The 144,179-nt window shown below is 43.3% G+C and overlaps 2 protein-coding genes across 2 annotated transcripts; one reads left to right on the forward strand and one right to left on the reverse strand.

Moving 5' to 3' along the window:
- Positions 1-23,917: 23,917 nt before the first annotated feature.
- Positions 23,918-33,447, reverse strand: guca1b (guanylate cyclase activator 1B). The gene is made up of 4 exons (XM_080209991.1): positions 32,796-33,447; positions 30,941-31,090; positions 30,744-30,858; positions 23,918-24,728 (listed from the first exon to the last, which is right to left on the reverse strand). Exons 1-4 carry the CDS (start codon positions 32,991-32,993, stop codon positions 24,601-24,603), a joined length of 591 nt encoding a protein of 196 aa, XP_080066117.1. The 5' UTR covers positions 32,994-33,447; the 3' UTR covers positions 23,918-24,600.
- Positions 33,448-47,722: 14,275 nt separating this feature from the next.
- Positions 47,723-65,984, forward strand: irf6 (interferon regulatory factor 6). The gene is made up of 10 exons (XM_080209994.1): positions 47,723-47,854; positions 49,278-49,342; positions 51,123-51,299; positions 53,213-53,417; positions 55,494-55,576; positions 56,810-56,843; positions 58,514-58,645; positions 60,410-60,802; positions 62,464-62,582; positions 64,052-65,984. Exons 3-10 carry the CDS (start codon positions 51,126-51,128, stop codon positions 64,274-64,276), a joined length of 1,365 nt encoding a protein of 454 aa, XP_080066120.1. The 5' UTR covers positions 47,723-47,854; positions 49,278-49,342; positions 51,123-51,125; the 3' UTR covers positions 64,277-65,984.
- Positions 65,985-144,179: the final 78,195 nt, after the last annotated feature.

The raw sequence follows: 144,179 nt of genomic DNA on the forward strand, positions 1-144,179 counted from the left end.
GGGAAATCTCAGTAGCATGTCATGGAAACAGGCTCTTCGGCCCAACTTGTCCATGCTGCCTTTTTTTAAACCCCTAAACTAATCCCAATTGCCTGCATTTGGCCCGTATCCATCTATACCCATCTTACCCATGTAACTGTCTAAATGCTTTTTAAAAGACAAAATTGTACCCACCTCTACTACTGCCTCTAGCAGCTTGTTCCAAATACTCACCACCCTCTGTGTGAAAAAATTACATCTCTGGACACTTTTGTATCTCTCCTCTCTCACCTTAAACCTATGCCCTATAGTTTTAGACTCCCCTGCCTTTGGGAAAAGATATTGACTATCAAGCTGATCTGTGCCCCTCATTATTTTACCAACCTCTATAAGATCATCCCTCAGCCTTCCACACTCCAGAGAAAAAGTCCCAGTCTATCCAGCCTTTCCTTATAACTCAAACCATCAAGCCCTGGTAGCATCCTAGTAAATCTTTTCTGCACTCTTTCTAGTTTATTAATATTCTTTCTATAGTAGGGTGACCAGAACTGTACACAGTATTCCAAGTGTGGTCTTACCAATGTCTTGTAGAACTTCAACACAACGTCCCAACCCTGTATTCAGTGTTCTGACTGATGAAACCAAGCATGCTGAATGCCTTCTTCACCACTCTGTCCACCTGTGACTCCACTTTCAAGGAGCTATGAACTTGTACCCCTAGATCTCTTTGTTCTGTAACTCTCCCCAATGCCCTGCCATTAACTAAGTAAGTTCTGACCTGGTTCAGTCTACCAAAATGCATCACCTCGCATTTATCTAAATTAAACTCTATCTGCCATTCGTCAGCCCAATGGCCCGATTGATCAAGATCCTGTTGCAATCGGAGATAACTTTCTTCACTGTCCACTATGCTACCAATCTTGGTATCTTCAGCAAACTTACTAACCAAGCCTCCTATATTCTCATCCAAATCATTTATGTAAATGACAAATAACAGTGGACCCAGCACTGATCCCTGAGTCACACCGCTGGTCACAGGCCTCCAGTTTGAAAAACAACTCTCTCCAACCACCCTCTGGCTTCTGGCAAGAAGTCAATTTTGTATCCATTTAGATACCTCACTCTAGGTTTTGTGAGATTTAACCTTATGCAACAACCTACCACGCAGGTTGTCAAAGGCCTTGCTAAAGTCCATGTAGACAACATCTACTGCACAGCCCTCACCTACCTTTGTGGTTACTCCTTCAAAAAACTGAATCAAATTTGTGAGACATGACTTTCCACTCACAAAGCCATGTTGAACATAAGAACATAAGAAATAGGAGCAGGAGTAGGCCATCTAGCCCTTCGAGCCTGCCCCGCCATTCAATAAGATCATGGCTGATCTGTCGTGGCTCAGTTCCGCTTTCCCGCCCTCTCCCCATAACCCTTAATCCCCTCTCTTATCAAAAACCCATCAACCTGCGTCTTAAAAATATTTAGCGAGGCAGCCTCCACCACTTCAACGGGCAGAGAATTCCAGAGATTCACCACCCTTTGAGTGAAGAAGTTCCTCCTCAACTCCGTTCTAAACCGCCCCCCCTTTATCTTGAGGCTGTGCCCCCTAGTCCTACTGTCTTTTTTGAGCGGGAAGAGTCTCTCCACCTCTATCCTATCCTATTGACTGTCCCTAATCAGTCCTTGCATCTCTAAATGCCTGTAGATCCTGTCTCTCAAAGTACCTTCCAACAACTTACCCATCATAGATGTGAGGCTCACTGGCCTGTAGTTCCCAGGCTTTTTCCTGCAGCCCTATTTAAACAAAGGCAAACATTTGCCACTCTCCAATCTTCAGGCACCTCACCCCTGACTATCAATGATTCAAATATCTCGGCTAAGGGACCTGCAATTTCCTCCCTAGCCTCCCACAATGTCCTGGGATGCACTTGATCAGGTCCCGGGGATTTATCTACCTTGATGCGCTTTAAGACTTCCAGCATCTCTCTCTGAAACATGTACACTCCTCAAGACATCACTATTTATTTCCCCAAATTCCCTAACATCCATGCTTTTCTCAACAGTAAATACGGATGAGAAATATTCTTTTAGGATCTCACCCATCCCTTGTTGATCCTTAAGAGGCCCTACTCTCTACCTTGTTACTCTTTTGCCCTTTATGTGTTTGTAGATGCTCTTTGGATTCTCCTTTGTCTTATCTGCCAAAACAATCTTGTGTCCCCTTTTTGCCCTCCTTAGCTCTACTCCTACACCCCCTGTACTCTTCAAGGGATTCACTTGATCCTAGCTGCCTATGCATGTCATGTGCCTCTTTCAGCTTGACCAGAGCCTCAATATCTCGAGTCATCAGGGTTCCCTGCTTCTGCCAGCCTTGCCTTTCACTCTAAGAAGAATGTGCTTACCCTGAACCCTGGTTAACACACTTTTGAAAGCTTGCCACTTACCAGACATCCTTTTGCCTTCCCACAGACTCCCCCAATTAAGTTTTTAAAGTTCCTGCCTGATACCATCGAAATTGGCCTTACCCCAGTTTAGAATTTTAACACTTTGGGCCAGACCTATCATTCTCCATAGCCAGCTTAAAACTAATAGAATTATGGTCAACTCACTAACACTTCTATCACCTGCCCTTTCTTATTTCCCAAGAAGAGGTCAAGTTTTGCCCTCTCCCTAGTCAGGCCATCCACATACTGAATGAGAAATTCCTTCTGAATACACTCAACAAGTTTCACTCCATCTAACCCTCTAATACTATGGCTGTCCCACTCAATGTTGGGACAGTTAAAATCTCCAACTATTACCACCTTTTTTCTCTTGGAACTATCTGTAATTTCCTTACATATTTGCTCCTCAATTTCCTGCCAATTATTTGGGGGCCAATAGTACAACCCTATCAAAATGATCTCCCCTTTCTTACTTCTCAGTTCTACCCATACAGACTTAGTGGCCGAACCATCGGATATATCCCCTCTCAGTCTGGCCATGATGTTTTTCCCCTCCTCTCTTACCTTTTGTTCTATCTTTCCTATAGCATCTGTACACTGGAACATTGAGCTGCCAGTCCTGTCCCTCCCTTAGCCATGTTTCAGTCATTGCTATAATATCCCAGTCCCACGTATTCATCCATGCCCTGAGTTTACCTGTCTTGCCCGTCAGGCCTCTTGCATTGAAATAAATGCAGTTTAATCTGGACTTCCCTTGATCTCTGTCTTGCTTTTTTCTGATCTGTCTAGTACTAGGATTACTGACACTGTCTTTACTACTCAAAGTGCTCTCTTTAACTTCGGTGCTATCCTCAAACTTCTCTTCTGTCTCCCAATTGCTTTGGGTCCTACCCTCCTGCCTAACTAGTTTAAACCCTCCTGAGTGGCTCTAGCAAATCTCCCCGCCAGGATATTAGTCCCTCTCCAGTTCAGGTAACTTGTCCGTCTTGATCAGGTCACCCCTTCCCCAGAGAAGATCCCAATGATCCAAAAATCTGCACCAGCTCTCAAGCAACGCATTCATTTGCCTAATCTCCCTATTCTTACTCTCACTAGCACATGGCACCGGTAGTAGTTCTGAAATTACTACCTTTGAGGTCCTGCATATTAGCCTTCTACCTAACTCTCTATGTTCACACTTCAGGACCTCACCCCTTTTCCTAGCTATGTCGTTAGTACCAATATGTACAACGATCTTAGGGTGCTCACCCCTCCCCTTAAGAATGTCCTGCAATCGCTCAGAGATGTCCTTGACCCTGGCACCAGGAAGGCAACACACCATTGTCAAGTCTCGATTGTGGCACAGAAACGCCTGTCTGTGCCTCTAACTAGCGAGTCCCCTGTCTGTGAAGAAGGATCATTCTGATTCGAAATATTAGCACGATCGGCTGGACACTGGCTGCGAATCCCCCCACAACCCCTCCGCCCCCACTGCCCCGCTGACATTTCCTAGCCCACTGTGCAACTTGAACAGTGCAGCGAGCTGGGAAAATCATACCTGTTATCTTCCCCAATTTTCCCCAATATATGGCAGGTGCCTGTAAACTCACATTATACATGTTTAAAATTCATTTACAGGATGTGGGTGTGACTGGCCAGGCCAGCAGTCATTGCCTGTGCTTAGTTGCCGTTGAGAAATTGGTGGTGAGCCATCCATGTAGTTTGGGTACACTAGCAGTGCAATTTGGGAATGAACTCCAGGACTTTGATCCGGTAACAGTGAGGGAATGGGAATATATTTCCAAGTCAGGATGGTGAAGAGCTTGTCTTCCTAGACGGGTTTGGAGGTGTTGACTAAGGAACCTTGGTGAGTTCCTGTGCTACAGATTGTTTTAAATTATTACTCTGCACTATAGGGCAAATTGGCTATAAGACATTAGCAAATATTAGTAAAATTTACAGCAAAATAGTGCCTTCACTATTTTACAGAATAGTTATTAACAGAATTTTTAGAACGGTATAAGAAAACAGCAGGGTAAACACAGCCAAGATTTACAGAAGAAAAGTTGGAATTCCTCTGTAACATTTTAAGAAGAGGTCGGCTTCTCTTGTCCCACTCAAATTGTGCAAATTTGGCCTGAACTAGAAGCCAAAAAGCAATGGACCACTGCTAAACTTTTCCTATAAATGGACAATTAATCTGCAATTGTGTGGGGGAGCAAGTACCAGGGGAGGTGATGGCCTACTGGTATTATTACTAGACTATTAATCCAGAAACTCAGCTAATGTTCTGGGGACCTGGATTTGAATCCTACCATGGCAGATGGTGGAATTTGAATTTAGTAAAAAAAAATCTGGAATTAAGAATCCACTGACTGTGAAACCGTTGTCAATTGTCAGTAAAACCCATTTGGTTCACTAATGTCCTTAAGGGAAGGAAATCTGCTGCCCTTATCTGGCCTGGCCTACAAATGACTCCAAATCCACAGTAATGTGGTTGACTTTCAACTGCCCTCGAGCAATGAGGGATGGGCAATAAATGCTGGTCAGCCAGTGACAGTCATGTCCCACGAATGAATAAAAAGGGCACATTCTGTTGTTCTGCTCTCTAAGACCCCAGTAACTAACGACATTACCAACTGCTGCTGGAGCAGAGGAAAATGCCAGGACCATGTTTAATCTGACCGTTATCTGCCGTGGATGTTATATTTGTATGGGTCTGGATCCACACATTCGGAGTTCTGTTTTTCTGTATCACCACCTATCATCATTTCATTTCAGGCTTCTCTCCACCATTAGGACGCATTGAACCCTTCTCCATTCTGTAGAATAAACCTCCCTGTAGACTAACCCAAATGGACAAGCATATACTTCATCACAGATTGCAATGCAAGGTGAGCTTCATTGTATTTATTGTATTATTGTTGATGTATGCGTTTGGATAATTGACATCAGTAGCCATGGACAAGCCTACAGCAGAAATAAACTGAAGGAAGCAATTGCTCTGCTGGAGTCAGCATGCGTAGTGTTGAGCCTTGAAATTACTGTTAATGAAGGAACATTTAATGGATTGTTATGTCTCTGTCGTTACCTTATTGCAGGTTTCTTGCACCAAGCTTTTGAAATTATCTAATGGTTCTGCTAAAATGACAGATTAAAGAATAAGTACTTGAGCTTGGCATGGATAGGGGGAATGCATTCAGCATTTTTCCCAGTGTTGGGAATCGGGAACTAGAGGGCACAGGTTTAAGTAAAGAGTGGAAATGATCAATAAGAATCTGAGGAGCAGCTTTTTTTGCACAGAGCGTGGTACGTAGTGTGCGGAATGAGCTGCCAGAGGAAGTGGTTGAGGCAGGGACATTGACAACATTTAAAAGGCATCTGGACAGATACATAGATGGGAAAGAATTAGAGGGATATGGATAATGGGGTTAGCTTAGATGAGTATTTTGGTTGGCGTGGACCAGTTTGGGCTGAAGGACCTGTCTCCATGCCACAGATTGTATGGTTCTATCTATGATTGTACATAGCCATAAGGAATGCTTTGGACAGGTTGTATAGCCTTAGAGCAGAGCCATCTGGTGGACCAGTCAACACTTAACCTTTATTTACGTGAAAGTCACACTAGTAGAAGCATCATCACATAATCACAGTATTGTTGTGGTGCATAAGGAGACTATTTGGCCCATTATGTCTGCACTTGCCATCCAAATGAGCTTCTCCCCTGTGCCTCTGCGGCAGCTTCCCCAAGGTTTAGTATGTACCTCATATTGCTGAGCTGGACTTTGGAATGTGCTAGTCTGTAATGCTTGGTCGAAGACATTTCTTTGTGCTGGAAGATCAACAAGTTTCGGGCAGACCAAAGAAGCGAGATTGATGTCAACTGTTCATGGTATGAACTAGTCAGAAAAATGTGCCTCTGGCAACAGAAAGAACACATTCATCATCTTAAAGCCACCTTTACATCAAAGTTCCATATTTTAGAAATATGTTCCATGATCTTTATTCAAAATTGGTATTGTTTGTACCAGCTGATTGTGTAGTTTCTTATGGAAGGAAGGGAATATTTTGAGATGTACGATCTGGAGCCTATTGCTTCGTTTGTTTGGGGTGTTCATGCTGTTGGACCCATCTGAAACTAGTCTAACTGGCTTACCTGTTACATTGCATTCCAACAAACTCTATTAATAGCATTCTTGAAGCACGTGGCATGACAACAAATTGCACTGGTGTAACACCACCTGGACAGAACAAAGCAGGGAGCTGGAATTTGCGCAATGGCTGAGTTAAGCCTTCACAAGTCTAGTTGGAGAAAATGTACAGGAAATTCCTTTTAAATAAAATTCAGCACCTTGCAAAATTATATACTATTATGTATGTAATTTTGTATGGAAACATTTATTAACTTCATACCTATTACTATCTTAACAATGGGTTGTCAGTTGACTATTTTTATATTCCAACGGCTTTATAATTTAAATTGCTGTGTGTAACATGACGTTGTATTAAGGCCAGAATTCTCCGACTTCACCCAAAGCTGGGATTCTCCAGTCCTGCTGCAGTCAGCGAAGGTTTGGGTGAATGCCAAATTCTCCGTCCTCGCTGGCAGGGGTGGTGAGCTGTACAACAATCGAAAATTCTGCCCTAAGGTGTTGTTATTTCCATTGCTTCATTATAATGCAGTCATTTGGAGCATGAGCTGTGTCAGTGTTATGCTCTATGTGCTGTAATATACCAGTGAACCCAATACAAAAGTGTCAAAATTCCATTACTTGAAAAGGAAAGTGAATGAAACGGGGGAGGTTGTACCTACATGGGAAGTAGTAATAGGTTGTGGAGAGAAATCCAGAAATTGGATTGTGATCAAAACCTTTTTGACAAGTGAATATATATTTATCAGTAACATTTAAGTGAACTGCATAGCTTTCTCTGTCATGACTCTGCACAGTATTTCTTTTAAATTGATTCCTCATAATTCCTTCATTGAATCATAGAATCCCTCCAGTGCAGAAGGAGATCATCCAGCCCATAGAGTCTGTACCGACTCTCTGGCAGAATATCTTACCCATGTCCTCTCTCCCACCCTATCCCCATAACCCCACACATTTACCATGGGTAGTCCATCTACCTTACACGTCTTGGGACACTAAGGGGCAATTTTTTTACAATGGCCAACCCACCTAACCTGCACATCTTTGTAGGAAACTGGAGCATGTGGAGGAAACCCACACAGACACAGGGAAAATGTACAAACTCTGCACAGACAGTCACCCAAGACTGGAATTGAACCTGGGTCCCTTGCACTGTGGGGCAGCAGGGCTAACCACTATGCCACCTTACTGCCCCTTTCTGCCATTTTACTTCTTAAAAGTATATTTGCTATCTCTTAACACTGTGGTTTATTTAAAAGACTATTTAATCTCTCTTTCAAAGATGGGAGAACCTGAACCAAATCCACAAATGATACTATCTGTGACTCTGCCCTTCTTGTGCAATCCCATTGTTCTCCTCTATTAGGGACCAGATCAGAAACTCCAAGGTACATTATGAAATTAGCCTAGAACCCAATGTTTTTGAGTTTGGCATTAGGGTGAGCATAAGATGTTTCGCTCCAGATGTGTTTCAATGGACCCATTAGGAAGCTTTTATTCAAACAAACTTTATTTGACAACACAATCGAAATAAAGCAGAAAAGAATGAGCATAACTTTGGAATACTTAGACATGACAAGGTATAATTCTTAACAACTAGCTATCTCTATATTTCCAATGTATGCAATACTCCCACAGACATAAATCCCTCTTCAGACTCAGCACAAAACAGATATACTCATGTGGGTGCTATATTTTCAGTCTTTTATCCCATCTGGACAGATGCAGAAAGACACTGGATTCCTGACGCTCATGCAGCAGCCTCCAGAGAAAATTTCATTCCCAAACAACAGAACCTTTGAGAAAGACTTATTTCCTGACAAATCCCAGTCTCCAAATCCAGAGAGAGACAGAGGTACAGAGAGAGCTATTTTTCCTCTAAAGATCCCAAGCAGCAACTGACTTGATTTCTCTGTAGAAGCCGAATCCTACCTAGTCACATGATTTCTTCTGTCAATCAACCTAATCAAGCCCTACTCTGAAAACCCCCATGGAAAATCACAAAAAGAACAGAATTGTATTAGTCCAGATCAAACCAAACACCTTAGCAATTAAGATCAATGATACTTCCGTAGTATCAACTGGGGCTGCCAGTTATAGACAAAATCTAGAATATTGTCTATATTCTAGACAATAGTCTAGAATATAGACTATTCTATAGTGAATAGAACTGGCTGCTCAAAAATTCTGCAGAAGAAACATGACACAAATACACTTCTTAAAGGCACAGTATTGTCACACCTCTACTTTACTGCAATCTTTGACAGAGATGATCACATAATTGTCCTCCAAAGAAAACAATAATTGATTTAATCTTATTTGTATGAATTCATTATTATTGAAATGCTGATCGGATAGAAACCTTATAATCTACAAAAAATCATAGGATAAAATTGATGAATCATTGCATACTGGTATTTCAAAACAGAAAAAACAATTCTTATAGATATGAAAAAATATCAATTACAAAGCAGTATTTACTAAACAGCATTAAGTGCCATTCAGTATTTTGAATCACAATATCTCCCCCAGTAGTTCACCAAATATATTTGGTGAGTTGCTGAGCTGTACAGACTGGGAAAGAACATAGAATCATAGAATCCTACTGTGTAGAAGGAGGCCAATCGGCCTATTGAGTCTGCACTGACCACCCAGGCCCTATCCTCAAAATCCATGCATTTACCCTAGTCAGTTCTCCTGACACTAAAGGGCAATTTAGCATGGCTAATCCACCTAACTGCATACCTTTGGACTGTGGGAGGAAACCAGAGCACCCAGAGGAAACCCACGCAAACATGGGGAGAATGTGCAAACTCCACACAGACAGTGACCCAACCCGGGAATCGAACCCAGGTCCCTGGCTCTGTGAGGCAGCAGTGCTAACCACTGTGCCACCGTGCTGCCCTTTATTGCCATTTCATCCCACATGAGGCCTTAAGTAATTAATGTTAAGCAGGGAAGCAGTACCAGGTTCTGATTGGCCTGAGTGTTGCTGAATTAGGGAGAGGGAAATCAGCCAGATTTATCACTCCTGTCCAATAACCAATGACCTCAGTTCCATGCATCAATGAATGGCAGACTCCAGGCTGGGTGATAACGTGGAATAGCATGGTAACCGTTACTGCCTGTCCTGACACATGAATAATGGCTACTTGGATGACATGGTCCAGAGTGAACCATACCAACACAGGAGACAGTAGGCTCTTAAGAGGAAGCAAGGAAGTAACTGGTGGAGGGAAAATCGGCAAAGAAGAAACTCTATTCTAGAAAGGATATTATTAAACTAGAAAGAGTGCAGAAAAGATTTATTAGGATGCTACCAGGACTTGATGGATTGAGTTATAACAGGAGGCTGGAGTAACTGGGACTTTTTTCTCTGGAGTGTGGGAGGCTGAGGGGTGACTTTATAGAGGAACATAAAATAATGAGGGCATAGACAAGGTAGATAGTCAATATCTTTTCCCTTAGGTAGGGAAATCTAAAACTAGAGGGCATGGGTTTAAGGTGAGAGGGGAGAGATACAAAAGTGTCCGGAGGGGCAATTTTTTCTCGCAGACGGTGATGAGTGTCTGGAACAAGCTGCCGGAGGTAGTAGTAGAGGCGGGGTACAATTTTATCTTTTAAAAAGTATTTAGACAGTTACATGGGTACGATGGCTATAGAGGGGTATGGACCAAATGTGGGCAATTGGGATTAACGTAGGGGGTTTTAGAAAAAAAGGGTGGCATGGACAAGTTGGGCCGAAGGGCCTGTTTCCATGCTGTAAGCCTCTATAACTCTATAGGGTATCAATCCTGTCACAAGGAACCAGATGTTATATGATGAAAAATAGAAAGAATGTTGTGAGATAGTAGTTCAACTGGCAATGCTTTAAAAGATTATTTCTGATCATTTTCAGATGGCTACTCCTCACCCAGGGACTACTAACGCCAACTCAATAGAGGACAAAAATCAGAATAGTATCACCATTAACCACTTAACTAGTTTTTTCAAAAAAATCCCCGACATTATTGCCACCATTATTGAAAAGAAATCCTATCTTCTCACAGTATTTCTCACCAAAACAAACATGTAAAAGAAAAATGGTATCTCATTCAATGGTTTTACCAAGCCAGAAGTGTGGAAGAATGAACATTTCCAATATATTTCCATTAAAGGCATCAAGAAAATATGATGGCAGGACTAGTCCCTTTCAGAGTACAGCTCACAAGACAAAAAGTATGAGCAGACCTCCTGTAAATATTGTATGTTTCAGCCCACTGCAGTAATAAAACTCAGGGTTGTAAGAACAGCAACGCAGGTGTCCCTGTCTCATGTTGCACTCATCTTGAAATTGTAGAAAACCTAGATATTCAATCTAGTTGCCACCTGATGGAACATGAACATAGTCCACCATGCAGCTGTCTGAGCCTTTCACCAAACCAATCCTGATACTCATTCTGAAATCAGGAACTCGGTACTGCTGTTGGGCGGTGAAGGTGGAGTGACAAGAATGAAAATGTGTTGGGGTAGAATCACACTGTTACTGGGTCACACAGATAAACAGATTCCAGGTTAACATCATTTGGAGACAGGGTTGTATTTTGAAACGCTTGTGCTGGTTGTTGTACTGTGTGCTTCTCGACAAATTAAAGGTGCTTTTGTTAAACACATTTTCATGAAGACACTGGTTTTTAAACAAGTTAGCCCAAAGTTGGACTATCCAATTAGATATTTAAGATACAGTTTTCTTCTGTTCAGAGAAGAGAAAGGAGTTCTCCTTACGCTCTGGTTACTAATTCCTCCACTAGCCAAAAATACTTGCGTATTAAAAAACGTTAAGGTATTTTCAGGCACATGTTTCAAGTGCTTGCCCACGTTGTGCTGCAAACTGGCACCAGGCTGGAAACGTGGGGCTCAGGTAAACTCAATCCATTTTGAGTTTTGACATTCATAATTTGTAATCTTTTGTTATAATAAAATTAAAGTCGAGACTAACTAATTCTAGTTGGAGCTTTGCTATTTGGTAACTCATTTATTAATACAGCAGCAAATCTCTTCACTTAATAAGAGTTCCACTTTGTCCTGACCTGTATTATTTGTTTATCTTTCTTCCTATCTGTGTAAAATAAAGTTCCATGGATTCATTCCTCAAGAATCTCTCCTTGCTTTCAGGCTACTGTTACAAATAACGTACATAGGGCGGGATATTTTTCCCCTTCCGTGGCATGTTTTGTGGCAGCGCGCAGCTTGCTGGTGGAGAGATCTTATGGTCTTGCTGTTCTCAACAGGTTTCCTGTTAAATGCACTTCTCACTGTTGGGAAACCCTGTAGCAGGGATGCACTGTCAGAGAGACTGTAAGATCCTGCTGACTTTAATAGCAGCAAGATTTCAGCGACAGTATTAGAAAAAAGTACAAATAGTATTAGACAAATAGTCATTTGATAGTACAGAGCTTCAGAGCTCCTTTGCTAAAAAAGAGCAACATGCTATCAAAGCTTTTTGTCTTGCACCCATCAAGATAGCTTGCAAGAATTTTTCAACTGTAATAGAGGAACCACAATTTATACTGTTACCCCACAGAAAAGGAAAAAAAACACATCTTCAAATCGGGGGTTGGTGCCTCAGAAATACCTGTGCATGCAGTGGCTGGGGAATGGCTGAAAGTGTGCAGTTGGTGCAAATCATTCATTTAGGCTGGGAGCCAGCCCTTCACACATGGACTGAAGTAAAACCAGAGAATGAAACAGTGCAAAAAGAGGGCCGGGTGACCTGGAAGAGGCATGCCATTTCAGGAAAGGATTTTTTTTCCTTAAGTTTAATATTGTCCTTAACTTTTTTATTTAGCTACAGATGGTGGGCCTCCTCCCTCATTGGAATGCATCAATTCTGTATATTCTGAAATAAACCTTTAAATATCTGCCACTGCCTCTCTGCTAACCTATTCCTTAACTTCATTTACCTGCTCACTTTAGCTTGCTGTACTCTCATAATTCCATTTATTTAAGTTTAAAGCATTCATCTTCGATGCACTTTTCTTTGCCTCAAACTGAATGTAAAATCAATTATATTATTACATTGGAAGATAGCAATTGTATCTCCTTTATTCAAAAAGGAGGGTTGACAGAAAGCAGGAAACTACAGGCCTGTTAGCATAACATCTATCAGAGGGAAAATTTTAGACGTCATCATCAAGGATGAACTGAGCACTTAGAAAAAAATCAATGCAGTCAGGAAGAGTCAACATGGTCTTGTGAAAGGGAAATTATGTTTAACCAATTTATTGGCGTTCTTGAAGGAGTCGCATGTTCTGTGAATACAGAGGGATCAGTGGATGTGCTGGACTTGGATTTCCAGAAGGCATTTGATAAGGTGCCACATCAAAGTTATTGTGGAAAATAAAAGCTTGTGGTGTAGGGAATAATGTATTGGCATGGATAGAAGATTGGTTAGCTAATAGGAAATAGAGAGTTGGCATAAATAGGCTTTACCTGGTTGGCAGGATGTGAGAAGTGGTGCTTCAGGGATCAGTGCTGGGGACGCAACTTCTTACAATCTATATAAATGATTTTGATGAAGGGGCCAAAAGATTGGTTGTGAAATTTGTTGATGACACAAAGATAGTCAGGAAAGTAAATTGTGAAGAGGACATGCAGAGGCTATAGAGGAACATTGATAGATCAAATGAGTGGGCAAAGACCTGGCAAATGGAGTGTAATGTGGGAAAACGTGAAATGGTCCATTTTGACAGGAAGAATAAAAAAGTAAGCTATTATCAAAATGGTGAGAATTAGCAATGCTCTGAGAATCAGAAAGATCTGGGTGTCCTAGTGCATGAATCACAAAAGTCTTGTGTGATGGTACAGCAAGTAATTAAGAAAGCTAATAGAATGTTATTGTTTATCGCAAGGCGAATTGAATTAAAAAAAAGAAAGGTTATGCTTCAATTACTTGTGCACTGATACTGTGCTATTAATATATTTTATGTTTAAGGGGGATTGCTTTAAGATTCAGTGTTTTGTTACAAATAGTCAGTTTGTCTTGGAGAAAATCAGCAGAATAAGTATTCATTTTAGCTGTGTAAATGTTTACTTACTAGATGGCTTAATGAGCTTTTGTTTACCCAAAGAAAAGGATCCTTGGGGTGTTTCTTAATTAAAGCAATGGAAAGATGAGTTAGGTACACAGGCTCATATAGTCATGTGATACTTGAAATGGGAGGAACTAGGTTTGAGCTGAGAAAAACAGCTTTGTGCTTGAAAGGGCTGTCTCTCTTCAAAATCTCCCTGGAAACTGCAAAGCAGATAATAAAGGTTAAAATAAGAATGCATGGATTTGCGAACTATTTTTAAAGTGGGGTTTGAGTCTATGAGATAAATATTGCTTAATTGGAACTGAGTATTAATATTTTAGAAGAATTGTTTTGTTTCACGTTTACAGTTATAAATAAAGGAGTAGTATGTAGTTCATGTGATTGGCTCATTTAAAAATTGTTCCATGGTTAAGAATTAAACTGTTTCATTTTGTTAGAATTATACTTAAACTGTGTTATGAATAAAGCTTGATTTGTTAATAAAATCCCAAATTTGTCAGTGGAATTACTCCTGCAGTAAAGCATCCTTTCCTCACATTTAGTCCAAAATGGAATAATTGTTGGGGTTTAGTCTGACTTCATGATCTGGCAACTTAACATTGGTAAGATCACATCCGAACTGCTGTGTACTGTATTGGTCATGTTATTTAAGGAAAGATGAAAATGCATTTCAAGTAGTTCAGAGAAGGTTTACTGGACTAATATACCAGGAGTGGGTGGATTGTCTTATGAGGAAAGGTTGAACATGTTAGGCTTGTACTCACTGGAATTCAGAAGAGGAAGAAGTGACTGGATTGAAACCTTTAAGATCCCAAGGGATCTTGGTAGCGTTGACGTGGATGTTTCCTCTTGTTAGAGAACCTAAAACTAGGGATCATTCTTTAAAATAAGGGGTTGCTCAATTCAGACAGAGTTGAGGAGAATTTTTTTTCTCTCAGTGAGTCATGAATCTTTGGAACTCTTTTCCTCAAAAGGTGGTAGAAGCAGAGTCTTTGAATATTTTAAGGTGGAGCTAGATAGACTATTGATTACCAAGAGGGTGAGAGGTTACTGGGGATAGGCAGGAATGTGGGATTGAGGTTACAATCAGATCAGCCATGATCTTATTGGATGGGGGAAATCAGGCTCATAGTGCAGAGTAAGAACACTCAAGATTAAGTCAAGCAATAACTTTTGTACATAATTTATTCTATCCATAATTTATTGTACATAATAATGTACAATTCTTGTACATTCCCATTCCTAATGTGTATGTCCATACATAAGGTTTATGTCAGGTCCTCCGTTTTCCATTATTTATGAATTTATATCCTTGAACAAAGACAGCTGAGGCATCCAAGCAGACGACAATGATGAGCAAATGTTCAATGTATTTAACATGAAACCAATAAGGAGCTGCAAACTCCTACCTTAGTGCAATGATTCTCTATGAATTTGGGTATAGGATGAAATGCTGTTTTTGATCTGACTGTGGCCGTTGTATATTTTGTGTGATTGGTGTTTACAATTGTTAAGAGAGACTTCAGACCTTGTTGGAGCAAGGAAGGCATTTTATTGAATTGAAAAACTTAGGTGCAGGAGATTTATGCAGCATGAAGACTGCTCTGGGGCAGAGCCACAGTTCTACATGCTTATTCCATGCTTCCAGAAGATTCTGCTGAGACAGGACTCCACCCTTTTTGTCTGACTCACTCACTCTCAGCTTCCATTGATCCCTCAGGCAAGGTGACCCTCTATTGCTGCACTGTCTTAAAGAGACAGGCACCACATACACAACAGCGCCAATATTTTACATGTAAGTGACAAATGCTAAACACAAAGGCATCAAATTTAGAAAGTGTTTCACTTCCTGCATTGCTACTGCCATTATGCAGTTAATAGCATAAACTCAATGTCTAATGGTGGGATTTACTGAATAGAAATTTGTGGTGACATTCATTCCTTAAATAATGATTAAATAATAATAACAGTGGCTTTGAATGCATAGAGTTTCAAAATTAGAATCTGTTATCAGTTAGCTAAGGTGGACAAGTGTCTCTAAATAGGCACTATAAAAGATAAATTTCAACGTATTTTTGATAACTGTATATTGAATATTGCCCCATAAATAATTCATCTGAATGAGATTGAAGAAGGTTCAAAAGTCACACAGTGGGTTCAGTGTATTCCCCAGTGAAGAAGCCTGGAGTTGAGAAAGCTCCGGTGAACTACGAAAGGCCTTTGTACAAGGTTTTGTGTCACTTTGTTTGCTCTGCTAAAAATACCAAAATGCACACAAAAAGACAGATAAAAGAAATATGCTGGTGCATTGAGTCCGACCCATTTAACTTCGTGGCAGCTTAGCAGCACACTCCCCATCCACAAACAGCCAGGTAATTTCCTGGACCAGACCAAACAAAAAGCAAAGAACCTGTAGCTAATTGGAGCAAAGAATTTTGGAAATTTCTACCCATGATAAACAATCAAATTAAGTTCCAGACGATAATAATGACTAGGAGAAACATTACTCAAAATCCCACCAGTTTTCATAAATAGTGATATCAGTGTCTTATCGTCAAAGTATCTTTAGAATGTTTCCAATAAAGCTGCATGAATTGCACAAATCAGCAGCCAATTTTGAAGGTCATAAATTCATAAGATACAGGGGCAGAATTAGACCATTCGGCCCACTGAGTCCACTCTGCCATTCGATCATGGCTGATATGCTCCTCATCCCCATTTTCCTGCCTTCTCCCTGTTCCCAATTAAAAATCTGTCTAACTCTTCCTTAAATTTACTCACAGCCCCACCGCACTTTGGAGTAGCGAATTTCACAGATTCACAACCCTTGGAGAGTAGTTTCTCCTCAACGCTGTTTTAAACTTATTATCCCTTATCCTAAGATCTCTCATCCTAGAATGCCCCACCAGCAGAAGCCCTCATTCTTTTAAATTCTAGAGAGTATAGGCCGAAACTGTTCAATCTTCCTTCATATGACAACCCCCTCATCTCTGGAATTCAATCTAGTGAACCTCCTGCCTCCAATGCCACTACATCTTTCTGCAAATAAGGGGACCAAAATTGTGCATAATACTCCAAGTGCGGCCTCACCAATGCCTTGTATAGTTGCAACAATACTTCCTTATCTTTATATTCTACTCCTTTACCTATAAATGCCAACATTCCATTCACTTTCTTTATTATCTGCTGTTCCTGCATTCCAGTTTTCCGTGACTCATGAATGAGTACACCCAGATCCCTCTGCATCAGAACACCCCAAAGTCTCTCCTCATTTAGATAATAAGTTGCCTTTTCATTTTCCCATTTTTCTGACCAACTGCATGACCTCACAGTTATTCATGTTAAACTCCATCTGCCACATTTCATTCCACTTTCCTAATCTATCTATATCCATTTGTAAGGTCAATAATTATCTGCACAAAGAGAGGCCCCTCAGCATCTAATCTTATTCTTTGTTGATGCCACTTGCATTCCTGTTTTTCCCTAATTTGTGCAATTCAAATAAATTATCCACATCTACTCCATCATTCTAGGAACTTTTATGCTTTTCTAGTTTTCGAGATTCAGCCCCTGAACCCATCCCGAGAGCCATGGGTTTTTAGACACCATTTATTTAGTGACTTGCCCTGAAACCTTTCCAGGGTCATTACATCTCCTCTGAGTGAGGGGACCAGAATTGGACATGACATTCTAGAAGGAGGCCCAATCCCAGCTGATGTTAATACTGGACAAGTCAGATCCCAAAGTGGAACCTGGCTTGGTAGATCATTTTTTTAAATTGTGGAGGGAAGTTACTGCGCAGATTCACGGGAGTCTGCTAAAGAACTTTTAACGGAAGAATTAAACATTTACGTGGGCTGCACATGGTGCAGTGGTTAACACTGCTGCCTCACAGCCCCAGGGACCCGGGTTCGATTCTGGCCTCTGGTCACTGTCTGTGTAGAGTTTGTACATTCTCCCCATGTTTCCCGGGTGCTCTGGTTACCTCCTACAATCCAAAGATGTGTGGGTTAGGTGAATTGGCCATGCTAAATTACCCTCTGGTGTCAGGGGACTAGCAGGATAAATATATGGGGTAACAGGTTAGGACCTGAGTGGGAATGCTATCTGTGGAGGCTTAATGGGCTGAATGGCCTCCTTCTGCACTGTAGGGATTCTATGAGTCTATGATTTATTAAACAAGCAAAATGGACTGCTTACAGTAAACAAAAAGGTTGAAAAGATATCATTAAAAATAGCAATACATTATTCAGACTCAAACTATCGCTTTTATCTCAGTAACCCTTACAGACACTAAACCCCAGTGAAGATTTACCAATTTAACAACACCTTGGGTTAACTCAGATTCATAGAATCCCTACAGTGCAGAAGAAGGCTATTCAACCCATCAAGTCTGCACTGACCACAATCCCATGTTACTCCTATTCCCATAACTGCATATATTTACCCCGCTAATCCCCTGAGAATAAGGGGCAATTTAGCATTGCCAATCAACATAATCTGTACATCTTTGGACTGGGAGGAAACCAAAGCATCCGGAGAAAACCCCCACAGACACGGGGAGAATGTGCAAATTCCACACACACAGCAACTCAAGACTGGATTTGAACCCAGGTCCCTGTCGCTGTAAGGCAGCAGTGCTAACCATTGTGTCACCATGCTGCCCCATTCTAACAGATTCCACCTGGCAAACTCTTGAGCATTCAGTCGATGTTACCTTCAACTGGGATGTCCCTGAGACATCCAAAAATCTGAAATCTAAGCTCATCATTGCTTTATCAGCAGAACAAGTATATGATTTGATTTGATTTAGTATTGTCATATGTATTGGGTTACAATGAATGTTTCATAAACTCAATTCCTTGTCAAGTTTTCGAAAGATTTCTTATTTGGAAGATCAGACCTTCTCCCTCCATTTTCTGGTATGCGCATGTGAACTGTTTGTGGCTCTCAGGGTTTCTTTTATAAATATATAAAAAGGAAGAGGCTGGCTAGGGTGAACATTGGTCCCTTAGAGGATGAGAAGGGGGACTTAGTGGTAGGGGATGGGGATATGGCTGAGGTCTTGAATAACTTTTTTGTTTCTGTCTTCACGGAGGAGGACGTGAATAATTTGCCAGGTGTTAGAGATGGAAAGGTGGTAGGACTGGAGGGTCTTAATGACATTACTGTTACTAGAGAGGCGGTGCTCGACAGACTGGAGGGGCTGATTGTGGACAAGTCGCCAGGACCGGATGGAATGCATCCGAGGGTTCTGAAAGAAATGGCGGAGGTGATAGTGGATGCCTTGGTGGTTATTTTCCAGACATCGCTGGATTCTGGGGAAGTGCCGGAAGATTGGAAAACGGCTAATGTTACGCCGTTATTTAAGAAGGGTGCCAGGCAAAAGGCGGGGAATTATAGGCCGGTTAGTTTAACATCTGTTGTAGGTAAAATGTTAGAATCCGTCATCAAGGAGGAAATAGCGAGGCATCTTGAGAGAAAGTGCTTGATAGAGCAGATGCAGCACGGTTTCATTAAAGGGAAGTCGTGTCTGACAAATTTACTGGAGTTCTATGATGATGTGTCTAGGGCGGTGGATAGAGGAGAGCCGGTGGATGTGGTCTTTCTTGATTTTCAGAAGGCGTTTGACAAGGTACCTCACAAGAGGTTATTGCAGAAGGTCAGGGGACATGGAGTTGGGGGTAGAGTGTTAGCGTGGATAGAGGATTGGTTGTCAAATAGGAGGCAGAGAGTGGGGGTCAATGGGTGCTATTCGGATTGGCGGATGGTGACTAGTGGAGTGCCCCAGGGGTCGGTGCTGGGGCCTCAGCTATTTACCATTTATATAGATGATCTGGAAGAGGGAACCGAGTGTAGGGTGTCGAAATTTGCTGATGACACCAAGATTGGTGGAACGGCAAATTGCGCGGAGGGTGTGGAGAGTCTGCAGAAGGATCTAGATAGGCTGGGCGAATGGGCCAGGAAATGGCAAATGGAATTTAATGTTGGCAAGTGCGAGGTGGTCCACTTTGGTAGGAATAATGGTAGGAAGGGTTATTACTTACGTGGCGAAAAACTGCAGCAGGCGACGGTGCAGAGGGACCTCGGGGTCCTTGTGCATGAGTCACAAAAACCCAGCTTGCAGGTGCAGCAGGTGGTCAGGAAGGCGAATGGGATGCTGGTCTTCATAGCGAGGGGGATTGAATATAAAAGTAGGGAGGTCTTGCTGCGGCTGTATAGGGCATTGGTGAGGCCACAGCTGGAGTACTGTGTGCAGTTTTGGGCGCCATACTTACGCAAGGATATTTTGGCCTTGGAGGGAGTGCAGAGGAGGTTTACTAGGCTGATGCCGGAGTTGAGGGGGTTGAGCTATGAGGAGAGGCTGAATAAATTAGGCTTGTACTCGTTAGAGTTTAGAAGAATGAGGAGAGATCTCATTGAGACGTATAAGATGATGAACGGGATGGATAGGATAGAGGTGGAGTGACTCTTCCCGCTCAGAAAGGGCAGTAGGACTAGGGGGCGCAGCCTCAAGATAAAGGGGGGGCGGTTTAGAACGGAGTTGAGGAGGAACTTCTTCACTCAAAGGGTGGTGAATCGCTGGAATTCTCTGCCCGTTGAAGTGGTGGAGGCTGCCTCGCTAAATATTTTTAAGATGCGGGTTGATGGGTTTTTGATAAGAGAGGGGATTAAGGGTTCTGGGGAGAGGGCGGGAATGTGGAACTGAGCCACGACAGATCAGCCATGATCTTATTGAATGGCGGGGCAGGCTCGAAGGGCTAGATGGCCTACTCCTGCTCCTATTTCTTATGTTCTTATGTTCTTCTAACCCTAACCTTTTCCACAACAAGGAACCACCATTTTTGGGCCTTCTACTGAGTCCTATTACAGAGCCAGCTCACAGTACACTTGCTACTTGGAATCATCTCTGAATCATTTTGTAACTTAGCTGAAACTTGTGTCTGTCTCCACATTTGTCCCTTATCCTGGGACCTTTTGGGATCTTCACCTGTTCCCCCTCTTCAGATTAAAACTGATTGCCTCCTAAACTGATCGTCACTAAGCTGGAACTGAACTGGGGAACTCATCAACGCACTCACAGGAGGTCAATCCCTTGTCACGAGGCAGGAATCACAGTGCCTGCATTTCCCAATGCTGTTCCTTAAATTCTAACAATTTCGACAGATGGTGAACTTTCATAGTACACAGAATAAATGGGTCTCATAATACTAAGTGAGGTCTTATATAAGGATAAAATTCAATGTCAGTTCATATGACAAGTAATAAAGGAAAGAAAATTGGGTGGCCCGTTTCTACAGCCTTTTTATTGCCCCTGCCAGAATTGATGTTCATTCCTTATGTTGTTTATATCTTGTATTGTCCCAGCGAGTTATACGTTCAAATACTGTGCTTGCTTTTCCACAAATCTTCGCTCCCTTTCCAATTTTTTTTAATGTTAATGTGAGTTTCCATTTGTTCATAATGTTAAGAAGCCTGGACGTTAAGTTTATAAAATGCCCAAAGATGCCAGCTCCACATGGCCCTCTCAGTGTGAAGCTCAAATGGGACAGCTGACTGGGGAAGTAGTTTCACAGTGCTTACTTACCCTCTGTGTCAGTCTGCTTCAGAGTCAAGTAGAGATCTCAGCTTGGAATTCATAGAATCCTACAGTGCAGAAGGAGGCTCTATGGCCCATCAAGTCGGCATCGATCACAATCCCACCCAGGCCCTATCCCCATAAACCCATGCATTTACCCTAGCCAGTCCCCTGACACTAAGGGGCATTTTAGTATTATTTATATAATTTAGCAATTATTCTGCTGTTTCTATATTGATGTGCACCTAAAATTGCCTTGCTTCCAAATGCTGATGGATGGAGTCTAACATTATCTGTGTTTGACACTGAATGAAGTATAAATCCATTGTGATTGTAAAACCAGGTATATAAAATGTTTTGGTTGTACCTTGAACTTCTTGGTACTTATTTTAATCCAGAATAAGTGATTTGTGACTCCAATTTAGTTTTAATTTCCATGGGATACAACAAAGTGGAAGGATGAATGTTAGAGAAATTTCAAATAATCAGGGATTTAAGACACTGATAATTTACTATTAGCATGGAGTGAAATTACTCTGAATCAGAATTACAGATCAACAGTGGTACTGTCTGCATAGAGACACATATAATCACAGTAAGATATTTTAAACACGTAAGCGATTTGAACAAGTATTTTTGATTTAAACATATATTTTGGATTTTAAGAGGTATTTATAAAGTAATCTGTACACTTTAGCCAAAGGCATCTGCTCCAGAGCATGATGGGATAAACCACATTCTCTGGTATAATGAAACCACAGAATGTGTATATTCTTATCAGTATAAGTTATGGACAATGTGGGTGCCCAAAGTCATTATATGAATAGAGCTGTTCAATTTCTACTGTTAAGACAGCGCATCTCAGACATGAAAATATCAATTGTCTGGCTCAACCATTGACGTAATTGAGATTTAGTGAGAATACTAACCTTTGAACGCAGAAGTGTCAGGGGTTGCTCAGTGACAGGGGGAAGAAGCATCTATGTACCATGGAGTCCCATGATGCCAGAGAGTAGAATGTAATTGGCTAAGTAAATGACAACTGTTCACAGTGATTGATTTGTACTAATGATGACTGGTTCATAACTAACAGGAAGATGGGAAAAGCGAATTGGAAAATGTACAATTGTCCTGTCTGATGGATTGTAACTTGAGTGGTATTGGAATTCTCTTCAGAGAGGTGTTGGATGCCCAATGCAATCTCTCCCAGTAATCATTGGTCAAATAAAGATACATCTTTAACAAGGATCCTGACCTCATGAGTCTTTGTATTAGCTGAGTTTTGACAGTACTCAGTCTCTGAAAAAAAACTCCCAACAATGAACAATGATCAGTCTGGGAGGAGATGGTGGTGCTGTAACAATGTTACTAAAACTAGTGATCCAAAGGCCCAGGCTAATGCTCTGGGAAACACAGATTCAAATCCCATTCCGGCAACTGGTGGAATTTAAGTTCAATTAATAAATCTGGAAACAAAAGCCCGTCTTGGTGGTGGTAACCCGGAAGCTGTCATAAAAACACAAAGGAAATCTGCCATCCTTACCTGGTCTGGCCTACATGCAAATCCAGACCCCCAGCAATGTGTTCCCCTCTGAAATGGCCTTGTCATTCAGTTGTGAATGGACTCATCACCACCTTCTCAAGGATGGTTGGGGATGGGCAACAAATGCTGGCCTTGCCAGCAATGGCCGCATCTCAAGAAAAGGATAAAGAAAAAAGATGAGCAGGCATTGACTAGCAAAATGGAAGGGCAAAGAGATTCGGGCTCATGAGTGTGCACGTGTACGAAACATAATCAGGAAAAGTTATACAATACCATCTCAAGCTAAATTCAAAAGTGAGAAGAGACACTTCAGGTAGACAAAGCCTTGGACAGCCCCCACCTAGAGAACTGCAGTCAATCAATTTTAATCATATATCACCTGGAAAGATATATAGGCCTTGCGAGAAATACACCGCAGAGTCACAAGAATGCTGCCTCACAGCGTCAGGTTCGATTCCCAGCTTGGGTCACTGCCTGTGCAGAGTCCACACATTCTCCTCATGTCTGCATGTATTTCCTCTGGGTGCTCAGGTTTCTTCCAACAGTCTGAAAGGTGTGCTGGTTAGGAGCACTGGCCTAAATTTTCCTTCAGTGTACCCAAATAGGCGCCAGAGTGTGGCGACGAGGGGATTTTCACAGTAATTTCATTGCAGTGTTAATGTAAGCCTACTTGTGACACTGATAAATCAACTTTAAAAAGAATGAGCAGCAAATTATGAAGTCAGGTTGTATAATCTTCCTTTGTATCCCCTTGAGTTTCGAAGAATGAGACGTTTAAGGTGGTAAAGGAATTCAAAATGGTTGTATGGAGAAGCTATTTCTTCTGGTGGTACAAGCTAAAACAAGAAGGTATCAGCTTAATTTTATAGCCAGGCCATTTAGGAGAGAAATCAGAAAATATGTTTTTTTTCACACAAATGAATAACAGAAATTAAGAACCAACTTTCTCAGGCAACTGGGTCAATTGAATCTGTTGAGATAGTTGATAAATTTTTGTTAGGTAAGGATATCAAGGGATATGGAACAAAAGGTCTTGGAGTTAAAATACTGATTTTAAGATCTGAATGTTGGAACAGGCTGACTGACTTCTCCTGTCTCTTTGTGCTCCTGAAGTCATACACATCAACTGTAAATTCTAATATTGCAATAAAGATATTGTTCATTTATCAATATAAAGTGCCATATGTATTTATTTTGTAAACAAATGTACATATTTATTCACAAAACCTTCACAACTCCATCCAATTCAATATTGTGGAACCACAACTGCAACTGATGTAGTCTCTCAGGAAGGTTGAAAAAGAATGTTAATTTATTTCCTTACCATTCACATTGACTCATTGAATGCAGGCTAATTTCTCTTCATTTCCATTTCAGATGCAAAATACACTCTTCAAAAGTACCTCTTTCCTTTAACTGTTCCAGTATCTTGGTTCAGTTCAGGATTTTTCAAGTTTGAAGATGCTAAAAAAATTTTTAGAACTCCCAAATAGTCAAATAAAACCAGCCGATCAGCATAGTGTGAAGATAATAATCAGCAGTTAACTGGACCAAATTTGGGGTTGACCGAACATAAGTGATAGAGTTAAGGGACCAAATCCTTGTAAAAAGGCCACATACATGAAAGATACACAAACACACCGAAAGCATTTGCAGAATAAAACTTATTAACTTTTTTCGGCTTGGCCCTCCTAATCACAAACTTTTCTATGGGGAAATGGTAATAATGTTTTTTTAAAGTGGATTAAGTGTATAGTAGACATGAGGAAGTAATGTTATACATCTATCTGTGCCTTTTAGTCTCTGCATGTTATTATTTACAAATGTATTCAATTATGGAAATTGTATTGCACATTTAAAATAACGCGCTTTTGCGTCTCTGATCAGTCATCCAGTTGCCTGGATTCACATCCATCTGCAGCATTTTCATCACCCACTTGTCTCTTCGTGCTCCATCAATAAATTCATCCAAGGACAAGTGCCCTGTAAAAATGAAAAGCATCACTGAATTTACAAACAATACAGACAAACTCAGAAGATACTTAAGTGATTACATTTTAAAAAGTGATATTGATATGTGGATTATGGGCTGTCACATTTATTTACCTATCAAAGAATCCTTACACTGCAGAAGGAGGCCATTCGGTCCATCGAGTCTGCACCAACCCTCTATACCATAGCTGAGAAAAAGATTTTTTGTTGAAGTTTTTCATCTTGTACTCATCAGAAAATTCGCAAGAATACAATGTAAGGGAAATCAATAAATTTATACCAATGAGAAAAGACTGTTGATTGTCAACCAGAGTCCACTTGCCAACCAATCAGTACTCTTTTCTCACACAGTATAAGTATGTTGACATCCTTCACATTGTATTCTTGCAAATATTCTGATGATTGTAAGGTGGAAAATTTTGACATTTGGAATTTTACTGACACGCTCACCCCGATTCCTGGGTGGGTGAGACTCGCAGAACAGAATTCTCCATTGGCCTTGGGCAAGATCTCACAAACCTTGGGCGGGGTACTATCAAGTCACTATTTATCTATATCATCTTTTTTTTTCTATGCATGTCCATCCTTTATTTGGCACCAGTATTCTTTCAGTCCTTAAACTGGCACCATACAAGAATTCCCGTTATCTCTCACACAATCACACACTGCAGCTACACACTTCATCCACTAGATAGAGCTTCAAAAAGCTTCAATTCTGCAGATTTTGGGAATCCTTTTAGTGACCATGTACTACTTTAAGATAAGTTAGCTCCAACATTTACTTTTCTCTTTACACTAATATTATTTCTTTTCCTCATTTTTAAGATTTGTCATCTTAAGACCTCCTTCCCCTTCTAATATTCAAAATACAATCCATCCCCTACTTGCTTCAGCCAGCCTCCTCTTTACCTGCGTTGCCAAGGTCACTTTTCCACATTTATATTCTTAATTGTAAAATATTTAAAGATATTTGTCTTCCAACCATGCTCATCCCACCCCATTGGTTGCGAAGATTTGGGACAGTTTCTCAGAAGAGTAAGTTGTAGAAACAACGAGGAAACAGGTTATTTTTGACCTGATAATGTGTGATCAGCCCGGATTAATGAAAGATCTCATAGCAATGGATCCTCTAGGCAAGAATGATCATAACATGGTAGAATTCACATTCAGTTTGAAGAGAGAAACTTGTACCTGAAACTGTTTCAAACTTAAATAAAGGTAATTACAAAGTTATTACAACAGAGTTGGTTACAGTGGACTGGGAAAATAGGTTAAAAGGTGAGAAGACAGATATTTAAGGGACTATTTCATAACTCTCAACAAATATATATTCCTTGAGAAAGAAAGACTCTACCAAAAGGGTAGACCATCCATGGCTAACTAAGGAAGTTAAGGATGGTATCAAATTGAAAGAAAATGCATACAGTACAAGTGGTAGACAAGGAGACTGGTATAACAGTAGAACTAGGGGGCACAGCCTCAAGATAAAGGGGGGGCGGTTTAGAACGGAGTTGAGGAGGAACTTCTTCACTCAAAGGGTGGTGAATCTCTGGAATTCTCTGCCCGTTGAAGTGGTGGAGGCTGCCTCGCTAAATATTTTTAAGACGCGGGTTGATGGTTTTTGATAAGAGAAGGGATTAAGGGTTATGGGGAGAGGGCGGGAAAGTGGAACTGAGCCACGACAGATCAGCCATGATCTTATTGAATGGCGGGGCAGGCTCGAAGGGCTAGATGGCCTACTCCTGCTCCTATTTCTTATGTTATGGAGGACACAGGTTTAAGGTGCTGGGGAGCAGGTACAGAGGAGATGTTAGGGGTAAGTTTTTCACTCAGAGGGTGGTGAGTGAATGAAATCGGCTGCCGTCAGTGGTGGTGGAGGTGAACTCGCTGGGGTCTTTTAAAAGACATCTGGATGAGTATATGGGATTTAATGGGATTGGGGGTTATAGATAGGTCTATGGATTGGTGGGTATTGATGTGATCGGCGCAACTTGTGGGCCGAAGGGCCTGTTTGTGCTGTAGTGTTCTATGTTCTATAACTTTAGAAACCAGCAAAGGATGGCTATCAAAAAAAGGGAGAAATTGGAATACAAGGGTAAACTAGCAAGAATTATAAAAATAGATGGTAAGAGCCTTTTGTAATAGGAGAATTTGGATGGCTGTGCCTCTCTTAGCAAATGAGTTATCCAGAAGGATTAAAACCACTTCTAATCATGGTACCATTCTCCCCAGTCCCCATTGGATTCCGCCCTTCCTGACTAGACTCCAATGCCTATATTGCCCCCATCTTCTATCAACCCCCATGCCCTTGACTAACCTTCCAACCTGACAAACCCACTCCTTGACGAGTCCCTCAGCAAATCCAACCCTCCAGGGAGGCACTGGCACAATGCTAATGTCACTGGACTAGTAACCCAGAGGCCAGGCTAATGCTTAGGGACACGGATGTGAATTCACCATGATAGCTGGTGGAACTTAAATTCAGTTAATAAAATCTGGAAGTAAAAACTAGCCTCAGTAATGGTGACCACATAAAAATTGTTGATTGTTGCAAGAATTGTCACTAGTGTCCTTTAGGGAGCAAATTTTGCTGTGCTTTCTTGGCCTGCATGTGACTCTAGGTTCACAGTAATGTGGCTGACTCTGAAATGGTCCAGCAAGCCACTCAATTGTATCAAACTGCGAAAAAGTCTACAAAAAGGCATTAAACTGGACAGATCACCTGGTGTAGACCCAGGAACTGGAAAGTTCAATGGCAAAGTCAGCCCTAAGTCCTCCTTATTAATATGCATTCTGTATATTTCTCACCAGTCCTGGGATGGATGATCAGGCAACAAGTATGCAACTCCCAACCTGGGTAAGTGAAAAAAGGAGTGGGTGGTGATTGCTTCTCCAAGGAAATATTGGGACATAAGATTCTGAGAGGGTTTGACATACAGATGCTGAGAGGATGTTTCCCCTAGTGGGGAGTCTAGAACTGGGGTCAAAGTTTCAGAACAAGAGGTCCCCCATTTAAGACGTGGTTAAGGAAGAATTTATTCTCACAGAAAGTCATTAGTCTTTGGAATTTATTACACAGATGGGGTAAAGGCTCAGACATTGAAGGCTGAGTTAAGACAGATTTCTCATTGATATCATAGAATCCCTACAGTGCAGAAGGAGGCTATTCAGCCCATTGGGTCTGCACCGACAACAATCCCCGTAATCCCATATATTTACCCCACTAACCTATGCATCCCAGAGGAATAAGGGGCAATTTAGCATGGCCAATACACCTAGTCCAAACATATTTGGAGTGTGGGGGGAAACCAGAGCACTCGGAGGAACCCCACGCAGACCTGGGGGTCTGTCAGAGAGTGCAGGGCGGGGTTCAGGTCAAGTCAGCACCAGGGTTGAGCTGGGTCTATTTTGGGGAGGGGGGTGTGGGGAGTTGAGGGGCTCTGGTTAGCTCCAAGGGTGAGGGGCAGGGAGGGTGGTGTAAGATTCGTTTCTCTCCAGAGGATGCGGGAGGGGGTGTGAGGTTTGTTCCTCTACGGGGAAGGGGCTATGGAGGGGAAAGGGCTGAAACAGGTGGGGATTGGGTTTGTTCCTCTCCAGGGAGGATGGGCATCAAATTCATTCCTCTCCACGGTGCAAGGGGGATGTTGAGCTCATTCCAGTCCATGGGGTAGACAGAAGGGATGGGTGGGGTTTGTTCCACTCTGGGGAGGGGGGTGTAGATGTTGGGTTTGTTCCTCTCTAGAAGGGTGCAGAGGGTTTGTCAGGTTCATTCTGCCTGCTGGGGTGGAGGGGAAGGGGGGGAAATTTGGGTAAGGTCCTCAGAAGAATGGTGCAAGAGGTGTCAACTTGGGTCTGTTCCAGGAGATTTGCTCTGGCCTCTGGTGGGATATGCGGATGGGGTCTCTTAGGTGTCTGCTTTTGTGGATGTCGGGGTTTGGGGGGGGGGATGGTCAGGTCTGCATGGGAGGTGAATCAGGTTGTGGGGGTAGGGTTGGATTGGCAGGGACTCACATGGGGGGGGAATTTAGGGTCGGGCTCAGAGGTGACAGGCAGGTGGGCAATGGGTTATAGTCCAATGCAACCTAAAATTTAAAGGAATCTCATGGAGGTGGTTGGGGTGAGTGATGTTAGGAATTCATTGGGTTTGTTTACTTGGGGTTTGGAGGGGGGAAGGTGTCCCGTGCGAGGCTCAGTTTGGGTGTTTAAAATAGTTACGCTGAAATTAGAAGTAGATTTATTTTCTTCTAGCTCTTTCAGAGTAAGTAACAGTGTAAAACTGACAGAACCATCGGAAGTTTGCAATTCATATTGCTTGATTGGATGGCCCCCAGTGCAACGCAATTGCCCAGGGGAAGTTAGCGCTTCTAGATAATAGCCACCTAACTCCTTCCTGGGAACACCAGAGTGGGATCTTTGGGGTACCACCCCTGCCAAATCTGATGTTGGGAGCTGGGAATTTGGGAGCCATGGTAACAGGGCACTTGGGAATCACAGTATGATCCGGCAAAATCAACATGATTTTGTGAAAGCAAAACTTTCTTTGACAAACCTTTTCAAGTTCTTGAGCATGTAATTAACAAGGCAGGGAAGGGGAACCAGTAGATGCAGTATATTTGGCTTTTCAGAAAGCATTTAATAAGTTGCTGTACAATAAATAGTCATCCAGATTAGGGCTCACGGGAATGGGGCTGATATATTGGCGGATTGAGAATTGGTTAACGGACAGAAATTAAAGTGTAGGAATAAATGGATCGTTTTCAGGATGATAGATAGTGGAATATCACCAGTATCAGTGATTGGCCTTCAGTTACTTGCAATCCATAACAATGTGTTTGATGAGGGGTCCGAAATTAACAAATTCAGGTTTGTCGATGATACAATGGGAAATTAAACTGCAAGATTTCATGAAGGGATATGGACTGGTTTAATAACGAGACAAATGGAGTCTAATGTGGGATTTGAGATCCTCAGGCATATTTCACAGAACATTAACATGCAGGTATAGCAAGTAATTAGGAAGGCATACGGTATTATTCTTTATTGCAGAGGGGGTTGGAGAACCACATTTGGAATACTGTTATACAGTTTTAGTCTTCTTATTAAATTGCCTTCATGGGAATGCAACAAAGGTTCACAAGGTTGATTCCTAGGATGAGTGTGTTGCCCAATGAGGAGAGATTGAGTCAAGTGTACTTATATTCTACGGAATTTAGAAGAATGAGATAAGTCTAATTGAAATTATATAACTATCTCTTGACATGGCAAGGTGATGCTAAGTAGCTGTTTCCCTGGCTGGAGAGTTGAGAACAAGAAGTCAGTCTCAGGATAAAGACTGAATATTGAGGACTGGGTCGAGGAGAAATTTCTTCTGTCTAATAGAATTGAAGCTGTGGAACTTTGTGAATACTAAGCCAGTCATTTTATTCAGGCGGCACGGTGATTAGCACCGCTGGCTCACAGCACCAGGGACTCGGATTCAATTCTCGCCTTGTGTCACTATCTGTGTGGAGTCTGCACGTTTTTCCCATACCTGCGTGGGTTTCCTCCGGGTGGTCTGGTTTCCCCCCACAGTCCAAAGATGTGTAGCTTAAGTGCATTGGTTATGCTAAATTCTCCCTCTGTGTACCCAACAGGCATTGGAGTGTGGCGACTAGGGGATTTTCACAGTAACTTCATTGCAGTGTTGACATAAGCCTAGTTGTGCCTAATAAATAAACTTTACTATTCAAGACCGAGATCTAGATTTTGGGCCATTAACGGAAGCAAGTGATATGGGAGATTTGGAAAGTGGAGCTGATGTAATTCAGCCATGATCTAATCAAACAACAGAGTGAGCTCAAAGGGTTCTGTGGGCCTACTCCTGCTTTTGTTTATTGCATTCTTGTATAGATTGACCTTAATATTTATGTGTCTAACCACTCCTATACTCCAGTCTGGTTCAGCCCGAGGCAGTGACTAGGGATAGATTAAATTCAGCGGCAGAAAGCTGGCGAGTATTACGCTTACCATCCCCATTTTCATCCACTAACTGAAATATTCTATCTACAACTTCTTCCGGAGTCAAGAGGGGAACTCCATCTTCTGATTCTTGACGGCAAGCTTTCTTTAATCTGTAAATGGACTGTAAAACGAGAGGAAGTGTTAGGATCTTGGTATAAGGAACATGCCGACTCAGAAAGAAAAGAGATAAAACAGTCGCTGACCTCCACGATCTCCAGCAGCTCTGTTTTATCAATACACCCGTTTCCATCTTTATCATAAACTTTGAAAGTCCATTTCAGTTTGTGCTCCAGGTTGCCTCTCAGAACCAGATTGAGGGCTGCAACATATTCCAAGAAATCGATGGTGTTATCCTGGAAGAGAAACAAACCACCTGTTACTGACCAAATCAAATATCATCATTCTCTTATTAATTTATGTGTTGTGGGCATCGCTGGCTAGGCCAGCATCTCTTGCCCATCCCTAATTTAATCCTGCAATAAGATTACAATGAATCCGGTTTTATATATTGCATCCTCTTGACCACTGACTACATTTCTATCACGAGAACCAAATATTTCCCACAGGGGAACAACTAGAATGGAATGCAGATGAACATAGTCGGAGGAATTCTTATTGCATTTGTCTATTATCCAACTGGCTATTTTTTTAAAACAAAATTGAAATGTGAATTGATTCTAAATTTGCAATCTCTTCTCGTTAATTTCTTCAGTTCTTAATTTCTTTAAACTCCTAATATCAAGACGCACAGAATGATAGACAGTATTTTGGGTTAAATTCAGGTAGTGTGAGCAATAATGCCCCCTTTTAGAAGTAACCAAATATCCACTAAAAGCCAATGTTGTGCTTTACATGATTGAAAGTGCCCTTTCAATAACAGATGTATAACTGCTGTCCTTGACACCCTGCATTTTAAGAAGGATGTGAAGGCATTGGAGAGAGGGCAGAAAAGATTCATGAGAATTAAATTGCTCATCTCTGGACCCAGTTATGAAGAAAAAGTGAAGAAGGTGATACTGGTTTCCTTGAAGAAAGTTTTAAGTTTATTTATTAGTGTCACAAGTAGGCTTACATTAATATTGCATTCCTAGCTGCCACACTCCAATGTCTGTTAGGCTACATCGAGGAAGAATTTCTCAGTTAGGTGCCTGTGCTTCTAACCAGCACGTCTTTCAGACTGTGGGAAGAAACCAGAACAATTGGAGGAAACCCATGTAGACACGGGGAGAACTACAGACTCCACACAGTGATCCAACCCAGGAATCAAACTCAGGTCCCTGGCACCGTGAGGCAGGAATGCTAACCACTGTACCACCATGTCACCCAAAAGATTGCTGAAAGGAGGTTTGATAGAGATATTCAAAATCATGAGGGAGCTGGACAGAGTGGTTAGAGAGAAACCGTTCTTACTCATTTGAGGATCAAAACCAAAAGGGCACAGATTGAAAGTAATTGGCAAAAGAAGCAAAAACGATTTGAGAAAAACCTTTGCCATGCAGCGAGTGGTTAGGTTTAAGGTCTGGAATGCCTGAGGAGCATGGTGCGGGCAGTTTCAATTGAAGCATTTAATAGGAAATTAGACTGTTATCTGAAAAAGAAGAATGTGTAGTGTTATGGGGATAAGGCGGGGAAATGGCACTAAGTGAACTGCTCACTCGGAGAACCAGTGCAGAGAAAATGGGCCAAATGGCCTCCTTCTTCAATGTAACAATTCTGTGATTCTGCGACCTACCCCTGCCCCCAACCTCAACTCGCCCTTTCAGCTGGTTCAACTAGAAGTGAGGGGACATTATATCAAAGACAAGATTAGTTTGTAAAACAAAATCGCTATGCCCATTAATCTCATCTATCCAACCATTTCACCTTTACAGATTTAACATCTACAGGATGGAACAGACACGATGGGCTGAACAGCCTCCTTTTGTGCTATAACCATTCTATAATTCTATGAGCAAATGGAAAAGACCTCGATTTAATGTCTCACCATACGGCAGGTTTGAAATTATGTATTACTGATCAGTTGCAGTTGGGAATAAAGGGAAACAAAAGCAAGCTCACCCCATTCTTATCAAATGCCCGAAACATATTCTCTATGTATTCAGCTGCTTCTTCATTGTCCAAAACTCCAAAAAAGCGCTTAAATTCGTGAAAGAAAAGAGTTCCACTGGGACATTCAGTCACAAACTTCTTGTACAAGTCTTGGAGCTCAGCAACACCGATCTCGCTTTTATTTTCTTCACTCGCCACTTGCCCCATAACTGCAGAACTGGAATAATCTGCCAAAGACCTCAGCAGATTTGATCTGCCTCCGGGGGTGAGAACCCTCAGACCCTGGTCACCTTAACAGAGAGTGAACGATCTTCTTGAATCCCAAACTTCTGTTCTCAGTCAAACCTCAAGTGCACAAACAAGGGCTTCTTTGCCCTCTAAAGTCAAGCTGTGTTCAATAAATTCCTTGATTATCAATGAGGGCCAATTACTCTTCTACAGTTGGGTTCACGTCACCACGGTCACTTCAACCCTTGAAATAAGGAATTAGTCAGTACTCTAGAGCCCAGAGTCTTTATCAAACCTCACTTCAACAGGAACTTTGGTCTTTTGGAGTAGAGACACCTTCCTAAACAATGTCAAACTTCACTAGAATCTGTCTGGGAAGTCTGCTTTGTCCTGCCACCTCTCGTTACTTCTCCAGTGTTGTGCTATCATTAGAAATGAAAGCTATTTTCTTATTAATACAAGCAGGGCAATACCTACTTAAAGAGCGCTAAGTTTATTATAAGCTTTCCAGTGTGCACTCTCTAAGACTTAGTGACCTTCATTCACCTTAGAACGAAACCAGGGTCAGCCCAACACATTTATGGAGTCTTTCTCAGGCAGTTGCTAATTTAAGATCCAACTGAATGATAAAGTAGGAAAGATTCCCATGAGATTGCATTGGTCACATTAATTCTTCTAATAATGAAAATTAAGAATTGGACAACTGAGATTATTTACCTTGGCTTTATAAAGGGAATTTCTGCAGTTCAATGTTTTTATGAGGGGAAAGTTAAATGCTTCAATGGTTAGATGTGCTGATTAGATGGAGCCAATTTCTGGCTAAAGTTTATGCAAAATTCTTACTTAACTGAATTGGTCAATAGCAGGGTAGAATGTAGAGATTGTGCTGTTTGACTAAATGAAATAGGATAACAATTGTAATCATTTTAGCAGGATAGTTAATCACAAAAAATATTGAGTTATGGAATGAGTTTTTTAAAATGACTGGAAAAGATTGATACATTTATGCTACGTGGAGGAACTTTATCTTCTAGCTAAACATTATTTAGTGCATTTTTTATTCCTTCACGGTATTTCGCTGGCTTGGCCAGTATTTATTGTTCATCTCTAGTTGCCTTTGAGAAGGTAGTGATGAACTTCCTTCTTAGATCGCTGTAATTCATGTGGTGTAGGTACAGTGCTATTAACAAAGTAGTTCCAGGTTTTTGACCCAGTGACAGTGAAGGAATGTGATTCCAAATCAGGATGGTGTGTGACTTGAAGGGGAACTTGCAAGTAGTGGTGTTCCCATACATCTGTTGCCCTTGTCGTCCTAGGTGGTAGAGGTCAGGGATTTGGAAAGTCCTGTCACAGGAGTCCTGGGTTGCTGCAGAGTACCTTGTAGATGGTACACACTACTGCCACTGTGTGTCAATGGATGTTTGTTGGATGGGGTGCCAATCAACCAGGCTGCTTTGTCCTGGATGGTGTCAAGGTTCTTGAGTGATGTTGGAGCTGCACTCTTCCAGGCAAGCACAGTATTGCATCAAATCCCTAACTTATGCATTGTAGATGGTGGAGAGACTTTGTGGCATCAGGAGGTGAATTACTCTCTGCATAATTCCCAGCTTCTGACTGCTCTTGTAGCCATACCCTTTATGTGGCTATTCCAGTTAATTTTCCGATCAGTGGTAACTTCCAGGATTTTGATAGTGACAGTATTGCCATTGAACATCAAGGAGAGAGGATTAGATTCTCATTTGCTGGGATAATCAATGTCTGAAACTTGTGTGGGGTGAATGTTACTTTCCCCTATCAGCCCAAGTCTGAACATTGTCCATGTTTAACTGCATATGGACATGGACTGCTTTAGCATCTGAAGAATACTGCTGAACATTGTGCAATCATCAGCCAACATCCTCACTTCTGACCTTGTGAGAGAAGGAAGGCCATTGATGAAGCGGCTGGTGATGGTTGTGCTTGAAATACCTACACCACATTTTTGTTTTACAATTTTTTTCCCCAAAACAAATAATGAGATTTGACAAATATGAAAACAGGCATTTGAAGAATCAGTCCAGGCCTTCTTCATAATTCAATTCCCCATCATTGCTTAGATAATTATATTACAAATATGGAACAATGGAAAAAGTAATACATCAAAATAGAAATGCTTTAACAATTACATGAATAGTTATACAATTTGGAAAGGCAGGAAACTAAAACCTAACAATATTGGGCTGTCAAATGTCCAATTTAGCAGAACCTTTTAAATATTGAATTTGCAATGGTCCTGTTACAGAAAATACTCATGGACACATTGCAATTCTTTTAAGTGATGAATAAGCACAGTCAAATAATTGAAATAACTCTTACTGTGAAACATAGGAACTCGGATACATTGATCATTAAAGTATCTCCCAATGGGATGGCTTAATTGCTGATCGTTATAAGAAAGAACATATTAATGCTTACAGTGTAATTATAATTATTACAATCTTCAACAGCATATTCTTCTTATGTGCTTTATGTTACTAAGCCAGTCATTATAAATAGAAAGGTGGTAAAATGAAACTGGAATGTGGCCAAACACATAACAGTTAACAGTTCAGGTATAAACATTATTTTACTGATAAATAAACATCATGCCTGCTGATGACATATATTAACAGTCATTACAGAACGGCGCATGGTCTACATTGTTATTCATATTTGTATAGTGTAACATGCTTCAGAATTAATTGGCTGGAGATTAGACATAACAACTCCTTATCCTATCTTTTCCAACAATTGATTTGGGTAGGTCACTTTTTTTCACAACAAGAGTGCTTCTAGAACAGGAACTTTCAAAACATTATACAGATCACAGAATAAAAATGGAAACAGTTGAATAGAGGGAACAGATAGGCTTTTGAAAACGTAAGTGTTTAGGGATAACTTCTAGACAGCATTTGAATAACAGAAAGGATGGTGAATTAGAAAACAAGGTGTGTGCTGATATTAGAGCATTCAGGTCTGCAAGTGGGAGGACGAAAGGAAAGGAAGAGACTAAAGTAGATGGGGATCATTGAAGATACTCAAATTAATTTGTTGAGGCCTAGGGAGACTATCAGGATTGTCAAGAACAAGGTGCTGGGAGTTTGGGGCTTAATCGTGGTGGCAACATGAATATTGACATTCTGAATGAGTCATAATTTAGGGAGGGTACAAACAGAGTGGCTGATGGAGGAATTAAACCTTTGGTTGATAAATATACATTCAATAGGTCTGTAACCCAAGGGAACAAGAGACAAGAGATAAAGGCAAATCTATATGATGTTTCAGAAATGGAAGAACGTGGACCTTCTCAGAGATGAGGTGTGGAGAATGAAGCTGCATTTAGTAACAGCAGCTCCAGCCCTGTTACTTTAGCTTGTGGTAATACATCTGGGAAAAAGCTGATGAAGTTATGACCAGGAAATAATTAGCTTTGGTTAAAGATAGCTTTGAATATTCTTGGCATGCAACTGCTAACACACTGAGCCATAGTTGAACAAGCATTTTGGGGAATGCAGGATTCCTGGAGCAGCAGGAGAATTTTACATCAAGTTTGAAAGGAAGAGGAGTGGATCTAAGACTAGTATTTTAAACTTAAATGAGGGCAACAAGGTGAGCATGAAAGCTGAGCTAGCTAAAGTGAACTGGGATGAACAGGCTATGAGGACAGATCAATAGAGAAGCAGTGGCAGATATTTAAAGGGATATATATTTCAGAATACTCAGAGTAAGTATATTCCTGTTGTAAAGAAAAATTCTAAACGGAGGAGCCACCATCCATGGATAACTAAAGAATTTAAGGGAAGCATCAAACTTAAGGAAAAAACATCTAGCTGTGCAAAGATGAGTGTGAGATGATTGGTCAGAATATAAAGAACAACAGAGAATGACTAAAAGGTTAATTAGGAGAAAGGAATTAGTGTACAGCAGGAAGCTAGCTAGGAATGTAAAAGCAGAAAGTGAGAGTTTCTACAGGCATTTAAAAAGGAAAAGGGTGGGTGAGTGTGGTTAATAGCAAGGTAATAGTTGATTAATAGTAGATAAGGAAATGGTGAATAAAATAAACAGATATTTTGCTTCTGTGCACTGGAGAGGATTCAAGAAACATTCCAATACTAGATGCAATTTGGGAGGTGGAGGGGAGAAAGGAACTTGGTAAATTTACCATCACTGGGGAAGCAATACTGAGTAAACTGATGGAACTGTGGGCTGAGAAGTCCCTTGGTCCTGATGGACTTCATCCTAAGGTCTTTAAAGAGATGGCTAATTGAGATAGATTTTCCAAAATTCATTAGCTTCTGGAAGGGTTCCATCAGACTGAAAAGTGGTAAATATAACCGCTCTATTAAAGAAGGAAGAGAGGCAGTAAACATTACAGACCAGTTAGCTTGACATAGGACATGGGGATGATGTTAAAATCAATCATTAAAGAATTTATAGCTGGACACTTAGACAAGCTCAGGTAACTGGCAATAATGAGCATGGTTTTATGAAAGGAAAATTATGTTTATGAGTCTGCATTGACCATGATCCCACCCAGTCTCTATCCCTATAACCCCTTGCATTTACTCTAGCTAGCCCCCCTGACATTAAGGGGCAATTCAGTCTGGCCAATCCACCAAACCTACACATCTTTGGACTGTGGGAGGAAAGCAAAGCACCCAGAGGAAACCCACACAAGACACAGGGAGAATGTGCAAACTCCACACAGACAGTGACCCAAGCCAGGAATGAAACCCAGGTCCCTGGCGCTGTGAGGCAGAAGTGCTAACCTCTGTGCCACTCCTACATATTAGAATCACATTACACTTTTACAGAAGTTTTTTTTATTTGTGTTACAAATAGGCTTACATTAACACTGCAATGAAGTTGCCTTGGGATGTTGAAGATCACCATAGTAACTTGGTCAATATGATGCCAGAGTGCCCTGCAAAACACATTCCAGGCAAACAACAAGCAGAAATTCTTAACAGTTTTGCTGATTTAAGCACCACGTGATGGCAAATGCAGTCACCTTGAGTTTATGAGTCTATAGGAAAGTCGATTCCAAAGGCTTCAAGCATGGGGGAGAATTTCAGATGGAATGTGGTTGCACTATCAGATAAGATGCATATGCGGAACACAGGTGCTAATTTACTGCAATATATTACTGCAGGAAGTCTCTGAAGAGTGGGCCTGTGTTGATCTAGGTCAAGTAGGAAGATATTAGTCATCAGTAAACACCGATTACGGTCTGAATCACTGCTAAGGCGATTTGGGACTCGTTAGCGTCAGAGTTAAAGAAAAGTGAGAAGGGTTAGCTGAAAATGGAACGGACAGAGGAACATTATTGCGATTGTGGGGCGGGGGATAGTTCAAACCTCAATACATTGTCACATCCTGGACAACAGGGAGTTTCTGCAGAATAGGGGGAATATTGGGAATGCAGTCAGGAAAGGGGCTGACAGGGAGTATGGAAAGTGGGGCTTAGGAATCCCGGCTGGCGCTTGTCATAGCTGCATTAAACTACTGAGATTCAGACATTAGTCTGCCGTGAAGCAAGCAATTGTCAACTTTCGATGCGGACACAAACATTAACCGGGTTCTGTGTGAAATGCAAATCAGACACAAATATGTCTTGCTGTGTGACCCTGCGGATTCTACCTGCTTCACCCGTAATGTCCCTGCAGGTCACTCCCCCTTCATGGAGAACAGCAGAATCCCAATAATCAAACTCATTTAGATTATTCACATTTAAAGGTAAAACGAAAGGGGGAAAAATGAATTAAACATGCACAGGTGCCAGAGTTTCTGTGTGCTTTGATAGCAACAACGCTATCCCTATAATTTTCGGTATGTTTGTCCACATCACCACACTCTTGGCTGCGGGAGGCGCACTGACAGTGAAAGGCGCTACATAAATGCATGTCTTTGTCATGGTTTCACTCAGTTCAAATGTGTTAAATTTGAAACATGGAAATCCCCGGCCTCTCCTGCTTAGGGGTGCTTTCCTTGTGCTCACATCCACAACCCAAACATTAGGAAGTAAATGCAACATTTGCAGCAACCATGTTATCAAATGGCGTGGGATAACAATGTCACATGAGATCCTGGTCAGAATGTCATGTGATAAAACTTATAGGAACGCCTCTAAACAGAATTGTTAAAGCACTAATTCGCATGCAGTTGAAACCTTACTGGTTATACTGTGTGAACGGGAAGAGTATGGTTATTTGAAATAAAGTTGGAATGCATTCTTCCTTTGGGAGATATAGACAAGCGTTTAAAATTCCGCTTCCCTGATGTTCCTCGAAAGTGAAGGCTGTCTTAATTAATACACGTTTCCCAGGGAAATGTGGAAGTTTGGAATTAGAAATTAAGTCCTTCACCTTGTTTCTTGGGAGTAAAACGTTAACGTGTGGGAAAATCCATTCTGTTTACTGTTATAATAAAGTTAGTCACCAACATACTCAAAATGAGATATTCGCCGGAATTCTACCGCTTCGCTCGCCACAGAATCTGAGCGGGTGAGGGGGCGGACAATGGAGATCTTGGGCGGGAATTTCCAGTCTCGCTTCAGCGAGGTTGTAACATGCCACCCAATATTGAATGTTATAAGAATAGAGTTTAGTCATCTTTGTTCCAACTAATGCATCGAGACGCCACACAGGAGAAACTGTTCAGCCTCAGACATTCCCCACTCCCATGTATGCAGATCACTCTAAATTCTGATGATTCAATATTTTTTCCAGAATACGTTCACTCTCACCAATTATTACAGGTGCACCATAGAAAACATCCTTTCTGGATGTATCACAGCTTGGTATGGCTCCTGCTCAGCTCAAGACCGCAAGAAACTACAAAGGGCTGTGAACGTAGCCCAAACCAACACACAAACCAACCTCTCAGCCATTGACTCTGACTACACTTCCCGCTGCCTCGGAAAAGCAGCCAGCATAATCAAGGATCCCACGCACCCAGACATTCTCTCTTCAACCTTCTTTCTTAAGGAAAAAAAACAAAAGTCTGAGATCACATACCAACCAACTCAAGAACAGCTTCTTCTTTGATGCTGTCAGACTTTTGAATGGACCTACCTCATATTAAGTTTATATTTCTTTACATCCTAGCTTTGACTGCGACACTATATTCTACACTCTCTCTCCTCTACGTACTCTATGAAGTGTATGTTTTGTCTGTATAGCACACAAGAAACAATACTTTTCCCTGTATCCCAATACATGTGACAATAATAAATCAGATCAAAATTCTTTAAGATAAGGGATCTGCTCCAGTTTGAGAACAATGGATTATCTGACCACAGCAACCTCTAGTGTGGAAACAATAAAACTTGGCTATGTTGTGTTCTGTCCTCAATTTAAACCAGCCATTTGAATACTGAACCAATGCACTTGTAAATAATTGAATGGATGACACAAATTCAACTCAAGACAAACTTGCAGTTAGAGAAAGCCATAGATTTTTTTCGAAGCTAGTTTTTTTGTCAATCAATTTATTTTTTGTAATTTGTTTTTGGAATGTGGGTGCTACTGGCGAAACCACAGCTACAAAACCATAGAATCCCTACAGTTCAGATTTAGGCCATATGGCCCATCATGTCTGCACTGACTCTCATCATTGTCCCCACCCCCATGTATTTACCATGGTTATCCACCTAACCTACACATCTTTGAAGTGTGGGAGGAAACTGGAGCACCCAGATGAAACCCATGCAGACACTGGGAAAACGTGCAAACTCCACACAGACAGTCACCCAAGGCCAGAATCTTGATATTTGATACTTTGAAAAAATGGTTTTCCACAGCAATTAACTCTTCAGACTTTAAATGGCTTTTTGATTCTTTGTTAAATAAACAAAAAACCCACCTCAGCCTGAAGTCACCTGATCATCTACCCTTCTTAACTGAATTAAAACAAGCAACCCTTTAACACCTCAAATCATTGCCTTAAAATATCTGGATAAACACAAATTACTGCAGATGCTGGAATCTGAAACCAAAAGAGAAAATGCTGGAAAATCTCAGCAGGTCCGGCAACATCTGTCAGGGGAGAAAAGAGCTGATGGTTCGAGTCCAGATGACCCTTTGTCAAATCTCAGTCCTTGCAGGATGTAGGGTGTGGGAGTCAGTGGGCTTGTAATGGATATTGGCAGCTGGTCTATTGCCAGAAATGGAGACAGAAAGATCAGAGAAGAGAAGGGATGTGTCTGAGATGGACCAGGTGAAGGTGATGGAAGAGTGGAAACTGGAAGTGAAGCTGATGAATTTTTCCACATCTGGACGAGAGCATGAAGCGGCACTAAAATAGTCATTGATGTACCGGTAAAGGAATTGTAGGAGGGGACCTGAATAGGCCTGGAACAAGGAATGTTCCACATGCCCCATACAAAGACAAGCACAGCTAGGACCCATGCAGGTACCCATTGCTACTCCTTTGATTTGGAGAAAATGGAATGAGTTAAAGGAAGTGTTGTTGAGAATAGAACAAATTAGCCAGGTGGAGGAGAGTGGTGGTGGATGGGAATTGTTCAGGCTTCTTTTCAAGAACCGAAGAGCTCTCAGGCCATCCTGGTGTGGGATGGAGGTGTAGAGAGATTGCACATCCATGGTGAATAGAAGACGGTTAGAGCCTGCGAACTGGAAGCTCTCAATATAATGTAGGGCATCAGAGGAATCCCAAATGTAGGTGGGAAGGGAATGGATCAAAGGAGTGAGGATGGAATCAGGATCAGAGGAAATAAGTTCAGTGTGGCAGGAGCATGCTGACACATTGGGTGTACCAGGTGGATTTTGGAGGTCAATAGAAACAGGCAGTCAGGGGTTGGGAGACTGTGAGGTTGGAAGCTGTGGGGATGGAGGCGGGGGAGGCATCCAGAGGAAATAAGGTCAGTGATGGTGTTGGAGATAATGACATGATGTTCAGTGGTGTGGTCATGGTCCAGAGGGAGGTAGGAGGTTGGCGCTCAGCCTCTGTGAGATAGAGGTCAGTACGCCAGACGACAACAGAACCATCTTTGTCCGGAGGTTTGATGTCAAAGTCAGGGTTGGATCTGAGGGAATGGAAAGTTGGGAAGGCTGGAGAGGTTGAATGGGTGAGAGGGGGCAGAAAAATTAAAACAGCCAATGCCCCATTGACAGTTCCTAATGGAAAGATCGAGGGCAGGTATTTTTGTCCCAGTAGGGGTGTCCAATTGTCCAATGAGATGTCTGTTCTCGCAAGTGGATGTAAAAGATGCCATGGCATTCCTTTGGAGAAGTGTGGGGGAAGCTCTCCCCTGCCAATCTTTATCCCTCTGCATCTCTGAAACAATTTTTAAAATTCATTCAACATGGGCATCACTGGCTGGCTAGCTGCCCAAAGACAGTTGCAAATCAACCACATTGCTGTGGCTCTGGAGTCACATGTGGGCCAGACCAGGTAAGGACCGTAGATTTCCTTACCTAAAAGACATTAGTGAACTAGATGGGTTTTCCCACAATCAGTAATGGTTTCATTGTCATCAAGATTCTTAATTCCTGATATTTTTTATTGAGTTCAAATTCTACCATCTGCTGTGGTGGGATTTGAACCTGGGTCCTCATAGCGGTACTGGAACACAATACTGAACACCACTCCCTTAGCTCTGTTTCCTGGCAAACATCACTCCTCCACATATCCACTGACTTGCACCAACCCGCTAAAAGGTTGCAATGCCCTCTGCCAACTCATGTTGATTGATTTAGCCCACCCCAACTCCCATAAGGAAGGCCCATTTGGATAAAGCCTCCCAAACAAGACTTCAATGCAAATTCTACCTGGACAGTGATTGGGAATCATTGAACTCAACAATCAAAGGAGAAAGACATGGTGGATGGTGAGTCTAGAGAGGGGTATGCTGATATTCTAAGGCACACCAATATAAAAAAGTTGTTAGGTGTTTGAAAAGCATTAAGGTAGACAAAACCCCAGGACCTGATGGTTCTATCCTAGAATATTGAGGAAGGTGAAGGAGGAAATTGCTGGGACCTTGAACAACATCTTTGTCTCCTCTTTAATCACAGGTGAGATCTCGGGGGCCTGAAGAATAGCCAGTGTTGTTCTTTTGTTTAAGAAGGGATAATTCATGAAATTATAGGCCAATGAACCTTACATTAGTGGTAGGAAAATTATTGGAGAATATTCTTAGGGGCAGGAATTACTCACATTTGGAAAAATATGGACATATTAGTGTTAGGCAGCATGGCTTTGTGCAGGGGAGGTCATGTCGGTGAAGGAAAGTGTTAAATTAAAAGCGGAGGAATTTAGAGTAGCTAAGAGCAGTGGGCGAGAAGAGGATTGGGAAAGGTTTAAATGTCAACAAAGATTGACAAAGAAGTTGATAAAGGAGGGTAGGAGAAGCTATGAAGCTGGGCTAGCACTTAATATAAAAAAGGATAGCAAGAGTTTTTATAAATATATAAAAAGGAAGAGGCTGGCTAGGGTGAACGTTGGTCCTTTAGAGGATGAGAAAGGGGAGCTAGTGGTAGGGGATGGGGATATGGCTAAGGTCTTGAATAACTTTTTTGTTTCTGTCTTCACAGAGGAGGACGTGAATAATTTGCCGGGTGTTAGCGATGGAAAGGTGGTAGGACTGGAGGGTCTTAATGACATTACTGTTACTAGAGAGGTGGTGCTCGACAGACTGGAGGGGCTGATTGTGGACAAGTCCCCAGGACCGGATGGAATGCATCCGAGGGTTCTGAAAGAAATGGCGGAGGTTATAGTGGATGCCTTCGTGGTTATTTTCCAGACGTCGCTGGATTCCGGGGAAGTGCTGGAAGATTGGAAAACGGCTAATGTTACGCCGTTGTTTAAGAAGGGCGCCAGGCAAAAGGCGGGGAATTATAGGCCAGTTAGTTTAACGTCTGTGGTAGGTAAAATGTTAGAATCCGTCATTAAGGAGGAAATTGCGAGGCATCTTGAAGGGAATTGCTTGATAGGGCAGACACAACACGGTTTCATTAAAGGGAAGTCGTGTCTGACAAATTTACTGGAGTTCTATGAGGATGTGTCTAGGGCAGTGGATAGAGGAGAGCCGGTGGATGTGGTCTTTCTTGATTTTCAGAAGGCGTTTGACAAGGTACCTCACAAGAGGTTATTGCAGAAGGTCAGGGGACATGGAGTTGGGGTTAGGGTGTTAGCGTGGATAGAGGATTGGTTGTCAAATAGGAGGCAGAGAGTGGGGGTCAATGGGTGCTATTCGGATTGGCGGTTGGTGACTAGTGGGGTGCCCCAGGGGTCGGTGCTGGGGCCTCAGCTATTTACCATTTATATAGATGATCTGGAGGAGGGAACCGAGTGCAGGGTGTCGAAATTTGCTGATGACACCAAGATTGGGGGAAAGGCAAATTGTGCGGAGGGTGTGGAGAGTCTGCAGAAGGATCTAGATAGGCTGGGCGAATGGGCCAGGAAATGGCAAATGGAATTTAATGTTGGCAAGTGTGAGGTGGTCCACTTTGGTAGGAAGAATGGTAGGAAGGACTATTACTTACGTGGCGAAAAACTGCAGCAGGCGACGGTGCAGAGGGACCTCGGGGTCCTTGTGCATGAGTCGCAAAAACCCAGCTTGCAGGTGCAGCAGGTGGTCAGGAAGGCGAATGGGATGCTGGCCTTCATAGCGAGGGGGATTGAATATAAAAGTAGGGAGGTCTTGCTGCAGCTGTATAGGGCATTGGTGAGGCCGCAGCTGGAGTACTGTGTGCAGTTTTGGGCGCCGCATCTGCGCAAGGATATTTTGGCCCTGGAGGGAGTGCAGAGGAGGTTTACTAGGCTGATACCGGAGTTGAGGGGATTGAGCTATGAGGAGAGGCTGAATAAACTAGGCTTGTACTCGTTAGAGTTTAGAAGAATGAGGGGAGATCTCATTGAGACGTATAAGATGATGAATGGGATGGATAGGATAGAGGTGGAGAGACTCTTCCCGCTCAAAAAAGACAGTCTAGGGGGCACAGCCTCAAGATAAAGGGGAGGCGGTTTAGAACGGAGTTGAGGAGGAACTTCTTCACTCAAAGGGTGGTGAATCTCTGGAATTCTCTGCCCGTTGAAGTGGTGGAGGCTGCCTTGCTAAATATTTTTAAGAAGCGGGTTGATGGGTTCTTGATAAGTGAGGGGATTAAGGGTTATGGGGAGAGGGCGGGAAAGTGGAACTGAGCCACGACAGATCAGCCATGATCTTATTGAATGGCGGGGCAGGCTCGAAGGGCTAGATGGCCTACTCCTGCTCCTATTTCTTATGTTCTTATGTCTCGCTAACTTGATTGAGCTTTTTGAGGAAGTGACCAAGATGATTGATGAAGGCAGGGCTGTGGATGTTGTCTTCATGGACTTTGAAAATGTCCCTCATGACAGGCTGATACAGAAGATGAAGTTACGTGGAATTCGCAGTGAGCTGTTAAGATATATACAGAACTAGCTTGGGCATAGAGGACAGAGAGTAGCGATGGGAGGGTGTTTTTCTGACTGGAGATCTGTGACCACAGGGATCAGTGTTGGGACACATTGTTTGTAGTATATACAAATGAATTGGGGAGAACAAGTAAGTTTGCAGTTTGAGGGAGTTGCAGATAGTGAGCAGGATTGCCAGAGGATACAGCAGGCTATAGATAGGCTAGGGAGAGAAATGGCAGATGGAATGTAATATAGACAAATGCAAGTTGAAGCATTTTGGAAGGTCCAATGAAGGAGGGAAGTATACAGTAATTGGCAGAACACTTAAAAGCATTAACATGCAGAGGGACCTAGGCATACAGATCCACAGTTTCCTGAAAGTGGCAGCACTAGTGGATAAGGTGGTCAAGAAGTATATGGCATGCTAACCTTCATCGGCTGGGGCAAAGATAATAAAACTTGGCATGTCATGTTGCAGCTATATAAAATTTGGTTAGGCCACATTTAGAATATTTTGTACAGTTCTCGTTGCCACCACCTTTGGAGAAGGTACAGAAAAGATTTACCAGGATGTTGGTTGGTTTGGAGAGTATTAGCTATGAGGAGATATTGGCCAAATCTGGTTTATTTTCACATGAATGTCAGAGGCTGAGGGGCGACCTGACAGAAGTTTATAGAATTATGAGAGTCATGGATATAATAGATAGTCAGAGTCTTTTTCCCAGGGTAGAAATATCAATTACTAGGGGACATAGGTTTAGGATAAAAGGAGGAAAGTTTAAAGGAGATGTGAGGGTCAAGTTTTTCTTTTTTATCAGAAGGTGATAAGCATCTTGACAGCTTCATGAATAAGGAGGGAATAGAGGAACATTGGCCACATAGAGGTAAAACATCATTAGTTTAGAAAGGTTTCAAGTGTCGGTACAAGCTTGGTGAGCAAAAAGACATGTTCCTGTGCCCTATTCTTTGTAAGTACTTGTCTCAAACCAAACCAAACCAAACCCAACCGCTGCCTGTTTTCAACTTTCCAAGAACAGAGTTGCCCACCCACCAACAAGTTCGGGACCAGCCATGGCCCCTGTTTGGCCAACCTCCACAGATGGGAGACCCCAGTGTGCATGTGGGAGAGAGAGCAAACTATGCACCACATCATAGAGGAATGTCCAATCCACAGACTCAGCAGATGTCTATCCACATCTCAACTCAGCAGGACCCAGAATAATCTGCTTGGCATCCACTAAATAAATAAGTTAGTTATAAAACACTGTGGAATGGTCTGCAGGTTCTATGCAGTGATTTTGTTTAAACTGAGCTGGGATCAAAGTTCCCGATTCCTGGGAACTGGTGTGGCGGCGATAGTCTCTCCCTCAACGTCAACAAAACCAAGGAGATTGTCATCGAATTCAGAAAGCATAGCGTAGAACATCCCTATCTAAATCAACAGGGATGAAGTTGAAAGGGTTGAGAACTTCAAATATTTAAGTGTCCAGATCACCAATAACCTGTCCTAGTTCCCCCATGCCGACACTATCATTAAGAAAACCCACCAATGCCTCTACTTTCTCAGAAGACTAAGGAAATTTGGCATGTCAGCTACAACTCTCACCAACTTTTACAGATGCACCATAGAAAGCATTCTTTCTGATTGTATCACAGCTTGGTTTGGCTCCTGCTTTTCCCAAGACCACAAGAAACTATAAAAGATTGTGAATGCAGTCCAATCCATCACACAAACCAACCTCCCATTCATTGACCTTATCTACACTTCCCGCTGCCTCAGAAAAGCAGCCAGAATAATTAAGGACACTACTCACCCCAGACATTCTCTCTTCCACCTTCTTCTGTTGGGAAAAAGATACAAAAATCTGAGGTCAGGTACCAACAGACTCAAGAACAGCTTCCTTCCTGCTGTCATCAGATTCTTGAATGGATCTACCTTGCATTAAATGGATTTTTCTCTACATCGGAGCTATGACTGTAACACTACATTCTGCACCCTCTCCTCTATGAACGGTTTCTCTGTAACACGCAAGAAACAATACCTTTCTCTGTACGTTACTACATGTGGCAATAATAAATCAAATGAAACCATAGTTGGAATGATTTGGAAAATTATGGCGTTAGCAGTGAGATAAACGGAGAGCAGAGATGGTCAGTTACCCCGCAGGCTACAACATCACTGTATTGCAGTTTCACAGGTTAGTCAAGCTGCAGTCAGCCTGATTCACTATCCATGCTTCAAATTCCTCGAAGCGAAACTGGGCAAAGTTGGAAAAAGCAGCACAGGAAACGCACACTCATGTGACCCAATGAGTCACAGTACACACCTGGTGGTGAACCGAAACTAGGGAAGATCGACATTCCCAAAGTGTCTGCAGTGGAAGCAGGGAATTTATTATTGAGTGTTTGTGTCCTCTTAGGTAAGTTGAGATCCAATTCGGGCTCTCTATTTCGCGCGACTGTGTGAACACTTTCCCATATTTTCCTGGTGTCAGGCGGATTTCAGTGTTCTTGGCAGGAACAGCTAGAGAGAGACTGTTCACTGCACACTCTTGTGTTCACATTTTGTTATTCTTCAGTTATCCAAGTTTAGTTTTAAATGCAAGGTTTGTGACTCCACTGGAATCTTTTTCCACCAAATGTTTGACATTTACGGTGTGTTCACGAATCTACTAGAATCCAGAGGCTCTTAAACAGAATGTGTCTTTGGGGGTTCTGGAAATTTACCCCCGTGTTTTTGTTTATTTCCGAATCAGCTAGATGTTTCTGAATAAAGTGTGTGTGTAAATATCTGAGAGGCCCCATCTTATTCCCAACGGATATTCGATCTCGAAATTCTGCATTTCGTTTTCAAAGTTTAGAATAAACTTGATCAAATGTCTAAAGCTTTACCTTGCCCCGTTTTTAAAACTAGCACAGCAACAACGGGCGGAGTGGCCTCCTGCACCGTAACAACTCGGGTCGCTCATTGTCTGGACTTTATTTTCAGATTCTTCTTGTTTAGTTTTTTGACACCCTTTAAAACATTTTAGGATTTTTTTTGTCTGGATTTCTCGCTCCCGTCCCCACCCCCCGCCTTCCTGTTTTTCAGTGGTTGTTTATATCTACTGTGGAGTTAATCAGTTTAGTTTTAACTGTCCCGTAGATTGTTTTTAAAATAAGCTATGAACTGATTTCTTAAGGTGAGTTAGTGAGGTGGATGCAGTTAACCTGCAGTTCTGGGTGCTGCCTGAGATGAGGTAGGTGGGTGCTATCTCGGGTGAAATGGGTGCTGTTGGGGGGGGGTGAGGTGGGTGCTGCCCTGGGTGCTGTTGGGGGGTGAAGTGGGTGCCCAGGGGAGATGGGTAATATGAACGCTGCCCTGGTTGGGTTGAATGGGGGTGGCTAATGGGGAGGTTCTCATGGGTGTCCTGGGGGGGGGGGGGTGGTGAGAAGGGATTGGGGGAGGTGGTGGGTGCTGAGTGGGTGCCCTGGGTGTGGTGGCTGCTGGGTGAGTGGCCTGTGTGAGGTGGGTGCTGGAGGAAGATGGGTGCACTGAATGGGGTGAGTGCTGTGTGTGTAGGGGGGGTGGCCTGGGTGGGATGGATGCTGGAGGTGAGTTGGTCCTGGGTGGGTGCTGTTGAACTGCTGTTCAGGGTGCGGTGTTGACTGGGTCTGACGTAGGTGCGATAGCAGCAACTTGGAGGAAGTTAGTGGGGAGGGCGGTTAGGGAGAAATTGGTTAAAATCGGGACAAATTTCAGGAATTTCTTTTAAAGTAAAAGTTGACCGGGTCAGAGCTTGTTGGCCGCTGTTCAGGCTGAGTTGCGCTCTCTGGCTGCTAACAGAGTGTTTTTGACTCCAGTTTTACAGGAGACTCTCTCTAAAGCAAAACGTTTCCGGGATTGCAAGCTGGATATCGACGAGAAGGTAAATAGGATGCGAACTTCTGATCTCCGTTTCTTCCAAGTTGATTCCCCCTGTCCCGGACTGGGGTTTGGGATTTTAACCCTCTGACTGTCTGGTTCCTGTCCTTGGGGAATGGGGGGTAATTCTCAGCCCCTTAACTTGTTCAGGTGGGTGAAGGGTGTGCCCGTCTGTCCCTGTGGGCCTTCAACATTCCTTCCGCTGCATCAAGGGTGGAATTTCCCCGACAGAGAACAGGGTTTAACCACAGTAAATGATTTCTGTCTGGGTTAGTCATGTCCTGCTACTATTTCACTGTGAATCCGGAGCTCAGATCTCACCTGATTCTGGAGGGCTGTGTGAGAGAGCGGGCAGGCAGCTTTGGTTTCACGACAGAGTATAGGCTCTCACAGAGAATAAAGTGTTGGCAAACACAGCAAAGCGTTGAACCCCTGATCATCGTTTTGTTTAAAGAAAATTGACCATTGCCCCGGCTTTTTCTTTTTTTTAATAAAAAAAATCTGATTTTACTACTGCAGTGACTGCGAAACTTTACTATTATTGTTCTATACGAAAATTAGGCAGCAGAAGCCAATTGGTCTCTGGTGAAACTTGTGTTGCAGTTACCACTGATGTTAGAAATGCAATTTTGGTGCTTTTAAAACCCCTTTACATTGTGGGCCACATTGACACAGCAGGCTTTGCTATGGTGCAAATGGTTTCTGTTGACTGTCTCTCACTTAGTTTAATGCAGTGTGTATGTGTATTTAAGACCTGCTTTCAGAGGGAAGGGATGCAAGTCTCCATTGACTTGCTCCTGTGTTCTGTTGGGTCCAAGTTCTAGATTTGATTTGGGTTGTTTTTAGGCTGTAATTATACATTGGCTTTCATATTCTTTGTAACTATCAGCCCACCTAGTCTGTGTGGGGGTTTATGGTCCTTGTGGTTCTCGTTCGATTCCATATTTTTCACCTCCCATGCGTCTTCCTACTTCTGCTTTTCTCATGCGCCTGTCTGCTTTCCCTTTGGAAACCCCTGATATGTTTGTTTCCCCCAGTCCTGTGGTGGTGAGTTCCACATTGAGTGCTTTGGGTCTGGAATGCAGTGCATGGAGGTGTGGTGGAGGCAGGTTCAATCGAGACATTCAACCAGGCATTAGGTGATTATTTGAATGGAAGCAAATGTGGAGGGTATGGGGAAAAGGCAGAGGAACGGAACTAAGTCGTGATGTTTGTTTGGAGTGTGAGACACTGTGTACCAAATGGCTTCCGTCTGCGTCGTAACAATTCTGTGAACCACTGAGCAAATATATTTCTCCCATTTCCTGATTAGATTTATTGGTAGATTTCTTGTTATGATCTTAGGTTTGGATTCGCCCACAAGGGGGAAGTTCTCTCCATATTAACTTATTCTGAATTCTAAAGACTTATGGGTGCCCTCTTTATTTTCTTGTTGGTAAGCTGACCTGCCTGCAGCACAATACACTAGATGTTTGGGTGCAAATTGTATACTATTGTAAACAAATTGCATTAAGAAAGCTTTGCTTTATGCAATTCAACTGTTGTTATTTCCTGCAATTCAAATTGGCCATTTAAAACTGGTGCTGAAGCTACGCTTTTCCAATGACTTGTTACCCTGATAAATACACTTTTCAGTCTTTATTACCCTGACAGATGTTGTTTTTAAAAAATGTTTTTCATTATTTCTCATTTACAAATCAGTATTGTTGAAGCCATCCTGTAGGACTAATCCTATGTGACCATTTTATTTGATATCTTAAATAACAAAGACCTTTTTATTTCAGAAAATGGCAATACACCCGCGCAGGGTACGGTTGAAACCTTGGCTGGTGGCCCAAGTAGACAGTGGCCTTTTCCCAGGTCTAGTTTGGCTCCATCGGGAAAATAAACGTTTCCAAATCCCTTGGAAACATGCGACTCGCCACAGCCCCCCTCAAGAGGAAGAAAACACTATCTTTAAGGTGAAGCCCAGGTTTTACACCATTACATTGTATTATCAAATAGGTGATAGAGTACTTAAATAAAAAGAAATTACATGATTATGGGGCAAGTGCAGGAAAATGAAACTAAATCATAATGCTTATTCAGAGAGCTGGCAGAGACACAATGGCCAAATGGTGGCCTCTTTCTGCACAGTAGAAATTCTGGGATATATTTTAGCGACTTAGCATTTGATTTGATTTGATTTATTGTCACATGTATTAACATAGAGTGAAAAGTATTGTTTCTTGCTATATAGACAAAGCATTCTGTTCATAGAGGAGGAAACGAGAGTGCAGAATGTAGTGTTTTTAGTCATAGCTAGGGTGTAGAAAAAGATCAACTTAATCAAGGTAAGTCCATTCAAAAATCTGACAGCAGCAGGGAAGAAGCTGTTCTTGAATTGGTTGGCACGTGACCTCAGACTTTTGTATCTTTTTCCCTTAGGAAGGTGAAAAAGAGAATGTCCAGGGTGTGAGGGGTCCTTGATTATGCTGGCTGCTTTGCCGAGATAGTGGGAAGTGTAGACAGAGTTAATGGATGGGAGTCTGGTTTGCGTGATGGATTGGGCTATGACCGTTTGTAGTTCCTTGTGGTCTTGGGCAGAGCAGGAGCCATATCAAGCTGTGATACTACCAAAAAGAATGTTTTTTACGGTGCATCTGTAAAAGCTGGTAAAAGCAAATGCTGTAAAAGCATTGTGGAAAGTAATGTCATATAAGCAGATCCACCATACAAAACATAGCTGAGTAATTCTAATTGAAAATGGCCGGTTCACTTCTGTCACCTTTATGTTCCCACTAAAGTTGAAAAGCCTGGTGCTAATTTTCTCTGAATTAAGTCATTGGGTTATATGAAATAGATGGTTGAAGAAAAATCTTTTATTTTAAACTGAGACCAAGAGTGTGGTCAGCGTGTCTCTTGGTAGATGGGGGCAGTGTGATGGCACAATGGTTAGCACAGTGCCTCACCATGCCAGGGACCTGTGTTCGATTCCAGCCTAGGGTGACTGTGCGGAGTTTGCATGTTCTCCCTGTTTCCATGTGGGTTCTCTCAGGGTGCCCTGGTTTCCTCTCGCACTCCAAAGATGTGTGGGTTATGTTGATTGGCCATGCTAAATTGCCCCTCAATGTCAAGGGAACTAGCAGGGTAAATATGTGGGGATACGGGGATGGACTCTGGGTGGGATTGTTGTTGCTGCTGGCTCGATGGGCTGAATGGCCTCTTTCTGCGCTGTAGGGATTCTATAATTCTCTAAGATCTTGTATATTTAATCATGACATTGACACTTACTAAACCAACAATGAGATTGTTCTTTAATTTGCTGAAATCAGTAAGGCATCAATCATCTCGTGGGATTGACAAACTCTCTACCCATTCATGCTAATGCTATTCCCATTGCTAACTTGCAGCAACCTAGCACTGGCCTACCAAAGTGTCTGCCAGTTTCAGGCAACAAACCCCGTATTAAAATGCAAACAAAGACTGTGTTATATGTATGACCCTCGATTGATATTTTAGGTTAGAAGTGCTTGGAGCCTTGCATTCCTGATCAATTTCATTGGCAATATAGTCAGTTTAATATTATTTTTGTGGGTCAGGTGTTGTATGTGTGATAGGATCAAGCACTGATATTAAAAGAAAAAAATGCTGGAAAATCCAGCAGGTCTGCTAACATCTGTGGAGAGAGGAACAGAGTTAATGCTTCAAGTCTGAAGATGGACTCCAAATGTTAACTTTATTTTCTCTCTCCACAGACCAGCTGAGCTTTTCCAGCATTTTCTGCTTTTGTTTCTGATTTTCAGCATCTGCAGCATTTTGCGAGCGCTGATCTAGTTTAAATCTATGATGTAGGATCACTTTGAGTATTAACTCTGATGTGTTTTATTTACAGGCCTGGGCAGTAGAAACTGGGAAGTACCAAGAAGGGATTGATGAGCCTGATCCAGCCAAATGGAAAGCCCAGCTGCGTTGCGCCCTTAACAAAAGTCGTGAATTTAACCTTATTTATGATGGAACCAAAGAGGTTCCAATGAATCCTCTTAAAATTTACGAAGTGTGTGATATCCCACAAAGCAATGGAACACACAGCAATCCAGGTAGAACATTTTGGTTAATTATCACAGCTGACATTGGCAAACATTTGCTAAAAGTTCTTGTCAGTTTGGGATTCAATTTGAATAATTTTTAATAACTAACAAAGTTGCAACAATTGGGAGCAGGAATTGGGGGGAAAAAAGTTTTACATTGGGACATGCAACAAGTAGCTAAAAGCTTCAAGGGGTCAAATTTCAAGTTGAAACGATTGTCATTGATAGAGAGACTGGACTGCCAATGGTCTCATGAACTTTAGGGTCTTGTTAAATGTCCCAAAGCATTTCACAGGGGCATTGTCAAATAATATTTGACACAGAGATATTTGCAGATATTAGGACAGCTGACCAGAATCTTGGTCAAAGATGTGTAAAGGAATAACTTGCAAGAGGAGAGAGAAGTGGATAGGTTCATGGAGGGAATTGCTGAGGTTTAAGCTTAGGCAACTCCAGGCATGACCACCAGTGGTGGAGTGAACACAACTGGGCATATGCAAGGGACCAGAATTGGAGGAGTGCAGAGATGTGGCAGGAGTGTAGGGCAAGAGGAAATGGCAGAGATGAGGAGAGGCAAGGCCATGGGGTGCTTTAACTTCAGGGTATGTATTTTAAAACTTTGAGGCATTGTTGGAAGTAGATCAGCAATCACTCAATGGATGAATATTTCTTGGTGTAAGTTAGAATTAGGGCAGCAGAGTTTCTAAAGCAGCTCACGTTAAGGAATTCAAGTCAGGCCAGGAGAACATACGAATAGTCAAGTCTGGAGTTAGCAAAGGCATTGGTTGCTGGCATTATCAGCAATTGGCTGAAGGCTAGGGCAAAAATGAGTGATGTTAAAGAAGTGAAATAGACAGCTCTTTGTGGTGGAGAGGATATGTAATCAGAAGCTTGACTCCTGTTCCAGGAGGTAGTTCAGGATACACACTGTTGTTTGGCCTCAGATGGTGACCAGAGAATGGGATAGAGTCAGTAGCTCAAGATCAGAGTTTGTGGCAGAGACTGAATATCAGATAAGCTCCACAATGCATCTGAGGCAGTAAAGACATTGGGAGAGGTGATGGTGAGTATGAGTGAGATAGTGGCACAGTGCTTAACACTGCTGCCTCAGAGCACTAGGGACCTCAATTCAATTCTGGCTTTGGGTGATTGTTTGTGTGGAGTTTGCACATTCTCCCCATGTCTTCATGGGTTTCCTCCAGGTGTCCTGGTTTCTACCCAAACTCTAAAGATGTGCATGTTAGTAGATTGGCCATGCTAAATTGTCCCTTAGTGTCTAAAGATGTGTAGGTTAATTGGATTAGATATGGTAAATGTGTGGGCTTACAACAATAGGATGGAGATGTGGCCCTGAGTAAAATGCTGTTCAGAGATTCGGTGCTGCCGCAATGGACTGAATGGCCTCTTCCTGCATTTTGGGCTCTGGTTCAAATGTGGCAAATGACTAAAGAGCCAAAATAGTTTTGGGACTTAAACAATCAAAGAAACAAATTTATTTGTTTTCTGTTTAAAATGATCCTTTTAAAGTTTATTTCTTAGTGTCACAAGCAGGCTTACATTAACACTGCAATGAAGTTATTGTGAATATTCCCTAATTGCCACACTCCGGCATCTGTTCGGGTACCCTGAGGGAGAATTTAGCATGGCCAATGCAGCTAACCAGCACGTCTTTTGGACTGTGTGGAGGAAACCGGAGCATCCAGAGGAAACCCATGCAGACACGCGAAGAACATGCAAATGGCACACAGATGGTGACCCAAGCTGGGAATCGAACCTGGATCCCTGGTGCTGTGAGGCAACAGTGCTAACCACTGTGCCACCATGTCACCATAAAACTATGGTGCCCAACGTGGGGAATGAGATTGAGTCTCATTCTGTACTGACTGAGCTAGCTGGGCACATCCTTGAGTAAGATCATAGTGTAAATCTATTTGAATGCATGAAACAGCTGCCAGAATCACTGCTCAAATTAAGTTTCACTTCATTCAGTGCTGTAAAGGCACAACCAGGTTTTCTGATCTCTGAAGAGCGCTGGTTTATATTAAATGTCTTTATCTTATAATGTGGTTAATATATATTTTACAGGATCTGTACCGTGGGAAGAAAATGATGTAGATTTGGAAGATGAAGAGGAGGATGACTCGAACTCTTCTCAGCTTCAAGTTAAAGTGAGTGGAAAAACTTTTGAAACATCAATTTGGAACAAGGTAATGCTGCTGCAGTAAGTTCAGCCTGGACAGCTTTAACCCTGATGATTTGGTAGCTGAGGTTACCGCCAGGTATAGAACTAAGTCATACAATCTCAGTTCATGGTCAGTGTTGAGTGCAGTTGTAGGGGCTTTACAGTTGACCTAAGAAGTTGTAGGCCTGGAGAGTGGGTGAAAAAAAAATGTCAACTTGCTCCCTATTGCTATGTAAGACTCCCAGCTGGAGACCGTACGTGGATGAAAATCCGACATGTGCCCCATGGACTCTGAGCTCACTGGCATGTACCATCTTGGCTTGATGGCAATGACTATTTCTCCAAAGGCCGGGGGGGGGGGGGGGGGGGGGAGGTGGATACATTGCTTTTAATTACTCATGCCAGTGGGTGTTAAATTGTTAATGCATATGAGACAATAACATTTTCAGATGATAGCATCTAAACCTGAAATTATGGTCTTCAAATCACCCTTGCTTGCCAGCTCTGTGTTCTATTCAGCTGGCTGTTGTGCTGACTGCCAGCAGATGATGTACAATTAAATTAATCATGGTAACCAATGCAATTTTATCTGCTGACAATCAATCTTGGATTGTTAGGAAATAATAGAATCAATATCTATTCCAAAGGAATGAATGCAATCAGTTATATTCAGATTATAGCTTGATGTAGTAAGTAGGAGGCTGTATGTTTGTGCTCTTGATAGAACAATCCAATTGATCCCATTCCCCTTTTTCCCTATAGCCCTACAAAATTTATCCCATTAAAATACTTCACTTTTCCAAAAGGGGATTAGATGTTTTTGAATCTGCTTCCACCACCCTTTTAACAGTGCATTCTAGATCCAATAAGCAAAGCTAGTACAGATCCTCACTCTTCAGCAATAATGTGGAGTTGCCGGTGTTGGACTGGGGTAGGCACAATAAGTAGTCTCACAACATCAGCTTAAAGTCCAACAGGTTTATTTGGTAGCATGAGCTTTTGGAGCATTGCCCCCTTCATCAGGTGAGTCACCTAATGAAGGGACGACACTCCAAAAGCTCGTGCTACCAAATAAACCTGTTGGACTGTAACCTGGTGTTGTGAGACTACTTACTGTGTGTTCAGCAGCAGCCAGCTTCCCATTTATGAAAATATTGGTCTTTGGTCACTTGTGGCTTTTTAAAAGAAGAACTACTCATTCATCTTCTTTTATACACAGATGCAAGAAAGCTTTCCATATCTCAGTTTGAATGGTAAGTGAACCCAAATGTGAATTTAATAATCCACATTCTTGTTTTTAATTATTAAGATCTTGCAATAAAATACATTTCTAAAAATTGGGTTTGAAATCAGTCCGGTTGGGTTCTGTGTTGGCTGTAAGCATCCAGTGTGAAATGGGCCTGGACAATCTCAGCTCATTTCCGACAAGTCTCATTGAAAAGTTGGTATGGGTATGAGGTGGGAAGAAGGCAGCTCAGCCAAAGATGGTGTACCAGAAAGTGCTCAATGCTGAAACTTAGAGAGATGAATATTTGCCAGGACAGTGAGGAGACTCTCCTGCTGTACTTTGAATAGTGTAACAAATTTTTTTTCCCTTCACTTGAGGGGGCGGACAAGGCTTCAGTTTAACATTGGTTTAATTTAACTTCTATTTACAAATTGCAGCATTCTCTCTGACTGCTGCGTCTGCCTAGAGTTTTGTACCTGGGAGGGGATTTGAACATACAACCTTTTGACTTGAGGCGAGTGCACTGCCATTGATCTGTGACTAACACTGGAATGGGACTCTATTTGCCATACCTGCATTTCAGGCAATGTGGACATCCTTAAGAGGTGAAGCAGGAACTAGGGATTGAAAGTCAATCATTCAATTAAGAATCCAACATTCTGCTTTGTAGCTATCACTCCAGCTGGGTTAATGTTTTAAGAAATTTTTTTCAATGTAAAGTACATTGTGTACTTGGGAAACTTTCAGCATTCCATTATAATTCAATTTTACTTGAAGCATTATGATGACTTTTAGACATAATTAGCACCTGCAAGACTGCACAGTAGCACAGTGGTTAGCACTGCTGCCTCACAGTGCCAGGGGCACAAGTTCAATTCCGACCTTGGGTGACTGTCTGTGTGGAGTTTGCACGTTCTCTGTGTCTGCGTGGGTTTCCTCTGCATGTTCTGGTTTCTTTCCACAACCAAAAAATGTGCAGATTAAATGGATTGGCCATGCTAAATTGTCCCTTAGTATCCAGAGATGCGTAGTTTAGAGGGATTAGCAGGGTAAATATGTGGGATTACAGGGACAGTAAGAAGTCTCACAACCCCAGGTTGAAGTCCAACGAGTTTATTTGGTAGCAAAAGCCGCTCTTTACATCATTACATGGACAGGACAGGGGATTGGTGAGCCTGGGTGAGATGCTTTGTTGGAGAGTTGGTGCAGACTTGATGGGCTGAGTGGCCTCCTTATGTACTGTAGGCGAAAAATGTACTGGTTAGGTGCATGGGCCATGATAAATTCTCCCTCAGTGCTCAAGCAGGCACCGAAGTGTGGTGACTAGGGGATTTTCACAGTAACTTCATTGCAGTGTTAAAGTAAGCTTGTGACACTAATAAGTAAAAAAAATTCCAATCTTGCTGTACGCAGTAGTATTTGATTCTATGGGGCAGCCTAGAAAGCCTATTGTTTGTACTATGGTCACTTCTCTAGGCAGCCACCGTTGCTGACTTGGGTCAAATAGGATGGACAATACCTGCTTTGAGATCATTTGTCTTACAAAAAGTGAACACTGCTGTAATTTAAGTTACACGATGAGAGTGGATGGTCCAACCAAACAGTGCAAAAAATAATAATTTTTAACAGTGTAAGATGATCTAGGATTAAACAGCAATGATGGCAGCTCTTAACTGTGTAACTTGAACCTTGCAGACTCTCCGATAGCCCCGGCAAATGTCACCAATGAGTGGATAAAGACTGAGCCAGAACAAATCCTGCAGGTTGATCCACACATGCCAGCAGAGATATTCAGCTCTCCAGAAACCTGGATCAGCTCGCTGCCCAGTAAGCAAAACTCTGTTGCATACCACAACCAGATCTAAGATTGGCATGTTTCTCTATGGCAACGATTTTCTCCCCTGTCGTCTGCCAGCCTAATTAGTGACATTCTTCGCAAACCTTCAACTCAGTTGCTGTTAATTGCTTTTCCTGTCATATTCCTTAAAAAGCTGAACTGAAATTGGCTATTAATATTTAACATTGCATCCTCATTAGGAAGGCGTGCATTATGTATATAGAAAAAAAACACATGACGTACTGGAAATATTTCAGTGAGCTAGCTGTGTAATGAATAACTTAAAAGTGCAACAACCGTACAGAAAAGTGTAACACTTCGCTGCTTTAGTAATTCGTGCATAATGCACGAAAAGACCAATTAACTTGTTTAAATTGGTAGTTATCGATGAAGGAAGAATGTAACATATGGTTAGCATTTAGACAGTTACATGGGTACGATGGGGGTAGAGTGATATGGGCCAAATGCGGGCAATTGGGATTAGCTTAGCGGTTTAAAAAAAGAGATGGCATGGACAAGTTGGGCCAAAGAGCCTGTTTCCATGTTGTAAACCGCGATGACTCTGACTGCTGCCTCACAGTGCCAGGGATCTGGGTTTGATTCCTGGCTTGGGTCACTGTCTATGCAGAGTCTGCATGTTCTCCCTGTGTCTGTGTGGGTTTTCCCCCCTCACTCCAAAAGATGTGCTGGTTAGGTGCATTGGTCATGCTAAATTTTCCCTCGGTGTACCCGGGCAGGTGCTATAGTGTGGCAACTGGGGGATTTTCACAGTAACTTCTTTGCAGTGTTAATGTAAAGCTATCTGTCGCACTAATAAACATAAAACGTGGGATACAAGAAGAATCTAGTCGCTCTTTTCCATATTGTCATGGGATGTTGAACATCTTGAATATTTATCTGAATTTGGCCTATTGTATAATCTAATGATAGCACTGCCTGAAATGCATCTCTCTGCATTAATGACCTGGCTGATTTCCTCCCATATATATTGTTGCATCCAAAAGAAATCCTTGAAGCTGGAATGTTTGGATTTTGTGCTGAGAATATTGTTACCTGAGCTAAATTCTTTCCCCAAGAAAATGTTTGAGGAAAGTACATTAGAGTAAAACATTCATGTTTATTGGCAACTCTGAATATTTTGCACTGACTGAGGGTGGGGCATTTGCTTTCCACAGTACAAAGGTTAAAGAACATAAACAAAGATAAATGGGAATTGATGTCAAAAACTTTCAGTGAACAATTAAATGGTTTTAAAAAGAAATTCAATTAATATTTATCCATGTGTTTCATTATTTGGTGGCACAGTGGTTCACACAGCTGCCTCGCAGCACCAGGTTCAATTCTGGCCTTGAGTGACTGTAACTTGGGTGAGTGTGGAGTTTGCACATTCTCCCCATGTCTGTGTGGGTTTTCTCTGGGTGCTCCAATTTCCTCCCGCAGTCCAAAGATGTCAGGCTAGGTGGATTGACCATGCTAAATTGCCCATTATTGTCCAAAAATTTGTAGATTAGGGAGATTAACGGGGTAAATGCATAGGATTACAGGGGAGCGGGTGGGTGATGGATTTGTGTAAGATGCTCAGTTGGAGAGTCGGTGCAGACTCGATGGGCCGAATGGCTTTCTGCGATGTTGGGATTCTATGGTTATGTGTATGAATCTAATCATCATCCTTCAAATCATAAAAATATGTTGTGGAAAGGTTTTTTTGTGAACTTGAAAAGATTGATCCTTGTTTTCCCTTCAATTCTGTACAGTGACAGACCTGGAGATCCAGTTCCAGTACAGAGGCAAAGAATTGGGGCCAGCCTTAAACGTCAGCAATCCACAGGGATGCCGTCTCTTTTATGGGGATCTGGGTCCAATGCCAAACCAGGAGGAGTTATTTGGTCCCGTTTCCCTTGAACAAGTGAAATTTCCTGGGACAGACCATATCTCGAACGAAAAGCAGCGTCTTTTCACAAACCGTCTGCTGGATGTGATGGATCGAGGGCTGATCCTGGAAGTGAGTGGTCATGCAATCTATGCCATCCGCCTGTGTCAGTGTAAAGTGTACTGGTCAGGCCCATGTGCGAGTGGAACTAATACCCCACATGTCATAGAACGACAGAAGAAAGTTAAACTCTTTTGTTTGGAAACTTTCTTGAGTGGTGAGTTTTCTTCAATAACTCTTTATGTAAGCTAAGTGGAATGGATGATATAAACTTGGTTTAATTTCTGTAAATAAAAGCACAAATTCCCTTGTGGCAGTAGGTATATGATGGTGTCCCTCCCAAAGGTGTTTATCTCCTCTGCTTTCTGCCCCTGATACGGGGGTTAGGTTGATTGGCCGTGCAGAAATTGCCCCTTAGTGTCAGGGCGATTAGCAGGGTAAATACATGGGGTTATGGGGATAGGGTCTGGGTGGGATTGTTGTCAGTGAAGGCTCCATTGGCCAAATGGCTTCCTGCACTGTGTTGATTCTCTGATTCTATTCTATGTGAATTTCTTTTTAAAACAAAAAATTTTGCGGGATTTGGGCATTGCTGGCTAGACCAGCATTTTAATTGCTGCACTCTTTCTAGATGAGGGAGCTGTGATTCCTTGGTTCTACCATTAGCTAGAGGCAGCTGTATTTGAAGATAAAGGGGGGTAAATGTAGGAAAGGGTCGTAATGAAGAAAGAGAGAGACACTGATTGTATAGCACGGTGGCACTGGTTAGCACTGCTGCCTCACAGCGCCAGGGATCCAAGATCAATTCTGACCTTGGATAACTGACTCTGTGGAGTTTGCACATTCTCCCCATGTCCATGTGGGTTTCCCCTAAATGCTCTGATTTTCCTCCACAGTCCAACGATATGCAGGTTAGGGGGATTAAACAGGTAAATGCAAGGGGTTACACCAGATCGTTGTCTTGGGAGGGGAGGAGGGAGGTGGGTCAGATGGATTTCTGGTTGGGGGGGGGAGGGGCAGATGGATCTCTGGGGGTACAGAGGGATGCGCTGCCACTCTGCGGGCGATCAGTGGGGGGGGTGCTGGGGAAGAGGGGCAGGAATGGCGATCAGTCTTGGTAGTGGGGCGGGTAGATAAGGGGGACAGTGATGTGTGTGTGTGTGTGTGTGTCCCCCTTATCCACCAACCCACACACATCACTGCCCCCCCCCCCTTATCTACCCCTCCACTACCCAGACCGTTCACCATCCCTGCCCCTCTTCCCCTTCCCCAGCCCCACCCCCCCTGCCACTGATCGCCCGCAGAGTGGCAGCGCATCCCTCTGCCCCCCTCTCCAGAGATCCCTCTGTCCCCCTTCCCCCCCCAACCTCCCCCTGAGATATCCGGGTGGCTTTCTCTGCTTTCTGTGGCTCGGGAGCAATCTGACACGGGCGCGTCTTTTGTAATATTTTTCTAATCACGCATGCGCTTTTCAGAGTTCTGGATGTTGTGGCAGTGTTAAGCTCTGCCCACAGTGTAAATTGGACTGGAGATGGCTGAGAGCGTATGGGGGGGGGGCCCTGAAAGCAGATTTCTAAATCGGATCTGTACTACACCCAGAATCGCACGTAGAATGAAAATGGTTTAAAAAAAGTGTCACTTCACCTTTTTTATTACTAACAATTGATAAAAAATACTGGCCGCACTTTTAAATGGAGACATTTGCCGGAATTCCACCGCCTCACCTGCCATGGAATCGGAGCGGGCAAGGGGCGGAAAACAGAAATGTCCATTGACCTCGGGCGAGAATTTCCGGTTTTGCCTGAACGAGGCTGTAAAATCCCGCCCATTGTCTACACACATACAATTGTGCTCACGGATTTTAATTTTGAATTGCAGATCTGATTTATCTACAAAGGGGCCAAAGTAATAAAGTGCCGCCCTTCGAGATTTACCTGTGCTTTGGAGAAGAATGGCCTGATGGCAAACCTAAGGAAAAAAAGCTAATAATGGTGCAGGTAACAGATTGCTGGGTTTTGCATCGATATAAATTATTAGTCATCTTTCTAGATAAAGTACTTGGTTTGCAGTGTATAATTTTGCAACAAAGAGTCTGTGACAGTCTGAGTCAGTTAATTATCATTGTACGTGTTTACGATGTGTTGGGCATTTAGCCAGCTTCTATGTGGGTAGGAGTATATTCATTCAGTCTCCTTTATTGAATTCTAAAATTGAGAACTGAATAAAAGCCTACTACATTTTTACAGTCCAGCGCTTGGACTTTCAGGTTTTTCTTCTTTTATGATGTTTCAAGTGATGAAGTGTCACTTAACCTTTTGAAATGTGGTCATAAATGGGCTCGAGTTCAGGGTGTTTACAAGTCGTGTCGGACAAGATTCTCTTGCCACCCCTCAAGTCTTCATCTTGGCAGGGGGAAGGTTGCTCACCACTTGCTGGCGGTGTGATCTTCTGGTCCTGCAGCTGTCAACATGGCAGGAGGTAGGACCAGAGACCCCCACTGGTATATACGAGCAGAGAATTCCAGCTTTAATATTTCTTGCTCTATTCCTTTTGATTAGAACCCATAACTCCTAACTATCTAGAGGCAAGGGATGGTTAAATTTCCTGATTAAAGAAAATAATGTTAGGAGCAGCCTAATCGTACCAGAAGCTATATTTTGGTGTTGTATATTATTGATATGGGAAACGCACTATTTGCCCATTTATCCGGACTAATGAGTTTTAACTTTGTCACCACTAAAACTTTTCCAAAACCAACTATCATTAGTAGACCAATGGCTTAATCAGTTGACGGCATCCATTTATTTTACATTTGTTCAAGGATATGGGCAACATTGCTAAGGCCACGTTGATTGCCCGTATCTAGTTACCTTCGTGTGGATCTTCTTGAAGTGTGGCAATCCAAGGCAACATTGTTTGATAAATTCTGGGATATTGACCCAGCAATAGAAATATCCTAAGTCTGGGTAATGGGTGACAATGTTCCCACAGTATTACTTCTCTTCACCTCCTCAGTGGTAGCAGTTGCAAAGGGAAAGGCACTTGACTAAGGGTCACCTTTGGAACTTTTGAAGCTACAATGATCCTCAAACAAGAAAATGCTTTGTGTTCTCCATGGAGTGGCACAGTAGTTAGCACAGCTGCCTCATAGTGCCAGGGACCCAGGTTCGATTCCTGCCTTGGGTCTATGCAGAGCCTGCATGTTCTCCCCATGTCTGTGTGGGTTTCCTCCGGGCACTCTGGTTTCCCCACAGCCAGAAAGATGTGCTGATTAGGTGTATTGGCCATGCTAAATCCTCCCTCAGTGTACCTGAATAGGCACCTGCGCGTGGCGACTAGGGGATTTTCACAGCAACTTCATTGCAGTATTAATGAAAGATACTTGTGACACTAATCAATCAACTTTAAAAAAAAAAATTGTTGTGTTTTTTTTAATGTCTTTATCTTTGTTATCTTGATCTTTCAGGTTGTGCCAGTTGTTGCACGGATGATTTACGAGATGTTCAATGGTGAATTCACACGTTCCTTTGACAGTGGCAGTATCCGACTGCAGATCTCAACCCCAGATATTAAGGACAATATTGTGACTCACCTGAAGCAGCTGTACCATCTCCTGCAAACACAAGGACATGAGCCCTGGCAAATTCAACCTCCGAACCTGCAAATGGCACAGCCCCTGCCTACCCAGTAACATACACTTTCTTCCCAACCACTAGATCTGTTAATTGTAGGTGAACATTCCTCAAAGTGAATGTAAAATATTGACTACTTTTTAAATATATGGTCAATATGCTTCTCGACACTAACAACAGTACCATTCAAAATTGTGAATGTCATTATGTTGTAACTTATAGCATCGTTGAGTTTTTATTATATAAATTGAGCTCCAAACGATCTCTTCTTGTGTGGGTTATAAGCCCAGTCTCTGCCTATAGTTGTAAATCGGGAAATGCTGAACTTCCTCCAAGATCAGAAATGGTTTATAATGATTTTAATCTCACTGCTTGCAATGGTGTCTAATTTTACATCAATTTGCGGTACTGTCAAGAAAGAACTTGCATTTGTTTGGCAACTTTTGCAACTTGGGGAAGTCCCTAAATGTTTTATATCCAAAGAAGTACATTTGAAGTGTAATTATTGTAAAGAAGTGGTCTTGATACATTGTTCAGTTGTGGCCTTTTTTAAGGTACTGAAATTGTCCAATAAAGGCTGTATTTTGTGTTGTAAACTTCTAATTTAGAGAGTTTATTTCACGTTGAGTGGTGCCAATGTTCGCAGACACCTCGCATTTAGCCTTGTTCAGATTTTTGTAAGCTAGCAGTAGAATTTGGAACACCCTCTGCAGTGAAAAAAATCGTTGGACCCAAACTTGTGATGAGATGAAAAGAGAAAACGTGTAAACAGGGACTGGAGGCATATTTAACGAGCTCTAGCATAGAGCTGTTTTAAATGGCATCAGAATGTGGTTTCAAAAGACCTATTAACACCAGATGCCCATCTTCCAAAAGTGATTACTCCTTGTTTTTATCTTGAATGAAGTTAATTCATTACATACTTTCTTCATCAAGTTAACTTTGTTGTTGCATCTCCCTCGCCATTATGTTTTATACATGCATTAAAATAAGGCAGAGGCAAGTTTTTTGGGTGCAAAATACTATGTAAAGGATTTGCTAATTAAACTGAATAATTGGGGATTGGCATACTATATAAGATTGCCTTTGAACATGTGTGCATGCTTTTAAAAAAATCTTTAATTGTAAACTGAAATTGTTAGTTGCCATGTTACATTTTATTGATACTGCTTCAATTCAGAAATTGGTGTTGGATCTGCAATATTGGATGTAATTCTATACAAAAGTGACTTGTACATTTTTATTAAGAATGTCATCTGGACATTAATCAGTTTCTGGTACCATGAAATTTCAAAAGATTAAGATTAGCCTTATTGATGAAAGAGAATTTTTGGTTTTTGTATTATAGCAACTTTGTTTATTATATTACAATAGTCAATATCAGAATTTTAAATGTGAATGCTATGAAAAATGTCTACTTTTTTCCAATAAGTACACATGATTTAATCTCTATGTTGACTTTGGTGCGATACAATCGATGCAGTGTTTCATAAATGATATTAAACTAGCATTTAGAATAAGTGGTGGCAGATGGTAAAAGGTAGAAATATCTGTAAATTATTGCTTCAGTTGCACATAATTTTATTTTTGATCGAATCCTTTTGAAAGCCAATATAAACCTATCTACACAGAACCAATTTCAAGTAATATTCTGACAGATGTAATGTTCACAAAATCTGTAACATGCCATTTTATATTCATGTGCTTGCTGTATATTGGAGGACCCTGTGTCCTATACTGCATTAAACTACAATATAGTTTTTATAATGCAAGTTGTAGTGTATGTTTTTAATATGTCGGGTGTGTGTTTGGGAACATTTCTTTGGTCTTGTCTTATTTTACATTTTGTGTTATCATCGGAGAGATTGAATAAATTGGGATTGTTCTCCCTGGAAAGACAGAGGCTGAGGAGTGACCTGATAATTTTATAAACTGTGAGAGGTGTAGGGTGAACAGTTGGAAGCTTTTTCTCAGGGCAGAAATGACAATTACAAGGGACACAAGTTCAAGATAAAGGGGGAAGTTCAGTGGAGATGTGCAGGGGAAGTTTTTTTACACAGAGGGTGATGGGGGCTTGGAATGCACTGTCAAGTGAACTGGTTGAGCCAGTTACATTAGCCACATTTTAAGACTTATCTTGATAGACATATGAACAAATGGAGAATAGAGGGATATAAGCGATTGATCTAGATAGGACAACATGATCGGCGCAGGCTTGGAGGGCCGAAGGGCCTGTTCGTTGTCCTTTTGTTTATTCTTTGATGTAGGTAGACGGAGTTCAACACTCCATTAAAATTATTTAATTTTTTTGACCAATCCACTCCTTTCAGGAGAAAAAAAACTTTAACTTGATAGGGCACAGAAAGAATAGGTGTTTATTCAGCAATTAAAACACAGCAGTGATGTGGGGATGCCAGCATTGGACTAGGGTAAGCACAGTAAGAAGTCTCATAACACCAGGTTAAAGTCCAACCTGATGATGGAGTAGCGCTATGAAAGCTTGTGCTACCAAATAAACCTGTTGGACTTTAACCTGGTGTTGTGAAACACAGCAGGTCAGCGAGCAGCTGTGGAGAGAGAAAAACAGAGTCAACCTCTCCAATGTGACTCTTTGGAATTCCATCATATTTGACTTAAAGTGTTAACTCGGGGAGGAATTCTCTAGGCATTCATGCCAGTGGCATTCTCTGGTCCTGCTGGCAGTGCAACCCCTCCTGAGGATTTTGCGGCAATGTGGGATGACATTAATGGGAAATCCCATTGATGATTGTGGGCTACATGTTTCACATCAACATAAAGGCAAGAAGCGATTGCTCCCTCCCCATCAATACGCTACTGTTAAACTTTGGAAGTCTCATTATAATAAACTAACATATATTATCAGGCCCACAAGCCCTAATCATGCCCCATGTCAAAACATGCATCCAGGGTGATATGATGGCAGAACAACGCAAAGCATGACTGCCCTCAGAAGGCATGTACTTGGTGAGCAGCACACCAAAGTGTACAGCACTTAGTGGGCATGGTGTCATGCCAGGGTAATTAATGCAAGATGGCACCAGATTATTTCCTGGCTTGTTCACCGTGTGCTGGGACAACCGTTGAAAATGGTGCTTGGATAATCAATTAACTGATTTGATGGTAGGGGGAGTGAATTAAGACTACCCACCAGTGATACGTCATGGAACATGTGCCTACAGTTTTTTTTCCTCTATACGCCCACTATATGGTGGAAAAATCCTCCATAACTATTGGTGGGCTCAACGCTGTTTTCCAACCTGACATCGGTCTTTCATGACATTGGAGAAAATCTCGCCTTTTGTCTTTCTTATGAGGGTTTCCAATCTCCATGGTGCCTTGAAATTCTTTCCAAAGGTCCCTCCCACTCGTGCAGCTTCAACAATAGCCCACCTTGTAGGGTTTCGATCTCACCTTCCGAGACTCCTTTCCCTGGGATTTGCGAATGTACTCAAGTGTCATAATCCAAGCACCATTTCAGGTACTCGGTCTTGCCAAGCAGAATACCAGTGCTTCACAAAGCCCACAGTGAGGAGTCACCATCCTTCTGCTACCCCCTCAGAACTCCTGGGCTTCTCTAGAGTCCACTTTGATTCAAGTCTGCTCCTCATGACTTTCCCCTTAGGTCAGAGCCTATTGCACTGCTCCTTTCTTTTAACTTGGTGTCTGGGGCCTTGTTCTGATTCCTGTCTTTGTTTGTCCAGGTCTCCCTATCTTCTAGTGAATTGGGATGCACTTAACACAATGACGCTCCTTTATCAGGTCACCTGACCTGTCTTTTGCGGCTTTTCTCTGTGCAGGTGGCAGCGTGGGTTCCCAGCCTAAAGAAGCTAAAAGACACGCGGCACACAAATGGTCATTTCCCAGCTGGTGCATATGCCAGGAACTGGAATTCCCACCCTCTGAAGACATGTATTTAAGCTTCATCACAATATCCCACTTTCCTCTTGCCCCACACTCTTTTCTGATTTACAAGCCTCCAAGTCAACTTACCCTTGTGCCTTCCCTCCTTTCAGATAGTGAAGAACTGCCAGACCATGGATGAACAGTGGAGAGGCATGGTGGCACAGTAGTTAGCACAGCTGCCTCACAGTGGAACTGGGTTCAATTCCAGCCTTGGGTCACTGTCGGTGTAGAGTTTGCACATTCTCCCCGTGTCTGCGTGGGTTTCCTCCAGGTGCTCCAGTTTCCTCCCACACTCCAAAGATGTACAGGTTAGGTGGTTTGGTTATGCTAAATTCCCTCTAATGTCTAAAGATGTGCAGGTTAGGTGGGTAGCCATTATCAATGTGTGGGTTATGGGGATAGAGGGTAATGTAGGGAGGTGGGGAGTGGGCCTAGATAAAGTGCTCTTTTGGACGATTGTTGCAGACTTGATGGGCCTGATGGCCTCCTTCTGCATTATATGGATTCAATGGTTCTAAACTGCAAGAAAAAAGTGATGATGGAGCACCTCACTTGATTTCACACTTGCAGTCACCACCGACTCTGCTTGTATCCTGGACGATTGTATAGAGGTGAGAGACCAAGCGTGGGTGCACAGTGGGGAATGATAGTGCACTGGTACCAGTTCTTGCCAGATTCCTCCATTCTCTGTGACAGTGACTGCAGGCTCTCTGACAAGCCTCTCAAACGTTTCAGTGTAAACCCCTATCAGCCTCATTCCCTCGGCTGACTCATCCAAGTCATCATCTGAGTCCTTTGAAGCATAATTCGCGTGCGTTCTCACTCTCCATGAGCTTTTATTGCACTTGGCTACAGTCCAGCTGTGCTCAGTGCCTCTCCATTTGCAACACCTTCTGCTAACCTGGAGGATTTCTCCAGAGAATTAGCTCCCAATGTCCTTTCAGAGAAATGAATTACTTTCACATTACATAGGCTCATGTACAAGGCCCCTTACAGCAGCCAATGCGTTTGGAGCAATGACACATTTTCAGGTGGGAACATTACACATAAGCGTTCAATTGGATATTCCACACTCTCAACCAAAAATGCATACACAGGAGCTTGTACACTTGTGATTTTTTTAATTTACAAAATTTGGAACTAAGTTACCATGAGTAATTGAGTTGTAGAAACAAAATACTTCGTGCTGGATTTATTTCCTGAACAAATTAATTTTCATTGTCATTTTTCTCACGGAAGTGAAGTTCACAGAGTCATAGAATCCCTACGATGCAGAAGGAGGCCATTTGGCCCATCATGCCTGCACCGGCTACAATCCCACCCTGGCCCTATTTCATAACCTTACACATTTGCCGTGCTAATTCCCCTAATACTAGGGTCAATTTAGCATAGTCAATCAACCTAATCTGCACAACTTTGGACTTTGGAAGTTGGGTAGGAACCTTTAAAGACTTTGGGGGTGTTGTCATTATTCACACTGAGTTGAGGAAATGCAGTTTGATGAGGTTGGAATTTAGTTATACCATGCAAATAAAAATAGGATTCCTCTGCATAGATAGACTGGCTTTCAGCACACGAAGTCCAATTTCAGTGAACGGACATGTCACCACGTCAATTAAAGCTGAATTCCTCACTGGTGCACCCCAATAATTGTTGTTCTATAGACTGGTAGCTGATTACACATCCATGGCTTTTTCCCCAAGCTGACAAACACAATGGATGGAACTTTCCGGCTGCATTCGTCCGGAAAGCCATGCTGCATCCCTCAACCTCTCCAGTTCTCATGGCGGGCGAGCCAGTAAAATTCTGGCCAATAGGTGGGGTTATCCAGCTACTTTCACCCCAAAACCAGAGGTCAATTTGCCTTTGGATAGTCTGCCCCCTCGCCTGCTACAATTCCCATAGCGAGCAGAATGGGAAAACGACCCTCAATTTCTTTGTCATTTTAAAAAACTGTTTCACCTCTATAACAGAATATGCTGCTGGAAATCTGATCTTGAACTTAATGGTACTCCCCTGATCTGCAGGCTCCTAAACACACAACATGGTGAGCAATGAGATGCACTCATTCTGTATCGTAAGGGTACCATCCTCCTTATTGTTGGTTCCTTCATACATGCTAGAAACAGGCATTAGGCTTCTTCCAAATAGGGGACATAACACTTGTCTGAATGTCGCTTTACAAAATCCTTTTCTGATTGATTGCTGTCCATTTCCTTAGGATCCATAGACATTTCAAATCCCTACTCTGCATAAGGAAGCCATTCAGCCCATTGAGTCTGCACTGACTCTTTCAAAGAGCATCTTAGCCAGGCCCAACCTCCCCATCTCATCCTTGTAATGCACCTAACCTGCACATCTTTGGACTGTGGGAGGAAACCAAAGCATCCAGAAGAAACCCACGCAGACACAGGGAGAATGTGATGCTGTCTAGAAAATTAGACACTTTAATCAGTGTTTATATCTCAAATATTTTACCCAGGAGCCGTTATTTACGAAATGAACAAAAGGACAAGACTTGGAATGCAGTTCAATTCAATTTCATTAACAAGTTCAATAAGTATTAACACACAGTTACTCTTCCCAAATGATCTTAAATCTGTTTTCCTAAGATTCTAATATTACCCATGCTGATGAGCATGACCGAACCATGGATCCATTTCTCTGAGCTGTTGCCATCTCAGGGTCTTTGTCTTTGAAGATGATTCTTATATGCCATTTTCCATCCATCTCTGGGTTGCTACCAAGTCTTGTCCGTCGTCTTCTTTGCTGCAGGTCGTGCTATGTCTTTACTGGGGTGGCTTCCAAAGATATCCCATCTTATCCCCCTTCACGTCTTTCCAGAAGAGTCTTTGGTTTCCAGCCAATGTGGTGACTGGACGGAGGTTACAGCACCCAGTGAGCTTGCAAATCCCTTATCTGGAGGACGCTAGATGCACCCTAGGTATCAATTGCCAGTGTACGCATATTCCACGTCGACCCCTTCCAAATAAGATTGTAGTGGGAATCCAAGGTGCCAGAGAGTCTGGCCGAAACCAGGAATACAACTATCTGCCAAATATGATCAACGTCGAGTCCTTCTGGTCTCTGTACCTGGGGCTTGCCCTGACCTGTGTTATTTTTGGCCTTGGTTTGTCCAGGTTCCCAGCATTGCTTGCTGTAGGTGCTGTTTGCTGCAGCAGTTTAATTTAGAGTGTCCAACTGTCTGTTGGGCCTTTGATCCAGGCCATTGGCCATCTGCCCACAGTGCAAATTCCACACAGACAGTTCCATTCCTAATATTACTATACTATTCCGACACTATTCCTAGTATTCCCAGGTTGTTTGTGATGTGGAGTTGCTGGTATTGTTGGGGTAGGCACAGCAAGTAATCTCACAACACCAGGTTAAAGTCCAGCAGGTTTATTTGGTAGCATGAGCTTTCGGAGCGTTGCCCCTTCTTCAGGTGAGTGAAGAGTTGTATTATGAACAGGGCATATAAAGACACAAACTCAATTACAAGGTAATGGTTGGAATGTGAGTCTTAACAGTTAATCAAGTCTTTCCGGGTACAGACAATGCAAGTGGAGAGAGGGTTAAGCACAGGTTAATGAGGTGTGAATTGTCTCCAGCCAGGACAGTTATTGAGATTTTGCAAACCCAGGCAAGCCATGGGGGTTACAGATAGTACGACATGAACCCAAGATCCCAGTTAAGACCATCCTCATATGTGCGGAACTTGGCTATCAGTTCCTGTTCAGCAATTCTGCATTGCCATGTATTGTGAAGGCCGCGTTGGATAAAGCTTACCCAAAGGCTGCGAACACAGCCTTGTGGGGCACTGGTGTTGAGGATGATCATGGAGCAGGTCTTATTGTCTATCCTTACTGATTGAGTTAGGAAATTCAGGATCCAGTTGCAGAGGGAGGTGCCGAGACCCAGGCCGCTGAATTTGGAGATGAGTTTCATGGGAATAATGGTGTTGAAGGCTGAGTTGTAGCCAATAAATAGGAGTCTGATGTAGGTGTCCTTTTTATCTAGGTGTTCCAGCATTGAGTGCAGGGCCAGGGAGATGGTGTCTGCTGTGGACCTGTTGTGGCAGTAGGCAAACTGTTGTGGATCCAGGCAGTCCGGGAGGCTGGAACTGATTCGTGCCATGATTAGCCTTTGGCTAATGGACGTCACAGCCACTGGACAATAGTCATTAAGGCTGCTTGGCTTTTCTTAGATACAAGGATGGTGGTTGTCTTCTTAAAGCAGATAGGGACCTCAGACTGTTGTAAAGAAAGGTTGAGGATTTCTGCAAATACCTCTGCCAGCTGACCCACACAGGTTATCCATGCTCCATCTGGGCCAATCGCTTTCCATGATTTGACTTTCAAGAAAGCTGCTCTAACATCTGCAGTGCTAACCCCAGATATAGGTTCATCCAGGGCTTCCAGAGTGGAGGGTATGCTCTCTCTATGAAGTAAAAGAAAATACATCAATAAACATGCACAACTTAGACAGACATTTACGGAACCCCCAGAAGCTCAGGAGTAAAACAAGTGAGCCATGAAATATGTTGGAAGGTCCATAGGAATCAATTGATTCCCAGGGACGTCCCAAGGCTCTTGATCTTTATTTAGAACAGTCTCCTGTATCCCTCCATCTCTAGTCTGCTCATGCGCCTATCTAAGTAAACCTTAAACAACTCTAGCGTGCCTGCCTCCACCACCCTACTTGGCAGTGCATTCTAGGCCCCCATCACCCTCTGTGTGAAAAACCTCCCTCTAACATCCGAATTATACCTCGCCCCCCCTCACCCTAAGCCCGTGGCCCCTCGTAATTTTTGTATCCAACCTAGGAAAAAGCTTCCCACCGTTCACCCTATCTATACCTATCTATCTATCTTGTTTTTACCAAGCTAGGAATTTTTTCTGTTAGGACCCAGAATTTTCCATTTTCTGAGAGCTAAGAAATGATTTTGTTTGGTGGCCAACAGAGTGTTTCTTTCTCGGGGGTGTAAGTTGGATATTGCAGATATCCAAAATACAGAATCAGTTCCACTGGGAATGGATGCTGACAAAAGATGCATTTTCTTCATAATCTTGTCATCTGAATGCAAATGTCAACACCGAGAAAAACCTGAAAAACCAATCTTGCATCATCCTTAACCTGCAGAAGAGAGGGATATATCACTTGGAGGACTTGTTAAATTAGGAAATGCTTGACTTCACAGGTATTGACTTTGTCTGAAATATCAGAAGAGAAACTCAGTAAGACGGTCTTGCTTCTTAGTTGCAATCTCTGGAGGAATCAAAAACTTCCAGAAAGATCTTTGAATTTCCAATGGCTGTATGAGAGATTCAGAGACCAGACAATAATTTTGAGACATGGGGGACACATAGTGCAGAGGTAATAGGACAACTTACTTGTCAACAAATTTTATACTTAACAAATCAGTGCAATCCTAGTTCAAATGGTTACTGCTTCTCGTTGATTGACCCGAGGGGCTTTCGTTGTCTTGTGGCCCCTGTTCTTATTTTCTCTCTCTTTCTGTATTCTTGAAATCTGTACACAGAACTTCTGCAAGTTCATGCTTTTTGTCCCGTCTGGCTTTGGGCTATTCCTGTGTTGTTGTGTTCTGATCTTGTTATCTTTCGGTCAACACTTTTGTTAATTGTAAATTGTGATCACGACCCATAGTATGACTTGTGATGGTCCCGACCCACACAGCATTACTTAGCACAGAAGTGGTTCTAATTAGCTGAGGCCATGTAGGTAGTACTCACGCATCTATAATTAACCCTTCATTTACTAGGACCTCATACAAGGTGAATGTAAAATGGAATTCATGGCATGTACATGAATAAATGTTTAAAATGTATAAAAGGTACAAAGTACAAAAAGGTCCATGTTTTCAACAGCTAACTGTAAGGATCACACCTCATTTCAAGTCTTAAGGCCTTTACTGTAATAAAGAGGCTAAAGATAATCTGACTAAACCCTATTCAATCAGTAAGTTATACTGTAAACAATAGAAAGATTCCTCTGTTAAAATGGCAGAATATCTCTCATGGTTATACTTTATTATACCCCTGAGGTGGACACTGGAATCAGTCTAAAGCTATTTGCAGTTACTGATGGCTTTCCTTTTACAGCTGGATAATTTCTAATCCATGAATCGATTCTCACAATAAAAGTGACCCTGGAGATCTAAGCATAAGCTCCAAACTGTTTTCTGCATGATGAACAACAGAAATTGGCTACCTCTATCTCCCGCTGCTCTCTCTGACTCTTGCAGACCGATCTGTCCATGATGTTCAGGGATCTTTCAGAAAAATCTGCCACCTGATCCTACCATGGGCTATTCCTGGCTTTTTATTGACTTCTACCTTCTCAAAGCTCATCTTCACGTGAATCGCATAGGCCTCGGGTCCAGGTAGAAATGCTAACTAACTATCCTTTAGACCCCCAACTCCATTCTACCTTAAAAGTGAATAGATAGTTTCAAGTATATCTATTTATGAAACCTGATATTCCTAACACCTCCATGTGATTTGGGGTCTATCATTAGCGCAAGTTGTCATGGTCATTGTTTACATATATGAACATCTCACACCTTCTTCCCAGAGGGACAACCTGGGCTCCCACTTAAACTTTAACAACCAAGCTACCCAAGCTTGTTTTAGGGCAGGATGAAAAACTGGCCACGTGATACCGTGAGCTCTCCATTTTGCACTAAATTAAAGAGGCGGTTGCTAAACACAGCAACCTTACGAGTTTCATGTTTGTAAAACAGGGCTGGAATTTTCCAGCCCTGCTCTGGCAGCGGTGTTGTTGAGGCTGGAAAATATGGTGGGCCAGCCAAAAGCCCACTGACTTTGGCAGGACCAGGCTGGTGAAACCAGATAATTCCAGCCAGGGTATCTGTTGAATTTATGTCAGAAAACTGTGACTCACCCAACCTACTCCACAAACCCAAAACATGCATTAAAAATGATTCAATGTACACTGTGGTTTGGATTTTCTATAAGAAATATCCGTGCACAGGACAATAGCAACAATCTTCCTGGCGGTGGTCTCTTAATTGGTCATCACTCGTCTATCCTAAAATTCCAGTCTCCACTCTTCTGGCCCACTTAGATGTGCTGCCTCATTAAGAGAGGGAGTGGGTGCTCAGCAGAAAGGAGAATGAGAGAGAAGGAAAGGAGAGAGTGTCAAATGTAGTGTTACATCAATTGTAGCTAGGGTGTAGAGAAAGAGCAACTTAATGCAAGGTAGGTCCATTCACAAGTCTGATGGCAGCAGAGGGTGGCACAGTGGCACAGGGGTTAGCAGTGCTGCCTCATAGCACCAGGGACCCGAATTCGACTCCCAGCTTGGATCACTGACTGTTTGCAGTTTGCACATTCTCCCCATGCCTGCATGGTTTTTTCTGGGTGCTCCGGTTTCCTCCCACAGTCAGAAAGACATGCTGGTTAGGGCATTGGCCGTGCTAAATTCTCCCCCAGTGTGCCCAAACAGGCACAACAATGTGACAACTAGGGGATTTTCACAGTAACTTCATTGCAGTGTTAATGTAAGCCTACTTGTGACTAATAAATAAATAAACTTAAGAAGCTGTTCTTGGGTTGGTTGGTACGTGACCTCAGATTTTTGTATCTTTCTCCCCGACGGAAGGTGATCCAGATGCAGGGGAGTCAGAATTCTTATTTCCTCCGCAGAAGCGGGGCAGACAGGCCCTGACAATTGGTGGGGTAGTACTTTCAGCCACAGTGTTGGGATTGCAGTGGTAGCCTTTGACACCGGGGCCCCTGCCTTGACCAATGGAGCCTCCAGTCCCATTTGACTCTCTTCTTGCAACCTAGGAAACCTCAACTAAGCCACCTCCTTGCAGCTGGTGGTTCCCCCACATGGTGTGCTGCCACTCCAACACCAACAAAGTGTCATGGGCCCGTCAAAATGGGCCCTTGAATTATTTTAATTGGATGCCAAACTTCCAGTTGGCGGCAGGCCAGCTTCACATGTCGTTCTGCTGCTGGTGAATTGGTATGGCAGCTTTTCCTGGCCATCCTATCTCCTAGTCCAACACTAGGGGGCTCTGTGAACTCTTGCAATGACCTTCCAAAATAATTGGTTATTTATTAAGCAAAACAGTTCAACGAGAAAAAGAACACTGACTATATAAACAGTGAAACATCAGTCTGAGTGAGGTAGAATTATCTTTTACAATACTGCATCCTTCTTATCTTACGATGATACGTTTTAACATGACAATCATTTTGAGCTATGGGATAATATTATTGTTTCTCTTTGGCTGTCAGGCAAATGACTGTAAGTATCAACACTTTTCATTATAATTCTTCAAGCAATCTGTTTTTAGACATATTTCTCTGGCTCGCTCTGTTGCTGCTACATGTGGCATCGAGTCAGTCCCTGGCTGAGAATAGACTGGTGATATAACTCATTCTCTGCCACTTTGATTCCTGTGTCCACTGCCCATTAGCCAGCAGCAGTGAGAAACTCCCAGGTCTTCATTCTCTATCCTCTACTGTCTGTGCCCTGTCTTTGTATTACACTCCTTGAGGCATCATTATGATCTGGCACAGGACAACAATTTGGTGTCAATCCATTAATGCTTTCAAATTTGGTGTGTAACTTTTGCCGGCTTTATGTGATACAAAAATAATAGGGCAGAATTTTCCAAAAAACCCTTGGGCAGGAATCTTCATGCAGCTTGGGTGTCACAATTCCCAGTGCGATCTTCCAGCATTTTGTCATTTTTTTGCAGGGGAGTGTGTTTTGCACTGTCATTGAGAGGGACGGGGTCTAAAGACACCGGCAAGTCCAGTTCCTCAAAGATCATGGTGCCCATTTCCGGCATTATCGCTATCCCCTCCCCCAGTCGGTGGCAATATTGGGCACTCCCCAACCCCACAGGAGTGAACTGTCACTATGGGAATGACTTAGGGATCACCTCCTTCAGCCCTCACCTTCTAGCCCTGTCCTTAGCAGTGCCAACCTGGCAACACTCTGGCATTGCCCTGGCACTGCCAGGGTATCTGGGCAACGCCAGGGCGCTGTCCAGTCATGTCCCTTACCACTCAGGTGCTCCTCTTGCCTCCAAATCCCTGGCATTATGTTTTTAGATTCCCGTCAGCATTGTGACTTACATTCCCAGAAAATATGGCACTAGGCCGATCCTGAATATGTAAATATATTTAAATGTATGTCATTAGTTTCACGCCCAACAACGTTATTGGCAGGGCCAGATTGATCTCATTTTGAGATCTCCCTGTCGCAAATCTGTTATGGCCCTCTCACTAGAGCTTCTGGCCATAATGGGATTAGCGCATGTGTCATTCTGGGCTGGAAAATCACCCCCATAGTATTTGGAATGACTTCCATTAAGGTAATTAAGCAATTGGAAGATGGATTTTGGATAGATCAGCAGAAATTTTAACCTTGACGGTCCTGCGGAAACTGGGTGACTGAATAGGTAAAATGCTCTGGGTTACGAAGTTGTCCGGTAGAGCCGCCTATGATTTTGACGCAGGCATCTGGATGGGCAGCTAAGCAGCCCATGCACATCAGGCCAGGTCCTCTTTGACAAATGGAGATTGGAGACCAACAAAGTCATCCGGCCCTGACTATTAATTTACCACTGACCTGATTGGGAGAATGCTGAGCTTTTCCTGCCAAATAAATTCAAGAGAGATGAGGACACTGGACCAGAGGAAACCATTTAAGATGTTATTTTGTTTTCCTTATAAGGCTGAGAGGAACATGATTGTTCCTATGGGTTCAGGAAGGTTGAGGTCTTTCCTGCAAGTTCCCTTCTGCAAGATCCTCCAAGAATGCCTCCTCACTACAATAACCCGCATGCCAGCAGGCAACTGTGGGTCACATGTTTGACTGTAGAAACTGGAGCACTAGCTAAAATTGCCTTGGCCTGTTTTCTACTGCCACAGGCTTCTAATGTGTCTGAACACCCACTCACTAGAAAACCACTGAGAGTTAAATATCTGGGCTTGAATATGTCAGCCCTGGGTAACAGGCTTAGACTATCCTGATTGTCTCACAGGGTAGGATACTCTGGCCAGGCTCACATGAGAAACAGAGAATCCTGCCCCAGGTCGGTGGACCTTTGCGTAGTCTGCTCCCCCCCCCTCACCTGCTACCATTCTAGTGTCGGGTGGGACGGGAGAATTCCCCCCACAATCTGCAGAAACCCAGAAAAAGAACGTGTTAAGGTGAAAATTCCCTGCACACTGCAAAAATTAACATACAGCATAAAATGTGAAAAAGGGTCACGGACAAGGCTTCAGAGTTTTACAACAAAGCTTACATTGTAGCTGAACAGATCATATTGAATGTGGGTATGTTTGTGAGGGAGATGAATACTTGTTTTTTGATTTGAAACTATCCCCAAGCTCAACAAAGCTAAATAAATAAATAACAAGCAGTTGAGTCTGTTTTAGCTGTGTGAGGTTAAAGTGCTCTCATACCAGAATAATTTTTGAAAGGGACTTTTGTGCAATTCTTCCTTCGATATTTTGACAGATTTCCAATGCCAGCCCTGATATCCAGTGACATTTTAAACCACAATGTCAGCAATATTCCCACCCAGTGGGAAGTTCAGTGGAGTTGCGCCTGGAGTGCTGACTTTTGACACATGGCAGAATTGTAGTGGGGGGACAGACCATTTGAAGGTCTGTCGACCTTGGGAGGGAATTTCTGGTCTTAGGGAGCATGCGGCCAGAAAACTCCGCTTACTTTCATTTATATAGCGCCTTCCACAACCTCAGGACATCACAGAAGACTTGACAGCCATCAGTGTTACGATGTTACAATATATGCACATGGTTTCTAATAATATGGATATGTTATTGAGTATTTTTACAGAAACCGAATGCTGCACGGTTCCTGTCTCGATTTCGCAGAGCTAACCATTTTTTCGAGGAAAGGTTTCAAGGGAATCTGGAAAGAGAGTGTTTGGAAGAAACCTGTTCTAAGGAAGAGGCTCGAGAGGTTTTTGAAGATGACGCGAAAACAGTAAGGCCCAAGTTTTAAGACTCATTTTAGTCTCTGTGTCCCATTCTCACTGTTCCTCATTTTCATTCTTTCTCTGATCACATGACTGGGAGGATTCCAGGTGCTGAGAATAATAAGGTTGGTGCAATTTGAAACGTGCTGTTGACATTGCCGGTTACAAGGTGAGGCAGTTCCCCTCTTACCTTGGCTGGATTGGCAAGATCACTGAGCGGCTTATGAGCTGCCATGTGGGGATTGGTTGAGGTGGCATTGACTGACGAGCTGTGCTTGGACCACTGCTTCCAGTTGGCAGCATTGCCTCAAGTGGCAGCTCCCTCCTCAACTTCTTTGGGCCGCCCACAGAAGCTTGTTTAAAATAACCTGCCCCTATAATCTGCTGAATCCAGTTTCCTGAGGTCAGCTCCCAATAATAGCAATAGTAAAGCGCCACAGATGCTGCAAATCTGAAATAAAAATAGCAAGTGCTGGATATATTTAGCATGTCTGGAAGTACCTGTCAAGGAGAAATGAGGGTTCATGGGCAGAATTAGCCCCTTGCCCCCTCCCCGCGTCATTTTGGATATAAATGGTGTGCAGTGGTGGCTTTCACGTATCTCCAGACTTTGGGATGAGTGCAATATTCATACCTACCAACAGCACCACGCTGGGTTTTCATGAATGCGAATGAGACTGGTGGGGGTATGGGCCTAGTCTGCCCACTGCCTTCCCTCATACTCAGGGAGGGCTGCATATGAAATGGAGCACAGTAAGAAGTTTCACAACACCAGGTTAAAGTCCATAGGGTTTATTTGGTAGCAAAACCACAGTATAATTTGGTTTATTTTGTGGCTTTGCTACCAACTGAACCTGTTGGACTTTAACCTGGGGTTGTGAGACTTCTCACTGTGCTTACCCCATTTCAACGCCGGCATCTCCACATTATGAAATAGACACCAGCATTGTGACTTGCGGGGGGGAGGGGGGTGGGGGTGGGGGGGGGGGGGGGGGGGGCGGGTGGTGGTGGTGGTGGTGGTGAAGGTTAAGGATGTTCTGGTACATTGAGGGCGAATTTAGCACAGCCAATGCACCCTCACCAGCACATCTTTTGGACTGTGGGAGGAAACCGGAGCACACGGGGGAAACCCCATGCTGACATGGGGAGAATGTGCAGACTCTATCCAGGTAGTGACCCAAGCCATGAAGCCAGGTCCCTGGCACTGTAAGACAGCAGTGCTAACCATTGTATCACCATGCCGCAAGTGTGAGAGAAAGGCGGTGAATTGACAATCAAATGTTTGAGGTCAAGCTTGCAAACCAAATGGAGGTATTCAGCAAAGCAATCGCCTAATCTGCATTTGGTCTTTCCCCATGTAAAGCAGACTGTCAACAGTGAGCATAATATATTTAATCAAAAAAAGTCAGAAAATTATCTTCAGCAGATTAAATAGCCAGGTGGCTTTAAAAACTGCATGAAATAATGTGTAACAGTGACAGAAACATCAGCCGAAATAATGCACAATAACATTGAATTGAAATCAATGAATTAACTTGGAAATACCAACCCTAAAAACGAAGTGACTTTGAAGTGAAAAAAGTGGAATAACCTAAAATGAGGACTTATGGAATGCAGGGGGTTATTCTGTAATTAATGCTGCTAAATGGGAAGCAATGCTTAAAATTTGTGTATCTCACTAATTCATCAGTGTGCAGACCCTGATACCGCTTAACTTAATGGATAGAAGATGATAGGCTGTGATATCTCGCTAAATACAGCTCTCAATGATTAACACTAGATTGAAGAATCACTCCTTTCGGAATTTACTCTCTAAACATTTGCATCTTTCCACTGCCTTCAACTTTTTAAGTCCTCAATTCTTCCTAATACGTTTCTCCTTCTTTGACTTGGCATCATTTTACATACAATCTATGAGATTCTTGGAGATATATTGGCCTTAAAGAATTGATACAAATGTACATTGTTGATATTATGATTGTCAAAATGTTTTTGGTATTGTCTACAATCCTTGTAGCTGTGAATCTTACATCTCTCCCTTTCATTTGTAGGACTATTTCTGGAATATTTATTCCGGAAAAGGAGGTATGTATGAAACTTTTTATCTTAATAATGTAACTCGGGGAAAAATTCATTAAATATGGTAGACAACTTGTGTGATTTCCCATCAATGCGCTTAATTTCAAAATGATTGTAGAATAATTTTGTTTATGAGTGTTTTCAATAGATCTTAATACTTGAAACAGAGGAACAATAGAAACTGCAAAATCTACGCCACCAAATCATGCTTGACAAATCTACTGGAATTCTTTGAGGATGTAACTAGTAGAGTTGACTGAGGAGAACCAGTAGGTGGGTTTATTTAGACTTTCAGCAGTCTTTCGACAAGGTCTCACATAACAGACTACTATATAAAGTTAAAGCACATGGGATTGTGGGTAGTGTCTTGAGATGGAAGCTGGTTAGCAGATCGAAAGCAAAGAGTTGGCATTAATGGATATTTTTCCAACTGGCAGGCACTGACTAGTGAGGTACCACAGGGATCTGTGCTAGAACCCCAACTGTTCACATTATATATTGATTTGGAAGAGGAAACTAAATGTATTATCTCCAAATTTGCAGAGGTGGGAGAGTGAGCTGTCAGGAGGAATGCAAAAATGCCTCAGTGTGATTTGGACAGACTGAGTGTGAGGACATATGCATGGCAGGTGCAGTATAATGGACAACTGTGAGGTTATTCACTTTGGTAGAAATAATAGGAAGACAGATTATGATTTGAATGGGTGCAAATTGAGAAAGGTGGATACGCAGCAAGATCTTGGTATCCTCGTGCATTAGTTGCTGAAAGTAAGTGTGCAGGTTCATCAGGCAGTAAAGAAGGCAAATAGTATGTTGGCCTTCACAGTGAGAGGATTTGAGTATAGGAATGGGGATGTTTTACTACAATTGTATAGGTCATTGGTAAGGCCACGCCTGGAGTATTGTGTGCAGTTTTAGTATCCTTATCTGAAGAAGGATGTCCTTGCTATAGAGGGAGTACAATGATGGTTTACCAGGCCGATTCCTGGGATGGCAGGTCTGTCATATGAGGAGAGACTAAGTTGGTTAGGATTATATTCATTGGAGTTTAGAAGAGTGAGAGGGGATCTCATGGAAACTTATAAAATTCTAATAGGGTTGGACAAGGTAGATTCAGAAAGAATGTTCCTGATGGTGGGGGAGTGCAGAACTAGGAGTCATAGTTTGAGGGTAAGGAGTAAATCTTTTAGAATAAGGTGAGGAAAAAGTTCTTCACCCAGAGGGTAGTGAGTGTGTGGAATTCAGTGCCACAGAAAGTAGTTGAAGCCAAAATATTGTCTGATTTCAAGAAGAAATTAGATATTGCTCTTGGAGCTAAAGGGATCATGAGATATGGGAGGAAGAGGGGATCAAGATATTGAATTTGATAATCAACCATGGTGAAAATGAATGGTGGAGCAGGCTCGAAGGGCAGAATGGCCAACTCCTGTTTCTAGTTTCTCTGCTTCTATAGCCAGTTACTGTTCAGTATGAGCATGATAACAATAAGACTATTAACACAGAGAATTATAAGAAGATGATTTTATTTTAAACAACAAAGTAATGGCTTGGTTTTGGGTTTAAACTGTGATATGCCCAATGTGGAATCCTGTACTTTACCCGGAAAGCGAGTTCTGCATGGGAAGTTGTCCCAAGGTAGGGAACTTGGAATGGATTTCCCAAATGTTCTGCAGAATTTAACTGTGTGGCTCCGTTAAGTGGGATTCCTGTCAACAGTCAGCCTGACTGATAGGTGGAGGCATATCTAGTGGTGCCTATAGTGCTGAAGGTTACAACAGCTTAGAAGTGAGGGAGTGAGAGAAATCACTGGGTGCAGTTCAGATCATTGAAGTGGGGAGGTCCTATTGTAGTGAGGGGAGACTCTGACGGTGGGGAAAATTAGGTAGCCACATCGTGTATGAGTTGTGGATTAGCTGGGTTAACTTCAGCAGCAAAGAAGCACTTTTTCTCCTCTTTGCCCCCAAGCAGTGCTGCAAAGACACTTGCCTCAAGGATTCAACCTCTTTTACTTCCTTTTAATCTGCCAAGAAAATTTACTGGTATGTGGGTAAACGTAGAATAACTGTTAAAATGAAGGCACACAGCCTAATCATATATTAAAAGGTCAGTCTACTCCATGCGGGCAGGTTGTCTGCCTGTCTGCCTGCCTCTTTTAAAACTGAAAATGGATGGCTTCAGTTCATAGTTCTAGATTATTTCCATTTTACCTTTGGCACAGGCAAAACTCATCCATTTTTGACAACATAGATTCAACTGATATCATCTGCCAAAATTGTCAAATTATAAATCCTCTTATGCCAATTTCATGTCCCAGTTACAGAGTAAGAAGGATTTACCTTCAATGACGATCATTCCTAATTAGAATATTTACTTCATCATCCAATATGTTTTAAAGCCTTTTTTAAAAGCTTAGCTCAGTGCGCAGTGCACCAAATTATTATTCTGCACTTAAGAACATAAGAACATAAGAACATAAGAAATAGGAGCAGGAGTAGGCCATCCAGCCCTTCGAGCCTGCCCCGCCATTCAATAAGATCATGGCTGATCTGTCGCTGCTCAGTTCCACTTTCCCGCCCTCTCCCCATAACCCTTAATCCCCTCTCCTATCAAAAACCCATCAACCCGCGTCTTAAAAATATTTAGCGAGGTAGCCTCCACCACTTCAACGGGCAGAGAATTCCAGAGATTCACCACCCTTTGAGTGAAGAAGTTCCTCCTCAACTCCGTTCTAAACCGCCCCCCTTTTATCTTGAGGCTGTGCCCCCTAGTCCTATTTTTTTTGAGCGGGAAGAGTCTTTCCACCTCTATCCTATCCATCCCATTCATCATCTTATACGTCTCAATGAGATCTCCTCTCATTCTTCTAAACTCTAATGAGTACAAGCCCAGTTTATTCAGCCTCTCCTCATAGCTCAACCCCCTCAACTCCGGTATCAGCCTAGTAAACCTCCTTTGCACTCCCTCCAAGGCCAAAATATCTTTGCTCAGGTGCGGCGCCCAAAAATGCACACAGTACTCCAGTTGCGGCCTCACCAATGCCCTATACAGCTGCAGCAAGACCTCCCTACTTTTATATTCAATCCCCCTCGCTATGAAGGCCAGCATCCCATTCGCCTTCCTGACCACCTGCTGCACCTGCAAGCTGGGTTTTTGCGACTCATGCACAAGGACCCCGAGGTCCCTCTGCACCGTCGCCTGCTGCAGTTTTTCGCCCCGTAAGTAATAGTCCTTCCTACCATTTTTCCTACCAAAGTGGACCACCTCACACTTGCCAACATTAAATTCCATTTGCCATTTCCTGGCCCATTCGCCCAGCCTATCTAGATCCTTCTGCAGACTCTCCACACCCTCCGCACAATTTGCCGTTCCCCCAATCTTGGTGTCATCAGCAAATTTCGACACTCTACACTCGGTTCCCTCCTCCAGATCATCTATATAAATGGTAAAAAGCTGAGGCCCCAGCACCGACCCCTGGGGCACTCCACTAGTCACCATCCGCCAATCCGAATAGCACCTGTTGACCCCCACTCTCTGCCTCCTATTTGACAACCAATCCTCTATCCACGCTAACACCCTACCCCCAACTCCATGTCCCTCGACCTTCTGCAATAACCTCTTGTGAGGCACTTTGTCAAACGCCTTCTGAAAATCTAGAAAGACCACATCCACCGGCTCTCCTCTATCCACCGCCCTAGACACATCCTCATAGAACTCCAGTAAATTTGTCAGACACGACTTCCCTTTAATGAAACCGTGCTGTGTCTGCTCTATCAAGCAATTCCCTTCAAGATGCCTTGCAATTTCCTCCTTAATGACAGATTCTAACATTTTACCTACCACAGACGTTAAACTAACCGGCCTATAATTCCCCGCCTTTTGCCTGGCACCATTCTTAAACAACGGCGCAACATTAGCCGTTTTCCAATCATCCGGCACTTCCCCGGAATCCAGCGACGTTTGGAAAATAACCACCAAGGCATCCACTATCACCTCCGCCATTTCTTTCAGAACCCTCGGATGCATTCCATCCGGTCCTGGGGACTTGTCCACAATCAGCCCCTCCAGTCTGTCGAGCACCGCCTTTCTAGTAACAGTAATGTCATTAAGACCCTCCAGTCCTACCACCTTTCTATCGCTAACACCCGGCAAATTATTCACGTCCTCCTCCGTGAAGACAGAAACAAAAAAGTTATTCAATACCTTAGCCATATCCCCATCCCCTACCACTAGGTCCCCTTTCTCATCCTCTAAAGGACCAACATTCACCCTAGCCAGCCTCTTCCTTTTTATATATTTATAAAAACTCCTGCTATCCTTTTTTATATTAAGCGCTAGCCCAGCTTCATAGTTTCTCCTACCCTTCTTTATCAACTTCTTTGTCAATCTTTGTTGACATTTAAACCTCTCCCAATCCTCTTCTCGCCCACTGCTCTTAGCTACTCTAAATTCCTCCGCTTTTATTTTAACACTTTCCTTCACCTCCTTTGTTATCCACGGCTTATTACCTCTCTTCCTACTATCCTTTTTGACCATCGGAATAAATTTCCGTTGAGCACCAAGAAAGATCTCCTTAAAGATCCTCCACTGCTCCTCAACAGACCCTCCCTCCAACGCGCTCTCCCAGTCCACATTCGCCAATTCTTCTCTCATCCTACCGTATTTCCCTCTATTCAAACAAAGGACGCGTGTCCGGGAACCCACTTTCTCCTCCTCCATCTGCACCAGAAACTCCACCATACAATGATCACTCTCCCCAAGAGGATCCTTCACCACAAGGTCCCTAATTCTACCCGCCTCATTACATAGCACCAGATCCAAGATAGCTCGCTCCCTCGTCGGCTCCAACACACACTGTTCGAGGAAACTATCCTGGCAGCATTCCAAGAACTCTTCCTCGAGCCCCCCACGTCCAACATGGGTCGACCAATCAATATGCAGATTGAAATCCCCCATAACTACGGCCGTCCCATTCCTGCACGCCGCACTTATTTGCGCGTTAACAGCCCGCCCCATCTCCAGATCATTATTCGGGGGCCTATAGACGACACCCACCAGCGTCTTCCTCCCTTTGCTGTTCCTAATCTCCACCCACAACGATTCCACCCTCTGCTCCTTGGCTCCAATATCATCCCTTGCTACCACCGTGATGCTATCCTTAATCAGTAGAGCTACGCCCCCCCCTTTTCCCTCCTGCCTATCCTTCCTAAACACTTGATAGCCCTGTACATTCAGCTCCCAGTCCCTGTCACCCTGCAGCCACGTCTCTGTAATGGCCACCAGATCATATCCATTTGTGTCGATCTGCGCCATCAGCTCATCCACTTTATTCCGAATGCTTCGTGCATTCAGATAAAGTGCTTTCATCCCAGCCTTCACCTGGACCCTATTTGCCGCAACGCCACCAACTATACTCACGCCCCCTACTCCCTCTATTATTGGGACATCCTCGGCCTCTTCCCTTACATGTACACTCTCCTTAACTTTAGACTTCGTAAGGTCACCTACCCTCACACCCTCCCCCCCCTAATTAGTTTAAAGCCCTGTCTACAGTCCTCTTTACTCGATTCGCCAGCACTCTGGTCCCAGCACGGTTCAGACCAACCCCATCCCTCCCGAACAGGTCCCACCTACCCCAATACTGGTGCCAATGCCCCATAAATTCAAACCCATTCCTCCCACACCAATCCCTGAGCCACCCATTCACTTCCTTAATCCTGTCAACCCTACGCCCATCTGCACTCAGTTCAGGCAGTAGCCCAGAGATGACCACCTTGTCGGTTCTACTTTTTAATTCCATTCCAAGCTTTTCATACTCCCTCCCCAGATCCTCAGTCTGCATTTTGCTTACGTCGCCGGCACCCACATGTACCACAATGACCGGATTCTCACCCTCCCACTCCAGGTTCCTCTGCAGCCCAGCTGCGACATCCCGTACCCGAGCACCAGGCAGACAACACACCCTTCTGTGCACTTTGTCATTGTGACAAAGGACAGTGTCAATACCCTTCACCCCACTATCCCCAATAACTACTACGTTCCTTTTCCCTTTCTCTTTGCCTATGTCCTGCTGCAGCACTGTACCGTGTACAGCTTGCCCACCAACCTCACTTCCAAGTAACGGGACTACCTCAACTGACCAAAATTACTTCTGTATCCTCAAACGAGAAACATCATCTTGCTATTCCTAAACATAGCTGTGGCCTCTTTTTCACTGGGGAGGATTGAAATGCATCAGGGCCTCACAATTCTGGTTTAACAGTGTGGCATGGTGGTACAGCGGTTAGCAGTGCTGCCTCACAGCACCAGGGACCGGGGTTCGATTCCCGGCTTGGGTCACTCTCTGCGTGGAGTCTGCAGTTTCTCCCCATGTCTGCGTGAGTTTCCTCTGATTTCCTCCCACCATCTCAAAGACGTGCTGGTTAGGTGCATTGATCCGGAGTGTGGTGACTAGGGGAATTTCACAGTAACTTAATTGCAGTGTTAATGTAAGCCTTACTTGTGACTAATAAATAAACTTTAAACTAGACTAATGGCACAATAGGCTTGTAGCTCAGATCCTTGGAGGAGCACACTAAGCATTGCTGAGAACTGCTTAATAAATACATAGTGGAATTAAACCAGCTTGAGTGACTGCTCTTTCGTAGAGTTTATGGTGAAGAGAGTTGAAAGTGGCCTCTGAGTTTTAGTGTTTAAAGAAAGTCCAAACACCAGAAATATTTTTGAGACATGCACGTGGGATATTTACACCTATACAATGTATGCACAAGTTCAGACTTAAAACATTGAAACACTGGTGAGAAAATGATGCAAACATTGGCTGGTATAGTGGAAGAAGGCAGTGATATAAGGCAATACATTCTGCCTTCCTTCAGTCAGCTCATTCAGGTGTCTGAATCATCACCACTGTGAAACCATGTACAATTTGATTTATCACCTGTTTATTAGCATCACATGTAGGCTTACATTAACACTACAATGAAGTCACTGTGAAAATCTCCGAGTCGTCACATTCTGGTGCCTGTTCAGGTACACTAAGGGAGAATTTAGCATGGCCAATGCACCTAACCAGCCCATCTTTCTGACTGTGGGAGGAAACTGGATCACACGGAGGAAACCCATGCAGACATGGGGAGAATGTGCAGACTCTGCACAGACTGTCACCCTAGGCTGGATCGAACCCAGGTTCCTGGCACGGTGAGGCAGCAGTGCTAACCACCATGCCACTTTACCACCCCTTTATTGGATTGTAGATTTTGGACCTTGATGGTCATCAGCTTTGGATACCATAGATCATGAAGATGGTCATTTGACTCAGGTAGTTTTCAACTTAGCAGGAATAGCAAGAAACATCAGCACGGTTGCACAGTGGTTAGCGCTGCTGCTTCACAGTGCCAGGGACCCTGGTTCAATTCCCAGCTTGGGTCACCATCTGTGCAGAGTCTGCACATTCTCCCTGTGCCTGCCTGGGTTTCCTCTGGGTGCTCTGGTTTCCTCCCACATCTGACCCAAACAGGCCCTGGACTGGTGACTAGCAGAATTTCACAGTAACTTCATTGCAGTGTTAATGTAAGCCTTACTTGTGACTAATAAGTAAAGTTACTTACTTACAGTTTCCAATGTGTTAACTATGATGAGATTCATGGCAATGGGTAGTATATGTATAAAGGCTACAAGTTTGCCATTCTGGGTGTGGGCTGAAGCAGTTTTACTTTCAGTATCCATAAATATTGCTTTACTTATAGAGCAATTTATTCTACATCACAATTAGGTCTCTGTCATTGTATAAAATTCAATTAAACCTGCACCTTTATTGTAAAGTTTTTCCATAGTAATTTGCCCTCGGTCGGAGTAATGGTATGCTCCAATTATATTTGCTAGATCTATATCTCATGCGGAGAACTGCACTGAACGCTCTTCAAGAGCAAAAGGAAATTGATACTATTGAAAGGAAACTCAAAGAAGTAAAAGAGAAAATCAGAGCCTCTGAAAATCAGCTCCTTGCCAAGTTGGAAGCTTGTATGTGATAATAAACAATTCCTTATTTTCACCGTTACGATCTGTTATAGCTGTGTCGAAATGTTACGCTTCTGTTAATTTTGTCCTGCAAAGTTTAACAGATTGGTAAAATTTCAATGAATGCTGATTAATAAAACTCATATTAGGAATGTGTTTGGCCTATTTCACTTGTGTCTTTGTAACTGTAGCTTGAAGTATCGGTACTGCCTGAAGCCTTGATTTCATTGATGGAATTTTAAAAGATGTGAAAAATATCAGCTTGAAAGTTACTTTTTATTTGCACTTTTGAGGTGTCTAGTCTGAATGACCTATAAATAATAATTAGATTAGAACAGAATCATACAATTATTACAGAGCAGAAGGAAGCCATTCAACCCATCGTGTCCACACCGACCACAATCCCACCCCACGCACTTACCCTAGCTAGTCCACCTGACACTAAGGGGCAATTTAGCATGACTAATCCACCTAATCCGCACATCTTTGGACTGTGGGAAGAAACTGGGGGACCCGGAGGAAACCCACGCAGACCTGGGGAGAATGTGCAAACTCCACACAGACAGTGACCCAAGCTGGGAATCGAACCCGGGTCTTTGGCACTGAGGCAGTAGGGCTAACCATTGTGCTATCGTGCTGCTCCCATAATAACAATTAGACTTTTAATTCCAGATTTTTATTGAATTCAAATTTCACCATGTGCTGTAGTGGGATTTGAACCCGCATCCCCGGACCGTTACCCTGGGTCACTGGATTACCAGTTGAGCAACAATATCACGATGCCACTGCTTCCCAAATTGACTTAGGCATTTTCATCACCTTTATTATTGACCTTTATGTGCATGGCATTGGCCACAATCTTGTTGAGCACTTGTTAGCTGGAGAGTTAAGAACGGATCTGCGCTGCCTCCTTTCCAGAAGACCCACTGAACCACAAGTAAGACCAGGCAGTGACGAGGCCCACAGTGGGCCTCTCCAGGAATCAAGACCTCAGGTGGCGGGGGGGGGGTGGAATTTTGCCTGTTCAGAGCTACTGGCCAATCAATGACTGGCATCTCTTGTGCTCAGCAGTGCCACAGGGCTGGTGGAAGGAAGGGAGTCCCAAGTTCGCAGAGAAACACAGGTCACTGGTGAGTAATGTACAGCGGAGGGGGGTCTGCAAGGCAGGGGTTGCTGACTGAGGGGTGGAACAGGGTCAGCAGCATAGGCAGAAGGCTGGCCCTCGGTGGGCTGCCCCTTCCTAACATCCAGTCCCTTGATCAGGAACTGAATGCCTTTGAATGCCTTCAAGTTGACAACCAGCCCACAAGGTGTAATCTGACTTGTATTGTCTGGAGACAATACACATCTCTTTAAGTTATGCTTAGTGCTGTCTCCACTCACATTGTCTACATCTTTAAGACTTGAATAACAGGTTAGCTGTAAAGACTTGCATTCTAATCAGTATTCTGTAAACTGTGTGTGCCTTTATAAGCCCTTCTCTGATCAGAACTTTCCACACACCTGACGAAGGAACAGCATTTCTGAAAGCTTGTGGGTTTGCTATCAAATAAACTGGTTGGACTTTAACCTGGTGTTGTGAGACTTATTGTGTTTTACCCCAGTCCAATGCTGGCATCTCCACATCATTGCAGCACGTTGACAGACCCGACTGCCACTGGATTCATACCAGCTGTAGCTGGATCATTAATTAGTCACTTAAAGGCCTCAATTGGCAGCTGGGTGGAATGGTCTACAATGGGTCTTGTCACCCAGAATGTAATTCTGGCAGAGACGGGATCTCAGCGGTGTCCCAGCGCACTGCTTCCTGCCTAAGCAAATGCCTAAAGCTCACTAGCAGTGAACGCACAAGATTCTACCCAGTTTATCAGCTTGAATAGAGGTGGGATATTCATAGAATCCTACAGTGCAGAAAGAGGCCCTTCGGCCCATCGAGTCTGCACCAAACAGAATCCCACCCAGGCCCTAACCTCAGATCCCTACTGTCCAACAGAGTTAATTTATGAAGTGAATATTCAAAATATGTCAGGAACATTTTTCAAGTATAAATTTCACCTTCTCCTAAAATCTCCACAATTATCTGTAAGATCAATATTATCTACTTTTCACTCAAAAGGCACTTTTTCAATCAGCTGCCATGCTTATTCCTTGGTGAATGTCAGCCTTGCCTCAGTGATAAAGTAAGTTGGCCTACTACAGGGACCAAAGGACATAATCTACGCTGATGCTGAAGAGCAGCATTGAAGAAGGGTGACACTTTTGGATGAAACATTAAGATGCGATACTTTCCACCATGACAAATATTTTATGTTTTAATCAACCTCATTAAAGCAGATTATTCTGTCATTAAATCATTGCTATTCATGGGATATTGCTGTGTGCAAAGTAGTTGCCACATTTCCAACCTTACAACAATTAAGGCACAAAATAATTAATTGGTTGGAAAGGTGTCCACCAATATCCTGAGTTTATTAAAAACTGTGTGGAATTTTCCCATTTTGTGGCAGAGTGGCACAGTGGGTGGGAAAAGACAGGGCGCCCTGATACAGAAATATTAAAAATAGAATCCCCCCTGAAACCCTTCAACCAATCACCCCCTCGCGAACATCCGCTACCATGGAGTCCATCCTCCACAGGACAACTCTCCATCCCACGGATACCCCACCCCCACTTAGCTCCCCCATCCCCTGAAACCCCTCATTAGAACATTCCCCACCCCCCAACACAATGCCCCCCTCTGTCCACAGGACAATTCCCCCCTTGCAACAGATACCCTGCTCCCGCAGAACCCTCCATATGGAACTTAACCCCATGGAACACATCGATGGCACTGACCGGGTACTACCAGTGAGCCTAACATCAGTGATGGGTAAGTTGTTGGAAGGGATTCTGATAGGATCTACATGCATTTAGAAAGGCAAGGACTGCTTAGGGATAGCCAACACAGCTTTATGCAGGGGAAATCATGTCTTACAAATTTTAAGGAGATTTTTGAAGGCGTGATTAAGAAAATAATTGAAGGCAAATAAATGAAGGCAGAGCAGTAGACGTTGCCCACATGGACTTTAGCAAAGCTTTCAACAAGATACCACATGGCAGACTGATCATTAAGATGTGTGGGTTAGGTTGATTGGCCATGCTAAAATTGCCCCTTAGTGTCCTGAGATGCATAGTTTAGAGGGATTAGTAGGTAAATATGAAGGGAGATGGGGGTAGGGCCTGGGTGGGATTGTGGTCAGTGCAGACTCAATGGGCCAAATGATCTCTTTTTGCATTATAGGGTTTCTCTGATCCTATGATTCTAAGATTAGATCACAAGGTATCCAGGGAGAATTAGCCAATTGGGTACAAATTTGGCTTGCCAGTAGGAGACAGAGGGTAATGGTAGAGGGTTGCTTTTCAGATTGGAGGCCTGTGACCAGCAGGGATTGGTGTGGGGCTAACTGTTGCTCGTCATTTATACTAACGATTTGGATGAGAATATAGGAGCCATGGTTAGTAAGTTTGCAGATGACGCCAAACTTGGTGGTGTAGTTGAGAATGAAGAAGGTTATCTAAGACTACAGAGGAATGGCAAATGGAGTTTTAGTTCAGGTAAACGCAAGGTGTTGCATTTTGGTAAAACAAACCAGGGCAGGACTTACGCAGTTAATGGTAGGGCCCTGGGGAGTGTTGTCAAACAGAGATCTAGGGTGCAGTACATAGGTTCTTGAAAGTGGCATCACAGGTAGACAGGGTGGTGAAGAAGGCACTTGGCACACTTGCCTTCATTGGTCAGAGCATTGAATATAGGAGTTGGGATGTTATGTTACAACAATACAAGGCATTGGTAAAGCCACACTTGGAGTACTGCATACAATTCTGGTCACCCAACTATAGGAAGGATATTATTAGACTGGAAAAGGTGCAAAAAATATTTACAAGTGTCTTACAGGGACTGGAAGATTTGAATCATAAGGAGAGGCTGTAGAAGCTGGGACTTTTTCTGCTGGAGCATTGAAGGATGAAGAGTGATGTTATAGAGGTTTATAAAACCATGAGGGGTATAGATGAGGTGAATAGTTAAGGTCTTTTCCCCAGGATAGGGGAGTCCAAAACTATAGGGCATAGGTTTAAAGTGATAGGGGAAAGATTTAAAAAGGAACTGAGGGGCAACTTTTTCACACAGACGGTGGTGTGTATATGGAATGAACTGCTGGAGGTGGGTATAGTTCAACATTTAAAAGACATTTGGACAGGTACATGGATGAGAAAGATTTAGAGGAATATGGGCCAAACGCAGGCAAATGGGACTAGTTCAGTTTAGGAAATCCAGTCAGCATGGACAAGTTGGGCCGAAGGACCTGTTTCTGTGCTGTATGTCTCTATGACTCTATGACTTTAATCAATCATTTATAAGAGTAATCAGTACTGGGTAGCATTATATAGTGCCAAAGCACAAATATTGACCAAGTAAATATTTAGTAATATGGACTATTGACATTAACTCAATTTGCTCAGGTTCATCCAAATGTATTGCATAAAATGAGTTCTTACTCAAGAGTACAACCACATTACTTGAGAACCTAAAGTTATAGGGAAAGAGAACCTAGGCCATCTTTTTGATTAGGGTATTTATGCAGAGATCACTTTCATTTCCTTTCTGTAACATCGCCACATTTAGGACCTTCTATGCCTTGGGCGGAATTTTCCCAACTATCGGCAAAGGCCCATAGCCGGCAGGAAGTGTGGTGTTGAAAGTGCTGGCAAAAAGGTTGACTTTCTCCGCCGTATCATTGGGAAAATTAAAGCTAGGGGCGGGTTCCACAATGTCTCGCTAGCAGTGAGGGAGGGGGACGTGATTGAATCTGCCCTGCCAACAACTTAGTTTTTTTAAAGATTTGGGATGCTTTCTTTAAAGGCCGCCCAGCATAGAAGTTCTTATGGAAACCATCCTTGCCTTCCCCCACTTGCACCTCCTTCTCACTGTCTGGGCACCAACCCTGGGCACTGCTCCCCGGTGCTTTTCTTTGGCACTGCCCCCAGAAGAATAGCAGGGAAGGGTGCATGAGATGGTGGTGGGGATCCATATGAACTTTTATTCACTCAGACGGTCTTTAAAAATGGCACCCCGACCTTTGTAAAATCTTATAAAAGCCAAATAAATTTAATTGCTTGAAGAATCATTGTTTTGCCTTGGAAATCAATAGTTTTACTTAAATAAAGCAGTCTTATGGAGTGCTATATCGTACCTGTGTCCTTATCATTCACAAGACATTCAAAAACTAAGAACCATCAGCGTATTACTGCTCCTAAACTCTATCAACAAGGAAAATAGGAAGTGGGTTGCTGATGCCCGGAATATTGAAGAGGCTTTACCAGAATTAGTGTTTTGGCAATTTTAAGCCAAAGTGATCTTACAAAATACTGGTTATTTATTAACTAGATATTTACAACAAGTTAAAACTGTGAGCTATTTTGCAAATAGTCAAACAACAGTCATAATTGTGCAAAATCTTCTCGTTTCTCAGTTTTTCTCATCAGTTTTTGAAATTGAAATGAAGACAATTTTGAAGGAGCAAGAAATCTTTTTGCTCCTCCTTTTTTCCCTTCAGGTGAACTGCTGTAAGTAATTCCTAAACAAGATTTATTAACGCTTAATGAGGCAGAGGAAGAGGTTTCTGTAACTATACTTTTTGTTTATAAATCTTGCTAGTAATCGATTAGTTGAGTATAAGGTTAAAAGTAATTTTTGGGTGGTGGATGTGCAGTATGTGTCATGTGAGACTCTTAATTTCATGAAGTGCTGGAGCACTTGGACTGCGTTAACCAGGACAGGCAGGTTATAAAGTACATTTTACGTAGCGAGTCAATTGAATTTATTCAAATGACATGAGACCATGGCAGCGCAGTGGCACAGTGTTTGGCAGTGCTGCCTTACAGTACCAGAGACCCAGGTTCAATTCTGGCCTCTGGTCACTGTCTGTGTGGAGTTTGCACATTCTCCCCGTGTTTGCACCAGTTTCTTCTGGGTGCTCTGGTTCCCTCCCACAGTCCAAAGAGGTGGCAGTTAGGTGCATTAGCTGCGCTAAATTGCCCCTTCATGTCAGGGGTGCTAGCAGGGTAAATACGGGAAATAGGGCCTGGGTAGGATTGTTATCAGTGCAAGCTCGATAGGCCAAAAGGCCTCCTTCTGCATTGTGGGGATTTTATAATTCAACTTGGAGAAGTAATCTGACACTACTTTGGCTTCGTACTGGCTGCAGTTACATTGAAGCAAAGCAATAGCACGGTATGGTAGCACAGTGTATTAGCACTACTGCTTCACAGCTCCAGGGACCTGGGTTCGATTCCCGGCTCGAGTCACTGTCTGTGTGGAGTTTGCACATTCTCCTCATATCTGTGTGGGTTTCCTCCAGGTGCTCCGGTTTCCTCCCACAGTCCAAAGATGTGTGGGTTAGGTTGATTGGCCATGCTAAAATCGCCCCTTAGTGTCCTGAGATGTTTGGTTAGAGGGATTAGTGGGTAAAATATGTGGGGATATGGGGGTGGGGCCTGGGTGGATCGTGGATGGTGAGGACTCGATGGGCCGAATGGCCTCTTTCTGTACTGTAGGGATTCTATGATATTTAAATGTTCCCAGGTGGTCCAAAGAACTTATTAATATCAGGAGAAAGAAAGCTTCCTCACTGACATTTATTTAGAAAAGGTATTAAGTTTCATTTTCCATTACTGGAGAATAATAGTGAATAACTTGGGTTTAACTCCTCTTCATTTAAGGAGGTGCTGGCCTCGGAGTGGTACTTTGCACTGTGACAAACACCCTTAAAATTACTTTGATATCTGGCCAGCATTTCAGCAACAGACTGAAGATGAAATGAAGTGCTTGGGTATTTTTGAGATTTCATTTTGCCAGCCCGCACCTAATATAGATATGCGATGACAATGTTTACATTGCAAACAGAATCAGCCTCGAGAAGTATCTCAGAAACCTTTGGTGGGTGTCAGAGTTTCTGAAGTCAGAAGTCATATCTCATTTATTCGACGCCAGCTTTGCCATCAGCGACAGCAAGTGAGCTATTTAGTCATGTTATAGTGTGACTAGGTCTCTGCTCAGAATGTCTCACATGGCGGCTTGCTAATGTTGGCTGGCAAGAGAGAGGAATCAAGGCATACAGGAGCAGAGCAAAACATTGGAGTTGAGATAGAAGATCAGCCATCATGTTATTTTATTGTAGAAGACAGTATGACTTCCTCTTGTTCTTCTTCAGTTTTGTGAAGGTGAATACAGGGTAGCTTAATGGCTAATTGGTTCATTTCAAACTCTGCATGTGATCCTCCTACTGGCCAGATACAGAATAACATTGGAATAGTCCTGGGTCATGTGGCTCACTGGAGTTCATTATATTGTTATTTTTACAGCTATGTTTCTGCTAGAAATGGCAAAAAAGACTTTTTCACATGTGTATTAGCAATGGGGAGACGATGGCTTTCTGGTTTTACTGCCGGTCTATTAATCCAGAAACTCAGCTATGTTCTGGGGACCCTGGTTTGAATCCCGTCACGGCCGATTTGAATTCAATAAAAGAAAACCTGGAAACAAGAATCTACCAGTTACCAGGAAACCATTGTCAATTGTTGGAGAAACCCTTCTGGTTCATTATTGTGCTTTAGAGAAGGAAATCTGCCGTCCTTACCTGGTCTGGCCTATATGTGACTCCAGAGACAAAGCAACATGATTTACTCTCAGCTGCCCTTAGGAATGGTCTAGCAAGCCACTCAGATCAAGGGCATCTAGGGATGGGCAATAAATGCTGGCCAATCAGTGACACCCATATGTCCTACAAATGAATTGAAAAAGGAAATAATGTTGCTGGTTATTGTGACTCGAGGAATGCTCACCCCACTACGATTTAGTCTTTTTGCAGAAATCTCTCGCCAATGCCTACCTGACCCGGTTCCGAAGGGCCAATGACGGTCTGGAGGAGTTAGTAAAGGATAACCGGGAAAGAGAGTGCGTTGAGGAAAGGTGCTCTTCAGAAGAAAGTCGAGAGGTTTCAAGTAATAATCCAAAAAATGTAAGGATTCTCTTGAAAAAGATCCTGCTTCAGCACTTTTCTCCTGAGATCAGCTTTACCAATGATTTGAAAACACATGGGACTAAAAACTAGGCACAAGGCATTCATTCCTCAGGCATTACTTTGTTTTATAAGGCCTCCAATATAAAACACCACTCCAAGTTAATTTCAGGGAAACCCACCCTACTAAAATCAAAAGTGAACCTGCACGTGACTAGCCCCACATTAAAGCATCTAACCATTTGTGACTACCTTCTCCTTCCCCCACATACCATCTCCTGATTGTCCTGACTAGAACTATGACTCTGACCTGACTCAAGAACATGTATGCCTGACAGTTGTGTTGTTAGCAACAACCCCAATTTTTCTTTGCATTTCACTGGCTTTATGATGTTCAAGTCTGAACAGCTTAGAAGACTCAGATCATACCTGGCTGCAGTGGGATTCATGAACATAGGAACGTATGAAGCAGGAGCAGAAGAAGATAATTCAGCCTTTGAACCTCCTCTGACGTTCAATCAGATCATTGCTGATCTCTCACTGGTCTCAGATCCCCTCCTGTTCCTCATATCCTTTCATCCCGTTTTAAAATCAGAAATATGTCTATCTCCTTCTTGACACCATTTAATGATTCCTTTGTGGTGGAGCAGGTGGGGATTAATTTTTTTTCAGTTATCAGAGCACCGTTTAGAAGGAGTGTCACAATCTCAGCAGAGCTGATTCCCAGTTCTAAGGGTACCCCCCCGTCCCCACTCCCATCCCCCCACGCCTCCCCAAACTGACAATATAAGTCATGCCCACTCTTTTCATCATAGCAGTTAAAGGGACAAGATCTGGAGTGGGAACTGGCTAATGGAGCTGGAGAGTTCCATGCAGGTTTTCTCACCAGGACTGACACGCTGTAACATGCTTGTAAGATTTTGCTCTATATTTCCAATATGCTCTGACCATGTTACCATGTTCTGTTGCTGATGGGTCGTCTTCCTCGTTATTTGTGTCAGGACTTCTTAATAACCTGGCAGATTGGTACATAGAACTTGTTAATAAGAGGGACCGACTGGGCATAAGGGGACCAATTTTTTTGAATGCAAGGAGCTATGCCCACAGGCTACACTTACAGGGTAATCATGGAGGGAAAATCATTGATGATGAATTCATAATCCCTTAATACGTAGGACCAGTGGGTAGGACTCCTAAACAATTCATTTGTAACATCACTGTCAAAATATTAAGAAGCTTGCTTCCATTTGTGTGCTGCACGCATTAAATTAACCTTTTTGTTTTGCAGGGACAACATTGGCCAGCACATAATGGTAGGTGCTTTTTTTTGGACATTGGTTATAGCTATTTGAAACATATATCAGACAGAGAAATGTCATACAAACAGATTCACAAACCTTCCAGCCTTCCTTACAAACAGAGGTAGTGCCAGAGTATTGGAGAACTGCAAATATTACTCCCTTGTTCAAAAAAAGGGTGAAAGGACAAAGCTGGCAACTAGTGAGCAGTCAATTTGACTTCACTGGCAGGGAAACATCTGGAAACTATAGTCTAGGACAAATCAATAGTAATTAGACAAGTGCAGGATAATTAAGGAAAGCAGCATGGATTTGTGAAGGGATAATCTGGTTTAATTAACTTACTGGAATTTGTTGAGGAAGTAACAGAGAAGGTTGAGAAGGAAAATGCTGTTAATGGGGTGTGTATGGATTTTCAGAAAGGTATTTGATATATTACAGCAAAATTCCAGCTAATGGAAGAAAAGGGAAAGTCGGCATTTGGATAAGAAGTTTGCTGAGTAAACAGAGACTAGCGATAAATAATTGTTTTTCAGGTTGAAGGAAGGCTTGTAATGGATCTCCCCAGTGGTCAGTATTGGGGCTCCTAAACCTCCTTATATATATTAATGACCTAGACTTTGGTGTTCAGGGCACGGCTTCAAAATTTGCAAATGACGCAAAGATGGGAAACATTGTCAACCATAATGAGGATAGTCTTCAATTTTAGAAGAACAAAGATGTGGCAGAGGATTGGGTAGACAAAAGTCATACGACATTCAATGCAGCGAAGTGACAGGTAGCTCAGGAAGAATATGGAGAGACAATGGGCAGGATCACCCATTCCCCTTATGACTTGATTTGCATTGGTGGAAGACATTGGCTGGCTGAGTGATCCTCCAGTTCTGCCACTGTCAACAGTGGATAACGCGAAGATTGGCAGGGTGATCAATAGTGAGAAAGAAGGTCTTAGGCTGCAGGAAGATATAGATGAGTGGGTCATATGGGCAGGTCAGTGGCAGATGGAATTCAACCTTAAAAAATGTTGGGTAATGCACTTTGGGAGGAGTAACAAAATGAGGGAGTATTCAGTGAATGGCAGAACACCAGGAAGCTCGGAAAAATAAAGGTAGCTTTGGGTGCTTGTCCATAGACCCCTGAAAGCAGAAGGACAGGTTAATCGAGTAGTTACGAAAGCATACAGGGTACTTGCCTTTATCAGTCATGACATAGATTATTAAGAGCAGAGATGGAATTTAATGTTGGCAAGTGTGAGGTGGTCCACTTTGGTAGGAAGAATGGTAGGAAGGACTATTACTTACGTGGCGAAAAACTGCAGCAGGCGACGGTGCAGAGGGACCTCGGGGTCCTTGTGCATGAATCGCAAAAACCCAGCTTGCAGGTGCAGCAGGTGGTCAGGAAGGCGAATGGGATGCTGGCCTTCATAGCGAGGGGGATTGAATATAAAAGTAGGGAGGTCTTGCTGCAGCTGTATAGGGCATTGGTGAGGCCGCAGCTGGAGTACTGTGTGCAGTTTTGGGCGCCGCACCTGCGCAAGGATATTTTGGCCCTGGAGGGAGTGCAGAGGAGGTTTACTAGGCTGATACCGGAGTTGAGGGGATTGAGCTATGAGGAGAGGCTGAATAAACTAGGCTTGTACTCGTTAGAGTTTAGAAGAATGAGGGGAGATCTCATTGAGACGTATAAGATGATGAATGGGATGGATAGGATAGAGGTGGAGAGACTCTTCCCGCTCAAAAAAGACAGTAGGACTAAGGGGCACAGCCTCAAGATAAAGGGGAGGCGGTTTAGAACGGAGTTGAGGAGGAACTTCTTCACTCAAAGGGTGGTGAATCTCTGGAATTCTCTGCCCGTTGAAGTGGTGGAGGCTGCCTCGCTAAATATTTTTAAGAAGCGGGTTGATGGGTTTTTGATAGGAGAAGGGATTAAGGGTTATGGGGAGAGGGCGGGAAAGTGGAACTGAGCCACGACAGATCAGCCATGATCTTATTGAATGGCGGGGCAGGCTCGAAGGGCTAGATGGCCTACTCCTGCTCCTATTTCTTATGTTCTTATGTTCTTATGTTATGCTGGAACTATAAAAAACTTTGGTGAGGTCGCAGCTGGAGTATTGTGTGCAGTTCTGGTCATCCCATATAGGAAGGATGTGATTGCACTGGAGAAGGTGCAGAGGAGATTCACCAGGATGTCACCCAGGATGGAAGATTTGAGCTATAAAGAGAGGCTGATAGGCCCGAGTTGTTTTCTTTAGAGTGGAGAAGGCTGAGGGAGTACCTGATTGAGGTGTATAAAATTATGAGAGGTATGGACAGGGTTATCACTTCATTGTAGGGTTAATAGTGAGCGGGCATCATTTTAAGGTGAGGGATAAGAGGTTTAGAGAGGAATTGAGGAAACCTTTTTTCACCCAGAGGATGGTGGGAGTCTGGAATGCACTGTCTGGGAGGACTGTGGAGATGGGGACCCTCACAACCTTTAAAAAACACACGGATAAGCATTTGAAATATCATAACTATGGGCCAAGTGTTGGAAAGTGGGATTATTGTAGATTTAGTGTAGTTTTGTTGGTGCAGACTCTGTGGGCTAAAGGGCCTCATCTATACTGTATAACTCTATAACAGCTTTTTCCATGGCTCGCACCCCCTCAACCCTGCACTGTTGGGGTGGGGGGGGGAGGGGGTGTTGCCATCAGCGGGACTGGAAAATCCCACCAGCAGGGGAGTGCTGGAAAATTTTGGCCAACATAAAAGAAAGGGAGAAATGCTAAGAGAGGTGCAGAACAGAGGGATGTCAATGTTTATTGCATAAGTCATTGAAGATGGCAGGGGTATTGAGAGAGCAGTTAACAAAGCATATAGTATGTTTGGCTTTATTAACAGGGGCACTGAGTACAAGAATAAGGAGGTCATGTTGAACATTGAGAAGACAACTAGTTAGGCCTCATCTGGAGTACATGTCTAATTCTGGGTATCATAGTTGAAGAAGGATATGAAGGTATTGGCGATAGTACAGGGGAGATTCACAAGGTTGATTCCAGGGATGAAGAACTTCAGTTATGAGGATAAATTAGAGAAGTTATGACTGTTTTCCTTAGAGAGAGGAAGGCTGAGAGATGACTTGATAGAGGTATTCAAGATGCTGAGGTGCATGGACAGGGGAAATAGTGTGAACCTGTTCTCACTCAAGAGAGCATCAAGAAAATTGGCAGGTTGGGAAATCAGAGGGTAGCTCTAGACTACAGGAGAAGCTGGGTGGGCTCGTTAGATGACCTGATCAATGGCAAACGGAATTTAATGTGAATAAGCATGAGGTGATGCACTTGAGCAGGACAAACAAGGCAGGCGAATACATAAAATCATAGAATTCCTACAGTGCAGAAGGAGGCAGTTCAGCCCACTGAGCCTGCACTAATAACAATCTCATACTATCCCCATAACCCCATGATGAACAGCAGGTCTCTGAGAAGCACTGAGTCCCTTGAAGTAAGAAGGTATATGGTAAACTTACCTTTATTAGCCAAAGCTTAGGTGGCACAGTGGCATAGTGGTTAACCCTGCCACCTCGCAGTGCCAAGGACCCTGTGATTCAGCCTCAGGTCACTGTATGTGTGGAGTTGGCACATTCTCTCTGTGTCTGCATGGGTTTTCTCCACGTGCTCTGGTTTCCTCCCACAGTGCAAAGATGTGCACACTAGGTTGATTGGCCATGCTAAATTGCCCCTTAGTGTCAGGAGGACTGGTTAGGGTCAATATGTGGGGCTACGGGATAGGAGCTGGGTGGGATTGAGGTCAGTGCAGATTCAATGGGCTGAGTGGCCTCCTTCTGCACTCCAGAGATTCTATGTCTCATACAGTTTAACAGCAGGGAGATTATGCTGGAACTATATAAAACGTTGGTTGGGCTGCGACTAGATTATTGTGTACAGTTCTGGAATCTACATTATAGGAGGGATGTGATAGCACTGGAAAAGGTGCAGAGGAGATTTACTCAGATGTTCCCTGGGCTGGAATATTTCACTTATGAAGAGAGTTTGGATAGGCTGGGGTTGTTTTCCTTGGAGCTGAAGGGGGAGGAGGAACATGACAGAAGAATAAATTTCTAAGGGGCATAGACAGAATAGAGAGGAAGAAATTTTTCCCCTTGGTGATTAGGGGTAGGAAGTTTAAAGGGGATGTGAGGAAAAACATTTTCACACAAAGGGTGGTGGGAGTCTGGAACTCACTGCCTCAAATGGTGTCGGAGGCAGGGACCCTCATAACATTGAAGAAACATTTAGATGTCCACTTGCAATGCCAAGGCATACAAGGCAAGTGCTGGAAAATGGGATTAGAATAGTTAGGTGGTTTATCTTTGACAAGCGCAGATGTGATGGGCCGAAGGGCCATTTTCTGTGCTGTAGATCTTTATTGACTCTATAACTAAAGGACACAGGTTCAAAAGAATTGGCAAAATGAGTATAAGTTAAGTATGGTGAGGTAAAAGATGTTCACCCAGAGGGTGTTGGAGTCTGGATCGAACTTCCTGAGAGGGTGGTGGAGGCAGGATCAATCGAGGCATTCAAAAGAGAGTTGGATTGCTAACTGATAAGAAAGAATGTGCAAGATTATGGGGATAAGGCAGCTGAGTGGGACTAGGTAGCATGCTGTTTTCAAGAGTCGGTGCAGACACAATGGGCTGAATGGCCTCCTTTTGCACTGCAAAGATACTGTGATGTGTTCATTGCAAAATATCGCATGCCTGATTTTGAGCTATTTACATTTATTAGTGAGGTGACCACAATTCAGCTCATTCAGCTGATGATTTGAGATGAACTTTCTGACTAGATGTTTCAAGTTTTCTGCAGTGATAAACAGTTATTGTTACTATTAGATGTGACATTCTCTTTTAGGATTTAACAGATATTTAATTTATCACGTTATTTGCTGAAAGGGTGTTTGGCAAGTTTTTTTGTTCTATTTCAGGAACTTGCTTCTGCTCAAATGGCCTACTCCTCCTAAATTCTACGTTCCCACGTAGGGTGTTAATTCCTGTGACGGTCGAAAAGATCACATTCATTAGATGAGATTCTCTGACCTCCCAGCTGCGAGTTTCCCATCAGCGGGTAGTGCTGCATGGTTAGCTAGCGGTGGGGTTCTCTGGTTCCCCGTCAATGGGAATTGACGGTGACACCTCTAATGCATGACAAATAAAAGACTGATGCCAGACCATTAAAATTGGCCCAGGCAAAAGTTGCAGATTTGCCCCCTGCTTCTGCAATTGCAGCATCTACCCAAACTTGACTTAATATCAGAGTCACTCCGTGGATCTCTATAACATTCAGTTACATACAATTTATTTCAGTCACTCATTGATAAACTTTCCATTATCCTTGATTTGGCTTCTCCAACAAAATGTTGTGTATGTTGCACATCCTAAAGAACACATTTTTCACATAGAAACTGCCTTGAAATCTGCCTGAATTTCCCTTTCAGTTTGAGGGGCTCTGAAGGCCCCTCTTCTCAAGAGAGAGGATGGAATGCTGAGGGAGAGAGTCAGAACAGATGGAGGACATCAGGTTTATGGGGAGCTATGGCTGGCAATGGGGGATTTACTGGAGATAAAGCAGCATTAATGAATACGAGATTGACAGTCAATAGCACATCATGACTGAATTTAGCTTACTCTTTTTGCACCACCAACTACACCTTCAGCCAATTTCAGCACCTCAACCATTATGGTCAGCTGATTCACGTTCAAATTTACTTTGGCTTATCACCGTTATTGAGTCGCCACCACTTCTTCTTTTCTCCAGATACTTCACACGATGACAAAAACACTTCGCTTCTGATGCGAGAAGATGACTCTTTGAAATCCGTGACTTCTGAGGAAACACAGTCAAATGCTACATTGGATGTTAACACCATGACAAGCAGTGACTCAGCAAATGTGCTTGATGGTGAGTTTCACAACACATGTGTGGGTGGTGGTGGCAGGAGACATCGGAGGACATTATCTAATCACATCCTGGGACACCATTTTCTTCATCTGCTTCTCTCCTGTCTGCAGACGGGTGTACACTCATTGTGACAAGTTGCCATCATTTGAATTATGATGGTTGAGAATGTGGCAAGATAAAGTTCAGAAGTTAGACATTTAAAATGTAACCCTCGTTACACCATTTCCTGCCTGGGGCTGGGAGTGGCGGACAGGGCCATTGAAATTAAGGCCACAAAACCCCAGCATAGATATCTTCAAAGTGCGGACATAAAAGTAGACGGTCTTGAAGATACTTGTGACCCCATAGTAACACACAGCTAACCAATTAAAAACAACTTCAGGGCTAATAAATTGCATATTTCTTTTTATATGTTTAGACGACAGAAGGTATAGAAACATAGAAAATAGAAGGAGGATTAGGCCATTCGGCCTTTCGAGCCTGTACTACCATTCATTTCGAATATGGCTGATCATCAAATTCAATATCCTGATCCCGCCTTTCCCCCATTCTCCGTTGATCCCTTTAGCCCCAAGAGATATATCGAATTTCTTGTTGAAATCACACAATGATTTGGTCTCAACTACTTTCTGTGGTTGTGAATTCCACAGATCCACCACACTCTGGGTGAAGAAATTTCTCCTCACCTCAGTTCTAAAATCCTCAAGCTATGACTCCTAGTTAGAGGCTCCCTCGCCATCAGGAACATTCTTTCTGGATCTACCCTGTCTCATCTTGTTCGAATTTTATCTGTTTTTATCAGATCCCCTCTCACTCTTCTAAACTCCGTTGAATATAATTCTAACTGACTTATTGTCTCCTCACGTGACAGATCTGTCATATAAGTATGACCTTTATACTATTGGAGAATCTCTTTCGGTACCCATCCCTTCCAGATGAAGAAATCAATACATTGTCCACTCCTTTTAAAGAACATTGTAGTTATAGCTAGTGCACTTACTGTAATAATGAATAGTAAAGAAACACTTTTGAGCGGCAGTTACAGTATTGACGTTACTGACTGAGGAATCTGGAGTTCAAACAGATCTGCATATTATTCTTCCATCAGAATGTTAAAGTCTATATAACAAGCTCCGCACAAACAATGCCTGAGGCTAGAATTCAACCCGGGCCCCTGGTGCTGTGAGGCAGCAATGCTAATGATTAGAATAACAGAGGAAAGGGAGTGTCATTAAGGATTCTTGGTCCTTATATGGAGAAGTAGCCTGCAATTGTTACATGTTGCATGATGTCTCTTACCAAACTAATTTTGATTGCATGAATTACTCTTGTGTTTTTCAGTTGAAGTAAAAATAAAAGCTATTGTTAGTGAGTTAACTGCAATGACATTGACCCTTTAATATCTCATTCACTTTTTGTGCAGGTATCCATATGTCTCTGTCCTGTTTACTGAACCAAAGTAAGTTTGTAAAAGTATTTGTCACTCTGTTTCTTTGCAAAATGCAGTTCAAATCAAAATGCGCTTCTCCAAAAGGCTGTAACATTCACATTGAAATGAAATGCGCAATAATATTAATGTTACCTATAATACAAATGTTGGAATGACAGCAAATAATCACTCAGTCAGGATGTTTCTGTAAAAATGATTAATATTAGATTGCTATCTGCTTATGATTGGTTCAAAAACACAAGACTAAAAGGGAAGTACTTTTTCAAAGGAGGATAAACACAATCACAGGGATTCTACACTGTCCCAAAAGTGTAAAATCCCACCCGAGGTCAATCCCTTCCCATTGTCCGTCCCTCGCCTGCTCCGATTCCCGTGATGGGTGGGCAGTAAAATTCCATCTAACAGCTGATTAATGTAAGCACTGCAATTACACAATGTAAGAAGATTGCAGTGAAATTGTTAATACAATTATGACACATTGGCCCTGATGTGACCAATAAAGAAGCTGGGTGGGCTGGTCTCCTCCTGGCCCACAAGCAGTGCTGGAAAGGCGTTCAGTAATTCTACTCAGACTTTCTCACTGGGTTTTGTCTTTAATCCTTAACTCAATCACCACTGTCTGTCCTGGGAGGGGAAAATTACCTCCATAGTGTCCCTTTAAATCTGAATTCAAAACAATGTTAGCTTTGGATGTCAAAGACACATCCCAAATGCAACAAGACTTTTGACACAGTGGCAAACATTAAAATTACTTATTAAAATTAGCATCTGACCCAGAGTGACTTTTTTCAGCTTAGATGTATTGTGATTAGTGTCGAGACCAGAATAAAAACACCTTACTGATTCACTCATGACTAAGTATTGTGACGTTCCCACTGGGATTGGAGCTCTGTCAAAAGGGTCTTTCTGAAAAGGAAATAAACATTCATTTGAAGAACCAAGCCCTTTTGTCTCTCTCCTCCTCAGGTGTTTGATTCCCATATAATGAACTGGAATTCCATGGCTATAGCCAGCCTTCCAGTCACTTACTGAGATGACCAGTCCTCACGTGTTAACCTGAACAATGATAACAAGCTGCTCTTTATAACCATGAACTTTATTATCGAGCTGAGCCTGTCCCTTATACCAGATTCCCAACCCTACATCGCCATCTTTGAAATACAAATGGCCTAATTGCACCAAGAGTAAACCTGCCACCCAATAAGTGGCTCAGAATGTAACCAGGAGTTTGGAGCTTCCCATGGACTCTGATTAGCCAAGGTAGGCGGCAGCCATGATGGGGCCTACTGCTGCCATGCAGAAGAGAGGAGGCAACACCTTGGTGGGCCAGCAGCCTTACCGAGCAAAGAAGTGATCAAATGGTAGAGAAAGCACATGCCCCAGTGCTAAAATCCCCCCAGCTGTCAACATTTCTCAACATTTAAAAAACTTTAATTTCTTCCCACTTTGACCTCAACAGCTTTTGCACTAATGCGCACTAGACTGTTTGGGTGATTTTGAAATTCCCTACTGATCTCCCTTGGCCATATTAATAAATGCATCAAGGGCTGTTAATTGGAGAGGAGCGAGTTCCCCTTTCCCCCTTCCACCCCTAACCCCCATCCTCCCTTTGAAAACTGCGTTCCATCCCAGAGGCCACGAGATCTGTTTGCCACCCTCTGGGAATCAGATCTCAAATCTCATTCACAACCCTTCCTGACCTCACCAGCAATTGAAAGCTTTGGCACAATTTTCCAGTAGAAATGACAGAAGAGCATTCAGGATGGGAATTCTGCCCAGATCGCTCTCCCTGGACAGCAATGCCGCTGACAACTCCAACTGCTGTTCAGCTGACTCAACACAGAACAGTCTTCAAACTTAGGATCTGTATGACTTTTGCTCACTCATGTGGAGCCAATTATTTGCACTGACATCCAGAGGACAATCCTGGGGCTTTGCTGGTTCCATGGCGAGCATCACTGCACACTTCAAGGGCCGCTTTCCCCTTGCCTTTGAAAATCCCCAATTGTTTGTGCTTTAATATGCAAATATATTCAATTCTATTTGTTCAAATACTGTATGATTTATAACTATAAATGAATGCATCTTTAAAATTTATTTGTTCATGTGACGTGAGAATCACTGGTGCAGTCAACATTAATTGTCCAGCCCTCATTGCCCATTGTCTTAAAAACTCATCTGATCAATTAATGTCCTTTCGGAAGGAAGTCTGCCATCCTTACCTGGTCTGGCCTACATCTTACTCCCGATCCATAGCAATGTGGTTGGTTGATTCTTCAAATGTTGTCAGGGATGGGGAAATAAATGCTGACCAGCCAATGATGTCTATATCCAATGAATAAGAGAGAACAAAGAATAATATTTCCTGGTTGAGGAATACGTGAATAGAATTATAAGTGAAATATCAATTTTAGAATTGTGAACTTAAATTAGCTTGAAACTTGCAGTATGTTGTAATCCTGCACTTTAAGGGGAACGGCTGTTCAAACTCTTCTTTCTGAATGCAGCACAAGACGTAAGCAAAAACAATCCGAGCAACCTTGCTACAGTCATTGAAGATATCGTTGCAATGCAGATCAAGGCTACTGAACTTCGTAAGGAACTCCACAGACGCAAAACAAAATTTTGGGAGCTGATGAAGATTCTATTCGACGAACTACAGAAACTCGATGGGTCAATGTAATATGATCCTTACATGATTCCTACATTGCTTCAATTAAATACAAACATATTACCAGCAGGTGTCAATGCCAAATAATTGTTTGGAAAACATTGTGGTCTCACCTTAATTATTCTTTTCTGTAATTGGATTTCAGGAATTTAAGTGGAAGACTAATAAAATCCTTGAAATACTTAACCTATATCTTGGTAGATGTATATCTTGGACCAAGTGGTCCATGACAAAGCATGCTTCACATGACCCTCCTGCCACCACGTTTCATTGAAGCTTATTAGCATGTTAGTAATGAATTGCATTTATATAGCATTATTACTTTAATGTAACAAAACATCCCAAAGTGCTTCAGAGGAGCATTATTAAACACAATGGGGAAAATTTTCTTGTTCTGCCCACCACAGCTGCCATAGTGGGTAAGGGGTGGACCATAGAAAGGTCTGCTGACCTTAGGTGGGATTTTTCAATTTTGGGGTGAAGGCGGTCAGAAAATCCCACCCAATGTGATAGCTAGCTACGGAGACACATACAGGTGGCCAAACGTTTTCCAAAAAACAAACATCTTAAAGATGGGAAGGGAAGAAAGGGGATGCATTGAGATTTAGGTATGAAATTCTAAGGGTTAGGGCCCGGCAACTAAAGGTATGGGTATGAACTGGGGAGTGAGCAAAATCAAGGATGCGCGAGATGTAAGAATTGGAGGAGTGTAAGTGTCTTGGAGGACTGTGGGGTTGTTCTAAAAATAGGGAGGTGCAAGGCCATAGACCTATTGTCTCTGCTGGAGAGGTAGTCTTCTAGAAATGTAAATTTGATGCCTAAACATAAGAACATAAGAAATAGGAGCAGGAGTAGGCCATCTGGCCCTTCGAGCCTGCCCCGCCATTCAATAAGATCATGGCTGATCTGTCGTGGCTCAATGTGAAATTCCAGAGAAGGGTGCAAGTCTGAATTGCAGACCACACTGGAACTTTCTAGAAACTGGGCACTGGCAATACTAGATGTCAGGTGACTTGTGACAGCCTTCCTTAGTCGTGTTTTATCTTGTCTTTAAAAAATCCTTTATAACAAACTCAGCATGTGGTCAGCTGGTAAAATTATAAGTTATATCATTTCAGCGCAAATCGCATCATCATGACAGAAGTGATAACAATTTGCAACATATAATGCCAAGTTTGGTTCTATTTACTGACTTGAAAGTCAATGCTAAACATAAGAATTTGGAAATGTGCAGTGTTACACAAAGAGAGGGAAAAAGTAACTGGTTCAAGGAATGGAGATGAATGAATTCAGGAACCAGGGAATAGGGTGTTGTGGAAGAGATCGAAAAGGCAGTGTGAGGCTTTGGCTGCAGATAGACATGTCCAGGGAAGAAGTGTATTCAACAATATATCCGAACACCTTGCAGTTGATAGGGTGGAGATGCTGAGGGGGAAGCTGACATGTTGATAAAACTGGGATATTCTAGAAGAAAATAAGACACCTAATGAGGCGGCGATATCGCCATCACAGCAAGAAATGGAGTCAGTTCGGAGAAAGGTGTGCTTGTGAACAATGCTGAGTGTGGACATGAAAATGCCAACCATTCCTGTTAGATCCATGAAATAGCCTCAGTGGAATATCTCTGGTATATTGCAGTTTGCGCTACCACCTTCCTATCCAAACTGAAGGCTTTCATCAGATTCACAACACGTTCATCCTTTTATTGTCTACCATCTTGTTACCTTTACCCTCAAGTATTTGCCTCTCCTTCATCTATAAATTCTAATCTTCAGCTGTGCGTCTTATGGAAGAGAATCGACTCACTTACTGTAAATCTCCAAGCTGTTATGTGGCAGCTCTGAACTCCCACAGCCGCTGTTCACATCAGAGGTATCGTGACAGAGAACACTAACAATTCTCATCACAATCACCCTCAGAAAATCGAGGCAATTATTCACTGCCAATGGTGAAGGAAAATTGTCCCTTACCAAAAGAAATTACTTTAGTGGTTTCATTTAGTTTCTATTCAGTGCAATCTGTAGTAGCAATATTCTCTTTCAATGCGTATGTGCAGCCATTATATTAATGCACACATATACCTTTCCTTCACATGCGTTCAAGCATTAACCGTTAAATCATGTGCAACTAGAATAAAGGCACTTATCCCATTCATCTGCAATCTCCTTTATTCCATAACAGACAATCAGCTGGTTATTTCAAACAGGTAAAATACCTCCAATGAAAAAAATAATAACTTCACCCAGTCACAGTAAATGTGTGGGCTGTGGTGATCCGACAGAATAATCCCAGGATCACTGCACTGTTCTCCTGTATGTAACAGTTGCATTAAGTCTGTTGCTAGCTGTAGAAAGGGTTGCAAAGTGCTGGCTTTCTACGGCTAGATTGGATTACCAGCAAGGATCGTGAGAGGATTACTGAGACCCACTTATGAGCTGGCTAAAGAAAGTGCAGGGAGGCCAGCGAAGGCTTTGTTTTACTTTAAAACACATTTAAATTACTGTACACATGTGGAAGGTGTTTTTACCTAACTGAACTAAAGCTATTCAGTGGGTTTGACTGGTGGTGGGAGTCTCATTCACAACAGTTTTAACGCCATTGCAGTATTTAAAGGGATGGGCCTGAAAAAATTAGCAGGCAGGTTTTTTTTGTAAACTGATTTAAGGGAGCCCAGCAACAGGACAAGGCTTGGGCCCATGATTTCTCTCTGGGACCCTGGTAGCTCTGGGCCTAAAAATCGTATGGAGAAGGTTGACTCAACTGATTGCTGAGATGGGAGGCTTATCCTGTAAAAAAAGTTTGGCCAGGTTAGCCCTTCATCCATTGGAGTCGAGAAGAATGAGAGGCAATCTTACTGAAATATATAATATGCTGAGGAGATTTGACAGGTGTGGTCGTGTGTCCCTTGAAGAGGTGAGTGCTCAGAGGGTCACATGACCTGTGTGGCCAATCGGAGCAGAGTGCCCGAATCCTGGGGCTGAGCACAGGTATTTCCCTCTGTTGGTAGTCTGGAGTTGAGAAGCATGTTAGTCTTTATGTCGATCTCTGGAAACAGTTGTTTTCCTCTAAGTTTGCTCATTAATTTACTTGGTGGTTGCTCATCCGTGAGGGGACTGCAATAGAGGAGATACCATGAGGATGTTTGTCCTTGTGGAAAAGTTGAGAACTAGCAGACACATTTTAAGAATAAGAGATCTACTATTTAAGACAGAGATTGGGACAAATGTTATCTCTCAAAGGGTCATTGGTTTGTGGAATTCTCGTCCGCAGAGAGATCATGGCCAGCATTACAGTGTGAAAACCTGGCCTTCTTCTATAGCCCGGCCTATCCAAGTACACGCATCACTGCCCTCCACCCCACCCCAATTGGTGCAGAAGAAGTGACCACTTAGCCACCTGCAAAATTCCAGCTGCCCCACAACATGGCACCATTAAGAGGCCATCGTTTATTTAAATTAGCTGCCTGTCTCTGGTGGGCAGGCAGCCACCATACAGCCAGTCCTGCTGCTGGTATATGGGCCGGGGACGGAACAGCATTGAAGAGACAACCCGATGTGGCTCCCTGATATTTTACCAGCCTGACCCACACCCCCCTCCCTGCCACCCATGCCCCCATACCCACCACCTGTCAAAAATACGGGACTAAGTGCTCTGTAAAACATTGTGACAACATTTCAAAATAATCTGTTATTTATTAACCAAAGCATTTCAATGAGAAGAAAACCCACTGACTATATAAACAGTGAAGCACCAGTTTGAGTGAGGTAGATTTTTTTACAAAACTGCATGTTGTTTCTCTTGTCTTGATAAATTTGAGTAGATATTTTGAGAGTAACATGACAATCATTTTGAGCTATGGGATAATATCATTGCTTCTTTTTGGCTGTCAGGCAAATGACTGTAAGTATCAACTCTTTTCATCATAATTCTTCAAGCAGTCTGTTTTTAGACATATTTCTCTGGCTCCTTCTGTTGCGGCTACATGTGGCATCGAGTCAGTTCCTGGCTGAGAATAGACTGGTGATCTCTGCCGCTTTGACTCCTGTGCCCACCGCCCATTAACCAACGGCAGTGAGAAGTTCTCAGGTCTTCAAGCTCTATCATGAACTATCTGTGCCTTGATTTTGTATCTCACCCCCCAAGGCATCACTGAGTCCTAGGGACAGGATAGCAATTTTGTTCCTTCAAACTAATCTTTTGTGTAAATACTTGAATGATTACAAAATTCTTGGCCTGAATTCTCTGATGTTCTTCACTCAGCCACCACTGGCATCGGGAACGGAGAATTTAGCACTCAGCCAGATTTCCGTTCACTGCAGCGGGGCTGGAGAGTCCCAGCTGTGGGCGAGGTTGGAGCATTCCAGCCAGCGTCTAACCTTTGTTGCCTTGGTGTGATATCGAAGTAATGGTGTTTGGAATAGTTTCCATTCGGGCAATTAAACAATTGGAGAAAGGTTACAAGAATGGCAATTTTAACAGTATCTGCCCAGTGGAAATTGGTCATTGTGTGGGTGATGTGTTCCTGCGTACTTCCCCATCCCAGAAAGGCAGCTAAGGAGCACAAACAAAGCAATCCAGGTCCTAATTTACCATCAGCACTTTTTCAAGGTCAATCGATGCTGGCCAACCAGCGATGCCTATGTTTCATAACTGAATAAAAAATATTGAGACTGGTGACCAGTAAAGTCAATCAGTTCCAACTGTTAATTTACCACAGGCCTGAGTGCAAAAATACTGTGGTTTTGCTCCCAGGTAATGTCAGGGGAGAGGGAATCCTGAACCTGGTGAGGCTATTTAATTTAAAAAAAACTCCCAATGTTGAAGGAGCCACGTGTTCCCCTGAGCACAAGAAAAATTGAGGCCTGTCTTGTTTCAGGCTCTCTTCTCCTTCCCTTCTGTCTCCTTTACAACACCGACTTTAATGCCAATGAGCCGCTTGTTTCTCTGCAGATGAGTATGAGGTGGAATTGGCCGCCTGCTCAAAGAATCATAGAATCCCTGCCTTAAAAGGAGGCCTTTCAGCCCATCAAGTCGACACATATCACAATCCCACCCAGGGCCTAACCCACAACCCCATGTATTTAGCCTGCTAATCCCCTGACACTAAGGGACCATTTAGGGTAGCCAATCCACCTAACCCGCACATCTTTGGACTGTGGGTGGAAACCAGAGCACCCAGAAGAAATGTATGCAGATAATGGGAGAACGTGGAAACTCTGGACAGACAATGACCCATGCCAGGAATCGAACCCGGATCCCTAGTGCTGTGAGGAACCAGTGCTAACCATGGTGCCACCTAATTAATGAGTTAAAATTGCTTCACCTTGTTTTCTGTTGCAGTGGGTTCCTTATTAGTCCAGCCAACCACCAATTAGAAGCCCAGCGGGTATTAAAGTCAGGGTCCGAACATATAAGTTCTGGATATCAGGCAGAAACCTGGTTACAGCGCATCTGTAGAAACCAAACATTTATTGTGTTTAATAAGAGAGAATATTTAAAGTGAGAAATCCCTACACACAGCAAAAAATAACAGAGCATAAAATGAAATAAAAGGTAACAGACCAAGTTTCAGGAGCTTTTTAATGAAGCTTGTGTTCTAACTGAACAGATTATAATGAATGTGAGTATGAATAACGAGATTATGAGGAAAATGGTTACTTGTGTCTTTTTTTGATTTGAAACGGTCTCTCCAGCTAATGAAAAAAAGCAAATAAATAACAACCGATTTAGTCATTTTATTGGTTTAATTATTAGAGGCCAAAGTATCCTCACACCAAAAGAAGGTTTGATAGAGACTTTGTACAATTCTTCCCTTGATATCTAGTGAAGTTTCAAATCAGAGTGTCAGCAAATTTAGTGAAACTCCACCCATCGCCCTGACATTTGACAGAGTTTAAAGCAAAGAAAGAATTTTCATTTATATAGCGCCTTCCACAACTGCAGGATATCAGACAACACTTGACAGCCATCAGTGTTACTACGTTATGATATATGCATATTGTTTCTTATAGTATGGATGCGTTATTGAGTATTTTTACAGAAACCGAATGCTGCACGGTTCCTGTCTCGATTTCGCAGAGCTAACCATTTTTTCGAGGAAAGGCTTCAAGGGAATCTGGAAAGAGAGTGTTTGGAAGAAACCTGTTCCAGAGAAGAGGCTCGAGAGATTTTTGAAGATGACGCAAGAACAGTAAGGCCCAAGTTTTAAGACTCATTTTAATCTCTGTGTCCTATTCTCACTGTTCCTCATTTTCATTCTTTCTCTGATCACGTGACTGGGAGGATTCCAGGTGCTCAGAATAATAAGGTCGGTGCAATATGAAACTTGCTGTTGACATTGCCTGTTACAAGGTGAGGCAGTTCCCCTCTTACCTTGGCTAGATTAGCAAGATCACTGAGCTACTTGTGAGCTGATGTGGATGTGCCGGCGTTGGACTGGGGTAAACACAGTAAAAAGTCTGACAACACCAGGTTTAACTTAAACCTGGTGTTGTCAGACTTTTTACTACTTGTGAGCTGCCATATGGGGATTGGTTGAGGTGGCATTGACTGTGCTTGGACAGTTGGTCTGGTTGTGAAGGGAGCCAACCATTGGTTCTGTTGGCTGCCTTCCCTCAGGTAACAGCTCGTTCCTTGATTTCTTCCTTTCACCTCCTCCCATCTCACCATCCCGGGGCTCAAACACACTTTTCAGGTGAAGCAGCGCTTCACTTGCACCTCGTTCAGGCTGGTCTATTGCATTCGCTGCTCTCAATGCAGTCCGCTCTACATAGGAGAGACTAAACATAGACTGGTTTGCAGGACAAATTTGTTCAGGCTGCAAGTGGGACGCACACCTTCCTGTTGTTTGCTATTTGAACACATCACCCTGATCTCTCGTCCACATGTCTGTCCTTGGTCGTTTGCAACGTTCCACTGAAACCCGACATAAACTGGAAGGACAGCACCTCATCTTAGGCACTTAGTGGGCAGCACGGTGGCATAGTGGTTATCACTGCTGCCTCACCATGCGAGGGACCCGGGTTCAATTCCCATCCTGGATCACTTCTATGCAGAGTCTGCACATTCTCCCCATGTCTGCATTTTCCTCTGAGTGCTCCGGCTTCCTACCACAGTTGAAAAGACGTGCTGGTTAGGTGCATAGGCAGACTAAATTCTCCCTCAGTGTACCCAAACTGGCACCAGAGTGTGGCAACGAGGGGATTTTCACAGTAACTTCATTGCAGCGTTAATGTGTCTAATAAATAAACTTTAAACTTTACTTTAGTGCCTTAGGCAAATAACAGCCTTCTGGACTGAACATTGAGTTCTACAACTTTAGAGCGTGAACTCCCTGCTCATCCTCCACTCCATTTCCATTAATTTTATTTCATTGTTTCTTTTCATCTCATTAATCCATTTTTATTACTTTGTGTTTTGTTATTTTTTCACTTCTAAAGTCTTGCTTTCTATCTTGTTTTAATATCCTCTTTCCCCCACCCCACTCAGGCCATCTGCCACCTTCCTGCACTCTACACCTCTGTTCTGCCATTTATACATTCCAATCTCTTAATGGATGCTATTAGCACCATTCCTAGCCTTGACCATCACCATTTACATCCCATTTGTCTTTTGGTCAGCACCATCCCTATCAATTACAACCCCGCTCATCCTCACAGTATAAATCTCACACTATTTTGCTTGTCTTCAACTTTGACAAAGGGTCACCTTGACTTAAAATGTTGTCTCTATTCTCTCTCCATAGATGCTGTCAGACTTTCTGAGATTTTCCAGCATTTTCTGTTTCTGATGCAACAATTAAATTCTAGTTGGCCTGAGCCTGCTTTAATTAGGATCAATTGATTTGTGGCCTTTTAATTGAATGGATTTTAATGTGTTCTTTCCCTTTCTTCAAGGATGTGTTCTGGGAACTCTACACAGGTATGTCTTCTTTAATTTCTCACTGTATCAGAATAGTTGCTTGCTAGTGTAGAACTTGAATATTGCTGAAAAAGGACACATCCTGTTAAAGCTTTTTGTCTTGCACGCTTCAGGATAATTTGCTAGAATATGAAATGTTAAAGGGATTAACAATTTCTACCACATGCATAGCTAATACTGCAGTGATTTAAAATTACATCATTTACTCCTGTTAATCATCGATGAGTTTTAACATGGAGACATAGAAACTAGAAATAGGAATAGGACATTCGGTCCTTCGAGCCTGCTCCACTATTCATTTTGATAATGGCTGATGATCAAACTCAATATCCTGAGTCCCTCCTTCCCCCATATCCCTCAACCCTCTAGCCCCAAGAGCTATATCTAATTTATTCTTGAAATCATACAATGTTTTGTCCTCAACTACATTCTGTCGTAGTGGATTCCACACATTCGCCTCCCTCTGGGTGAAGAAATTTCTCCTTACCTCAGTTCTAAAAGGTTTACCCTTATCCTCAAACTATGACCCCAAGTTCTGGACATTGTCACCATCGGGAACATTTTTTTCTGAATCTGCCCTGTCTAACCCTGTTACAATGAAACTTATAAAATTCTACCATTTAAAATAGGTTGCAGTGTTTTAATTCTCAAGTACCAAGCTTTGTCTATGTTGCAATATAAATGCTGTTATCTTGATGCAGGAAGGAGCAATCAAGTCCTGTCATTCTAAATATAATCATGTGCTGTAAAAATCAACAGATGTACAGTGAACTTGAGTGCAATGAATTGTCCAGCCTGGGCCATACACCTTCACTGACCTGACCTTCCCTCTCGGTCAATCCCCAGCGGGAAGGTTCAAGCACGTTGACTCTGATTAGTGAAGGCTTTGCCTTGCAGAATGAACCAGAGGCTGGTTGTTGTCTATTTTGTTTGGTTGAAGAAAGGACGGTGTGTGTACACATTCTCTCTGTTTGCAAAGAACAGGGCCTTGTGTCTTATTATTTACAGCTTCCAGTATGAGTAAATCAGCCAGCCGGTGAGCCTGACTGTTAATCTTAAATTGGTTGTCAGTTTAATTCTGGGCACAACCAGAATTGTTTAGCAGGTGCTGTCCAATCATGAAATCACAGCTAACATTGGAAACTGTTTTAAGCTTTGCAAGCACCACCTGGTTGGCTATGGTTGACTACGCACTTTGCTGCCTGTGAACAACCGGAGCGACATGCAGTTTAATACAATCCACCAGCCTTTGGGAGGCAGAGTCTTCACACTGACTCTGAAATTCATGCACTACATTACTTGTTTGCATGATAGGCAGAAAGTCTCTTTGGCTTGACTGCAACATTCTGTTAGTGCCAACTGTCCAATTGCCCTGATGACAGGGGAATTAAGGGTTGTTTCTGATAGACAGGGGAATTAAGGGTTATGGGGAGAAAGTGGGAAAGTGGAACTGATCCACTTCAGATCAGCCATGATCTTATTGAATGGCAGGGCAAGCTCAAAGGGCTAGATGGCCTACTCCTGCTCCTATTTCTTATGTTCTAATGACTGAAAGATGAAAAGTTTTGACAATATGTGTATTTTTTCAGCAGTACCCAAAACACAAAATAATTAGAACTTTTATTTAGTAGAATAAAAGTAGCTTCCAGTGTAAAAGGGATTATTTTCTTCACTGGGCAACTATTTCAAAATAACAATTGATATAAAATAGTTCAAATATCACAAAATTCCAGAAAGAAAATAATAGACGTCCATTTATATATCACCCATCCAAACCTCAAGGTGTCGCTAGGTTAGTGAAGTACTTTGGAGATGTCATTTGTGCAAAGCTTGCTCCCATAAATACCAACGTGATAATGACCAGAAAACCTTTCTTAGTGATGTTAATTGAAAGGCAAATATTGGCCAGAACACTGGGAATGACAACGCTACCCTTTGAAATAATGTCACAGGATGTTTTATCTTCACTTTGAAGAGCAAATGTGGATCAGTTTAATAGGAAACCATAGGTTGGCACCTCTGACAGTGCAGCACTTCAGTACTGCTGCACAGTGTCAGCCTTGATTTGTGTCCTCAGGTTTTCAGAGTGATTGATATAGAGAATTCTCTTTTCTGGATTCTAATGGTCTCCTTCGTATCATACAGCCCTCCAAATCAAGACAATACAATCACAGAATCCCAACAGTGCAGAGGGAGGCCATTTGGCTGCACTGACCACAATCCCACCCAGGCCCTATGCCCATAACCATTGTCCACCTCCCATCCCCTTTCCTGTCCAAGATCAAGAATGAGAACTTATTCCATTTCACATTCTGTGCTCAGGTGCCCGCAAGCCTAAAAATTGAGCATGCATGGGAAAGGCTCTTAAATGGCCACATTAGGGCCTGAATAGGGGCAAGGGCTGGCTTCCTATCCAAGGTCCTTCCACTCCACCGTAAAATGGTGCTTGGGTCGGGGAAGTCAGGATCCTGGAAGAATCCTGTCCATGCTATTTTACACCACTATATCCTTAATCTAGAGTATGTTATGTGACACTTGGCACGGGACATACCAGCCATGTGTGTACCCCAGGACCCGAAATTCCTGCACGAGGCCACTGAACCTTTGCATTGTCCACAGTTCCCAAGGCCGGTGGGACGGGAAAATTCTGCCCTTGATGTCGGATTGAAATAAAAACTCCAATTTCATTTTTTGTTTCTTAGGAAGGACTGAGTGTGATTCATCTCCCTGTGAAAATGGTGGCATCTGTTTGAATGTCAGCAATGAAATTTTCTGCAAGTGCCCTGGAGGATTTAATGGAACATTCTGTGAATTCGGTCAGAGAATTTTCATTGCAAAATTTATTTTATCGCATGAAAAGTCTGCACTTATATTCAATAGGACATGTGTACTTTGCACATAGGACGCCACTGCCTCCAGTGAAATAAGAAATGGTCACCATTGTGCTGTAACAAATCCGCTGCCAAACATTAAATTATCTGTCCCGATATTTCACTTACTAGTTTCACAGGACAAAAGTCTCCAACACTTCTGCCTTCACGGGAGACATAAATATTGTCTACAGGAATTGACAGTGATAGTTCAAACAGGTGCACAATAAAAATAACAATTTCCTGCAAATGTTGTGGTTGGGCACCAACATGATAATGTTGTTTGTTCATTAGAATGAGGGTGATAATGCAGGTCAATGGAACGTTTACCATTGTCAGGATCTCAGGTTAGGTTTAACATGGCTAACTGCAGAGTAAAATCTCCTCTGTCACACACCACGTCACAGACACGGCAACTTACTGGATTGTCACTTTGTCCATTTCTCACATCCATCATCCTGTGACCTTCCTGAGGACGGCAGATTTTGTGCCTTTGGACTGCTTCCATTAACACATGGTTTTATCTGTTTCAAACAGCTAGTATAGACAAGTTGGGCCAAATGGCCCCTTCTGAGCTGTAAACTTCTATGAAACCTACACAGAGTGTACTGAGTGTCAGCAGGAACTTTTTTCTGATGTTCCTGGATGGAATCAAGGGCCGGAATATTTTGTTCAGATGGGCGGGTCTGGAAGTGGATGCAAAACATGCTTCTGGTCACGGTCAGCCCCAGAATGCGATTTCACCAATTGGCAGGCAGTCTGTGTGGAACACTGCAATCTGTGTCCAGGCAACGCTCTCAAACGCAAACCTCAGTCCGCAGACCATTGTTTTACATTATATTTCAGCCCTGACGCTTTATATCATTCTGGGTCGAGGTTGAAGTTAAAATGTAAGGGTTGCCTGGCCAATCGGCCCATCCATTAACTGTAAGAGCAGGTGAGCAATGTAAAACTGCATTCAACTGGCCTTGTCATGGGCTAAATTGCCTGCTTGATTGTCGACAGGATGCTTACAACTGTTACACTCGCCTGCTAGACCCAAAATATTGCATAAGTGTGCAATGATATCGGGATCTGCTCTCAATGCCTTCTTCTACAACTTCACACCCTTCCTGGTCAGGCATATCTCTTACATCAGCAGTGTAAAATTCCAGTCCAGGACCCAGCAGGAAAAAGTCACTGCCTACACCTCTGTGCGTTCTGCTCAAAGGGTGAAATGTTGTTATAGTGACAATACATCATGTGTTTGATAATTAACACTTACTCATCTTATTTCAGATATCAATGAGTGCGAGCTCTTGAACCTTTGCCCACCAGGAACCACATGTGTAGATGGAATCAATAACTTCACCTGCAATTGTCCAGTTGATGGGTGCGAACAATTAACAATGAGGAACAACTGAGAATTTCTTCTCGATTTACTTGGACCCGGTGAAATTGCGTTTACTAATTAGTAAAATCAATCATTACCTGTGATTACTGATCTCCTCTAATCCTGGTGATTGCTGCCTGATTTATAAAGGGCGGCGATTTTCTGATCTCATCTGTCTCCCCGTCCTACCCCCATTGCCAGTGAGAACGGAGAATTTGGCACTCAGCCAAAACTCCATTCACTGCGGCCGCACCGGAAAATCCCAGCCGCGAATGAGGTTGGAGGTTTTTGGCAATGTTATTTGTGATCCATGAAGTTGATGTCAGACCTGCTGAGATTTTCCAGCATTTTCTGTTTTTGTTTCGGGTTCCAGCACCCGCAGTGATTTGCTTTTATGAAATTTATGTCTGTTGTCAGTGCAATAATTTTTAAAATATTGTTCCAAAAATAAAGCAATACGTTCAAAATGTTGCACATTAATAACACCTTGTATCTGCCATGCTATTAATTTAAGTAAAATAACAACTTCATTTGATAATACGGTGAGTGTTAGTCCACCATACTCTACAAGAGACTTTGGGAAGGATTTCCTGTTCCAGTTTCCGGTGGACAGGATCAGTGTTGGAAACAGAAAATCGAGCCGGCGCCTCTAAACATAACACTGGCGGGATTTCCCATGCGAGTTGTCCCCCTCCCCCTTGCCAATGACGTTACAGGAATCCGGACAATGAATGTCAGTATCTCAATTAGAATAAATTTAGATATGATTATCAAACACCCATGCCGGATTATCGCCTCCCCCCCACCCTGTTAGATTGTCCATCAGCTTTACAGCACATCAACATGCATCATGACAGATCTCAACTGGCATGCAGAACCCGCCAGAGGATTTCAGGTTAGCGAATTGCTCACGGTGGGGGAAGAGTGTCATGCCTGGCAAGTGCCATGGGGCAGTGCCAGGGGAATTTTCTGTTGGCAGGGTATTGCGTGGTAGGGGGATGGGGGGGGAGTGTTCTGTGTTGGGATTATTCTGTGGGGGGGGGCAGTTTCTGTTGGGGGTGTGGTGGGGGTGGGGGGGCTATGTTTGGAAGAGCATTCTCTCCTTGATTCTTCGAATCACAGTGACCTTTTAAGATGTTGGCAGGGTGGTCTCAACTGGAGGCCGCACACTAGTGTGGCGTTGTGGGATCCCGTCTTCATATTTTCTTTCTCTCAGTCCCTAACACTAATGATAGTGTCAAAACTAGCGCTTGATTTGGGTTAAAGTGAGGGAGAGTTGCGCAGCGTCAGCCTTACTCTGTCTTCCCAATTTCCATCTAGATCTAGTGGCAAGACAAGAGTTAAGACGGCTGGAGGTGGGACTAGGCACAGTGGGTGACCAGGATGTCTTCTGTGTCTTGTCCTGCTCTTCGTGTTCCACGATGCTTTCAGAGACCGCCTTCTTGACTGTTGGACCTTCCATTGGTCTCTTCCGCTCAATCCTCTGGACTCTGTCTTCACATGCTGGGATAGATATCTCCCTGTCTACATGGTGTATATGGGGTGTCAGGGAGGGGTAATACCTTTGGTGGGGGAACATGTCGCATCCTTTCAAGGCAGTTTGTCCACTCTTTGTCCCCACCTGGCATTCAGCTCTCATCTGTGGCTCCCTGTAGCTGTTTGCATGCGACAGTGGTCACACCCAGGGCAACGGCCTCGACAAGTCAGCTAAACCAGGTGAGGGCAGCCGATGGGCCTCAACCCTCGGTGAGGTAGGGAGATGTCCCTCAGTCCCTAACAATATGATAGTGGAAGCCATTGGGGCTGGCAGTTTCCAGGGCGCTTTTTCCACCTGGTGGTATGGGGATGTGGGGGGGGGGGGGGGGGGTGGGTGGGAAGGAGGGGGAGGGTTGATTGCAGAAGGACTTGGACAGGTGAGGAGAGTGGGAAAAGAAGTGGCAGATGGAATACAATGTGGAAAAGTGTGAGGTTATACACTTGGAAGGAAGAATGGAGGCACAGACTATTTTCTAAATGGGGAAATGCTGAGGAATTCTGAGGCACAAAGGGACTTGGGAGTCCTTGTCCAAGATTCTCTCAAGGTTAGCATACAGGTGCAGTCAGCAGTTGGGAAGGCAAATACAATGTTAGCATTCATGTTGAGAGGGCTAGAATACAAGATCAGGGATGTCCTTTTGAGGCTGTACAAGGCTCTGGTCAGACTCTATTTGGAGTATTGTGAGCAATATCTATTGGAGGATGGGCTGGCCTTGGAAAGGGTCAAGAGGAGATTCTTGGAATGAAGAGGTTGTCGTATGATTGAGGTTGAGGACTCTGGGTCTGTACTCGTTGGAGTTTAGAAGGATGAGGGGGGACCTTATTGAAACATACAGCATACTGCGAGGCCTGGATAGAGTGCATGTGGAGAGGATGTTTCCAACTGGAGGAAAAACTAGAACAAGTGGGCACAACCTTAGGCTAAAGGGGCAATCCTTTAAAACAGAGATGAGGAGGAATTTCTTCATCCAGACAGTGGTGAACTTGTGGAACTCTTTGCCACAGAAGGCTGCGGAGGCCAGGTCATTGAGTGTCTTCCAGACAGAGATAGCAAGGTTCTTCATCAATGAGGGGTTCAGGGGTTATGTGGAAAAGGCAGGAGAATGGTGATGAGAAAAATATCAGCCATGATTGAATAGCGGAGCAGACTCGATGGGCCGAGTGGTCTAATTCTGCCTCTATTTCTTTTGGCTGCCAAACTCTACAAAAAAATGAGAAATTTCCACCCTTTGTACATTGCACGCTGAAAATTAGCTTTCTTCACAACTGTAATTACACCTCCCTCATACGATTCAATAAATTAAGGAGGGTAACCAGGAATGTAAATTGTATTTGCTCTATTGGGAAAAATCCAGCTCTGACTTCTTTATAGATGTAGTTTAAATTTGTTATAATCCCCATGGAGTCCAACAAACCAAAAGGTCCAAATTAACTGAGCGACTCAGTGAGATAAAAAAAAGGCAAGAATTCACTTTTATTTTAACAATCAATCTGTTGGTAGTCTGGATTTGAGAAGCATGTTAGCCTTTATGTTAATCTCTAAATAGTTGTTTTCCTTTAATAAACCATTTCTTCATTAATTTACTTGGTGGTTGCTCATCTGTGAGGCTACTGCAATAGAGGAGATACCATGAGAATGTTTGTCCTTGTGGAAAAAATGAGAACTAGCAGACATATTTTAAGAATAAGAGGTCTACTATTTAACACAGAGGTCGGGACAAATGTTATCTCTCAAAGGTCATTAGTCTGTGGCATTCTCGTCCGCAGAGAGATCATGGCCAGCATTTCAGTGTGAAAACCTGGCCTTCTTCTACAGCCAGGCCTATCCGAGTCCACACCTGACTTTACAGCGGAACTTACACGCATCACTGCCCTCCACCCCACCCCAGCTGGTGCAGAAGAAGTGACCACTCAGCCACCTGCAAAATTCCAGCTGCCCCACAACATGGCACTCTTAAGAGGTCATCGTTTATTTAAATTAGCTGCCTGTCTCTGGTGGGCAGGCAGTCACCATACAGCCAGTCCTGCTGCTGGTATATGGGCCAGGGACGGAACAGCATTGAAGAGACAACCCGATGTGGCTCCCTGATATTTTACCAGCTCAGCCCACACCCCCCTCCCTGCCACCCATGCCCCCATACCCACCACCTGTCACAAATACGGGACTAAGTGCTCTGTAAAACGTTGTGACAACATTTCAAAATAATCTGTTATTTATTAACCAAAGCATTTCAATAACAAGAAAACCCACTGACTATGTAAACAGTGAAGCACCAGTTTGAGTGAGGTAGTTTTTTTACAAAACTGCATGTTGTTTCTCTTGTTTTGATAAATTTGAGTAGGTATTTTGAGAGTAACATGACAATCATTTTGAGCTATGGGATAATATCATTGCTTCTCTTTGGCTGTCAGGCAAATGACTGTAAGTATCAACACTTTTCATCACAATTCTTCAAGCAATCGGTTTTTAGACATATTTCTCTGGCTCCCTCTGTTGCTTCTATATGTGGCATCGAGTCAGTTCCTGACTGAGAATAGACTGGTGATCTGATTCGTTCTCTGCCACTTTGACTCCTGTGCCCACCGCCCATTAACCAACTGCAGTGAGAACATCTCAGGTTTTCAGTCTCTATCATGAACTGTCTGTGCCTTGTCTTTGCATCACACCCCCCCAAAACATCATTGAGATCTAGGGGCAGGATAGCAATTTTGTTTCTACAAATTAATATTTTGTGTAAATCCACAAATTATTCCAAAATTGTTGGTGTGAATTCCCTGATGTTGTTCAGCCAGACACTACTGCCAGTGAGAATGGAAAATGGAGATATGACTGAGCCATATCTCCATTCACTGCAGCAAGACTAGAGAATCCTGGCCAAGGCGAGATCGGAGAATTCCAGCCACCGTCTAATCTTTGCTGCCTTGATGTGACATTGGAATAATGGTATTTGGAATAGTTTCCATTTGGGTAATTAAACAATTGGAGAAAGGTTACAAGAATGGCAATTTTAACAGTATCTGCTCAGTGGAAATTGGCCGTTGTGTGGTTGACAGGTTCCTGCGTACTTATCCATCCCAGAATTGTCCATGATTCTGCCTCTGGAAAGGCAGCTGAGAAGCCCAAGGAAAGCAATCAAGATGCTAATTTACCATCACCACCTTTACAAGGGCAGCTAGGGATGGGCAATAGATGCTGGCCAACCAGTGACGCCTATGTTTCATAATTGAATTTTATAAAATGGAGACTGGGGACCAATAAATTCAACCAGTTCCAAATGTTAGTTTAACATAAGCCTGAGTGCGAAAATGCGGTGGTTTTGCTCCCAGGTAATGTCAGGGGAGAAGGGAATCCTGAACCTGGTGAGACTATTTAATTTAACAGAAATTTTCCCAATGATGCTGAAGGAGCCACGTGTTCCCCTGAGCACAAGGAAAATGTTCTTGTTTCAGGCTCCCTCCTCCTTCCCTCCTGTGAGATGCTCCCTGAATCTCCCTGAATACACCGACGTGAATGCCAGTGAACCACTTGTTTCTCCGCAAAAACTGAAGTGGAATTGGCATTGCGTTCATAGAATCATTGAATCCCTACTCCAGAAGGAGGCCATTTGGCCCATTGAATATGCACTGACAACGATCCCACCCAAGGCCTATCCCTGCAACCCCACATATTTACCCTGCTAATAAAGGATAATTTAGCATGGCCAATCCACGTAACCCGCACATCTTTAGACTGTGGGAGGAAACTGGAGTACCTGGAGGAAACCCACGCAGACATGGGGAGAATGTGCAGACTCTGGATCCAAGGCCGGAATTGAACCCATGTCCCTGGCACTGTGAGGCAATAGTGCTAACCACGGTGCCACCGTGCCACCCTAATTGATGAGTTAATGATTTAAAATTACTTCACCTTGTTTTCTGCTGCAGTGGGTTTCTTATTTGTCCAGCCAGTCACTGACCAGAAACCCACCAGGCATTAAAATCAGGGCCCGAACATATAAATTCTGGATATCAGGCAGAAATCTGGTTGCAGCACATCTGTAGAAACCAAACCTTTATTGTGTTTAATAAGAGAGATGCTTTAAAGTGAGAAATCCCTGTACACAGCAAAAAATAATGGAGCGTAAAATGGAATAAAAGGTATCAGACCAAATTTCAAGAGCTTTTTAATGAAGCTTGTGTTATAACTGAACAGATTATAATGGATGTGGGTATGATTAGCAAGATTTTGAGGAAGATGGTTACTTGTGTCTTTTTAAAATTTGAAACGGTCTGTCCAGCTAACGAGAAAAAGCAAATAAATAGCAACCGATTTAGACATTTTATTGATTTAATTGTTAGAGGCCAAAGTCCCCTCACACTAAAAGAATTTTTGAAAAGGACTCTGTACAATTCTTCCCTCAATATCTAGTGAAATTTCAAACCAGAGTGCCAGCAAATCCAGTGAAACTCCACCCATCGGCCTGACATTTGACAGACTTTAAGGCAAAAAAAGAATTTTCATTAACATAGTGCCTTCCACAACTTCAGGATATCACACAACACTTGACAACCATCAGTATTACTATGTTACAATATATGCATACAGGTTCATGGTTTCTATTAATATGGGTGCGTTCTTGAGTATTTTTACAGAAACCGGATGCCTCGCGGTTCCTGTCCCGATTTCGAAGAGCTAACCGTGTTTTAGAGGAATTGAAACAAGGGAATCTGGAAAGAGAATGTTTGGAAGAAACCTGTTCCAGAGAAGAGGTTCGAGAGATTTTTGAAGATGACACGAGCACTGTAAGGCCCAAGTTTTAAGGCTCGTTTTAGTCTCTGTGTCCCCCTCTCAATATTTCTTATTTTCCTTCTTTCTCTGCTCACATAACTGGGAGGATTCCAGGTGCTTGGAATAATAAGGTTGGTGCAATTTGAAACTTGCTGTTGACATTGCCTGTTACAAGGTGAGGCAGTTCCCCTCTTACCTTGTCTAGCTTAGCAAGATCACTGAGCTACTTATGAGCTGCCATGTGGGGATTGGTTGAGGTGGTATTGACTACCAAGAGAACCTCATTTTGCTGTGCTTGGACCATTGCTTCTAGTTGGCTGCCTTCCCTCAGGTAACAGCTCACTCTTTGATTTCTTTCTTTCACCTCCTGCCAGATCATCATCCCAAGGCCCAAACACACTTTTCAGGTGGAATAATGCTTCACTTGCACCTTGTTCAGGCTGGTCTATTGCATTCGCTGCTCCCAATGCAGTCTACTCTACATTGGAGAGACTAAACATAAACTGCTTTGTAGGACAAATTTGTTCAGTCTGCAAGCAGGACCCACACCTTCCTGTCGCTTGTCATTTCAACAAACAAATCTGATCTCCTATCCACATGTCCGTCCTTGGCCTTTTTCAAAGTTCCAGTGAAACCAAGCGCAAACTGGAGAAACAGCCCTTTATCTTAGGCACTTTGTGGGTAGCACAGTGGCACAGTGGTTAGCACTGCTGCTTCACAGCGTGAGGGACCCAGGTTCAGTTCCCGGCTTGGATCACCATCTGTGCAGAGTCTGCACATTGTCCCTGTGCCTGCGTGGGTTTCCTCCAAGTGCTCTGGCTTCCTACCACAGTCAGAAAGACATGCTGGTTAGGTACATAGGACATGTTAAATTCTCCCTTAGTGTAACTGAGTTTGGCGATTAGGGAATTTTCACAGTTACTTCATGGCAGCATTAGTGTGACTAATAAATAAACTTTATTCTTTAATGCCTTAGGCACTTTGCAGCCTTCTGGACTGAACATTGAGTTCAGCAACTTCAGAGTGTGAAGTCTCTGCTCGTCCTCCAGTCCATTTCTGTTTATTTTATTTCATTGTTTCTTTTCAACTTATTAATCCATTTTTATTACTTTGTATTTCTTTTTCACTTCTATAATCTTGCTTTATATCTTTGGTTTTAATATCCTCTTCCTCCCACCTCACTCGAGCCATCTGCCACCTTCCTGCACTCTACACCTCTGTTTTGCCATTTACACGTTCCAAGCTCTTAATGGATGCTATTAGCACCATTCCTAGCCTTGACCACCACCATTTACGTCCCCTTTGTCGTTTGGTCAATGCCATCCCTATCAATTACAACCCCCCCTCACCCTAACAGTGTAAATCTCACACTATTTTGCTTGTCTTCAACTCCGACAAGGGGCCACTTTGACTCGAAATGTTGGTTCTATTCTCTCTCCATAGATGCTGTCAGACTTGCTGAGATTTTCCAGCATTTTCTGTTTTTGATGCAACAATTAAACTTTGGTTGGCCTGAGCCTGGTTTAATTAGGATCAATTGATTTGTGGCCTTTTAACTAAATGGATTTTAATGTGTTTTTTTCCCCTTTCTTCAAGGATTTGTTCTGGGCATTCTACACAGGTATGTCTTCTTTAATTTCTCACAGTATCAAAATAATTGCTTGCTAGTGCTGAACTTGAATATTGCTGAAAAAGGGCAAATTAAAGTTTTTTGTCTTGCACTCTTCAGGATAATTTGCTAGAATACGAAATGTTAAGGGAATACCAACTTCTACCACACAAGAAGAGAGTGATGATTGGTTGGCATGTGGACTCTTATTGGCAGAGGCATTGCCGTAGAGAATGCACCAATTAACTATTGACTTACAGTTAACTGCCAAACTTTGATTCAATTCAAATCAGGCAAGCTGACACTGGTTAGTCAAGGCTTTGCCTTGCAGAACGAACCAGAGACTGGTTGTTGCCTATTTTGTTTGGTCAAAGAAAGGACAGTGTGTACACGTTCTCTCTGTCTGCAAAGAACAGGGTCTTGTGTACTAATATATGCAGCTTCCAGCATGAGTAAGTCAGCCAGTCTGTGAGCCTGACTGGTAATCTTAAATTGGTTGTCAGTTTAATTCTGAGCACAATCAGGATCGTTTAGCAAGTGTTGTCCACTCATGAAATCACAGCTAACATTGGAAACTGTTTTAAGCTTTGCAAGCACCATCTGGTTGGCTATGGTTGACTATGCACTTTGCTACCTGTGAACAACCGGAGCGACATGCAGTTTAATATGATCCACCAGCCTTTGGGAGGCCGAGCCTTCACACTGACTCTGAAATTCATGCACTACATTACTTGTTTGTGTAACAGACAGAAATTCCCTTTGGCTTGACAGTAACATTCTGTTAGTGCCAATTGTCCAATTGCCCTGATGACTGAAAGATGAAAAACAACATGTATATTTTTTCAGCAGTACTCAAAACACAAAATAATTAGAACTTTTATATAATAAAACAAAAGTAGCTTTCAGCATAAACGGGATTATTTTCTTCACTGGGCAATTATTTCAAAATAATTAATTGATATAAAATAGCTCAAATATCACAAAATTCCAGAAAGAAAATAATATAGACATACATTTATATATCACCCATCCAAACCTCAAGGTGTTAGTGAAGTACTTTAGAGATGCCTTTTGTGCGCAGCTTGCTCCCATAAATACCAACGTGATGATGACAAGAAAGCTTTTCTTCGTGATGTTAACTATCTACAAAGAACAGGGCCTTGTGTATTGGGTGACATGGTAACACAGTGGTTCGCACTGCTGCTTCACAGATCCAGGGACCTGGGTTTGATTCCTGGCTTGGGTCACTGTCTGTGTGGAGTTTGTACATTCTGCTCGTGTCTGTGTGGGTTTCCTCCCGCAGTCCAAAGATGTGCGGGTTAGGTTGATTGGCTATGCTAAAATTGCCCTTAGTGTCCTGAGATGCATAGGTTAGAGGGATTAGCGGGTAAATATGTAGGGATATGGGGGTAGGGCCTGGGTGGGATTGTGGTCAGTGCAGACTCAATGGGTCAAATGGCCTCTTTCTGCACTGTAGGGTTTCTATGATTCTATAACTGAGGGACAAATATTGGCCAAAACATTGGGGATGACAACACTACTGTTTGCAATAATGTCACAGGATGTTTTATCTTCACTTTGAAGAGCAAATGTGGCTCAGTTTAATATGACAGCCACAGGCTTGGTATCTCTGACAGTGCAGCATAATGTTAGCGTAGATTTGTGTGTTCAGGTTTTCAGAGTGATACAGGGAATTTTCTTTTCTGGATTCTAATGGTCTACTTGGTATCATCCAGCCCTCCAAATCAGGACAATAGAATCATAGAATTCCAACAGTGCAGCAGGAGGCCATTCCGCCTATCGAGTCTGCACCAACCACAATCCCACCCAGGCCCTATACCTGTAACACTATGTATTTATGCTACTAATCCCCCTGACACTAGGGTCAATTTAGCATGGCCAGTCAACCTAAAGCACACATTTTTGGAGTGTGGAAGGAATCCGGAGAATTTGGAAGAACCCACACAGACATGGGGAGAATGTGCAAACGCCACACAGACAATGGGCCCGATTTTACCATTTGGAGTCTAAGGGCCAGATCCGGGCGTAATACAGATCTGAGCCCTGAATCCTCTTTGCAGCGCACCCATAGGCTTTTGAAAAAGTGCGCCTCGGCAGGTTGGGGGTGGGGGGTGGAGATGTGGGTTGGTTCAGTGATGTGGATAATTATGTGCCTTGCACTGGAAGTCTTGTAACCCTGTGATGACTTGCACGATTAGGTGAAAGACAGCCTGGGAGTTTTAGAGAGGTTCTGCTGTAAAGAAGGCAGAAAACAATAACTAGCTGTCTCAGGTCACTTATATAAGCCTTTGATCAGACAAATAAATCTTGCAGGCATTTCTCATACAGAGGAGATTGCTTATCGATCTATATCAAAAAAATTCATGCTCATCCTGAGCAGTGGAGAGTATTTTCAAGCAGAGTTAATAATCTGATTGCTGTCCTGTCTAGTGCAATTCACTGAACCTAGGGTCTTGCAGTCAGATGTATCTCGGGGAGCGGGTGTGGAGGAAGCAGGTCAGATGTATCTCTGGGAGGGGCAGGGCGGATGAATCTCTGGCAGGGGAGCAGGAGGGTCCGCTGCCACTCTGCAGGTGATCTCTCCTCCCCACCGGAGGGACAAATGCCCCCCCCCCACCAGAGATCCATCGGTCTCCCCAACTCTCCTGCCCCCCACACCAGTGATCAATCGGGCCTTCCCTTCACCACCAGACAACGATCAGCCCTCTCAACCCTCTCCCCACCAGAGGTACATCTGATCCGCCTCCTCCTCCTCCCTCCCCAACCCCAGAGGATGCTCTGACCCGCCTCCCCCCCCCCCCTCCCCCAGAAGATGATCTGAGTCGGAGAGCTGTTGCGGGCTCTGAACCTGCTTCAGAGGTTCCCCTGCAAAATACAAATCAGCTTCGGATTTTTATTTAGCAGGTCACTGAAAGCACGGATCCGGAACAGAACAGACAAGGTAAAATGGGATTTGATGCGAAAGTTGGGCGTGCGGTTCATTAAATCGATTTCGTTGGGCCGCCCAATTCGGGCGCGGACCAGATTCACGCCCGAATCGGGTGTCAGTAAAGCCACAACCTGCTTAGATTCGGTTGCAGATCACATTAAAGGCCCAACGCCCGAATTTAACAGGATTTCAGGCGCGAATTTTTGGTAAAATCGGGCCCAATGACCGGAGGCTGGAATCAAACCCGGGTCCCTGGCCCTGTGAGGCAGCAATGCTAACCATTGTGCCACCGTGCCACCCCAAATACTTCTCCTGAGAAGGAGCCACATCCCATCCTGGCAATACTTTGACAGATGTCTAGCTGAAGTTTTTGGTGAGTCCTATCTCATGATAACAATTCTACGTCGAACAGGCAACAACTTGGTATTTTCCAGCTAACCTATAAGTCACTCCATTAGTTTATGAGAAAAATTGATTTAATTGCTGTGCTTAAATTTCTATTTGACAAAATAATAACTTATAGTCCTCTTGGGACTAGAAGAAGCTGAAGACAGACCAGAATTAAAAGTACAGTTCTGGTATGGTGCCAATGGTGCTAGGGAGGGGAGAATGGGGAATGACCCAATTGGGGATGAGGAGGCTAGGGGTTGGAGATAGTGAGCAAGGAGGGTCAGAGCTCCTTGGTCACTGAGGGAGGGATGTGCCCAATCTGAAGAGGCCTCTTGGCCCTTTCAAGGCCAAGATCGAGGATGAGAACTTACTCTGTTTCACACCTTGTGCTCAGGTGCCCGCAAAACTAAAAATTGAAGATTCAGGGGAAAGGCCCTTAAATTCCACTTCAGGGCCTTAATAAGGGCAAGGGCAGGTTCCCTATCCGAGGTCCTGTTTTCTCCCACTGTAAAATGGTGTCTGGGTTGGGGAAGTCGGGATCCTGGAGAGAATCCTGTCCATGCTATTTTACCCCAAAGTGTACTTCATCTAGAACATGTTATGTGACACGTGGGGTGGGATTTTCCGGGCCTGTGTGCCCAAAACCCCCAAAAAATTCCCGCCCAAGGTCAACGAACATTTGAATTGTCCTGCCTTGCCCATCACAATTGCCAAGGCCGGCAGGAAGAGAAAATTCCACCCTTGAATCGGATTGAAATAAGAACTCCAATTTTATTTTTTGATACTTAGGAACAAGTGAGTGTGATTTGTCTCCCTGTGAAAACGGTGGCATCTGTCTGGATATCTTTGGTGAAGTTCTCTGCGAGTGCCCTGGGGGATTTAACGGAACATTCTGTGAATTCGGTCAGTGAATTTTCATTGCAAAATTTATTTTATCACAAGAAAAGTCTGCAGTTATATTAAATAGGAAAGGTTCGAACAGGTTCGGCCCTCCTTCCCCACCCATGTCCCCCACTCCTGTGATTCAACTCCTGTCAGACACTGCATCACCCTGTGATGTACAGGTCCGCTGTCTCTCAATTTTCCTGTCCTGAGTTATTTGTTTAGCTGGGGCATGCTCTGAGTGTTGGCCTGTCTCTTATAAGGTCTGGCACTGTGATTGGGGCAGTGGCTTGGCACTGTGATTGGGGCAGTGGTGGGGGTGAGGAAGTGGAAGTGACAACAGGAGGTTAGTTGTGCAGCTCATTGTCTCTGGCACTCGTCTCTTTGGCTGTTGTTGGACAGCAATAATCAAACAGGGTCAAGGATATCAGATCACCACAGATAAAGGTTTGGAGATGGGTAAGATGATGGTTGAATTTGGCTCTTGAATTGTCAAGCTGTGGGGGTTATTAACTAGCATGACAATATGGAGCAGATAATCCATTAAGTGCTACCATTGGTAAAAAGACTCTGTGCATTCCTGTACAGGATGAGCTAACTAGGCATATTATAGAACATCATTTATTAAAAGAAGTCAAATGTTTGCTGTTTGAGATCGTGTCAATCATGATGTGTAAGATAGCTATAGGCAGAATGTTTGATTTGATTTGATTTATTATTGTCACATGTATGAACAAGCACTGAAAAATATTGTTTCTTGCATGCTATACAGATAAGGCATACTGTTCATTGAGAAGGAAACAAGAAAGTGCAGAATGTATTGTTAGTTATAGCTAGGATGTAGAGAAAGATTAACTTAATGCATAGTAGGTCCATTCAGAAGTCTGGTGGCAGCAGGGAAGAAGTTGTTCTTGGTTGAGAAGGGGAACATTTGGCCCATGGTGCCTTGAAAGAGCTAGCCTATTAGTCCTACTCCCTTTCTCTTTCCCTGATAGGCTCAGGAGACTGGAGCTTAATTCCCTCTGGTGGGTTCAAAGTTTGTCTTAATGGAATGGCAGATCTCACTAGAAATCAAAGTGAAAGATTTCTAGGCTAATGAGTATGCATCTTGCATGCTATACAGACAAAGCATACCGTTCATAGAGAAGGAAATGAGAGGGTGCAGAATGTAGTGTTACTATTATAGCTAGGGTGTAGAGAAAAATAAACTTAATGCAAGATAGGTCCACTCAGAAGTCTGATGACAGCAGGGAAAAAGCTGTTCTTGAGTCGGTTGGTATGTGACCTCAGACTTTTGTACCTTTTCCCCGATGGGAGAAGGTGGAAGAGAATATGTCCAGGATGCATGGGGGTGTTAATTATGCTGGCTGCTTTGCTGAGGCAGCGGAAAGTGTAGATGGAGTCAATGGATGAGAGGCTGGTTTGCGTGATGGATTGGGCTGCATTAACAACCTTTTGTAGTTTCTTGCAGTCTTGGGCAGAGCAGGAACCATACCAAGCTGTGATACAACCAGAAAGAATGCTTTTCATGGTGCATCTGTAAAAGTTGGATCGAGGAGATTGAAAAGGTAGTCAAGGGCTGCTGGCTACTTCCTTTGTACAGTAAAAAGTCTGACAACACCAGGTTTTAGTCCAACCGATTTATTTGATAATAGACTCACAAGCTTTCGGGGTTAGCCCCTTCGTCAGGTGAATGGAGAGTTCTGGCCTCAGACAGAGCATATAAAGCACAGACAGTTGAGAGATTACTGATTAGAATGCGAATCCTTACACCTAACCTGCTGTTCATGACCTGAAGTGGCTGACAATGTGAATGGAGGGAGCACTGATCACAGGTTACAGAGATGTGTATTGTCTCCAGACAGTACAGTAAGTGAGGTTTTGCAAACCCAGGCAAGTGATGGGGGTTACAGATAGTGCGACATGAACCCAAGATCCCTGTTGAGACCGTCCTCATGTGTGCGGAACTTGGCTATCAGTCCCTGTTCAGCGACTCTGCGCTGTCGTGTGTGGTGAAGGCCGGGACACTCCTCGCCACAATGGATGTCTCAGCGCTCTACACCAACATCCCCCACAACGATGGCATTGCTGCGACTGCCTCAGTACTCAATGCTGACAACTGCCAGTTTCCAGATGCAATTTTACAACTCATCCGCTTTATCCTGGACCACAATGTCTTCACCTTCAACAACCAGTTTTTCATCCAGACACATGGAACAGCCATGGGAACCAAATTTGCACCTCAATATGCCAACATCTTCATGCACAGGTTCGAACAAGACTTCTTCACTGCACAGAATCTTCAACCAATGCTATACACTAGATACATCGATGACATTTTCTTCCTTTGGCCTCATGGTGAACAATCACTGAAACAACTATATGATGATATCAACAAATTCCACCCCACCATCAGACTCACCATGGACTATTCTCCAGAATCAGTTGCATTCTTGGACACACGCATCTCCATTAAGGACGGTCACCTCAGCACCTCACTGTACCGCAAGCCCACAGACAATCTCACAATGCTCCACTTCTCCAGTTTCCACCCTAAACATGTTAAAGAAGCCATTCCCTATGGACAAGCCCTCCGTATACACAGTATTTGCTCAGATGAGGAGGATCGTGACAGACACCTCCAGACCCTGAAAGATGCCCTCATAAGAACAGGATATGGTGCTCGACTCATAGATCGACAGTTCTGATGCACCACAGCGAAAAACCGCACCGATCTCCTCAGAAGGCAAACACGGGACACAGTGGACAGAGTACCCTTCATCGTCCAGTACTTCCCCGGAGCGGAGAAGCTACGACATCTTCTCCGGAGTCTTCAACATATCATTGATGAAGATGAACATCTCTCCAGGGCTATCCCCACACCCCCACTTCTTGCCTTCAGACAACCACACAACCTCAAACAGACCATTGTTCGCAGCAAACTACCCAGCCTTCAGGAGAACAGTGACCACAATACCACACAACCCTGCCACAGCAACCTCTGCAAGACATGCCGGATCATCGACATGGATACCATCATCACACGTGAGAATACCATCCACCAGGTACATGGTAAATACTCTTGCAAGTCGGCCAACATTGTCTACCTGATACGTTGCAAGAAAGGATGTCCCGAAGCATGGTACATTGGGGAGACCATGCAGACGCTACGACAACGGATGAATGAACATCGCTCGACAATCACCTGGCAAAACTGTTCCCTTCCTGTTGGCGAACACTTCAGTGGTCACGGGCATTCAGCCTCTGACCTTCGGGTAAGCATTCTCCAAGGCGGCCTTCACGACACACGACAGCGCAGAGTCGCTGAACAGGGACTGATAGCCAAGTTCCGCACACATGAGGACGGTCTCAACAGGGATCTTGGGTTCATGTCGCACTATCTGTAACCCCCGTCACTTGCCTGGGTTTGCAAAACCTCACTTACTGTACTGTCTGGAGACAATACACATCTCTGTAACCTGTGATCAGTGCTCCTTCCACTCACATTGTCATCCACTTCAGGTCTTGAACAGCAGGTTAGGTGTAAGGATTCGCATTCTAATCAGTAATCTCTAAACTGTCTGTGCTTTATATGCTCTGTCTGAGGCCAGAACTCTCCATTCACCTGACGAAGGGGCTAACCCCAAAAGTTTGTGAGTCTATTATCAAATAAATCGGTTGGACTAAAACTTGGTGTTGTCAGACTTTTTACTGTGTTTACGCCAGTCCAACGCCAGCATACCCACATCATACTTCCTTTGTATCAGGCATATTGTCAATGTGAGGGATAGTGGCACTTGGCACAATGTATGGAGCCAGATGGAGTGTTGGGCAAAGGAGACAGTGGGCACTATACATGGAGCAGAGGTGTTGGGGACACCAGGCAAGGGTCCCAGTGATTGTTATTAAAATGTATTCCTACCTTGTCTTAAGCTCCCATTCATTATGGACTGCCCCAGCAATAACGAGCAAAGTACTCACGTTAAGGTTTTTAAAGTTTGTTTATTAGTCACACATAAGGCTTACATTAACACTGCAATGAAATTATTCTGAAATTCCCCTGTGAAATGCAAGCTTGCAGTCTGCTTTAGGCTTGATATATGCACTGGGGAATACTCAGTACTTTGCACATGGGATGCCACTGCCTCCAGTGAAATAAGAAATGGTAACCATTGTCCTGTAATACATTCACCGCCAACTTTAAATTATCTGTCCCGATATTCACGTACTAGTTTCACAGGACAAAGGTCTCGAACACTTCTGTCTTCATGGGAGACACGAATATTGGCCCAATCATATAAACCGGATATCTACAGAAATTGACAGTGATATTTCAAACAGGTACACAATAAAAATAACAATTTCCTGCAAATGTTGTGGTTGGGCACCAACATGATAATGTTGTTTGTTCATTAGAATGAGGGTGATAATGCAGGTCAATGGAACATTTACCATTGTCAGAATCTCAGGTTATGCTAACTGCAGAGTAAAATCTCTGTCACACACCACGTTACAAACACAACAACTTACTGGATTGTCATTTTGTCCATTTCTCACATCCATCATTCTGTGACCTTCCCGAGGAAGGCAGATTTTGTGCCTTTGGACTGCTTCCATTAACAAATCTGTTTCAAACAGCTAGTATAGACAACTTGGGCCAAATAATGGTAGGAAGGATTATTACCTACATGGCGAAAAACTGCAGCAGGCGACGGTGCAGCGGGACCTTGGGGTCCTTGTGCATGAGTCGCAAAAACCCAGCTTGCAGGAGCAGCAGGTGGTCAGGAAGGCGAATGGGATGCTGGCCTTCATAGCGAGGGGGATTGAATATAAAAGTAGGGAGGTCTTGCTGCGGCTGTATAGGGCATTGGTGAGGCCGCAGCTGGAGTACTGTGTGCAGTTTTGGGTGCCGTACTTACGCAAGGATATTTTGGCCTTGGAGGGAGTGCAGAGGAGGTTTACTAGGCTGACGCCGGAGTTGAGGGGATTGAGCTATGAGGAGAGGCTGAATAAACTAGGCTTGTACTCGTTAGAGTTTAGAAGAATGAGGGGAGAGCTCATTGAGACATATAAGATGATGAATGGGATGGATAGGATAGAGGTGGAGAGACTTCCCGCTCAGAAAGGACAGTAGGACTAGGGGGCACAGCCTCAAGATAAAGGGGGGGCGGTTTAGAACGGAGTTGAGGAGGAACTTCTTCACTCAAAGGGTGGTGAATCTCTGGAATTCTCTGCCCATTGAAGTGGTGGAGGCTACCTCGCTAAATATTTTTAAGACACGGGTTGATGGGTTTTTGATGAGAGAGGGGATTAAGGGTTATGGGGAGAGGGTGGGAATGTGGAACTGAGCCACGACAGATCAGCCATGATCTTATTGAATGGCGGGGCAGGCTCGAAGGGCTAGATGGCCTACTCCTGCTCCTATTTCTTATGTTCTTATGTTTATGTTCAAATGGCCTCCTTTGAGCTGTAAGCTTCTATGAAACCTACACAGAGTGTACTGAGTGTCAGCGGGAACTTTTTTCTGATATTTCTGGATGGAATCAAGGGCTGAGATATTTTGTTTAGACGGGCGGGTCTGGAAGTGGGTGCAAAACATGCTTCTGGTCACGGTCAGCCCCAGAATGCGATTTCACCAATTGGCAGGCAGTCTGTGTGAAACGCTGCAATCTGTGTCCAGGCAATGCTCCCAAACGCAAACCTCAGTCTGCAGACAACGTTTTACATTATATTTCAGCCCTGACGCTTTATATCACTCTGGGTCAAGGTTGAAGTTAAAATGTAAGGGTTGCCTGGCCAATCGGCCCATCCACTAACTGTAAGAATAGGCGAGCAATGTAAAATTGCATTCAACTGGCCTTGTCATGGGCTAAATTGCCTGATCGATCGTCGACAGGATGCTTACAACTGTTGCACTCGCCTGCTAGACCCAAAATATTGCATGAGTGTGCAATGACATTGGGATCTGCTCTCAATGGCTTCTCCCATAATTTCACACCCTTCCTGGTCAGGCATGTCTCTTACATCAGCAGTGTAAAATTCCAGTCCAGATCCCAGCAGGAAAAAGTCACTGCCTACCCTCTGTGCGAACTGCTGAAAAGGTGAAATGTTATTATAGAGACAGTACATCATGTGTTTATTAATTAATCCTTACTCATCTTATTTCAGATATCAATGAGTGCGAGCTCTTGAACCTTTGCCCACCAGGAACCACATGTGTAGATGGAATCAATAACTTCACCTGCAATTGTCCAGTTGATGGGTGCAAACGATTAACAATGAGGAACAACTGAGAATTTCTTCTCGATTTACTTGGACCCGGTGAAGTTGTGTTTACTAATTGGTAAAATCAATCATTACCTGTGATTACTGATCTCTTCTAACCCTGGACATTACTGCCTGATTTATAAACATTGGGGGATTCTCTGATCTCATGCGTCCCCCCCTTCTTCCACCGCACCCCCCGCCCCCCCCACTTCCACCCACCTTCCTCCGCAATGAGAACGGAGAATTTGGCACTCAGCCCAAAGTCCATTCGCTGCAGCCGCACCGGAGAATCCCAGCCACGAATGAGGTTGGAGGTTTTTGGCGATGTTATCTGTGATCCATGAAGTTGGATTGAAATGAAGTCAGACCTGCTGAGATTTTCCAGCATTTTCTGTTTTTGTTTCGGGTTCCAGCACCCCCAGTGATTTGCTTTTATGAAATTTAAATCTGTTGTCAGTGCAATAACTTTTAAAATATTGTTCCAAGAATAAAGCGATACGTGCAAAATGTTGCATATAAATAACGCTTTGTATCTGCCATGTTTTTAATATAAGTGAAATAATTTCATTTGATACTGCGGTGAGTGTTAAGAACAACAACAAAGAACAAAGAACAACACAGCACGGGAAACAGGCCCTTCGGCCCAACGAGCCCGCGCCGCCGTCCCATTGTCTCAGTGACCTATTCATGATTTTAGTCTACGCCTAATGTGCGAGGATCAGGGAGGTCCAATATAGGGACAATTTGTTACCCAATCAATCAGCCTAAAAGCGCATCTTTGGGATGTGGGAGGAAACCGGAGCACCCGGAGGAAACCCACGCAACCACGGGGAGAACGCGCAAACTCTCACAGACACAGGCCCAAATCCATGTGTCCGCACAGCAACAGAGATAGTCTCTGAGCTGTCATGTTGCCCTCGAGATGGTCCAGTTTAAGCACACTAATGACATGAAGCAATAGGCAACTCCCGAAGCAACATCCAAGAGCAGCCCACTACAACCTGCCGCATGCATGCCCCTTGCTGGTCAACAAGGTGGACTTAAATGCCTGTGGAGACAAAAAATTCATTATTAAACAGGCAAAGACGGTAACATCCCTGAGGCAAAAACGGAATCTCAAGCCTACAATGTTTAGTAAGGCCTGCTATATCCCCCTATATGTAGACCGCTCATGTGGCTGTCTAAGTGACTCTTAAACAACCCTAGCGTGCCTGCTTCCACCACCTTACTCGGCAGTGCATTCCACACCCCCACTACCCTTTGCGTGAAAAACTGCCCTCTAATATTTGTCTTATACCTAGCCCCCCTCACCCTAAGCCCGTGACCCCTCGTTCTATCCATTTCTAATAGCGGAAAAAGCTTACCACCATTTACTCTATCTATCCCCTTCATAATTTTATAAACCTCTATTAGATCCCCCCTCAGCCGACGTCCACCATACTCTACAAAAGACTTTGGGAGGTATTTTCCATTCCTGTTTTCGGTGGGCAGGATCAGCGATGGGAGCAGAAAATCGAGCGAGCGTCCCGAAACATTGCACTGGTGGGATTTCCCATAGTGAGTTGTCCCTGTCCCCCACCCCCCGCCAATGATGTAACAGGAATGCTGACTCTGAATGTCAGTATCTCAATTAGAACAAATTTAAATACGGTTATCAGACATCCACGCTGCAGAATCTGCTCCCCCGCCCCCTCCAACTCTGCCCGTTAGATTATCCATTTACATCAGCTTTAGGGCACACCAACATAAATCATGACAGATCCCAACAGGCATGCAGAACCCGCCAGAGGAGTTCAGGTTAGTGCATGGTTCACGGAGGGGAAGAGTGTCACGCCTGGGAAATGCCATGGGGCAGCGCCGGGGTTATTTTCTGCTGGCAAAGTATTGTATGGGGTGGGGGGTGTGGAGGGAGTGTTCTGTGTTGGGGTTATTCTGTGAGTGGTGCAGTTTCTGTTGGAGTTGGGGGTGTGGTAGGGGTAGAAGGGGATATGTTTGGGAGAGGGTTCTATCCTTGATTCTTTAAATCACAGTGTCCTTTTAAGATGTTGGCAGGGTGGTCTCAACTAGAGTCCGCACACCAGTGTGGCGTTGTGGGACCCCATCTTTATATTGTCTTTCTCTCAGTCCCTAACAATATGATGGTGGAAGCCATTGGAGCTGGCAGTTTCCAGGGCGCCTTTTCCACCTGGAGTGGGGGTGCGGGTAGATGGTTGCAGAAGTGCTTGGACAGGTGAGGAGAGTGGGCAAAGAAGTGTCAGATGGAATACAATCTGGAAGAGTTTATGCACTTTGGGAGGAGGAATGGAGGCATAGACTATTTTCTAAATGGGAAAATGTTGAGGAATTCTGAAGCACAAAGGGACTTGGGAGTCCTTGTTCAAGGTTCTCTTAAGGCTAACGTGCATGGAACTATAAAAGAAGTTACATATAATTGGTAGACCAATGGCAGATTAAAATAAGAATTAGTAATTGTGAGGTATTGCACATAGGACAAGAAAGAGCTGAAAGATGTATTTGTTAACGTGCTGGATGAGTTATGATGGGAAGCTGATTAGAAATTACACTTAAAATCTCCAGGTGTGTTGCAGCAAATGAACTGCTGGAGTCCTTTTTGAAAGATCAGCAGAGGATGTGTGCCAAAACTGTGATAACTGTACAGGATATCTTTTCAATCGCCTGCCAGGTTCAACTCAGTCTCCAGTGTTTAGGAAGGATAGGCAGGAGGGAAAAGGGGGGGCGCGTAGCTCTGCTGATTAAGGATAGCATCAGGGTAGTAGCAAGGGATGATATTGGAGCCAAGGAGCAGAAGGTGGAATCGTTGTGGGTAGAGATTAGGAACAGCAAAGGGAGGAAGACGCTGGTGGGAGTCGTCTATAGGCCCCCCAATAATGATCTGGAGGTGGGGCGGGCTGTTAACGCGCAAGTAAGGGCGGCGTGCAGGAATGGGACGGCCGTAGTTATGGGGGATTTCAATCTGCATATTGATTGGTCGACCCATGTTGGACACGGTGGGCTCGAGGAGGAGTTCTTGGAATGCTGCCGGGATAGTTTCCTGGAACAGTGTGTGTTGGAGCCGACGAGGGAGCGAGCTATCTTGGATCTGGTGCTATGTAATGAGGCGGGTAGAATTAGGGAACTTGCGGTGAAGGATCCTCTTGGGGACAGTGATCATTGTATGGTGGAGTTTCTGGTGCAGATGGAGGAGGAGAAAGTGGGTTCCCGGACATGCGTCCTTTGTTTGAACAGAGGGGAGTACGGTAGGATGAGAGAAGAATTGGCGAATGTGGACTGGGGGAGCGCGTTGGAAGGTAGGTCTGTTGAGGAGCAGTGGAGGATCTTTAAGGAGATCTTTCTTGGTGCTCAGCAGAAATTTATTCCGATGGTCAAAAAGGACCGTATGAGGAGAGGTAATAAGCCGTGGATAACGAAGGAGGTGAAGGAAAGTGTTAAATTAAAAGCGGAGGCGTTTAGAATAGCTAAGAGTAGTGGGCGAGAAGAGGATTGGGAGAGGTTTAAATGTCAACAAAGATTGACAAAGAAGTTGATAAAGGAGGGTAGGAGAAACTATGAAGCTGGGCTAGCGCTTAATATAAAAAAGGATAGCAAGAGTTTTTATAAATATATAAAAAGGAAGAGGCTGGCTAGGGTGAACGTTGGTCCCTTAGAGGATGAGAAGGGGGACTTAGTGGTAGGGGATGGGGAAATGGCTGAGGTCTTGAATAACTTTTTTGTTTCGGTCTTCACAGAGGAGGACGTGAATAATTTGCCGGATGTTAGAGATGGAAAGGTGGTAGGACTGGAGGGTCTCGATGACATTACTGTTACTAGAGAGGTGGTGCTCGACAGACTGGAGGGGCTGATTGTGGACAAGTCCCCAGGACCGGATGGAATGCATCCGAGGGTCCTGAAAGAAATGGCGGAGGTGATACTGGATGCCTTGGTGGTTATTTTCCAGACGTCGCTGGATTCTGGGGAAGTGCCGGAAGATTGGAAAACGGCTAATGTTACGCCGTTGTTTAAGAAGGGTGCCAGGCAAAAAGCGGGGAATTATAGGCCTGTTAGTTTAACGTCTGTTGTAGGTAAAATGTTAGAATCCGTCATCAAGGAGGAAATAGCGAGGCATCTTGAGGGGAACTGCTTGATAGAGCAGACGCAGCACGGTTTCCTTAAAGGGAAGTCGTGTCTGACAAATTTACTGGAGTTCTATGAGGATGTGTCTAGGGCGGTGGATAGAGGAGAGCCGGTGGATGTGGTCTTTCTGGATTTTCAGAAGGCGTTTGACAAGGTACCTCACAGGTTATTACAGAAGGTCAGGGGGCATGGAGTTGGGGGTAGGGTGTTAGCGTGGATAGAGGACTGGTTGTCAAATAGGAGGCAGAGAGTGGGGGTCAATGGGTGCTATTCGGATTGGCGGATGGTGACTAGTGGAGTGCCCCAGGGGTCGGTGCTGGGGCCTCAGCTATTTACCATTTATATAGATGATCTGGAAGAGGGAACCGAGTGTAGGGTGTCGAAATTTGCTGATGACACCAAGATTGGTGGAAAGGCAAATTGTGCGGAGGGTGGGGAGAGTCTACAGAAGGATCTAGATAGGTTGGGCGAATGGGCCAGGAACTGGCAAATGGAATTTAATGTTGGCAAGTGCGAGGTGGTCCACTTTGGTAGGAATAATGGTAGGAAGGATTATTACTTACGTGGAGAAAAACTGCAGCAGGCGACGGTGCAGAGGGACCTCGGGATCCTTGTGCATGAGTCGCAAAAACCCAGCTTGCAGGTGCAGCAGGTGGTCAGGAAGGCGAATGGGATGCTGGCCTTCATCGCGAGGGGGATTGAATACAAAAGTAGGGAGGTCTTGCAGCGGCTGTATAGGGCGTTGGTGAGGCCGCAGCTGGAGTACTGTGTGCAGTTTTGGGCGCCGTACTTACGCAAGGATATTTTGGCCTTGGAGGGAGTGCAGAGG

This window comes from Carcharhinus amblyrhynchos, chromosome 22 (genome assembly GCF_965287045.1).
Source record: "Carcharhinus amblyrhynchos chromosome 22, sCarAmb.v2.hapA, whole genome shotgun sequence".
Classification (NCBI taxonomy): Eukaryota; Metazoa; Chordata; class Chondrichthyes; order Carcharhiniformes; family Carcharhinidae; genus Carcharhinus; species Carcharhinus amblyrhynchos.

What these genes read in the sequence shown, in the direction of transcription:
- irf6 (XM_080209994.1), top strand. Translation starts at nt 51,126, where the DNA reads ATGGCAATACACCCGCGCAGGGTACGGTTGAAACCTTGGCTGGTGGCC. An exon ending in TGGAACACACAGCAATCCAG is followed by an intron (nt 53,418 to 55,493) that starts GTAGAACATTTT and finishes TATATTTTACAG; the next exon opens with GATCTGTACCGTGGGAAGAA. An exon ending in CTTCTCAGCTTCAAGTTAAA is followed by an intron (nt 55,577 to 56,809) that starts GTGAGTGGAAAA and finishes TTTTATACACAG; the next exon opens with ATGCAAGAAAGCTTTCCATA.
- guca1b (XM_080209991.1), bottom strand. Translation starts at nt 32,993, where the DNA reads ATGGGGCAAGTGGCGAGTGAAGAAAATAAAAGCGAGATCGGTGTTGCT. An exon ending in GGGCATTTGATAAGAATGGG is followed by an intron (nt 31,091 to 32,795) that starts GTGAGCTTGCTT and finishes TTTCTCTTCCAG; the next exon opens with GATAACACCATCGATTTCTT. An exon ending in AGTGGATGAAAATGGGGATG is followed by an intron (nt 24,729 to 30,743) that starts GTAAGCGTAATA and finishes TCATTTTTACAG; the next exon opens with GGCACTTGTCCTTGGATGAA.